General features: G+C 37.1%; 8 protein-coding genes and 1 pseudogene across 11 annotated transcripts; 4 read left to right on the forward strand and 5 right to left on the reverse strand.

Moving 5' to 3' along the window:
• Positions 1-909: 909 nt before the first annotated feature.
• mrpl18 (mitochondrial ribosomal protein L18) lies at positions 910-4,026 on the forward strand. Of its 2 annotated transcripts, none has more exons than XM_051658009.1 (4): positions 910-1,157; positions 2,622-2,787; positions 3,153-3,387; positions 3,487-4,026. In XM_051658009.1, exons 1-4 carry the CDS (start codon positions 1,061-1,063, stop codon positions 3,556-3,558), a joined length of 570 nt encoding a protein of 189 aa, XP_051513969.1. In that variant the 5' UTR covers positions 910-1,060; the 3' UTR covers positions 3,559-4,026. The 2 variants fall into 2 exon arrangements, with proteins under 2 accessions (XP_051513969.1, XP_051513970.1); XM_051658010.1 differs by having other exon boundaries at positions 2,625-2,787.
• Positions 4,027-4,163: 137 nt separating this feature from the next.
• LOC127417784 (protein phosphatase Slingshot homolog 3-like) lies at positions 4,164-31,540 on the reverse strand. The gene is made up of 16 exons (XM_051658008.1): positions 31,374-31,540; positions 30,090-30,190; positions 25,166-25,203; positions 24,905-25,064; positions 23,027-23,142; positions 17,863-17,931; positions 15,052-15,117; positions 14,432-14,708; positions 11,668-11,796; positions 11,533-11,579; positions 11,274-11,420; positions 10,033-10,233; positions 9,046-9,217; positions 7,474-7,569; positions 7,190-7,285; positions 4,164-7,019 (listed from the first exon to the last, which is right to left on the reverse strand). Exons 1-16 carry the CDS (start codon positions 31,495-31,497, stop codon positions 6,870-6,872), a joined length of 1,989 nt encoding a protein of 662 aa, XP_051513968.1. The 5' UTR covers positions 31,498-31,540; the 3' UTR covers positions 4,164-6,869.
• A 4,090-nt stretch (positions 31,541-35,630) lies between these two features.
• srpx2 (sushi-repeat containing protein X-linked 2) lies at positions 35,631-46,083 on the forward strand. Its single transcript, XM_051658718.1, has 10 exons — positions 35,631-35,920; positions 41,088-41,168; positions 41,255-41,446; positions 41,581-41,757; positions 41,870-41,993; positions 42,086-42,207; positions 42,807-42,986; positions 43,283-43,416; positions 43,519-43,640; positions 45,386-46,083. The coding sequence occupies exons 1-10, from the start codon at positions 35,848-35,850 to the stop codon at positions 45,564-45,566; spliced, it is 1,386 nt and encodes a 461-aa protein (XP_051514678.1). The 5' UTR covers positions 35,631-35,847; the 3' UTR covers positions 45,567-46,083.
• LOC127418245 (synaptotagmin-like protein 4) lies at positions 45,889-56,692 on the reverse strand. 2 transcript variants are annotated; one of them, XM_051658717.1, is made up of 17 exons: positions 56,548-56,692; positions 54,550-54,687; positions 53,865-54,077; positions 53,601-53,710; positions 52,677-52,791; positions 52,301-52,429; positions 51,366-51,471; positions 51,162-51,258; positions 50,932-51,032; positions 50,369-50,464; positions 50,070-50,248; positions 49,761-49,854; positions 48,525-48,686; positions 48,268-48,373; positions 48,072-48,180; positions 47,770-47,981; positions 45,889-46,527 (listed from the first exon to the last, which is right to left on the reverse strand). In XM_051658717.1, exons 2-17 carry the CDS (start codon positions 54,663-54,665, stop codon positions 46,385-46,387), a joined length of 2,088 nt encoding a protein of 695 aa, XP_051514677.1. In that variant the 5' UTR covers positions 54,666-54,687; positions 56,548-56,692; the 3' UTR covers positions 45,889-46,384. The 2 variants fall into 2 exon arrangements, with proteins under 2 accessions (XP_051514677.1, XP_051514676.1); XM_051658716.1 differs by having other exon boundaries at positions 54,550-54,684; positions 56,548-56,686.
• A 1,474-nt stretch (positions 56,693-58,166) lies between these two features.
• trmt12 (tRNA methyltransferase 12 homolog) lies at positions 58,167-60,824 on the reverse strand. Its single transcript, XM_051658141.1, has 7 exons — positions 60,622-60,824; positions 60,356-60,518; positions 60,037-60,235; positions 59,686-59,836; positions 59,183-59,292; positions 58,927-59,084; positions 58,167-58,678 (listed from the first exon to the last, which is right to left on the reverse strand). Exons 1-7 carry the CDS (start codon positions 60,672-60,674, stop codon positions 58,280-58,282), a joined length of 1,233 nt encoding a protein of 410 aa, XP_051514101.1. The 5' UTR covers positions 60,675-60,824; the 3' UTR covers positions 58,167-58,279.
• A 2,315-nt stretch (positions 60,825-63,139) lies between these two features.
• On the forward strand, positions 63,140-65,677 carry LOC127418219 (ribonuclease H2 subunit C-like). Its single transcript, XM_051658676.1, has 5 exons — positions 63,140-63,235; positions 63,377-63,530; positions 63,614-63,726; positions 64,573-64,692; positions 64,841-65,677. The coding sequence occupies exons 2-5, from the start codon at positions 63,377-63,379 to the stop codon at positions 64,862-64,864; spliced, it is 411 nt and encodes a 136-aa protein (XP_051514636.1). The 5' UTR covers positions 63,140-63,235; the 3' UTR covers positions 64,865-65,677.
• A 224-nt stretch (positions 65,678-65,901) lies between these two features.
• Positions 65,902-69,463, reverse strand: LOC127418218 (zinc finger and BTB domain-containing protein 3-like). 2 transcript variants are annotated; one of them, XM_051658675.1, is made up of 2 exons: positions 68,678-69,463; positions 65,902-68,289 (listed from the first exon to the last, which is right to left on the reverse strand). In XM_051658675.1, the coding sequence occupies exon 2, from the start codon at positions 68,273-68,275 to the stop codon at positions 66,542-66,544; it is 1,734 nt and encodes a 577-aa protein (XP_051514635.1). In that variant the 5' UTR covers positions 68,276-68,289; positions 68,678-69,463; the 3' UTR covers positions 65,902-66,541. The 2 variants fall into 2 exon arrangements, with proteins under 2 accessions (XP_051514635.1, XP_051514634.1); XM_051658674.1 differs by having other exon boundaries at positions 68,465-69,462.
• Positions 69,464-70,215: 752 nt separating this feature from the next.
• On the forward strand, positions 70,216-73,598 carry LOC127417932 (U7 snRNA-associated Sm-like protein LSm11; annotated as a pseudogene).
• Positions 73,599-80,304: 6,706 nt separating this feature from the next.
• On the reverse strand, positions 80,305-98,550 carry LOC127417919 (clathrin interactor 1-like). Its single transcript, XM_051658183.1, is given in 13 exon segments — positions 80,305-82,319; positions 84,304-84,487; positions 86,929-87,206; positions 89,143-89,220; positions 92,269-92,353; positions 92,572-92,794; positions 93,087-93,247; positions 93,249-93,271; positions 94,275-94,439; positions 94,541-94,649; positions 94,805-94,901; positions 95,053-95,157; positions 98,368-98,550. Coding segments are annotated over 13 exon segments (1,899 nt in total). The 5' UTR covers positions 98,409-98,550; the 3' UTR covers positions 80,305-81,969.
• Positions 98,551-144,179: the final 45,629 nt, after the last annotated feature.

Consider the following 144,179-nt stretch of genomic DNA (forward strand, 5'->3'; position numbering starts at 1 on the left):
TGTTTTAAACCTCAAATGCAATGTGGTTTTTGACTACCTCTGTATGTTTTTGTGATCCAATCATAAAACACTTTGCAACCCGTTTACAACTATATTTAGCACTGACCATTTGCAATCGGATCGTCTGAAACTCCTCTTATTACCAGCTTTAAACAGGGTCTAAAATGACTGCAGCCAGATTTAGGGAATGCTATAGAAGGACTTCCGGCAGAAGTCCCACCCGATCGTTTCCCCAGAAAGACCCCCAGGAAAAAGGTGGATAACTCACAAGATATCAGACGAATCGGATATGAACGCACACAACCCGACTGTCGCCAGTGGTGACTGGAGTTTAAATTATTGTCGCAATCAATTATTTTTGGTCGCATTTGTGACCATTTAAGTTGCAGTCTGAAGCCCTGCATGGGTGAATACAAAGTCCCTTTATTTCTTGAATAGAAATCAGGATCGTCAAATTAAGATTGCGGTTAATTGGAAAATCGATATTTTTCCCCGGCATTTATCGATATTTTTATTTTGTGTCTCATTGTTTTATTATTGTATTATGTTACACGTTACTTTATGTGGGGAAATTTTTTTTTTTTTTTTTTGTAAGATTGGTTGACCACTATTCAAAACGATGCATTTCTACTGACCTACAGTATTTACAGTGGGGATGTGTACAAGTTCCTCACCGCGTCCGAAGGTGAAAGTTTCATTTCCATGAAGTGTACTAGTGGTGCCCTCGTGTGGACAGTATATCTGATTACCATTAATATAAATGGTGATTTAACAATCTTAATGAATGTTGAAGTATCTTAACTTAAAGTAATGTTAAATCAAGTGAACGTCATTAGTATTGTCTATCCGTTCTTATTTAGGAATTCTAAGCGGAACTCATGCGACGTTCGAACGCTTCCCCACGGAACACTTTTCATGTAACAAAACCATCAACATGGCTGCGCGCTGGAGAGCGATCAAACGTTTCGAATAATTGACCAAACGGGATGAAATTTCCATATTCCAAGAAATAACAACTAAAATTTGTCACCAGACTCTGAGGCATTTTTACAGCTGTCGAATGGCTTTGTTCAGTGATGTTTGCCGTAGTGTTCGCGCGCTGTTAAGTCAATGTCAGAGATCAACAGCAGCAGCAGCGTGGATTCATTGCCAGTCATGTAAGTTCATACTATAACCTTCAACTATATTAATGAACTTATTCAGCAACTAAGTGTTCGATTCATTGCCGGTGACAGAAATATTTAGTGACATTAATAATTTTCTTTGGTTTGGATATACGAGGATTCGGCAACGTGTTTATTGACTAATATACATTAAAGGGATAGTTCACCCAAAAATGAAAATTCTCCCATTTACTCACCCTCTTCCCATCCCAGATGAGTATGACTGACTGACTTCTGCAGAACACAAATGAAGATTTTTAAAAGAATATCTCAGCTCTGTAGGTCCATACAATGCAAGTGAATGGTGGCCAGAACTTTGAAGCTCCAAAAAGCACTTAAAGGGAGCATAAAAGTAATCATACGACTACAGTGGTTTAATCCATGTCCTCTGAAGTGATCCAAATCGATTTTAAGTGGAAACAGACCAAAATGTAACTCCTTTTTCACTGTACATCTTGCTCTTACAGTCTCTAGGCACACAATAATATCAAGCTCAATTACACTTCCTAGTGATTGATGCATGCACAGAAGGCTAGATGGTGCTAGGAAGAGTAATCAAGCTTTAAAGCATGATCGCAATGGAGACTGCTGATGTCAACATCTGTAGTGAAAAAGGAGTGATATTTTGGTCTGTTCTGACCCAAAACTGATTGGATCACTTCAGAAGACATGGGTTTAACCACTGGAGCTGTATGGATTACTTTTATGCTGCCTTTGTGTTTTTGGAGCTTCAAAGTTCTGTCCACCATTCACTTGTATTGTATGGGCCTACAGATCTTTTGAATTCTTTTAAAAATCTTTTTTATGTTCTGCAGAAGAAAGTAAGTCATACACAGCTGGGATGGCATGAGGGTGAGAAAATGAGAGAATTTTCATTTTTGAGTGAACTGTCCCTTTAACATCAAGGTTACGTATGCATCCATAAGGTAAAGTGTATCAATTTGGCCCTGTAATTTGTCACAATTTCTTTGTTTCACGTTTCAAACAAGTTTTGCTTTCACTAGCTTAAATGGTCCTGATTTGTGATGTGAGGGTTGTGGGTGATCCATCCCTTTAATTAAGACCATATTTAAAATATTCAGTGAATTCACTGTCCTCGTGTTATCTTAATACACATTACACACACTGAAGACAAGACTACAGATTTAACATCCCTGAAACAAGGGGACTGAAAATAGCAGCAACACATGGGGCAGAAAATAAGTAGGAAACTATCAGATCAGTCTGTTGGATAATGTTTAAATCCAAGACTACAGGTAGTCATCACCTATAAAAAATGTTTTATTTATTAATTATCAATTATTACCATTTCTAAAGTTAGCTATCAGACCAAAAAGTATCCAGATTAAAAGTAGACAGTCTTTACTTAAAAGTAGAGACTGTTCCACTTTCTCGTCTCGAGGGAACTGAAGGTTTAATTATAACATGGTTAAGTTTATTTTGATTGTTTCTTCCCAGCAGCTCGGAAATACAGTCAGACAGCGCCAGAGCCCGTGGTTAGTGATAATGAAGCCATCAATAAAACATTTGTCAACCGAAACCCAAGGAACTTGGAACAGATGGCCCTCGCAGTAAAGGATCGAGGCTGGGGCACGGTGTGGCCTTCTAGACAGTATTATCACAGGTTTGTGTGCATTTCTAGTGTAGCAAAACATTGAACAGGTCTGAAATCAAAATGATGAAAATGTAAAAATAAAACATTTAAGGAGTCTTAACTTTGAAAGATATGCAGTTCACATTGCTACTGTGACTGTTCAGTGCCTGATAAAATGCAGAGAAAATAGGGCCAAATGATACCTGTATGAAATCCACAATAAATTGTATTCTTTGGATTCTTCAGAACCTTGGATTTTCTGAACATTTCAGATTTATCAAATGATAATTACAGCATCTTAATAATCTTAAAGATACAAAGAGGATTGCACGTTTCAGTGAAGCAAAAAAGCTTTACACCGATATTACCTGGTTCTATAACCTTCCTTTCCTCAGGTTGGTGTTCAGGCGCTCGCAGCACCATGTCACAGCTGAGGTGTTCTCAAATGACTCGATTGTACCCATACTCTCTTGCTCCACGAAGGAGTGGGCTCTGAAGCAGGAACTGGGCTCCACACGATCCGTAGCAGCCTGCCGTGCCGTAGGTGAGGTGCTTGCTCAGCGGTGTCGAGAAGCAGGCATTACACGAGTTGTTTATCGAGAGGTACCGTGGAAGTTTCGCTCCGAGGCGGTGAGTTGTTGAATAAAATTTATCTTTTTACATTTGAATACATTGAGACAATTAATGATGTAAATGCTTGAGCTAATAATTTTTTCCCCCCCACTGTAGAATCAGACATTCTGGACAGCCGTGAAAGAGGGTGGTGTTGCACTTAGTGAACCGAGGCGAAAATTCATTTAAGTTTCATGTTGTTTTATTTCTGTCTTAAAATGTGACATTTGTCTGTCTGTAAATATAACTATGTTCTCACCTTCAAACCGTGTGGTCATTACAGATTGGTTCCCAGCGCAGAAGATATTACATTTCTACACATTTTAACTTTGTATTGTTTATATATAGAGAGAGAGAGAGAGAGAGAGCTCTACTGCTCTCAGCTGGAAAAAATAATTATATATATAGAGAGAGAGAGATAGACAGAGAGCTCTACTGCTTTCAGCTGGAAAAAATAATTATAGATATAGATAGATATATAGATAGATATATAGAGAGAGATAGATATATAGATATATACATAGATAGATAGAGAGAGAGAGGATTTAATTCGATTATTGCTTTCTGATGATGCAATATTTGCCCTGTTCATTTGGCAAAACAACTAATAATATACCTGTAAAACACCAGTTCTTTTACAGTGGCATTATTAGTTATAAAGACTCTGTGCATGAATGAGACTGTTCATTAGACATTTCTCAAATCACCCATTATAAATTCATTTTTTTAATTTTTAAAGCACAGACAACCTTGTATGTCAAATTAAAAAGATACATGTTCAGATCAGTCATAAATAGAAAAACAGCAACCATGATATTTAATGGCATCTGATACCAACAATGGAAATGGGAGTAACATCAGAATCAAATATTTCACGGATCCTTAAGTTGATAAGGCATGAAACATTGTGCATTTGATACATAAAGAAAATCAGCACTTTGCAGGCTGTGGGCTCCATCGGTCATTATCACTATTACACATTATGTAGGTTTCATTTGTTCTCATGGGAAATACCTGCAAACCAGTGGTGCATTGATATTAAGAACATTCCACAACATAACTTTGGTTTCACGAAAATGGCACTTTGTGCGAGGACAGTATAAACATTTTAACAAATGGGTTTTACAGCAGATATTGTATATTCATTATACATATACTCAGGACACATGCTTTACAAAGACACTTACATACAGTACATAGAGCATGCATACAGTCCAATATTTAAATAGGACATCATGCACAAGTGCTTACAAGAAAACAAATCAACCACCCATATAACCAAGGACACATGTTGGAGTTAGCTGTGTTAGAACTGCATGTATATTAAAAGCAACAAATGATGTAGTTATTTTGGTCCACCTCTCTAAATCAAAGGCACTGAAGCAACAGAAGTGTGGCATGCAGAATGATTACCTAAGCCAGCAGAGACTGCTTACAGTAAGTCATATAACAATTGTGGCACATTTATAAAAAAATCTCCGGTTTTGTCTCCTGCATTTTGTACAGGTTAAATATATAACATTTTAGACAACATGTCTAATTTTAAAAAGATGTGTAAGTAGCTCAAAGTTTTAGAGCTCAACGTTTAATCCTTGATTGCTTTATTGAAAACACTTGCCAAACCTTACATAGCCAGCATAAAGCTTCACATTCATGTAGAGGAAACAGCTATAAAGATGAGTAGATTATTGCATAGGACTCCTAAAATGAGTAGTATCACCAGGAATGGGGAGATCACACTCATTAGTCACGTATTTATTGAGAATAACACAAAACTATAATGCTATAAGAGAAAGGAATATCTCAAGTTTAATGTGGAATGACATGAGAGAAAACAGCTAAAGGAATGTTCTACCTCCCTTATAATACCATATTAAAATGTGGGAAATAAACTGAATTTTATGGCTCAGCATGAAGGTGCAAATGAGATTCCAAAAGGCACAAGGTAACAACAAATTGTTGCTCCAAATAAAACAGTTCTTGTATTAATACTCACTTGACAAGGGGTGGCTGAAAGAAATCAGCCTTCGTAGTTATTTTTTAATAATAATCCACCTGAAATTGACCAGTTTATGAGTTTTGGGGTAGATGGACAGGTGAGGGAAAAATTTATGAGATATATCCATTGCTTGTTGAACTGATATGTATTTTCACTGTGTAGATTTTCCTCATTTTTATCATGTTATGACTCTTGGAGTGATATAGAGGAATGAGGTTTGTGTGCAAGAGTGTCCTATATTTTAGTATCCCTATTTGTGTTTCTTTTCCTCACCTTTTCACCCTCTTCCGCTCCCTCCATATTACTTAAAGGGATAGTTCACCCAAAAATGAAAATTCTCTCATTATTTTCTCATCCTCATGATATCCTAGGTGTGTATGACTTTCTTCACCAGAACACATTTGAAGAAATGTAATAATAGAAAACAAAAATGAAACCTTAAAAATATCTTGGCTCAGTAGGTCCTTAAAATGCAAGTGAATGGTGATCCGGTTTTTTAAGCTCCAAAAATCACAGACAGTCAGCATAAACGTCATCAATACGACTCCAGCAATTAAATTAATGTCTTCTAAAGCGATAAGATTGCTATTGGTGAGAAAAAAATATCAATATTGAAGTACTTTTTAACTCTAAATCTTTGGCTCCGGTAAGCTTCACGAGAGGGTGGAGATCACACGGTCTCTCGTGTGACGCATTCACGTTGGCATGATACAGGCGCAATCTCACGTTCCCCACTCGGTTGAGACATCCAGGATAAGCACACAAACGCACCATTGTGAGTAAAGAAACAGATAAATACAGATCTAAACCAAAACCAATGAAGCTTCTGTATAGCGTTCCTCCTCCTCACTTGTAAACAGCGCTGCTCTTCCGGCTGTGACTCACGTGCGTCAGTTCTCATGTGTTTCAAATGCCAATGCGATTACATCACACGCTCGTACTGTTTCTGACCAGAAAGTTAAAAAAAGTACTTATATTTATTTGTTTTACACCAAAAGCTTTGGAAAGATGCCAAAAGCTTTAGAGGACATTAATTTAACAGCTGGTGCATTTTAAGGACCTACTGAGTTTAGATATTTTTCTATTTTTTCTTCAAATGTGTTCTGGTGAAGAAAAAAAGTCATACACACCTGGGATATCATAAGGGTGAGTAAATAATGAGAGAATATTTTATTTTTGGGTGAACTATCCCTTTAACATGACCCTTTCTTAAAGAGATAGTTCACCCAAAAAATAATATTATGTCATCATTTCCTCACCCTCATGTTGTTCCAAACCTGTATGACTTTCCTCTTTCTGTGGAGCATGAAAGGGCAGAATGGCAGTCTCAGTCACCATTCACTTTCATTGTATGGAAAATAGATGCAGTCGAAGTGAACAGGAACATAGTGCCTAATACTGTATCTCCTTTTGAATTCCACGGAAGAAAGAAAGTCATATGAGTTCGGAACAACATGAGGGTGAGTAAATGAGTTTTGGATGAACTATCCCTATAAGAGCTTCAGAGACCCGGTTCATCCTGGTTTCTGTTCTGTGTCTGTCTGCTGCTTGGTTCAGGTGAAACATCTACATGTGTTTTTTGATACGTCAGCCACCTCCGTCCGTGACTCCGCCTTCGTTGTGCAGGAGAATGCCTCTGCCCGAAAGTGATCTAAACAAACAGGAATACTTCAGTTATACATTTGGGTAGTTTGCATGTCTTTTGACTTAGTTTTTCCAGTGAACCAAAACAAAAAAGCATCAGCATGCAAACATGTTCAACTTTTCAGAGATCTCTATCAAGCAATCTTACATTATAAAGCAAACTCTCCTTTCTCTCACCTCTTTATCGATCCCTCTGTCCTCATCGTCAAGCTGTATAGACTGCATAAGAGAAAACAGATCCATCCTACCACTTCTGCTGGGGCTTGAAGACACCTAGGAGAGAAAGTGTTTCAGAAGTCATTATTTCTTTCTTTCTTTGTTTATTTCACACAAATCATTATTTACAAAGTAATGCAAGCTGCATGAAACCTATGGATGGCCTTTAAAATGCACTGTGCAGCAGTACATCTGCGAACAAGAGTGCTTGCTGAATTCAAATGGTCAGCTTCTGACTGGTCTACCTTATCACTTTCTTGTACAGAAATAAATGGGTTGGATGTGGCTGTTTCTCCCGCAGGCGTGTCAAGAATATTCTCATCCAGCTGCTCATCAAAGACCTGTGTGAATGAGAGAGGCAGAGGAATAAATAATGGTAATATTCTTTCAAGGTTCGACAGTATGAGAGACTTTCAGGCCAGTGCTGCATTAGCACTTTATCTAACAATCTTTAATTACATAAATGTGGTTTTATGCCTTGCAAGCTAAAACATGTTTTTTTTGTTTTTTTTGTGATGTATTGAAAAGTTTTGTTCCAATTCTGCTGATTTAAACATGACACCAAGGTAATGTTATCTAGCTGGCCAACACAGATGAGGTTTTGTTGAATTTGTGAGACTGACTTATGATAGTCGTAGAATCATCATTAGAATGGGTTAAAAATGATAAACCAATAGACCTTATTAACAGCAGCGCCATATTTGATTTTTGACGGGGATGACAAGTGAGGCTGTGAGGGATAGACTACAGTCTCTTCAATGGGCTGTACTGCAGTTTAAAGTGCTTTTGGATCATTCCACAGACAAAACATTGAAAAAATATCTTTCCAAGAGCATTCAGTACACAAAAAACTCCAGACAACATGAGTTGTGGAAAATCAGATGTGATCTACGAGCTTTATACAGCTTTATACCGTTCGTGCCATTGAAGAAATGGTAAGTCTATCCCTCACAGCCTCGTTTTCATTCCTGTTAAAAATCAAAGATGATGGGGGCCTGGGTAGCTCAGCGAGTATTGATGCTGACTACCACCCCTGGAGTCGCGAGTTCGAATCCAGGGTGTGCTGAGTGACTCCAGCCAGGTCTACTAAGCAACCAAATTGGCCCGAATGCTAGGGAGGGTAGAGTCACATGGGGTAACCTCCTCGTGGTCATGATTAGTGGTTCTCGCTCTCAATGGGGCGTGTGGTAAGTTGTGCATGGATCGCGGAGAGTAGCATGAGCCTCCACATGCTGAGAGTCTCCGCGGTGTCATGCACAACAAGCCATGTGATAAGATGCACGGACTGACGGTCTTAGAATCGGAGGCAACTGAGACTTGTCCTTCACCACCCGGATTGAGGTGAGTAACTGTGCTACCACGCAGACCTACTACGTAGTGGGACTTGGGCATTCCAAATTGGGAGAAAAAGGGATAAAAATAAAGATGATGCTACCATGAATAAGGTCTATAAGTAAAGTTTTGCATCGAATGTGAATTTCTAGCACTAGATTTCCATAATTTCTGTATAATTTCCAGATTTTAAAAATTATCATTTTTTATATGTGCCAGAAAAAATATTAGTGTTTTTCATTAATTTTTTTTTTTTTTTTTTTTTTTACGGTATACTGTGTATACTGTACATAATATGTAAGAACAAATCTGATTTACTTGACCAACTTGGGGGCAGCAAAAATAAAATCAATAATAATTATAAAAGTTATAATGATAATATTTGAGTAAACCAGCATGTCTGGTCAAGCTTCTATAGAAACTAAAGAGATCCTGAAATGCATCAAAAGTGAGGAGAGTTAAATGAACATGAAATGAACTCTTACATCTGTTTCCTCCTCCTCCTCACTGCTTTCTTCTTCTTCTGGGCTCTCTGAATCTTCCTCTTCTTCGTCTTTCTGCTCATGCCCACTCTCTGTGGCTGGTGCGTTGTGGACAGATGGCTGACGGACATCTGGTTTAGACTTCCTCCTCCAGAGGGCACTGTGGCGCTGTTTACTGAAAGGCACGTGGAACACCATTTGTTAAGACTCCGACTCTTGCAATGATTGGAATGTAATACTCCTAGCATACTGCTTATTGCACAGTGTACACCGTATACGGTTTACTATTTTTAAAATATAGTATATGGAACAAATATGCAGCAATACATATTTCAAACATTCGTATGCTACATTGCTGGCATTGCTAGTGCCATGCTCTAGGTCTACCAGATGAGGTATTGGAACTCTGTATGTATGCTAAGATCATGGGTTTTATTCCCAGGGAATACACATATGGGCAAAATATATACCTTAAATGCACTGTAATTTGCTTTGGATAAATGTGTTGGTCAAAACCTCAGCATGTTGCATTTTACAGTAATTCAGTGAGTGGTGTCCATTTATCATAATAGAAATAAAAACCAGTTTTGTGTTAAGATGTCTTAAGTCTTTGCAGTCTGATCTAATAGTGAGTCAAACATGAGACTGGAAATGGAAGGTGAAGTCCAGTTTTCTGTTCCAATTTGTGTGTCATTCTGTGATATATATATAATGTATATTATATAACTATTATAAGGAGGCTATTATAGATAGATATACTGTATGGCTGTGGCTGTGAGTTTTAGTTTCTGTGCCATTCTGTCACCCTGTGTACGTATGTATGTACAATGATAATACATTTGACTTGACTTGACTGTATCTGAACTACCAGTGAGACAGTACACAAGTGGGAAAGTGTTCGTGTATCTGTGTGAATCCTTGTGTGTGTGTGCTTTCGTATATATTCATATGAATCCATATAAACAACTTAATTTTGACAATGTAAGTTACCTGGCACTGAGGATGCCACTATATGTTTGCAGCTGTTTGAGGAACCCTTCGTTGGGCTGCACTATAGGCCGTCGTTCTCTGACGTGGTTGAGGGCTTGTTCTAAAGTCCAACCCTGCTGCTTCATCACAAAAGCGATTACTGTGGAGGCAGAGCGAGAGACGCCCATCTTACAATGCACCAGTACGGCCTGTCCACTCTTCCTGTATTATCGTCCATTTGAAACAATGACACATAAACCTCAACATTAGACAGAGTTATGTTGAAAAGGGTAAAAACTAAATTACGTGTGAACTTCGCAGCAGACATACTCAGAATAACTACTTCATGCAAATAGTCTCATAGAATGAATGTTACTATAACTGCATTTTTGCAAACTGACTTTTACATGCCTCATTCTATGTTTAATCGCAGTTACCTAGTGAAATGAACACTAGAGACACTACAACAACTGTACGTTTTATTCACTTTCACACAAATCACGACTGTGACTTTAACACTTTTTTTGCACTATTACTCACTGCTATGTTATGATATCGAAACACTTTTACTTTAATGCATCATTTGAAAAACTATAAATTTTAACGCTTGTATTACAGACTCACCAACATTTACACACTTATTCCAGTGTGATTAGCTTGCGCAAAAGCTCACCTGAGAGAGTGTTGGACTTTAAACTTGGAAGTCTGCAGTTCGAGCCAAGCCAAGCACACGAGCTGACATGTGAGACGAAAGTGTCATAAAAGCGTCACAAAATGAAGTGGTTGCTTTTTGTTTTTGGACATTATCGGTTAGATTTAGGTGTTGGTTTATGGTAAGAATGTCTGTTTTGTTTAACACTCATTTGATTTTTTAGATCGCTATTGGTTAGGTTTAGGTTAAAGTTATACGTTTTACTCATTAAAACCTCCATCTACTGCAATAGTCACCTTAAAAACCTCATCTGATTACAACACTATTTCACTCGCTTTAAGCGCCCCCCTCTGGACATTTCACTAGAAAACTGCAGCAAAACATGTAATAAGGCACGTAATTTTGTTTAGAAAACATGTTGCCATGGTCAAGTAATGTTCATGAGATCTGGCTGACTTTATTGGAGAATAAGAATACCATACTATCTGTTTGTCTGTGTAAACTGATGCCTTTGAAGACAATTGTTAGGTATTAGGGAGTCTGCAAACAGAAAAACTGGATGTGAGCCATTCATGAATCCAGGTAAAGAAAATGAGCGTGTGTTGCGCACCTTGCTTCATTGATGAACATGTATGTGTTGTTCCAGTGTGAGAGTAAATCCGTTGACTCCACATCATAAACTCTTATATTCATATAGGTGAAGGATTGTGGGAAAAAGTTGTCAATCTCCATGGTAACATTCAGGATGTAGCCCACACTATAAAAATAAATAAATAAATAAATCATATAAAATTATTTTATAATCTTCTGTTGCATTTTATATACTTTTTTTATTTATTTATTTATTAGGATAAAATGATTTTGTGTACTTGTTCTTTTGTAGTTCTTCAAAGTTGGCAGCATTCCATTCTGAACCCTTTGGAAAAAAAAAAGGGGGACATAAATTACTGTATACTGTTCCAAAAGTACAGTGGATGAGATAGAATACAAATGCCCCCACTTACCAAATAAAGGTAGTCCAAGATTCTGGAGGGTTTGTCCATCTGTGCCATTGTGACCATCATTTCATTGTCAATGTATTCTTTATAGTCCTTCATGTCTATGCCTATTCTGGACTCCATGGCTGTTCGCACCTACAAACACATTAACGCTTTCGATGTATTCCTCTCGCATTTATAATACTCTAAAATCTGAAACATGAATCATATCATTTGAAACACGAAACATCTTATGAATATTTTTAACATTTATGTTCTTAGCACACGTTTTTTTTTTTTTTTTTTTTGTGTAAAAGACATTTTAAAAAAAATAAAAAATACAATGAAAATGAATATCACTAAAATATCTCCTGAATATCATGTGCATACCATGAAGATTCTCTGAATAAGATAACAAGCCCAGGCATATTGAGTTCTAGAATAGGTAAGTGTCTTTAAAAGGTGTGTCTTCTGAGGCTTCAGTTGAATAACGTTAAAAGTGCCATAATAGGAAGAAGGTTATTTCCCTTGCTTTTATTTTTAAAACAAGACTTCAGTGTACTATGTAGATATACAGCCATTTTCACTATGCAAATCTCCTTCTCTAGTCCAGCCAGACCAATTTTTGAAACTAAGCTGCAAAAAAGCATGTAATTCGAAAATTGCTATGGTTGTGACACAAGGTCATTGTGTTCATTTCCGCCTAGCTTTAACAGTTTGTGTGGCATATTTCAGCACAATACAGTATAATACTGGCTTTGCAAAGAGGCTGTTATTATTTCAGGGACGGTGCATTGCCAGCTATACTGGGCCCAACAAAAAAAAAAAATCACTCATTTCACAGGCAAAGACAGCAATCGTAACAAATTTAATTTGCATATTGGGATCTTAAAGAGATAAGTGAATGGTGACTGAGGCTAACATTCTGACTAACATCTCCTTTTGTGCTACATGGAAGACATATGCTGCGTCCATATATCCATACTTCCCTACTATATAGTATGCCAAAAACAATATGCCAATGGAGTAGTATGTCTGAATTCACAGTATTCATGAAGCAGTAAGCGAGAAATGCCGGATGACCTACAATTTCCGGGATTCTGAAGTGCCGGTCGACTGGACACTTTATGCTCCCACGATCCCTCGGGAGCTGAGGCAACGTCACGTTTAATTTAAAAGAACAGCGGTGAATCACGAGTCAGATGGCTCTTCTCAACTGTAAGTGCTATATTCTGGATGCCAAGATAATTGTTCTTTGTGCTTAAATGATGCTTGTTTAACAAAACCAGAGTGGATAGTTTTTGCGGTTGTTGTTCTTACGTCATATATTCTAGTCAGGTGACAATGTCCACGTACCCGGATGAAGTATGTCCGAAATCTATTCATACTTCTTGCATGCATACCTAAAAGATCATATTGTTTTGCCAGCAGATAAGTGTGTCCTTTATCAAATACAGCACATACTGTGACAGTATGAGGTTTCGGATGCAGCAATAAAATCAGATGCGTTTGGAAAAACATGAGTGAGTAAATGATGACAAAATTGAAATGAAAATCCTTTAAAGGAAGAGAGGCAAAAACAGATGGTTTAATTTCAAGTGTCAGAGAGAAGGTCAAAAAATGAAAGTCATGTAAAATTAAATTACGGTTGTTTTTGTCTTTAAAATTTTTGTTTAAAAGAGACAGTATATGTGTTACTAGTAAACAGAGGGCACTATTGTCGTGAGTGCGCTAATTCTAAGCGTAATTTTCATGCCAGCACAAAGCACAAGTGGGCGTGGGTGGGAGTGTTTGTGCTGTCTGTGGGTGTTTGTGCGCAAACTCTGGGTGTATTGTATTTTAATGAAGTGGTGCAAAGTGCAGTTTGCTATTTTCCTGAGAAATATGTTATTGCGCTAAGACATTTAAGAAGCACGTCTAAACTCGGCACATAGTCAAAAATCAGTAACTGCATTTTTAGGGATTCCACCAGCGGATGATATTAAAGAGCTATCAGTCACTTTTAAAACCATGATTTGTGTGTCAGTAGATAAATAATAATAATAATAATAATAATAATAATATTAATAATAATCGTATTATTATTTTGTGTAGCGCCTTTCCAAAGCTCAAGGATGCTGTACAGAAATTAAACAAAAAACAATAAACAGAAACATAAAACAAATACACATTACAAAACAATGAACAATGGGAGAGCATCAAAGCATGTTTTTAAGCATCTGTTAACACCATCAAAATGGCAAGTGAGACTGGGCAATAGAGAACATACATTGCAGTCCGGAGGCATGAAGAAACATAAATATCCTCTAGTATTTAACCGCTAAACACCATAGCGCTGGAACTATGAGAGATAAAACGGGAGACAGTTCTCAGTAAGGACGTAGTTATTGCACAAAAGAAAGTAAGACACAAATGGTCCATATTTCTATTCTTCTAATGCATTACATACAGCCCATTTACACAACCAAATTCTTATGAATGGTCTGTCTTCATTTTTATCAACATTGCTTGACAGGGAATGGATTACATAATAGGATGCAGAGGGTGCAATACCCGGAGAAAAACCTCCATATTAAAGTGCACTTTACCCAGCCCATTAGCGCTTTGCGAGTGAAATTTCTTAAACCCACCTGCGCCTAGACTTAGCGCATGCTTGCATGAAATCTCAAAACTTCATGGCCATGCCCACTGACTTTGCACGTATGACGGATCGCATAGTGCTACGCTTAAGGAATAGCGCTCTTAAAATAGGGCCCAGAATGTTTCTTCTTGTCTCTTTCTATCATTTTACCTGCTTTGAGGTAATGTTTTCCAGGTCCTCAGTCCTCATGATATCCCGCAGCTGAGCTTTGATCTCCCTCTCAACCGACTGCCGATCAGATGATGAACTTCCTCCAGTGTGCTTTCTGACTGACTCCAGGCCAGTCATGGCCCCCCATTCATTAAGGCAGTGCTGGTCGGATTCCACATGCTCTCTGTAATGTTGTGCCCACTCCAGCCCACAGCCAGGAATGACAGCGCCACGCACAGCACGCTCACAGCAACCATGCAGTGCCTGCAACACTGACCTTGTGCAGAGTGAGATAATGAAGTGACATACGACAGTAAGTTGTGAACAAGCAGTCTGCAAACCACAAGTAATGTGTTACAAGTCACAGAGCTAATTCAGTACCTTTTCATAGATGTATAATAGGGACTACGTGATGATTGACCAAGTCCACAACAAAGACAGGTAAAAGGCAATCAAATGATTTTTTAAAAATAATTAAAAGAAAATCTCGAAACAACAGAAGAAAATTAATGTGGTTTGAAGTATGTATACTGCAATGCCAAAGCTACATTGCATTTTGTTGTTGGTTAAGGAAATAAGGGTAAGTTTGTTTCCTCAGCATTTCTTGCTTTAAAGCTCACCACATCGTTTGAATGGACACAGGCTTGAAGATTCGTGTCACTTCTGCTGATGTCACACTGAAACCTCTGTAAGACAAAGAGTAAAACAAACTGTTAGAAAAGCAGAACATTGGGGCTAAGGCTTCAACAGTGGATAAAGTTCTGGTGAGTTGTGCAGATATGTACATTCATGCAGAACACATTTTCCTGTTACTTTTAATTTATTGGATATATTATCAGACATAACAGCACTTATATTAGAAGCAGACAAACTGGTTAATCCGAACGTCTGCTAGCTGCCTTGAGACATCACACAGGTCACATAAACTACAACACATAAAGACTGTATCACCTAGATATCATATAGAGACTGTTTTCGTTCCCTGAACTACCAAACACAAAACTCTCACTAAATCATTTAGAAAAAATCTGATTAAGTTCAAACTTGAACAAAACAAACAAATTGAAGATAAACACCAAATAAAGATAGGGCTACTAAACATTAGATCTCTTTCTACCAAAGCACTAATTGTAAATGAAATTATTACAGATCATAGTTTGGTTGTGCTCTGTTTGACTGAAACCTGGCTTAAGCCGGATGAATAAACATGATATAACATGTTATAAACATGAGCCTCATCTGAAGGGTCAAGGAGGAGGTGTTGCTACAATTTACAGTGAAGTTTTTGGTGTTACTCAGAGGACAGGATATAAGTTTAAGTCTTTTGAACTAATAATGCTTAATGTGACACCGTCAGATAAGAATAAAAAATCTGTCGTCTTTTGCCCTTGCCGTACTCTGGTTTCCTTGGTGAATTTGCAAATTTTCTATCTGATCTAGTAGTTAATGTAGCTAGAGCTTTAATTGTTGGTGACTTCAACATTCACATAGACAATAAAAATTACACATTGGGATTACCATTTATCGATATTCTCAACTCTCTTGGAGTCAGAGAAAATGTGACATGGAGTTGATATTGAAATGTCATATGGAGTTGATGTTGATACTATAGAATTTCTACCGCAGAGCGATGACATCTCAGATCATTACCTAGTCTCTTGTTTGCTACGATCAGTTAATGTCGCTCAATCTACACCACGCTATCGCTCAGGTAGAACTTTTCTTTCGACCACTAAAATAGCTTCACTAATAATCTTCCAGAATTGTTCACATACTCAGTAAGCCAAAAAGTCTAGAAGAACTTGGATGTAATAACAGAAAATATAAATACAGTCTTCTAGCACTCCTGATAGTGTCGCCCCCCTTCGATTAAATAATATTAAAGAAAAAAGCCCTGCACCATGGTACAATGATTACACTCATGCTCTCAAGAGAGCAGCTCGGAAAATGGAGCGCAAGTGGAAGAATACAATATTAGAGGTATTTCGCAGTGCATGGAAGGATAGTGTCTGTAGCTTTAGATAGGCACTAAAAGCTGCCAGGTCAGCATATTTTAGCAAATTCATAGAAAATAACCACAACAATCCTAGGTGTTTATTCATTACTGTAGCTAAATTGGTTAGGAATAAAGCATCGACTGAACCAGATATTCTGTCGCAGCACAATAGTAATGACTTCATGAATTTCTTTACTGATAAAATTGAAATGATCAGAAATAAAATTGGAACTATGCAATCAGCTGTCACAGCACCTCAGAAAACAATGTCTCATAATTTTCCTCACGAGCAACTTCAATCCTTCGCTGTCATAGGTCATGAAGAGCTAACAAAACTTATCAAAAAAATCAAAAGCCACAACATGTATGTTAGATCCAATACCAACTAAGCTCTTAAAAGAGGTATTTCCTGTAATCTCAGAACCTCTTCTTAATATTATTAACTCCTCGCTCTCCTTAGGACATGTCCCAAGAAACTTTAAAATGGCAGTTATCAAACCACTTATTAAGAAGCCACAGTTTGATCCTGGAGAATTGGTTAATTACAGACCGATTTCAAATCTACCATTTATGTTGAAAATACTAGAAAAGGTAGTGTCCTCCCAACTATGTCCATTTCTACAGAGAAATGACATATATGAACAATTTCAGTCAGTATTTAGGCCCCATCACAGTACAATGGACTTCAAAGACATTAGTCATTAATCTTAAGGTTAATAAAATATCGTCTTTTTTTTTAACACTGGACCTTACCGCTTACTTTTAATTTACAAATTTTAAACCATGACTTGCACTGCAAACAAATAACTAATATTGGCATTATATTCATGTTGTTTAGCCAGAGGGGAACTGGCCCCCACAGTGAGCCTGGTTTCTCCCAAGGTTATTTTTCTCTATTAACCAACATCTTATGGAGTTTAGTGTTCCATGCCACAGTCACCTTCAGCTTCCTCACAGGGGTTCTAAATAAAATTATTATTTTACTATTTAATAATTTAATTATAATATTTAATCAAACTAAACAATGATCACTCTAAGACTTTATAGATTGTACTTTTTTTTTTTTTTATGCATGATTTCCTGTAAAGCTGCTTTGAAACGATGTGTGTTCTGAAAAGCGCTATACAAATAAAAATGACGACTTATTGCAGAAGACATTCAGCATGTTTCAAATACTGTTGACTTAAAAGAAAGCCTTTGTACTTGAGCTTCCTTCACTTTACATGACAAACCTCTCAACCACATTAAATACTAAGATGACTTTGACGATAAGACTAAGATTACTATGTTATATTACTTGCATTCAAAACATACTATCTATTATTAACACTTAAACGCCATGTATCTGCATTCCCTGCTGTTTGTCTTTTATTATTATTATTATTATTATTATTATTTGATTTCTGGTCAGAGTGGTTCAGTTTTATGCTCTTACCCATCTCCATCTAGGTAAACCTGTGTGTCACTCCATATCGGCAAGACAAGGCCAATGGTGCATTCATCACTGAGGAAGATAAAAGAAATAGAGTGAAAGAGTGAGTTGGAGAAGACAGGCTTTCAGAAATATAAAGTAATTTATAAACTACAAGTTCTGCTTATATTTTATACTGCAACTATACGGAAAACAAATAAATAGTAAAATAAATGCAAATTCAATATGAAAAAAAAAGTAGTATTTTAAAAATAAAAACAGCCTACTTGATCTGTTCGTGTTTGTGAAAACTTGATTGATAATTGAGGTTATCGAAAATGCTACAATATTTATCCTATAACTGATTTATAAATATTTGATACATGTATTATTTCTTTTTTTATTATTATTATTATTATTATATTTTGCTTTTCTTTTTTTTCATCAATTTTTATTTATTTTACCAGCATAAAAAAATATGCAATCAAATTAAATGCAATCCTATTTACCCCCTAGCTGACTCATGTTTGGAGTAAATCCTTGATTTTTACTGCACTCTTTTCCCACAGTTCTATTGTTGAAGCCTTATCTTTATGAATTCTGGCCGTTGAAAGCTCCATCATAATAACATTCCTAAGGTACAATAACCATTTCATAATATTTAACTTGTGTGGAGGTAGCCAATGCTGTACAATTAACTTCTTTGTTGCTGTTAAACCATCCAGCAAGATCTTATGTTTTTTTCTGTTAGTTAAAAATGTGAAATCGTCATTAAGCAACAAAAGAATTGGTTCTGTCAGAATGTACTTTCCCAGTAATCCTGACAATATAAAAGTTACTTTCTTCCAAAATGAGTAGCCCACTGGGCATTGTGGGCAATCCCACACCATATGTTTAACAGTACCAGAAGTCCCGTGTGTACATAGACCACAAGTTGAACTGGACGTTTGCTTAGCCTGATATCTAGACAAGGGTGTCCAATAAGCTCTGTGACAAAATTTAAAATGTATTAATTGATGGTTTGGATTTTTTTATGCCTTAAAAATAATTTCTCAAACTACCTCCAAAGCTACAGACTCTGGTGCGACCCCTAAATCCCCTTCCCAATGTTTATGTACACCCAGATTGGAAGATTATATTTCCAAAAGCCAAGAATAAAAAATGAAAACAAAACCTCTAGAAGGCGATTCTAATATCCTCTCATTAACTGGAAGCCTCTCTAGTCCACATCCCCATGGGACCCCATAAGCTCAGAGTGCCGATTGCAGTTTGAGATACAGAAAAAATTATGATCCCGGAATATCATAGAAAAGACTGAGTTATTGAATATTTTAATAATAATAATAAACTATATTTATATAGCACCTTTCATAACATAAAATGCAGCTCAAAGTACTTAACAAGAAAAGGGTATCAAAACCAAAAAGACAGATAAAAACAGAGAGATTAAAAGAGAATTACAGGTAAAAAAACAAAAAAAACAAAAAACATCTGGTAATACCAAGTGTGAAATTTAAAAACCAACAAAAACAATAACAACAAAAAAATATCAGAGGGTGAATTAATTAAAAGCAAGGCCATAAAAATACGTTTTAAGCTGCTTCTTGAAATTATCAACCTAATATGTGGTGGGAGTATGTTCCAAATCCTCTGTGCAATTTATTTGTGGCACATTTAGCAAGCCAGCATTAAGCGACCTAAGCGGGCAGTTTGGAACATACACCAACAAGCAGTCTGAAAGATATGAATGTGCTAGACCATTTAGGGCTTTAAAAACAAATAAAATAATTTTTAAGTCTATCCTCCACGTTACAGGTAGCAAGCGCAAAGACGCTAAAACTGGTGTAATATTTTCTCTTTTCCTGGTTTTGGTTAAAATTCTTGCTGCTGAATTTTGAACAAGTTGCAGCTGATTTTTTTTTTTTTTTGGCAAACCAGAATAAAATGCATTACAGTAATCTAAGCATGAAAATACAAAAGCACAATTCAGTTTCTTAGCATCTTCCAGAGAAAGGTAGGGTCTGACTCTTGCCATGTTTCTTAAATGATGAAAAGCTATCTTTGTAATGTTGCTGATGTAACTTTTAAAATTCAGTTCAGAGTCAAGGATAACACCCAGGTTTTTTACCTCAGGCTTAATCTGTAGAGCCAGATTTCCAAGCCTGCTTAAGATTTCTTCTCTCTGTGCATCTATACCAATTATAAGAACTTCTGTTTTTTCTTCATTTAATTTAAGAAAATTGCCTCTCATCCGCTCTACAATGTTAGAGAGGCAATTTATCAATGGATTTAGGGCCTCCTTGTCATCTGGCACTACAGATTTGTATAACTGGGTGTCATCCGCATAACAATGAACGTTTACAACATAGTCACGAACAATTTCTCCAATCGGAAGCATATACAGGGAGAATAATAGCGGACCAAGAATTGAACCCTGAGGAACACCATGGAGAAAAACACGCTTGTCAGAGGCATGTTCACCAAGGCTAACAAAATAACTTCTGCCAGTGAGGTAGTTATTAAACCATTTCAGTGTGGTTCCAGAGAATCCAATCAAACATTAAAGTCGGTTAAGAAGTATCTCATGGTCGATCGTATCAAATGCAACACTTAGATCAAGAAGGAAAAGAATAGAAATGTTTCTATTATCTGCGCTCACTCTGAGATCATTTATTACTTTTACAAGTGCTGTCTCAGCACTGTGACCTCTTCTAAAACCAGACTGAAATTTCTCGTGTAACTCATTGTCATGCAGGAATGCATCTAACTGTTTTTGCACTGCCTTTTATAGAATCTTACCTAGGAAAGGCAGGTTGGATATGGGCCTAAAATTAATCAAAACAGAAGAGTCAAGAGTAAGCTTTTTCAGTATAGGCCTGACTAGAGCTGTTTTGAGTGGGTCTGGAAAAATGCCCGTCTCAGGAGAGTGATTTAGGATGTCAAGTACGTCAAGGATAATACTATCTAAAACCTCCTTTAAAAATAAAGTGGAAATGGCATCAAGGGAGCAAGTGGTGGATTTCAGCTGCTTAATGATTATCCGTAGTTCCCTTTCACAAATTTTATATAAAGTTAATTTAATAAAAGTGCCCAAGAGGCACCAGCAGGATTTTGATAGGTAGTAGAATTTATGATACTAGCACGGATATTAACAATCTTGTTTTCAAAGAACGATGCAAACGCCTCACATTTTGACTGTGATGCATGGTGTATTTGATAACATGATTGAGAAGGATTTAAAAGGCAGTCAATAGTAAAAAAAAAAAAAAGAGCACTGGGGGGCTTGGGTAGCTCAGTATGTAAAGACGCTGACTACCACAACTGGAGTCTTAAGTTCAAATCCAGGGCGTGCTGAGTGACTCCAGTCAGGCTTCCTAAGCAACCAATTGGCCCGGTTGCTAGGGTGGGTTAACCTCCTCGTGGTCGCTATAATATGGTTATATGAGCCTCCACACGCACTATGTCTCCATGGTAACGTGCTCAACAAGCCACGTGATAAGATGTGCGGACTGTCTCAGAGGCGGAGGCAACTGAGATTTACCCAGATTGAGGCGAGTCACTACGCCACCACGAGGACCTAGAGTGCATTGGGAATTGGGCATGCCAAATCAAGTTCTGTGGTTGTTTCCGCTGTCACTAATAATATTGGAGAAATATGCCTTCCTCTCACACCGTAAGGCTTTGTTATAAACACAAATTGAAGATATAAGGATCTCTCGATGGATTATTAATTTGCTTTTCCTCCAGATTCGCTCAGCCCTACGACATTCCCTCTTTAACGAGCGAGTTCGCTCATTTTTCCAGGGTGTTTCCTTAATCTGTGATTTCTTTTTCAGGAGCAACTATGTCAAGAGTTCATCTGAAATTACAGTTAAAGCGGTTTACTTTTACATGAATCGATGTAGTCAATGTAATTTCATCAGACAGGGGCAGACTACGCATGTGGTTTGAGAAATTTGCAGCTAAAAACGGACTGACAAAGCGCCTTTTGATGAAACGTTCAGTATCATCCTTTACTAATTCAGCAATAGTAGTGTTAAAAAATATCCAGTAGTGATTTGAAATATTTAAATCAACAATCTTATCGACCACAGTATTTAGCCCTCTAGAAATTACTAAGTCTAGAGTGTGGCCACAGTTGTGAGTTGGCCCAGCAATATGTTGCATAAAGTCAAAAGAGTGCAAGATTTGCAAAAACTCCATAGCATTACAATCCAATGCGCTGTCAATATGTAAATTAAAATCACCAGTTAGAAGTATCCTATCATAGTTAATGAAACAGACTGAAAGTAGTTCAGACATTTCAGGTAAAAAAAAATAAGGTGTATACTTTGGTGGTCGATAGATTGTAATCAACAGCAGCGAGGTTTGACATTCCAATATAATAGCTTGGTATTCGAAAGATGAAAAGCTGCCAAAAGTCAGATGCTTGCATTTAAAAATGTCTGAGAAAATGGCAGCCAGTCCTCCTCCTCACTTACCCTCACGAATAGAGCGGATAAAACTGTAATTTGGGGGGGGGTGCTTCAATTAAGTGAGAGCCCCGTCTGACTTCAGCCATGTTTCAGTGAAGAAAATAAAATCTAATTTGTGTTCACAAATTAGATCATTTGAAACAAAGGTCTTATTAGTAAGTGCCCAGACGTTTAACAGAGCCATGTTAAGCTTCTTTTCAAATGCAAACTTATTAGCTGGGCTACGATTTTCTAGGGGTATAGAAATCAGGTTAGATCTTCTCAACTGTGTCTGTGCTTTGATCTTTAAATCAGAAACGACGGTTTCAAAATTATAGAAATTTCTATCGTAAGCAACAGTTTTGAAATTATGCTGGATGCTGGAGATGCTTTCTGTATTGTCATAGTTTGGGCTGTAGGGGGAACTGGTGATGCAAACAGGAGGTGAAAAGTTTGCAAGGAGCTGGGAAGGGCAATCGGTGACCGGTGTGTGGTCCGGAGCTGATGTGGAGCAGGAGACGTTCAGTCAGTGGCGTGGGGCTGTGGTAACTGCATGAAAAATGTTTGCTGAAAGTGCACGCGTGCCATGGAACCTGGGGTGGATGCCATCTCTGCTAAAAAAGGAACTTCGTTTTTTGCATTTCTAAAGAAGATCCTACGTATCATTAAACTGTAAGTCTCAAAGCTAATGTACTTATGATTACTTAATAATATGGTTTATAAAGACTTACTACCTGTTAGAGTCACGGAAGTCCATGCCAAGTAGTACACTCTCCTGTTTATCGTTAAGGGTGCCAACTATGAGCAAATATCTCAGTCTAACTGGGCTCACCGACTCCAAACGCACAGCCTGAGGGAGAGAGAAATTTTTAACTTAGATGTAGAAAGTTTAACTCAGGTTTAACATGAATAAATGAGACACAGCAGTAAATGTTTGAGCTGGACTGATCTTAATAATTTCAAATTAGTGAGAGATTGAATTTGATTTTCTTCCCATTATTATAATTCAAGCATAGCACATGGTAACAGCCCAACTCTTTTGAGCAAGCACATTGCCATTTAGTATATAGACTAGTATAACTTTGTAAATTGTTTTGTGCATAGCTTTATTCATGAATAAAGTCAATGCAAAGTTGGGTTAAAGGGATAGTTTACCCAAAAATGAAAATTCTCTCATTATTTACTCACCCTCATGATATCCCAAGTGTGTATGGCTTTCTTCTTCACCAGAACAAATTTGAAGAAAAGATATTTTTCTGTTTATCTCAGTAGGTCCTTAAAATGCAAGTGAATGGAGATTTTTCTTTTGAAGTTCAAAAAAAAAAAAAAAAAAAATCACAGACAGTCAGCATAAACGTCATCAATACTCCAGCAGTTAAATTAATGTTTTCTAAAGTGATACGGTCACTTTTGGTGTGAAAAAAGATCAATATTTAAGTACTTTTTAAGTATAAACCATCACTTCCGTTAGGCTTTACGAGAGGGTTTCTCGTGTGATGTATTCGCGTTGCCATGATACAGAGATAATCTCACGTTTTTCATGCGGTTGAGACATCCAGGATAAGCACACATATGCACCACTGTTAGTAAAGAAGCATAAATACAGATCTAAACCAAAACCAAAGAAGCTTCTGTACAGCATTCCTCCTACACAGTTGTAAACAGCGCTGCTCTTCCGGCTGTGACTCACGTGCGTCAGTTCTCGCGCATTTCAAATGCCAATGCGATTATGTCACACTCGCATACCACAGCAGAACGGAAGCATTAGAGTAAAAAAAAGTACTTAAATATGTATCTTTTTCGCACCAAACACGATCGTGTCACTTTAGAAGGCATTAATTTATCAGCTGGTGACGTATGGATGACGTTTATGCTGACTGTCTGAAATTTTTGGAGCTTCAAAAATAGAAATCTCCAACCACTTGAATTTTAAGGACCTATTGAGATAAGATATTTTTCCATTTTTCCTCAAATGTGTTCTGGTGAAGAAAGAAAGTAAATAATGAGAGAATTTTCATTTCTGGGTGAACTATCCCTTTAATTGTCATTTTTCTCCTGCGTAGCAGAAGACGGAACAAACTGAAGTGTCTTACAGAAACCACACTGAAGAACATGTGACACAGTTGTGACATATGCTTACAGTAATGCTGTATCTAAAAGACACATGCAGTAAGCACTAACACTTCCATAAATCGGAGTAAATTAGACAATAAATACAGTGTACAGTCTGTACAAATACTTAAGGTACTTATTGCACGATGACTGACAGTGTAAAATTATTAGGCCTATACAGGGTAAACACATATTTGTCTTTTCCACTCATTCATGATTACTGTAAAAATGACTGTTTAAATGATTAAAAATCATTTTAAACATTTGTATTTACAAAAGCAATTTGGCTGGCTGATGAAATAGTTTAGAGCTGACCATTTATTCACTATAGAAATCGCCATTACTTTTAATGCCTTTATAAGATTTCCATAACTTTTGCAGGCCTGGAATTTACAACTGTGAAATTTCATGATAATTGCGGGTTTTCCATGAGAGTGGAAACTCTGAGTATAAAAATGGCAGTGTTGTAAAACATGAAGTGAAGTTTGGGGGATCCTAACCAGTTTGACTGTGTCCTCTGGTCGTAGTAACGAAATCATTGCATTCAAATGTCTGCGTTGAGTGTCAGAGGCTCGAGGGCGTATGGTTTCTTCTTGTAATCCCACCCTCTCTCTCTCTTCCAGAAGGAGCACTGCCCCCTTAACCAGGGCGAAACTTTCTCTGGTGTGTGGAAATTAAAGATTAATCAGTTAAGCATTTCAAGTAACACTATATACACTAAAATATGCATGTTTGATTACAATCGTATCAGGAACAATCACCTTTTCTGAAATCTTCCTCGTCTTGGGATGGGTTCATCCTTGAAAACAAAATTCAGTTGATTAAATTAAGTAGATGAAATTGAAATTAATGGGAGAAAAGCAATGTTAAAGATTGGAGATGGGTATGATTTTTGATGAATTGATTAGGGCTATGTGATGCATTATGCAGTCTTCACTGAACTGAAAGCCAGACACCAACAGAGACCAGCAGATGCTGCTTAACTCCTTTGAATCATCTGACTGTGTAGGCACTACATTTCAATGTAACCGAAAGGACTGAGTTTGCCAAAATAATTGAATACACACTTGCACCAGGGAAGGGCTCTTTAACCTTTTTTCTCACCCAACTCTCTTTCAGATGAGTTTTTGGGTGGGGAAGGAAACCCAGAAATAGTATGACAAGGCATTCTGACAAAAAAAACAAAAAAAAAAAAAAACATTTGCAATGCTGTGACAGTGTGATAAGACACTGAGGAAGTTCATACTGAAGATGACAGAGGCTAACAGACAGTGAAAGAGGAAGACTGGCAGAGACGAAGACACCAAAGAGGCTGTTATCAGTGCTTGTATGGAATGAAACAGAAGACAGTAACATTACCTGTTATGTGACTGACGTGTCCAGACAGACACAGGTAGAAAGAGAAGAGAGGGGGTGGAGAAGAGGGGCAATGAGGTTTTAGGTTAAAACTCAAGTGAGATTTTACTCAAAGCAGTTTGAAAAAGTCTGTCCAAGAAGACACTAGTACACTACATAGTATGCAGGGTTTATGGGTTAAAAGGAATCTTGAGTTATGTAATAAATACATAACCTACCATCCTGCCAACAGAGACACAGAATGATCAATGGACATTGTCAAAAACCTCTCAAGAGCAACTATGAAAGTTATCGCAGAATCATAAGCTTCTGGGGCTATTGGAACAGAATTGGATGAGCATTTACATTTAGGCCTACAATAAATATGTTAAATAAATATTCCTTTAAAGTTTGGGAAGCTTTTGGTATACTACCAAGAAGGCACTCCTCATAGTATGGGATCAAAATCAAGTCAAAAGTACTGCGGTCACAGACTCAAAAATAATACGTGTGAATCAAAAAAAATAAAAAAATAAGTACAGATAAAAAAATAATACCCGCAAAAATAAATAAAAAGCGCCGAAAAAAGAAAAATAAGCGCAGATAAAAAAATAACAAGCATGAATCAAAAACATATAAACATTTAAAATATGCTGCAAAAAAACAACAGAAAAATTAAAGCAAAGTCATCAGAATTGCAAACAAAATCATGTTTTCCTTGGTTATATTACTGTTTTTTGTGCTCTCTGACAATTTTGCTCATATTTTCATTTTTTTACACTTAATGCTGTTTTTTTTTTTTTTTTGCTTTTGTTTCCAAGTTCTGCGCTTGGTTTTCCAGAACTTGTGAGTAGAGTTTCATGTAAATCAGGGGGCGTTTTGCGTCCCTATTGGTCCATTAGTTCTTGATCGACAGCTCCTCCTCTAGCCAATCATTCGAAGAGGGGAGGTGATGTCACTCCAATGCAACTCCGACGACTGCTGCTCAATATTATATTATTTGTGGTTGATAGATACACTGCTTGTGTCTGTTTTTAGTATATTCTGCCAGCTCTAGGAAACAATGTGTTGTAACACATGTATCGAGTTAGCTGAGTCTTTAGTTTAGGCATTATATAAGACTTCCTTGTTTGTAGGTCATTGACTGCATATCTAAAAAAAAAAACAAGGCTGAGTTGGTGTGGATGTTTGATGCACGTTTTTACTAGCCGTACCAACGTAGTCGCGAGTTCAGAACCCAACTTGATCCGCTTTTCCATTAAATAAAATCCAGTTCCAGACACCAAGGCCTATTACAACACTGATGAATATAGAAATGCTTACATATAATTGGACATTTTTATTATTATTATATAATAAAAAGGTGTGCATTATTGCTTACACCTATATGCGCTCTTTGGAGTTGGTTGTATGCCTGTAAGTCATTTGCTTCAAATGTTATCGAAGTTGTATACTCTATGTTATGAAAATGTTTGTAAATGTTTTGGATATGTATGCTCCAATCTTGCCTGTATCTTTAGAGACGGTCCCTAAATTTGCGACTGTTTGTGAATAAAGAACGTCCAATGTCAAGCCCACTTTATTGCATTATTTACTGACGTGGGGACACTTGGTCACTTGTTTCTGATTTTGCTGCAGTATCGTGGAAAAAGAAACTACATGTAGCTGTGCAAACAATGCCAATGTAGGATCAGTACATAATGGCACATTCAGCAACATGGAAAAGCAGATCAAGTTCGGTTCTGAACTCGCGGTTACATTGGTACAGCTAGTAAAAACATGCATCAAACATCCACACCAACTCAGCCTTGTTTTTTTTTTTTTTTTTTAGATATGCAGCCAATAACCTACAAACAAGGAAGTCTTAAATCATGCCTAAACTAAAGACTCTGCTAACAAAATTCAGCTGACTCGATACATGTGTTAACGTACTATGACAATGGCCTACTCGGACAACACATTGTTTCCTAGAGCTGGCAGAATATACTCAAAACAGACACAAGCAGTGTATCTATCAACCACAAATAATAATATAGCTGCAAGCAGCGATGACGGCCCAAGCACTACGGCGCCATCACCACCTGGTGGCTCTAGGAAAACAAACATAGTGGCCGCGTGCATTTGAGAGGGTAAATATAAGAGGACTTTTTCAAAGTCACACAAAGTGTCACACTTCCTGTTGTCAGTTGGTGGTGCTATGGCCGTTACCCATAATAGCCGTATAAATGTGATCAGCCCACATTACCAAACATACAGCTACATTTTCATCAAAATCATACAATTCACACAGAAGATATAAGGAAATTCCTGTTTCACATTTTTACCCTTAATTTATTGCATCACCATGGCAAAACTGTTCGACATATCAAAACTCTGTTCGCAATTTAGCATCTTCAATGTCTTGGCATAATATTGCTTAAATTTGAAATTTGAATTCAAAAGTTCAGGGCCTGCAATTTTCCAAAAATGCACATTCAATCCAAAATGGCTGACTTTCTGTTGGGCGGAGCTAATGACTGTAATTTTGAAAGTTGTCCGGCTTGATGAGAACAATATATGTAGCAAGTTTGGTGATCGTAGAGGAAACTGACCCACACAACTTTTGTCAAAAGGTGGTGCTACAGAGCTCCCCAGCCACACCCATGTGTTAACTTTTTCCCAGGCCTAATGGCGACAACTGTGATGTGTGTGCAAAATATCATAAAAATTCAAGCATGCCAAGTTCCTCAAAAACATGTGAATGTACATAAAAAGGAATAATGACCTTTAATATGTTGCCATGGCAACACTATTTAAGATCACAAATCCCTTCAGAATTTTAAATCTGCACTGTCTTGACATTATTCAATTTTTTTTTAAGCAATTCAGGTTAACATAATAGGGATATTTCAAAGTCTGTTAAAAGTGACACACTTCCTCCACCAGTTGGTGGCACTATGGCCATGACCCACAATAGCCACATCAATGTGATCAGCCTGTAAGGACAATTTTTATGTAAAATCACACCATGCATGCAGGAGATATGAGACATTTCCATATTCCATTTTTTTGACATTATTTTATCGCTTCGCCATGGCAACACCATTCGATATATCAAAAATCCCTACGCAATTTAGCATCGTCAATGTCTTGGCATCATGTCGCCCACATTTGGTACCTGTAACATGAAATCCCTGGGAGGAGTATATCAAATTCCTTAGCATGCATTTTTCAAACAATCCAAAATGGCCAACTTCCTTTTGGGCAGAGCTTATGACTGTCAGCACGAAAGTTGTCCGACTTGATGAGATCTATATATGTACAAAGTTTCGTGACTGTAGCTCAAAAGGGATGTGCTACATAGCCTCCCAAACATGCCCATGTTCTAGGTGGCGCTCCAGAGCCCCTCCCGCACCCCCCCACCTGTAACTCTGTCACGCCCTAATGGCCAGCGTCTCTGATGTGTGTGCAAACTTTCAAGAGTTTTCACGCATTTTATGTACCCCAAAAGTACTGAAAACCTTGAAAAGAATAATAATAATAATAAAAAGAATAATCCTTAGAAGAACAATAGGGCCTCTGCACTTTCAGTGCTTGGGCCCTAATAATAATAATAATAATAATAATAAAAAATAATCCTTAGAAGAACAATAGGGCCTCCGCACTTTCAGTGCTTGGGCCCTAATAATATTGAGCAGCAGCCGTCGGAGTCGCATTGGAGTGACGTCACCTCCCCTTTTTGAATGATTGGCTAGAGGAGGAGCTGTCGATCAAGAACTAATGGACCAATGGGGATGCAAAACACCCCCTGATTTACATGAAATTCTACTCACAAGTTTTGGAAAACCAAGCGCAGAACTTGGAAACAAAAGCAAAGAAAAACAGCATAAGTGGACAAAAAATGAAAATGAGCAAAATTGTCAGAAAGCACAAAAAACAGTAATATAACCAAGGAAAACATGATTTTGTTTGCAATTCTGATGACTTTGCTTTAAAAAAAAATTCTTTTATTTTTTTTGCAGCATATTTTAAATGTGTTTATATATTTTTGATTCATGCTTGTTATTTTTTGATCTGCACTTATTATTTTGATCTGCGCTTATTATTTTTTTATTCATGCTTATTATTTTGATTCACGCTTATTATTTTTGGATCCGTGACCGCAATACATTTGACGGGATTTTGATCCCATATCATACATAAATTTGTGGACAGAAAACACAAGACAGTGGCTCAGAGTAACGAGACACACGGAGGGAGTATGTGAAAGAATGTGTGTAGAACTGCAACAGACACATAAAACTTTCATATTATTTTTCTGTTGCATGTTTTAAATGTACATTTTTACTTCTTAGGCCCAACAAAACTCACCGGTGTGCAAACAGACGGTTTTCTGTGCAAGGTCAGCAAAGCCATTCCACAGCCGGTTTTCCTGCCTTTACACCGACAGAGAGTCTCTGCAAGTGTACTGGCTTAAGTAAAGAAACAATGACACGAATTAATTCAGATAATAAAGTATTTTTAATCAATAATATATTAATATTAATTTATTTAATTAAAATAAATGTACACATTGTTACATTATAAAATGTTATGTATTTATTGTTTACATTTATTTTAATCAAATAACAATGATTAATACAAATAATAAAGTATTTTTAATAAATAATAAATTAATATTAATTTAATTAAAATAAATGTACACATTATGTTACATTATAAAATGTTATGTATTTATTGTTTACATTTATTTTAATCAAATAACAATGATTAATACAAATAATAAAGTATTTTTAATAAATAATTAATGTTCATTTTTTAATTAAAATAAATGTAAATGTGTGTACAGTATATATATATAATTATTATTTATACTTAAAGTATTATTTTATTTTAATTTTAATTAAATAAATGTAATTTAATTACATTACATTTACATAAATATAAATTAAAAATTATTGTGTAATTAAAATAATATATATATATATATATATATATATATATATATATATATATATATATATATATAGATAGATAGATAGATAGATAGATAGATACTGTACACACACAGTTCAGCCACTTATAATTATTTCTACATTCCCAAACCATCAACTGGCATTTCTCTCATTTTAAACATTATTCCAGTTTAAACAATCAAACGGTTCCCAGGTTTGAGATGGAGACTTGCCATGCATTTCTTTGCGATATATGACACAACATATTAAAGAGCTCATCTGATCCCACACGCCCTGAAACCTCAAAATGAGACGTCGCAAATTATGCACGATGTTTTATGTGGATGAAGCTGTAATTATATCGTAGTAAAGCCGTTGTGCACGTCATGCTGATACTGTCTACAAAATCTCAGAGCTCAAGCGTTTGCTGCTTTACGAGACTGTACGGAGTCAGAGTAACAAACGTATTTGCCTGTTAGACCTTTCGGTTTCATCACTTGCTTGAAAAAACTCTGATGATAAAGTATGCCAAATACCTAATATATCCTGCTGATATGACTGTAGGTTGATGATTTATACTTATGTTGCTCGTAAGCCACAGCTGTGTTTCAACCAAAAACACGACTCGAGGCTTGACATGGCCAGTTCCTTATGAAAAGCAAAAGAGGGCGGACTAAAAACGGACAGTTCGCTCGCTTACCTGATCCGTGGAAACCCTGAGGAACTATGAAGTTCCACTCGTTATTTAATCTTCCAGGAGAAATCTTAGTTATTTTAATCCTCTCCTGGCCACAACTTTCACATTGGATTGGTCCACAACACATTTAAAGGGGAAGGCAGTTTGCTATGCCATGAAACCAGGAAGACTTATTCTCGGCCGAAAATATTAAGTGTGCCCTTAAATGGAAGGAGGCGGATCGGGAGTAATTCGTTTATTAAAGCGACAGAGACATAATTAATTATTCAGTTAATCGGGTCGGAGGTTCAGTGTTTCGGATGAAATTATGATAGAAATCCTGAGCATCTATTGAAGGAATAGCTCACTTAAAAATGAAAATTCTCTCATCAGTAACTCACCCTGATGTCATCCCAGATATTACTTTCTTTCTTCAGCAGAACACAAATGAATATTTTTTGAAAAATATTCAGTCAATGCAAGTGAATGTGACCAGAACTTTAAAGCTACTAAAAGCACATAAAGGCACCATAAAAGTAATCCAGACGGCTCCAGTGGTTAAATCCATGTCTTCAGAAATGGCATGATAGGTGTGGGTGAGAAACAGATCAATATATTAGTCCTTTTTTACTATCAAAACTTTCAAAAAGCCCTCTTAAGTGCTCTCTTCTCTCCTCAGGGAGGAGAATTTATAGTAAAAAAGGTCTTGATATTTATACAAAATATGTTTCTGTTTATCACCCACACGTATCATATCTCTTCTGAAAACATGGATTTAACCACTGAAGTTGTATGGATTACTTATGCTGCCTTTATGTGCTTTTCGGAGCTTCAAATTTTGGCCACCATTCACTTGCATTGTATGGACGAACAGAGGTGAGATACTCTTCTAAAAATCTTCATTTGTGCTCTGCAGAAGAAAGAAATTCATACACATCTATGAGGGTGAGTAAACGATGAGAGAATTTTCATAACTTTGGGTGAACTTTTCCTTTTTTCTATTTGATGTGTGTGATTACATCTGGAAGACATATTTTTTTTTAGGCTGTTTGCTCATCTGCAATACATCTATAAGACGTTTTCTCTTGGATGCCAAAAAGACATTCAGATGTCTTGGAGATGTATGTTTTTAGAATGTATGTATGCATGCATGTTTTTACGATTTAGAATGTAAATCTGCTCATTTTAAAGATGTTTATCAGAAGTTCATTAGAATGTCAACTTACATTTAGTGAACTAAAAGATAAAATAAGAAAGCAAAAACTCAAGCAGAGCACAGTTAAGAGTGGCTCATGTTAATTCAGGAAGGTTTTGCCTAAGGATTTAAATAATAATAATGCTGTTTTTACTTTGGAGTATAATACACATCTACATTAAAGCAATATTCTGGGTTCAATACAAGTTAAGCTCAATCGACAGCATTTGTGGCATAATATTGATAACCACAAAAATTAATTTTGACTTACCCCTCCTTTTCTTTAAAAAAACACAAATCTGGGCTACAGTGAGGCACTTACAATGGAAGTGAATAGGGGCCCATTTTTGAACGTTAATATACTAACTTCTTCAAAAGTATAGCCACAAAACATAAACAGTATGCGTGTAAACATGATTTTAGTGATAAAATCGCTTATTAACATTTTCTGTGTAACATTATAGCCAATTTTACAACTTCGTTGCCATTGTGTATGATGTCAACAAACCTTTAAACCCTAAAATGACTGTAGAAATGGCAATTTAGACAACTTTACAGCTTAAATAATATGCTATATAATGCTTTTATGAAATTAAAGTGCCTCACTGTAACCCAAATTTTTTAAAGAAAAATAATTTTTGTTGTAATCAACACCACAAATGCTGTAGATTAATCTTAATTTACATTGAACCCGGAATATTCCTTTGACCCTTATCACCGTGCATTTAAGTCTGGTGAATTTTGCTGTCAAATTTGCCAAATTTCAATGTCATTAATTCAAGTTGGACTCTGAATCATTTTACTTTCTGCAGGGCAGCTGAATAAGCTAAATAAATTTTGTCTTTTCAAATGTTGTTCTTACTACACATACTCATCAGTTGACATCCTTTTTGTTGGAGAGCACCCTGCTGAAAAGTAATTAACAAAGTTACACAATAGCTACTGAAAAGCACCACAATTCATTATTGTTAGATTGAGGTGGCCACGTTTAAGGCGCTGCTTGCCAGCCTGTTCTGCTCTGCACGCCTGGGTTTAAATCCTATCCTTGTCAGTTGAGAGCTTTGTCGGAGAAGACCGTGTTGTAAAGTTACCTAAGAAACTCTACCGAAGGACTAGCACAAAATGCTGCTGAGCTCCTGGTACCTCATTAATGGGTCTACTCTAATATCTGCAGAAACAGGCGAAAATTTGTCGCACACACACACACACACATTGTGGTTAACCTCTGGACTATTAATAGTGGCTTATGGAAAGCACCACAATTCACCTATAATTGACTTGTCATATGACAAGGTGGCTGAGAGGTTGAGGTGATGGACTGCTACACAGTTGTACTATGCACATGTGGGTTCCAATCCCATCCTCATTAGTCAACAGCTTTGTTGTTGGGTTGCAGTTTTTAAAGTAAAAAGCCACTTCTGATACAAGTGTAACCCCTTCTTTTCTGGTCCCTTGTCAATGATGACACTAGTCAAGCACAGATTGAGTTCATCCTCTTTATTGAGCTGGTATTAGGAATGAGCGGATCCATCCCAAAGTATTCCCCCCTGGAAAGTACACCCTTGGTGGTCACTATGGTTTAACTAATCCCATGGTTAAATTATAGTTACTGTAATAAAACCATGGTTAATTTTTGTAAGGGTAAACAAAACAGAAGTCTAATAATTTTCTGTTTAGACTCACAAATAATAATAATAATAATGACTTAATGACTAAATATAATATTTTAAATTACCAAATTTTCCCCAAGAAATCGCAAAAAAAATAAAAGTTCAATAGAAGTATCGGTATTGGTATCGATATCAACGATATTGGACTTGAAATTATTGGTATCGGATCAAAAAGAAAATAAGTGGTATCGCCCATCCCTAGCTGGTATATCTGTTTTTATCTGCTCACGATTTGTGAGATCAATAATGGGGGAATAAACAGTCAAAAACACCTTCTCCGCTCCAAAAATCAAGCATTTATTTTATCAGGCACACTCCAACCACATGTTGCACAGCGCTAGCAAAGCTAGCCTATATCATTCTCAAATCAGCTGATAAAGAAAACACTGAAATCTTGAAATGCTATGCGTCATTTAGCACCTAATCCCTTTTCAGTTGCTCATTAAGCACTTGTTTAACAGGTTAGACATGTACATGTAAAATTATTAAAATAAAGAATTAATTCTTTAGTACTGGTGGAGCGGAGAACATTTCAGCCCGCCGTCTCTCTTACAGCCAAACTCAGACTGAGACAAACGTGATGTATGGTAGTTCCTAGAAAACTCTACCGGATGTTCCCCCTTCTCCCACTAGAGGACGCATTTTGTCCATTAACGGGACAGAATATACTGTCTTTTTTACAGAACAAATACAAAATGAACATTAAAGATACTTTAGATTATTATATTGAAAAAGTAACATTTCCCAACAGAAAATAAACATTTCCTCTTTTGTTGTTTGTTTTTTTGACGAACTTCAAATTACCCAACATTTCAAGTTTTACTCTGTTACACTAGCAAATAAGAAGAAAATGGTACAATGGGCAACATTTTCAATATAAGATGGTAAATGATTACAAAAAGTGTTTAATAGATGCATGAATCTTAGTTTTGAGGTGTTGAGCTGTTTGTGACGTCCATTTACAGGAAGTGCTGCAGAAAGCATGAAATTAAACTTCACCTAAATATCTGAATAAACTAACTGCTAGAATGCCTATAGGTTTGTACAGCTGTGATTTATTTATTTATTATTATTATTATTATTATTTATTTTGTAAATTAAGGGTTATATTTTATGAACAAAGTTTGAAGAATACAGCCTTTATTTAATTAAAAGTCATTTGTAAAATTATAAGTCTTTATTGTCATTCTTGATCAATTTAGTTCATCAACAATAAAATTATAAATTTATTTAAAAAATATAACACATTGAAAGTGATTCAAAACTTGAAATTTCACTTTGAAATGATCAAATTATTAAATTATTAAAATGATTAAGAACTAAGTTCTCTACTTTGCTCATAATTTCAATAACGATAGGAGAAACGGCTCGTGCATCGACAGCGCCACCATTCGTCCAAGTACTTAATACCCAGCAGAGATGAATAGTGGAAGAAATTTGCGCTGAGATTAGGCAGATGCGCCAGTAGTTTGCGGACTGCGTGGGATTCACTTCTTAATGCGACTACACTGTCAACACTGAGATAGTTATCCGAACGATAGTAACTGCAAGATACTCAGGTATTGCAGGATATTAGCTGTAAAAGTTGCTGTCAACATTCATAGCCACATCCGCCTGCCTGGCAGCCAATGCAATGGTAAAAATTCTTATTAATCTGCTTGTTCAGTTGTCCATCATATATCAGACTCTGGGACATATCACTGAGGGTAAGACATCTTTATGTTCTTTTGTTTATGTGACAATAAAATGACCTGGATTGAAAAACCCAAAAAAGTTTTATTTTTGTATAAATCTGTTAAGATTCGTGAAACCTCCAGAAGCGTTCGCGTATTTCATTAAGCCAGGAAATACCTCCGCAGCTATATGGTTTATATAGAAAACAGCTGTGCTTTTGTTTGAGTTCGCATTGTCGTTACAGACTAAAAGAAGCCAGTGGAGAAGTATAGCATTTGCGGATTAATTAAATAGCCTATATTTAGTCCTCCACATATAGTCCTCCACATATAGTAGCACTGTTAGCAGGCTAAAATATACAGCCTTTAAAAGATATCTATGAATAATTATGCGTTTCGAAATGGTTCTCCTTTTTCTTCAACCTAATGATTGAAAACCCCCCTCATTGTAACTCAGTCGCGTTCCAGTTGTAGTTTGTCATGGAACAGAAGTGATTCAGACTCCAGAGGAATTTAGGGGCCGTTCAGACTGAAAGCGTTTTTGCGCTTCAAATAGGCCTACTAGTCACAGCGCAACGAATGAAGCAGAACGCATGTACTATGTTTCTCGACACGCGTTTTTAATAGTTGAAGTTATTTTTAACGTGCTGCTACGCGAGACGCTGTAAACACAGCGAGAGGCAGCGCAACGTTCAAAGACGGGCGCAAAACGCTTTTGGTGTGAACGGCCCCTTAGTCAGGTACCGTTTGGTGACTTGAGCCCAGTGCCTAAATTTAACCCAACGCATAGACATAAACGTACTTTTAAGTTTAATCTATAAAGCGTTAAGAGTTTAATGCTGCTGGAAACATATTATTAACATGTTCACTTCTTATTAAGCTGTGTTCACCATACAACCGTTTTAGTAATTACAAGCGGCAGTGACCCAGGAAATGCCTGCTGTGACAGGGCCCTAATTTGACCTTTTAAAGCAAGACAGTTAAAGCGTCTTTACACAGCCAAGTTAATCCTGCTGTATGCCTGCATAAAATTATTTGTAAATATGCAGTGCATCATAAAAGCCAGTCTAAATTAAGCCTGATTTAACCCACCTCAGAGCAGCCTTAAATGTGGTTTTTGTCATGATAGAGCTTATATTTCATAATTTAGTTTCGCATATAAGGTATAGTTTCACATTTTCATTCATTTCACATTTCTATATTTAAATGTTATATTTAAAACATTAATCTTAAACAATTTATTAAATTGTTTATGAACATTTTCCTTATACAAATCGGAAAGTCCTCCCTTAAGAACAGCTAATGTTTTCCAGTTAGTGTAAAACAGTGCGGTTGGCTCAGTCTCTGATGATTGAACCATAGTCTTGGTATTTTACAACCTTTTAGAGCATACACACAGCTGCTGTCAGCCTATTCTTTGTAGATTTGTGTTTCACCCTTGTGTTCTGTTCATATTGGAGTAATACTTGTACTTTACCTGGACAAAAATGTCTGGAGCAGTCTTTTGTGTAACCTGTTTTGTTTTTTTTTTATTTATTTTTTTTTATTTTTTTTTCAAAATAAGCGATAACACATTTATTGACATATTTTATTGTCACACCTCTAAACTAACTACTTTCATAGTTATTAACACAATTTTTGCATTTTGGTTGGGGGACTTTATGGATTTAAAACAACATTAGCTAAAATGTCACCATTAACATTTTTATATAAAATAAGCAATTTTTTTGTTACCTTCAATTCAGTAAAAAGCAAAGTTGAATATTTATGAAATGGCTGCTATATATATCATGCATTGAGAGTGACTCCTGCCATCTGCTGGGCAAAAAAAGCAAGACAAAAATTTCATAGCAATGTCAAGTATAGCCTATAGGTGGCCTTAGAGTTCCCCTTATTGTTGAATGGTGTCTGTAACCCAATGTTGTACCTTAATTTAGCATTCACAAAGCCCCAGAACCCTCTGATGGAGAATTTTTGTTTTATATATATATATATATATATATAAGGGATCAAATCGGACAAAAATGTCCGAACAGAACATAAGGGTTAAATGAATCTGTTTTAAGTAAGATTCCTAGGACTTATATGATACAAGACTGCTGGTATCCACTTTCCATATAAGTGATTTGGATTCAGTTTTTCTTTTGCTCAAATATGTCTCCATCTTTTGTTTATGTTTATAAATGTTTATGTTTATAATGTTTATACCGTTCCTTAAGAAGCATGTAAGCCATTAAATGACTGAATATTGCAATTACACTTACAGTTGTGGCCAAAATATCGGCACCCTTGGTAAATATGAGATAAGAAGGCTGTGAAAAATATATCCTTATTGTTTATCCTTTTGGTCTTTCATTCAAAATATTCACAAAAATCTATCCTCAAATAGTTATCAAACAATTCCAAACACAACACAAGTTTTATCAAAAAGCAAATATTTTTGTCAAATATATGTGTGACACAATTATTGGCACCCTTGTATTCAATACTTTGTGCATCCTCCCTTTGCCAAGATAACAGCTCTGAGTACTCTCCTATAATGAGGTTGGAGAACACATGGCAAGAGATCTGAGACCATTCCTCCATACAGAATCTCTCCAGATCCTTCAAATTCAGAGGTCTACACTGGTGGTCTCTCCTCTTCAGTTCACCCCACAGGTTTTCTATGGGGTTCAGGCCAGGGGACTGGAATGGCCATGGCAGAACCTTGATTTTGTGGTCAGTGAACCATTTTTGTGTTGATGTTTATGTGTGTTTTGGATCATTTTCCTTCTGGATGATCCAACCACAACCCATTTTAAGCTTTCTGGCTGAGTTTTGTTGGTATTTGTTTTACCAACAAATAGTTGGTATTTGATAGAGTCCATGATGCCATGTATCCAAACAAGATGTCTAGGACCTCTGGCATAAAAACAGCCCCACAACATTAAAGATCCACCACCATATTTAACCGTGGGCATGAGGTACTTTTCCATATGGCTACCTCTCTGTGGGCACCAAACCCATCTCTGGTGTTTACTGCCAAAAAGCTCTGTTTTTGTTTTATCTGACCATAGAACCCAGTCCCATTTGAAGTTCCAGTAGTGTCTGGCAAACTGAAGATGCTTGAGTTTGTTGTTGGATCAGAGCAGAGGCATTTCTCTTGAAACCCTCCCAAACAAGTTGTGATGTAGGTGATGTCTGATTGTAGTTTTGGAGACTTTTGACCCCGAGACTGAACTAATTCCTGCAATTCTCCAGCTGTGATCCTTGGAGAATTTTTGGCCACTCAAACCATCCTCCTCACCGTGCATAGAGACAATAGACACACATCCTCTTTCAGGCTGATTTGTAATATCTCCAGTTGACTGTCACTTCTTAATTATTGCCATGATGGTGGAAATGGGTATTTTCAATACTTTAGCTATTTTCTTATAGCCAATTCCCATTTTGTGAAGCTCAACAACCTTTTGCTGCACATCATAACTTTATTCTTTGGTCTTACCCATTGTGATGGATGACTAAGTGAATTTGGCCTGTGTGTTACCTCATATATATACCCCTGTGAAACAGGAAATCATGGCTGAACAATTTAATGTTCCTTGTCACCCAGGTGTACTAAAACATGTCAAATATGAATGGGAATATACTTCAGATATATTTTACTCACAAGAATTTCAAGGGGTGCCAATAATTGTGGCAAACGTGTTTTGAAGAAAAATATTTATTTATGAGATTTTTCCCAACTTTCAATTAAAGGTTCGATTTTTGTGAATATTTTGAATGAAAGATCCAAAGGATAAAGAACAAAGACATATTTTTCCCAGCCTTCTTTGCTCATATTTACCAAGGGTGCCAATATTTTTGGCCAATACTGTAAATGCCAGCAATTGCCTTCTGAAACATGGCTGTAATTTGTTCAGTTTCTGTGTGCAGAGAGCAGAAGCTTTTGGCAAATTTAGCTTGCCATTAGTTGAAACAGTTTTGTCCTAGATTTCACTTGAAGCAGATGCATATTTAACTTTGTTTGCTTTTCATGTTCACTTTAACATTCTTTTCAGTATATTTTCTCTCGAAAAATATACTGAAAAACTCTCATGGTTATAGACAGAAAGCTTTCCCAAAGAGCTTTAAAGAGGTTTATGTATGTGAAACCGGAAAAGCGTGTGTGAGAGGAAAGAATGATGATGGTGGTTGTGCTGCATTGAAAAAAAAACAAAAAAAAAACAGGGGTGCTTGGGGATCTTTTTCTCTACCACTGAGGCCACAAGATACTGATGATGAAGCAAGTTTGCTGCTGTGATATGCTTGCCAATGTTTTGACTCAGAATTATTTTGAACACTTGGAGGCTTATAAGGTCACTTTTAGAAGGTTTTTGGAAATAATGATCAAGGTTTGACAATAAGGGTGGCCCATACTCCAAAAATTAAAAGATACTCGAGGCACCATTTGGCAGAACCCTCTGGAGATCCACCAGAAACCTTTAAAGGAGCTTCAAATCCTATTTATATACTCAAGGGTTTATATTATGTCTCAAGATATACAGAAGTTCTAGTGCCTAAAACCTTATGGCACCCTTATGATAGGGTTATTAAAGAAACCATTAACAGTGTCTAGTGTTCTTGTAGATGCTAAAGTTTCTCTGAGAACTGAAACCCCAAATTGTGCCTTGAGTATCTTTTAATCTTTACAGTGATACTGGCCCAATAATGGATTAAAAATTACAAACCAATTAGTAATGTTTTGCATTTTATGCCATTGTTGTCCAGTACAAAAGAGGTGTATCAATTTTGCTGTCATAGATTTACATTATAGCTGTATAAATTCTAGCAATTATTGTAAATTAAAAACCTTGTGCAGATTTACACATTTCAATTTCAAACACAATTCCATCAAACTGAATTGAGTAATCTTTAATAAAATAATTTTAAAAAACTAAATATTTAACATTTTATTGAGTTCATTTTTGTTAAACATTACACGGTTCAATATGATTGAATTTGTTATGAATTTGAAATGCATAAATATTAAAAATAGGCTAAACACTTTTTTATTTATTTATTTATTTATTTTTTAAATAATTTTTGTGATGGGGCAGTAAAAATGTTTTTAAAAAGTACAAATCTGAACTACTTGCCCTACCGGGTCTACCAAAACAATTCCTTCTGTTGCACCCTGCATGAAGGTACATAAATTCATACATTTTATGTTTGCACTCAGGCTCTGGGTCGACTTACCATGACAATAATGAAGTTGTGCATGGGGAAGAGACTTACAACACCCCTCATTTGGACTACAAACGTAAGTAGTGATGATAGCTCACAAATTTTGCACATTACGATTAACAGTAAAATGCAACAGTTATTTTCAAACCATTTTCCCATCAGATCCACAGTGGTGCCACACATTTAAGCTAGCCAATGGGGAGGCAGCTTGTTCTTCTCCTCGAGGCAGGCATCACCAAAGCACACTTGGAACCCGCTGTTTGCTCTCATGCGATCGAGGACATAAACTGCTGGGCCGGTCATCAGTGCAATGCATGCCCAACCGCCGATGGTCTGGAACTGCTCTTTGTCGAAGTAAGTATACTTAAATTAGATAAAAGGTGTCATAAAACACCTTGTAATTAGCCAGGTGCTTCAGAGTACTGGGCAAAATCTATCCTTGCATGAACCATGTGTTTTACTGTTTATATTATGTCTGAATCTCTCAGAGGTGCGCTGCCATGTTCTGCCTCTGATTGACCACAGCACATATAGTTGTACCCATGGCTTTGTGGCAGACTCCAGGTGTGACTACACCTGCTATGTAGGCTACCAGATCGAGGGAGATCGCTATCGTATGTGCCAAGAAGATGGAAAATGGAGTGGCACAGAACCAACTTGTGCAGGTAAAGTAAAATCTTAGATTCCTATATTAAAATCTGATGTTGTGCAGGAGTTTAGAAGATTCATTGTTTAGGTCAATTTTCATTCTCCAGGTCAACTTTTGCATTGTTTCAGATCATGACCCCCCCATACTGAAATGTCCTTTGTCCAGAGTGAAAGTAGCAGAACCAGGAAAACTAACAGCCAGGGTGTCCTGGGACCGCCCTGTTGCCAAGGATACAGCTGACAGAGCACTACAGTATGTGTGTCACATTGTATGAAAGCCACCCAACTCTCTCTATGTCTTAAAGGCAGCCTATAGACTAACAATTTCCTTTCATCCCTCATCAGGGTCTTACGAAGTGGACTGGAGTCTGGATCTGACTTTCCTGAAGGAATTCATGTAATTCGATATAAAGCCTACGACCAGGCTCGCAACTCAGCAATTTGCAAATTTACTGTGCGTATTGAAGGTAAGTTAGAGGAATAGTTCAGCCAAAAATGAAAATTCAGTCATAATTTATTCACCCTCATGTCACCCCAAACTCATATGACTTCTTTCTAATGCAGATTTAATAAATATCTCAGTCCGTCTGCTCAATAAAATGGCAGTTTAGAGCTTAAAATCATAGCAACTCCAATGTCATATTCCAAGACTATTGAAGGGCATACGATAGGTTTTGGTGAGAAACAACCCAAAATGTATGTAATTTTTTCATTGAAAATCTTGAGGTCCGTTTGCCGTTCATAAGTGCAACCAAAGAACTTGCATTGTTTCAAGCAATAAACCTTTATGAAGATGAGTAAATTATGACAACATTTTCATTTTTGGAAGAAAGTTTGTGAAAGGGAATGTAGAGAAAGCATAGAATTCTAATTGGGTTCTATTTCAGAGCATAATCTAGAAATAATATTACTCCATTGCAACTAGTAAAAAAAAAAAAAAACAAGGTTCTATATTACTACAAGTTTTAATATCCTTCTGTAAATCCTACTCTAGATCTGGTAAGGTACACTTTCTTTACACTAACCAAGGTATATATTTCTTCAATTGATATTTCCATTCCCTCAGTGAGACGGTGTCCAAAGCTGAAGCCGCCTATGCATGGATATCTGAGCTGTTCATCTGATGGCAATAATTATGGGGCTATATGTGAATACCATTGTGAGCCTGGCTATGAGAGGGCAGGATTTTCCACACGTGTTTGTCAACTTAACCGTAGCTGGTCTGATAAAGCAGCAGAGTGTGTACGTGAGTATCGGTTATGTGTACATGAATTCACTTATTAAAATATGTCAATTTTTGATCAATCTTTTTGTTTTAAAGATTTCTGAGATTTTGTATTCTTCAAAAACTCAGCTTTTGTGTTAAAAAAATAACAAAAAGTAATACTAGTTCTGAATGACATGAGGGTTAATTAATAATGAAAATGTCCCTTTTTTTAACATTTGATTATTTCTATGACGCCTTTTTTACATGACTTGTTTTAATTGTAGATTCAATTGTTTTCACTAATTGCTGCAAGAAACGTGTGCTTTTTCTTATAGTAATGAACATAAAAACAGACGTCAGGTCTGCAGGTGCTCTACTTGACCAGTTTTATGAAAAGAGAAGGCTTCTCGTTGTGTCTACACCAGATAACGCTAACCAGTACTACAAGCTTCAGAACATGATGCTGCAGGTTGGTCAGATATAAACTCTAAAGCAAAAATATGGCAAGACAGAAGAGTTTTAATTATTGCAATACACAACTGTAAGATTGTGTGTGATTTTTATGACCCAGAGGGCTGGATGTGGTCTGGATCTGCGACATGTGACAGTGATCGAGCTATTAGGAACGGCACCTCGTGCAGTGGGGCGCATCAAAAAACAACACCTAGAGCCCGAGGCTATAGAGGGTCTTAGGTAACTTTCTAAAAATCTACAGCAGTATTTACCATGTACTTAACTGTTGTATTTACAGACTTGTGCCATACAAGAGTCAATGACATGACACTTATTTTTTGTCCAGATCCAGCTTATTCAAAAATACATTAAAAATACAGTTCACATGAAACAATTACCATCTAGAGCAGGGGTCGGCAACCTTTTTGACATGGAGTGCCATTTTTTATTTTCATGGTCAATGGCTGTGCCAACCCCTGATCTAGAGACAGTAATAAGAAACAAACAAACAGATGTTGACACGAGCAGTGCAGAATAATCTTTTATTTTTTCTTAAAAATGTGTTTTGTTTTTAAATCAATGAAAAACTTTTGTCCACCAAATCAAAGTCATGTGTGACCTACATGTAGGTTGTCATTTTTTTGTCATGTGAAACAAACAAACAAACATAACCAGATGACTCCTTTAGACCCTCAAGACTGTGTGAAAAAAAAAATCTGATATATTGATTATTAGCCTATATTTTCATTTTTATGAAAAGGCAAATTTTTTTTCAGGTCATATGGTGTACCCCTTTTTGAAATTAATTATTAAGTTGTGTTCAAGGATAAATATTGGAGATGCCTTTGGAAGATGGAGACAGCTTAAAGCCCAGAAATCCTTTAAAACGGATGCTGAGTTGGCCAATTCTGGCAACCTGCATGAGCTTTGAGTCTGGGGCGGGGCAGACAATTCTCCAATATTTTGAATTTGGACTGCAGTACCCATTTCAAATGCTTGTTGTCAATCTTACATATAGCACCTTTAAGGTGCAAGGAAAGTATTATAATACTTGATGGTTACACCACATGACATTTTAAATATACAGTATGCAGTATATCATCATGTTTTTCAAGGTATTTTATTTTTTTTTACAAATATTATTACATATACATACATACATACATATATATATATATATATATATATATATATATATATATATATATATATATTTTTTTTTTTTTTTTTTTTTTTTACATAAACAGTCAAAAAAAAATCATTTTTCTCAGGGTTACAACATATGACTTGAAAATAACTTATTTAAACATCTTGATAGTCTAAAGAAGTCCTCTTTTTTTCACATGGCAAAAAATGGCAACCTACATGTTGGGTAAAACACATGACTTTGATTTGGTGGACAATGGTTTTTCAAAGGTTTTTTTTTTATTTTTATTTATTTATTTTTTTTTAGAAATAATAGTAATAACTACTCGTGCCAGCATCATCTATGTTTGTTTGTTTGTTTCTTTGTTTGTTTGTAAAAAAACATTTATAGCATTTTATACAATAAATAAATATATATATATATATATATATATATATATATATATATATATATATATATATATTTTTTTTTTTTTAAGTCTTTTCCAAACAACTTGGAAAAGAACATTACATTTCTACAAATTTGATGTGTTCTAAGCTAGATTTTAAAAATATTTCTCATTTTTTATCACCTCAGACAACCTTATTTGTCAATGACCCACAAGCAGATAACAACTGCAATATGGCAAACATATGTTCTTTAAGTTCTGAAGGAGACATATTGACCCAGTCTTACTTTGATAAAAGCCATATGACAATCTTGGGGAAAATAAATTTTCAAAACAATAACTCTATATTGAAGGAAATGGTTTTCCAGAAGCTCTTCACTATATATGCTTGTTTCCAATTTTAAAGTGATAAATTAATCATTGTATGTGATTTTTTTCTCTTTGTAACAGACAGGCGCTGCATATCTCTACAGCATATTTCACCATGGTGCTGCTAGATGAATACGGTGTGGATCGGGAGCGTTTTGTTAACCCCACCACCTCTGATGAGCTCTACACATACATAGAGGAGTACCTCCTTACAGAGGAGGAGCGCGAGAGACTGGAAATGAACAAGGACTTCTGTGACTGACCTATGTCTGAAATTCATGAATCAATGCAGCAGGGATTTACTGCAAAAGAGATTAACTACTTCTGCTTTAGATGCAAAATTGAATTTGTTTTTACTATATGAATGTCAGAGGTGAAATTATAGCAATAGGTTATCTGGATGCATGCACTCCAAGAGCCTGTTTCCAAGACAAGCACTAATTTAAAAATAACATATTGTGGGATTATTAGCAGAGAATCAAAACTGGATGTAGTGATTTAGTCATGAACAGATTTTTCTGAATGTGGACAATTGCAAAATGGGGTGACAATTCTTAATAATCTAGTGCACAGCACACAACATGGATTGTTGAAAATATTTAATATTTATTAAATGCTGATCATGTAGCTCCTAAAATAAGTTGCTCACATAGGTGGACTAAACTACAGCATGATGATGATGATGTATGTAAATCAATATGTAAAGCTTTGCTGAGTGGTGTTAAGAACAAAATACAAAAACAACAATGGGCAATACATCAAGTGTACATTTAAAAACAGTGTTATGAGTTCAAACTAAATATTTACTGTGTATAAACTTGCATTTTTAAGAACAGAATTTCAAACAATGTTGTATTTGAAGACAGCCATTCAGCTGCATCATTTATAGGATGTAAATATAGTCCATACTGCAAATTTCCACATCACATCTTAAAACTTTAAAAAATCCTTTCTTTAATGAATCACACCAATCTTTTAATGTTCTCACATTGCACAACTGTAACAACACAAAACATTCTTTGTTTGAAATGTGTACCCCCTGTCTTGATAAGGCCCGAGTGTGGGAATATGGCCATGTCCTTACTTGCCCCTTCCCATGGATGAGCGCAATGGAAGAGTGGCCTCTGCCCAACAGTCTGGATACTGTATCATCTTCTGCCACAGTGAGATCTCCTCCCCCGTCGAGTCTGCCACCCGCTCTTCCTTTCCCTCCTTCACAGTCACTGTGCAACAAGTTTCAGTTTACTTTCTGTGCAAAACACTCCAAAAAGTGATCAAAAAAGGCCTTCTTCACAGAACATTGCAATATTAATGATATACGCTACCAGTCAAAAGTGTGGACACACTTGACTTACATGTTATGCTCTTACTTGAAATGAGTTTTAGACAAAAATAAATTGTGCCTGTATATTAATTTCTTTACAAAAGTAAAAATATTTTGAATTTAAATTATTTTGAACAAGTAAACAGCATACATTGGAACTTCTGTAGTAGTGTTTAAACAGCATCCCAAATGGACATCTTATGTAGTTGTTTAGAGAATGCCCAAGGGCGTACAGAGGTGTAATCTACACAAAAGTATTAGTTCTTACAAAGTTTTACAAACATAATTCCCATACTTCCATGTGTGTTCTTTCATAAATTCCACTATTTTAAAATGTGGAATATATTAATATAGAACGAGAAGGTGTCCAAACTTTTGACTGGTAGTGTGTTATCAAGTCAAGATTTATGAATATTAATAAAGCTTGAATTTAAAAGCAGACTCTGGATGCAAACTTTGAGATAAGTTTCACAATTACACCTTTCTGAATTTAGTGTCTTCAATGGGAGAATCCCAAGGATTGAATCAATGTTACAGGAATATTCCAAGTTCAGCTCAATTAACAGCATTTGTGGCATTATATTGACTGTCACAAAAAATAATTTCAACTCGCCCATTGTTTATTAAAAACATGGTTCCAGTAAGGCACTTAAAATAGAAGAGTATGTGACTAGTTCATAAACGCTAAAATAAACATTGTTATCTGTTTAAAGTTACAGTATATCTAATGGCTAATAGATTACAGGATTTTGTTGCCATGACAACAAAGTTTGGTTTTAATTTGGTTATACAGTAACTTGAAACAGATAATAAAATCACAATAAAATCATGTTAGGTTTACATCCTGTGGCCATACTTTTGAAACAATGTGTATTTTTGCATTTATGGACTGGCCCTATTCACTTCTATAGTAAGTGTCTTACTACTGTATGACCAAGATTTTTACTTATAAAAATAAGGAGGGACAAGTCGTACTTAGGCTTATTTTTAGTGAAAAACAACATTATGCCAAAAAAGCAGTTAATTGAGCTTAACTTGTAATAAACCTGGAACATTTCAGGTCATTTCCACTTAATCATAGCAAATCAAAAGACTTGCAAGCAACTGATTACAAACCATACAAAAGAACCTCTACCCTTACCTGCTCCCAAGCTGAGGCGGACTCCTCCCAGGAAGTCGTTGCTGGACAGTGCCTCTCTGTCCCAGACAGTGAGCTCCAGACACATGTCCTTCAGTTGCTCCAGACTCAACACTTTGTAAATAAATGTGTGGTCATAGTGTGGGTTCAGTGTCTTCTTCACCACCTGAGTCTTCCTCTTCAAGGAAGACTTGTTCTTCGATGGCAGCAGATACCTGATGGGTAGAATTATTGGCAGAAATGAAAAGAAAATGCTTCTCTAAAAATTCATTTAGGTAGAGGTAATGAAACAGCTGTTTGCAAACCCTTTCACAAAGGAATCAGATGTGCCTCCAGCTGTCATGGCAGTCAGATTTTTGGCCTCTTTGATCAACACATGCAGCTCACCACCATCCTCAGGTCTGGTCTTTTTCCCTTCAGTGAAGAGGAGAGACAATGTTTCCATTAACTCCTGTATATAACGCTGTAGATACAATTTCTGTCAATCTTCTTTTCCCCTACCTTTTCCCTTAGCACTCTTTGCATTATTTGATGTGACATATTTAAGTGAAATCACCAGCTCTCCTTTGTATTGATCAAACAGAGATGGTGCTGATGGGGTAGCTGCCTATGAAGCAGATAAAAAGGAAAAATATTTTTTTAAAGAAAAACATTCCTATGAAGAGAGATAACCACGGATATAACCACAGATAATCCACCAAAGATAAACACTGTCCATTGATTAAGTCGGAAGCAGCAGTTCCACAGAAGCCTATTACCTTTTCTCTAAGAACCATACACTCCTCATGGGCAGAGTCAATGTCATGGTCATCCATTGGCATCTCCACCTCACCCAGAAAAGCATTGCGGCCAAAACGGTCATAGTGCCAAACTGAGAGTTGTAGTGTGCGAGTCAGAAGCTGGGTGTGATTAATAGAATACTAAAAGAAAGGAGAAGCAGAAGGCCTGAGACTTTAACAGGATGGTTCACTTAAAAATATCAATTCTGTCATATTTACTCACCTTCTTGTTGATCTAAACCTGTTTGACTTTCTTCCTTCAGTGGAACACTGAAAGGAGAATTTAGTCAGAATGACAGCCTCAGTCTCATAAACTTTCATAGCATGGATGATACAATGAAAAGTTAATGGTGACTGAGGCTAACTTCCTGCCTAACATCTCCTTTTGTGTTACACTGAAGAAAGAAAGCCAAACGCATTTAAAACAACAAGAGGGTGACTACATGACAGAATTTAAAATTTTAGGGGAACTATCTCTTTAATGTACACAGAAATTGAAAATGATGTAACAGCTTGTCAAAAGGAAAAATGTTTTTCGATGTAAGAGTTTGCCAATTCTTTGGCAGGTTTGTTTAGTCTTTCCGTGGTGTGAGCACATGTTGTTTACTCTAGATTAAAATGGGGCAAGCACAAAAATCAATATTTGTCTAACTGTCATTCTCACTGTTAACAGTGTACATATCTTCAGTGTCAATATCATGCTAATTTGAGCAATGCATCGAGAATTAAGGGTTTTATTATTATGCTATATTTTTATATCATGCTATACAGTATGTGTCTGAACTTTTTCGCATTCCAGGCCATGAAAGATTAGTTATTATGGAGAGAGTAATTTTATTATTACTATCAGGGTGTCTGTGATCATTTAAAACCTGGAAATGTGATGGAATTTTAAAATTTTAATTTCTAAGTCTAGAAAAGGTAGGACATTTCTATAGAGAATATAGATGTTTCTAGTTCTGATCGGCTCTAAATTATTTAATCTGTGAGAACTTGCTCTGGGAAATGACTGTTAAAATCAAGAAATCATGAATAACTGGAAACCCTGTTTTACTCAATGGACATTATCTCTCTTGTGCCAAGCCATGAAAATGAGTTATTATGGATAGTGTAGTTTTGCTTGGATGATTAAACAATCAGTGCATTCATAATACTACTTTTTCAGATCATCTTCCCAAGCCATCTCTGATTATTTCAGTTCAAATTAAACAATACCTTCAGGTTTTCCTTAAAACTGGGGTTGATGGTGTTATGTTTGATAGATGTTTTCTTCTTGCTTCTGTCTGGAAGGAGGTAGGCCTTGACATATCTGGAGAATGTGACCAAGAGAAAGGAATCAACAAGTCAGGGGAGTTCAGTTGGCCTCTCAACTGAGTGATTTTCCCTCTGTAACAGGGGACCCCAATGCTGTCATTCATAAATGGAAAAATACTATTCTTGGAAGGCTAAAAGGAACTGAAGCTATCTCAGGAAATCACTTGGAAATGACTTTATGGCAAACAAACTGTGTTGAGGCCCACTTACGGGTTGCATTTCTTTTTTGCTGCATCAGCATAAGCCAGCCCTCGACACTCACGGACCAAGATAGTCAGGCTCTGACTGGGATCATCGTAGCAGAGAGAGAAGACAATGTCTCCACTCACTTCAACCCTGTCATAGTCTCCTGCTTCACTGTACACACTCATTGTACTGCCCATAGTGGTCTGTGGAGCCAAGCATATTCAAGTGTCAAATATTCTGTTTTATTTACTTTATCACTTAGAAGTTACTTTTGTGTGATTAATTAGTTTAATTATTATATTAGAAGTATAAAGGGGGTTTACCCTTGAGCCTTGCAGAGTTCCCCAGCTATCACAACATTTTTGTCTGTGTATATTCACCAAGTTATCAATATCATCCTCCTCCTCCTCCTCATCATCCTAATAAAACATGTAAGTCACATACCAAATAGGAGATAGTTTACATCAAAGTTGACAATTCCTGCAGTGTGTGACATTTACTATACCAAAAGCTAGACTCCATCTAAAACTATTTTTAACAGAATTTTGCCAATTCTTCAATAATTATTATGCAAGCAGCTTTCATGAGCTCATATTCATTGAAAGACTGGAATACTTTCAAAATTTAATTTGTTACAACACGGCACCACATAGAATGAACTAGTAAAGGCAAAAAGGTGTTTAAAATGGCAAAAAATGTAAAAGAACTGGTAACCAGTCACAGCACCTAAAATGTTACTTTACTATATATTCATATAGATTTTATCTTAAAATCTTGATAAAAAAAAAAAGCTCATGGACATTTTATGTGTCAACTACACATTTTAAATTACACCTACAAATAATATACTCCGACTTATGGATAAATTACTGATGAATTAACTTACAGCATTAAGGCCAGGGACGGACTTGCTTCTGTCTCTTATAGAGGATACAGTACACTCTGTTCCATCTTCACGCAAATCAAGTGTGGAGGCTGGTTTAATATCTATGAGAAAACAGTGTCTGTACATTTAAAACTAATTACATAAAAACAATAAAAAAAAATGTATGTGGATGCAATGAATGCCCATAAATATAAAAAACACATTACACTGTATTCATAATATGACTTCACCTGAAAGTTTGTGCACTCTTCTGACGCTTTTCTTGAAAATCCCATCAACTTCAGGCAATGATTCAGAGCAGAAATTCATGTGATGAATTAAAGAGGCCTTATTTTGGAGGATGGATAGTGGAAAATTAAAGAGAACTGAACTGAGCAGAACTAGAAAAGGGGGGGAAAATGGATAAACAGGGTGAAGGAAGAATAAACACTTACTGTTTCAATGGCTGAGGTGGAGCTTGAAATGCTGTTAGAGCTAGTGGGTTCTGTCAGGCTGGATACAGTGGGGGCTGCTGGGCTGATCTTAGCTGTCATCTCTTTTCTAGGAGAAAATCAGACATATATAACACAACAACATCAGTTTAGATTCTATTGTTTAGTTTTATTTCAAAGTACTTTATAGAGTACTCTTTTTATTTTTATTTTTTTCAAAATACATTTGCATGTTACATACAACACTGTAAAAGCATCAATGAAATAAAACCAGTGACAGAAATAAGAAAAAAAAAAAGTGCCAGTAATGGTAATAAAAATAATAATGACAATGTACGGTATATAGTAAAATAAGCAATCAACAAGACATTAATGAACAAATAAGGGGCTGCTCACACTGAAAACTTTGTGCATCCATATGTGATGTTTTTCTTTAATTTTTTTTCTGTGTAAACTTGCACGTGAATGAACAGATATTGTTTTTAAATTTGTATGATTGAAGGGTTTAATTTAACCCTTTGTTAAGGGTTGCAAAATTATTTTGGACAGCACAACGGATATGATGTCATGCATGAGGGCTTTTGGTTTTAATAAATAACAAAGCACAAATTACAAATTATATTAATTGCAAAATGTTAAACTATACCATCTACTCACTTTCCAGTTTTGAAATATGTATTTTTTGTTTTGAGCAAAGAGGTCAGTGTGTGACATTTCAATCTTCAATTGGTCAAGTCTTCTCATCATCCAGATTCTGAGGTCAGAGTTCACCAAACTTAAACTTTTGTCTGCAGCGGATTGCCAAATTTCTTTGCATGAGCTTGCGTTGCCAGGTCTCCCATCTCCAGATGCGTTTGAATGGAAGTGAATGGTGCAAAGTGTATTGTGACCGGACCTTTATAAGTCATGGATCCCTTCATCTCTGGATAAGGCCTTACCTCTGCATTAGTGGGGTACTGTGGGATGATTCTGTGCAGTTGCTGCCCAGACTGGATTTCTCAGTTGATTCTGTGTCACTACGCTGCTGCTCTCGTACATCAAGTCTCTCATTTACCTCATGAGGAGAGCTGAGAGAAAGAATCAGGATCAAGTATACTTGTTCTGTAAAAAGCAAGCCTTACAGCACTGTATTCCTTACACTCACTCTAAAACACTGAAACCACTGTGAAATTGGCATAACAATAATGCAGAATTTACCTGTATGATTTTTAATAAGCAAAAATTATTTAGCATAAATGGCTTTAAGAATATTAAAACACTTTAAAGAAAACCATTATATTGTTTGATCAATGCAATGTGAAGTGCTGATGACACCTCTCGTTTGTTAGTGCAACGTCCTTCAGTCTAGGTTTGGGCACAGGCACTGCCTGGTGGGAATTCAACTCCATTCTGCTTAACATAAATTCCCCAGCTGTCTCACGCCTTTTAACTAGAACAGAAAGATGTAAATTTCAAAATGGGGAAGTGGCTACGCAGCACTTTTTAATGATTAAACCCAAAACACTACCAGCTTTTTGCTAGATTATAGAAAACCAATTTAGTCCATTGGAAATTAAATTAAAGTCCTCTCTCTTCTGTACACATAAAAAGAAAACATCCATCTACATCCGCTCTTTATCTATCTATCTATATATACATTACCGGTCAAAAGTTTTGAAACACTTTTTTTTTCACATTTTAGAATAATAGTAAAGTCATCAAAACTATGGAATAACATAAATGGAACTATGGGAATTATGTTGTGACTAAACAAAATCTAAAATAAATCAAAACTGTATTATATTTTAGCATCTTAGTCAAGTAGTCACCCTTTGCCTAGAATTTGCAGACATGTACTCTTGACATTTTCTCAACCAACTTCTTGAGGTATCACCCTGAGATGCTTTTTAAACAGTATTGGAGGAGTTCCCATTTATGTTGGGCACTTACTGGCTGCTTTTCTTTATTATTTGGTCCAAGTCATCAATTTCAAAAACTTGTTTTTTTTTAATTAAATTTGAGTTTTATAATGAAATAAATTAATATGGTGGCACAATTATATTTTTGCCTACAAAACTAATTTCAAACATTTAAGCATACGCCTTCAGATCAAAAGATTTTTAAGATCATGAAAAACATTTCAGTCAAGTGTTTCAAAACTTTTGACCGGTAGTGTGTGTATATATATATTTATATAAACAATGAGTGCATGTTCACACTGCTCTATCAGACTGTCTGGCATCTGCTTCCTGCACTTACTCTGAGACCTCTTCCTGAGGGAAACTCGGACTAAGTTGTGTCCAGGAGCTGTAGAGAAGCGGTTAACCTTCTCGTCGTAGAACCAATCTCCAGTGCTCATCTTAAGATCTCTGGGGGGAAAAAAAACATCAACACTGAAGTTGAGTTTCTGATGAACATTAACCTTTTCCATTAAGCAAAGGCTTCATTTTCCAGTCCAATGTGCCTCTTAATAGTAAGGTTTCTAAATGGACGGAGGCCAAACAGAGGGATGGCCGAACTTACATCTCTTTGGTACACACTGTGCACATGCAAGACCCATTGGATCGAATGGATTGACATTTTCTGCAAATGTGATGTTTGCAAGCTCTACACTGGCTACCACGGGCCAGAAGACCCATGGGTTCCTGGCAGCGGCCGCAGCTGCGTTCACTATATTTCCCACTGCCACGTTTGGCACCCTTTCTTCGGATTACCAGCAACTCAGCTTTTAGCCTCCTGAGAGTACACAAAAAAGCCTTTATCTAATCTCCAGAATTCTATGTTTATCTGACAGACAATTTTAGATCAATATGTCTAGACTTTAGATCAACATATAACTTTAAATGCATGAATGTACACAGATGATTCAAAGCACAAGTCAAAGTTTGGACACACCTGACTGAATCTGTTTCTCATCATCTAAAGCTTTTGATCAAGAGGCTTTTGCTTCAAGGGATAGTTCTCCCAAAATTAATTACCTGTCATCACTTTCTCACCCTTATTTTGGGTGAGTAAATTATTACAGAATTTTCATTTGTTTGGTGAACTATCCCTTAAAATGCTTGAAACCAATTACTATTATGAAGACAAGAAAAGAGAGTATGTGTCTAAACTTATGACTGGAACAGTTTTGAAATTAGAGTAAATACTTCAAATATTTTCCTAATTTGATGAATTCTTATCGGGGCTACAGGGACCCTGCGCTTACTTCACGCGCTCCTCCTCCAAGCGCCTCAGTTCCTCATCCCGCCGTAAGACTTCTAGAATGAAATCTTGCTCCGAGTCCGTCAGCAAGGATACGGTGATCTCCAAGTTCTGCACCATCCTCAAGTGTCTAACCTGGCTTCTTAGAAACACAGAAACAACCAAATGGGTCTGGATGTATAAAGTCAACAGAATAGTTCATAAGTCAACAAACATGCAGATTACAGAAACTTGTAAGACCACATACAGTAGAACAGTTTACAGAGTAGAGTACCAGTATCACTAAATAAGAAGCTACTGTATTAGAGACCTACGATAATAAAGAACTCGCCTAAAACCAAATATGGGTCATCAGAGAAGAGACAAATATATATAGTGCAACAATTACAAAAAAAATAACAACAACAACAACAACAACAAAAAAAAAACAGGTAGAGTCCTGGATTAAAGGCTGAAATGACAAATAGAGGCAATAACCTTTCTCAATACTTCCATGCAAGTGTGGCTGTTAGTGCCAGCCTGTCAGAAGCTCCTCACACAGCTCTGCAGGACACGAGTAATTAAGCAAGGCACAAGAACATCCTGAGATGTGTAGATCAACATGCAACTTAGTCAGCTATGCAATGTCAATACCACAGCAGGCAAGCAGAGATTTCCCCATCTCAGTATCTATCACACAGAGCTCAGATTGGACACATTAATGTCACTTTAAAGCCGTAAATCATACGCATTTTTGGATTATTAAATCTTTTCAAAGGCAAATAAGCATATGCATTTGGCAAAAACTGAGGTGATTTTTTATACTATACATGTGGATTTTTCTCATAATGTTCTTACTGAATGGACCAAATTAAAGAAATAATGTTGTGATGCATGGGAAGACGTGGGCCAGAGAGCATGAGAACCCTGTTTTGATTTGTTGCTTGTGAAATTGTTGACAGTAAGATAATACAATGTATGATGTTTGAGATTAAATAGCTAAAGGGCAGCATTGCCAGGGAAAATGCCCCAAGCAGTGGAACGTCATCAGGAAAGTAGGAAAACAACGAAAGAGTTGCCGCCCTTTAACGACACACAGCCATGGGTGGAGATCTTTAGCAAACCTACTTTTTAAAATGATGTATGGTCTACTTATGATGGTTATTATAGGCTACTCAATAGCACCCAAGAGTCTCTTAAGTATCATTTGACCTCAATAAAGGTGTGAGGAAAAAGGGACAAAAACAAATTATCCAAGCAACCTTCAATTAAAACTGGTTTGGTGTGTATATCCTACAGAACAAATCGACCCTTGGTGTCCAACTTTTCCTCATTCTTTAAATGTTTAACGGGAATACTGAGAGGTTTAAAAGGAACAACGCAAAGAATGGACCTTCCTACAACTCCTGATAAAGATTTCAAGGATTTGAAAGGTGTTGCAAATGTAAGACACTGACTAACATACAATTGACTTATTATCTTAATAATTTTTCCAACATTACAATTCGAAAGAGCCTTATAAATGTACTGAAACGCATGTGAATGCAAACCACTAAAAACAGTTTTACACGAGGAAAAAAAATATACAAAGATTAAATTCATATAGGCAAATACAGAGTGAATAAAGCAAGTGTTGAGGCAAAACACTTTAGTACATAATACTAAGAAACTCTCAATGTTGCTCAAAGAGAAGTAATGTCCTGAGAATCTAAAGTCAAACACAACCAAACAGTGCAGAGAAGCGCAGAGCGAACTAAGGGGCCGTTCACACCGAACGTGTTTTCAGTCCGTCTGCGCTATTTTGAAAAACTGTTCAATTATATGGATATATAGTGAATTTTAACTTTTTTAAAAAGGCGTCTCGACACATTCTCGTTCTGTTCTATTCGTCGCACTGCGTCTAGCTTTATTTTACACAGCGCGTTCGGTCTGAACGGCCCCTATAGGTGTCTGATTTGCTGTGCAGAACAAATCAAACATACCAAATCTTCTCAAGTGTCCAACTAAACACTTCTCCACTTACCAATGGCGCAAGAATTTCCTCTGTCGTTGCCTTCTTCGTGCGAACTCACTGACTTCCAGCCTTGCCTAATTAAAAACCTCGTCCCGGAACAAACTGAATGTTTTCAGTAACTGTAGCTCTGCGCGTCAGAGAGGCTGGAACATCGACAAACAGGTGCGCGTCCGCGATGCGCGTAGACGTAAGTTTCCTTCGGGAAGTCAATGAAATTAACTTAATTTAATAATTAAATGTTATTAAATTTAAATTTAATTAAATGAAATGAAATAAGCCTAACTATTCTAAGTTTTATTTAATGTCATTTTGTTAAACATCACATTTGGATGGAATTTTGTTACAAAATTGAAATGCACAAATCTTAAAAAAGGCTAAAATGTAGCTATTTAATAGTATTGTGAATTAACAGCAATTCAATACTAGATTTAAATGTTTTTTTTTTTTTTTTTTTTTGACACTTGGTTTTGTGTAGATTTGAGCCAATAGCCAACATAACCACTCCTTGTGTTCCCTTAAACCTTCTTTTAATAAATATTATTTTATCATGTTGAATTCTTTTGTCCGATTAACACATTTATTGATTCACATAAATGAAACAGAAAAGCAAAACATATATACACAGAATCAACTGTCAACCCCCATTATTCCCTTTCCCGCTCCCAATCCCCAACACCACCTTGACCCTCAACAGATATCCCTGTGGTCAAAGCAATAGTATACACAAAAATCAAAACAAAACATATATATATATATATTAAAAAATTACAATAATCACACACATTTAATATTACACATCTCTCTCCACTGCCCCTCCCCGAGAGCCTTCCAAAAAGGCCAAATAGCTGCCCTGCCCATCTCTGTGTACCACTCTTGAAATGAGGGCACTCCAGCTGACTTCCAGCCCCTAAGAATGACTTGTCTGCCGATCATGACAATAGCTAGTACCCAATGTTTTATGTATTTATCCCCTATATTAATAACCACCCCATCGCCTAAATTACAGAGTCTGGGCCAAAATGAAATTTGAGTGCCCAATACGTCACACATAAAACTCTGAACCCTCAACCGAAATTGTTGGATCTTAACACACCACCAAAAAACATGGGTTGTGTCCCCATCTTCTGACTGGCATCGCCTATACAATCTAGAGGGGGTCTAAAAGAATCGATGCAAAATCTTGAATTGCATAAGGTGCACCCTTGCATCTCTAGATGTAGACTTGATATTTTTTAGAATCTTAGCCCACACTCCCTCCTCCAAAACCAAGTTTAGATCTTTCTCCCATAATCTCTTGAGAGAAGTTAAAGCCCCGTCCCCCAGACTCTGAATAAGCAGGGAGTAATACACTGATGTCTCATGACCTTTTCCAAAAGCAATAATCACCACTCCCAGAGTATCTGCCGCTCTAGGGGCGTGTATGCTACTCCCAGAAATAGTACAGAGCAGGTGGCGCAGCTGTAAATACCTTAAGAATTGAGACATGGGAATCCCAAAATGTTGAACCATATTTTCAAAGGATCTCAACACTCCACTCTCATATAGGTAGATGTTTAAATGTTAAACAATATGTAAGCAATACAAGCAGTTTTTACAACTGTTTATAATTCAAATTATCACAAAACACATAGAATTATATGTTTATTAAAATTGATATGCATAGAATGCAATATTTACAACAATCAGAGGGTACAATCTCTCTTAAATAGGCCTACTAATTATCAGAACAATTGTGTTTGTGTCAGAGAGGTCTACACTCCAAGTCCAGTACTACATGACTGATATGTGGAGCATATGTTTTAACATGCTCTATGTGCATAATGTTTGTCCTCCATGTGGCCCCAGTGATGTCTAACAACAGTAAACAAATACGGCTTGCTGTGTCTCTTGCCCAGGCAGTCCACACTTCCATATCTTTCTGTATCCTTAGAGGAGATTCTTTCACAGCAGAGCTCTTTTTGACATCTATAGCAGATGAATGTTCAGGTGTTTGATGGTGCAAAGGTGTAGTGACATTTTGGTGGATATGCAAGATTCCTCCAGTGCTCTTCTTTAGCAGACGACATGCCACAGGCCAACCCTCCTCTGAACTTGGTATGAGACCCAAATTCACTCGGTCAGCAAGATCACTTAAAGGAAGCTAAAAAGAATGCGCAAAGAGTAACTTTATTCATCTCACCAGGTATACAGACCTACATTTGTTTTAATTGCACTTTTGGACTGCTAACAGCCTGATGCTTCTAGTGTGTATTTAAGAAGTGATATCCTCTGACTTCCATAAATCTTTAATGTATCAAGTACCCAATGGAAGAGTTCAGTACTAATTAAATAAAAGACAATGACCCCCCCGCCCTTTAATTATCTAAATCTACAAACTGTGTTCTTCACCTGTCTGTTGTCTCCTTGATGGACAGTGCAGTAGTCTAACACACCATTGATCAGAAGGTTTCTTCGTAGAGCTTTTACTGCATCTGGGTTCCATTCACAGGCATGCACGTGTGCAGCCTTTGCATGTACCAGATATGGAAGAGTGAAGTAGCCAATCCCTGTACAGTGAAGCAAAATAAAATTGGTGCATCACCTCCTACATCCTGGGTGATTAAAATCCATTCCAACTCTGAAAAATACATATAATTGCTTTTACCTGCATATAAGTCAATCACAGTCTCTCCACTGCAGTCAAAAGAAGCTATTCTGAGCTTCTCTGTGATATTCCCAGATGAGAACATGCACTTCGTGACATCAAACTCATACCTGAAATTTCAGTCAGATGGAGTGCTCAGTTTGTTCTAACATTTTGAAGAAGCACTTTCTTTCTAAATAACATGGCAACATTGGTAGCACTTTAAAATAATGTTCCATTCATACACATTAGTAAATGCATTAGGTTTCATAACAATGAAAACTGTATTTTTCAAGTATTTATTTATCTTTGTTAATGTTAGTTAATAAAAAAAAATTCTTCATTGTAATTTCATGTTAGTTCATAGTGCATTAACTAATGTTAACATATAAAAGTTTTGATTTTAAAAATGAGTTTGTATATACTGAAATTAACATTAACCAAGATAATAAATGCTGTTCATTGTTAGTTCATGTTAACAAATGTAACCTCATTTTAAAATGTTACCACAACTTTTGTGCTACCTGATGTGGTTGTCGATGTGTGTTACATAGCTGCTGTCTCCTAAAAGCATTGTCACTATAGGTGTGCGATACCCATCCTGGGAAATCTTTTTAATTTGTGCTATACGTTTTACTCCCAGGGTCTGGGCAACTGCAGTCCAGAATTCAGATCCTAACATAAATGACAAAAAGTGAGCACAAGCTTGAAAAACATTTAGCTTATGACTATGTGTGATACTGTTCTGAGCTAAAAAACACCATGAGTTGTAGAATTATTTATATAAAACTCTCAATATAGAATATACTGTACATTCTACTTATTTTAAAGTAGAGACTGGACCTACAGAGGGGCTGAGATTTATTATTACTCACCAATGTCCTTCCATATTGCATTAGAGAAGCAGCCTTCACCAAACAGGACAAGATCCCCATGGCATTGCCAGCGACAAGGCATATCTCTCTTTAGTTCTTCACTCCAAATCTCACCTTTGGAAACCACCAGCGACTGAGTGGTCTCTACAAGTCTCTCATGCACTGATTTATTTCTATCCTTTTTTGATAACTGGGGTACCTATAGTGAAAAATTTAAAGAGTGAGTAATGCTCAGACTGGACTAAAGTGAAAAGTTATTTGGGTTCAATTATCCCATGGATGTAGTGCATTTCTGGCCCCAGTTATCAACGCTGCTTACCTGGACATCAACAATTTCACAAAAGCTGTCCTGTGCTATATACTCCTTTAGTGCCACGATATCAAGCAGATCAGATGCTCGGAGTGGAAGCGTTACTGTCCCATCTGGGTGCTTTTGTGTACAGTACTTGCGGTCCAAAACACCTTGTGACAGTAGATATTTTCTGCGGAACAACTGAACATCTTAATACACTATCCCGATAGTAAATGAAAAATTTGTGTAACCACTAAAGTTGACTAGTTTTAACGTGACAGACAGTAACCTACCTGTACAGTTGTGCATGGCGCTGCGGCACCTTTAAACACGGAATAACAACCATATTTAACCGGAGGCGTAACCATTCCAGATATTTTCACTCCTTAACCAAATGAAGATCATACGTCAAATCGCGCTGGATTAATGTTGCTTTTTGACACTACAAAAGTAGGGGAGATCAATGGAACACATTCGCCTAAAACTGAGATCGTTTCTAGCCGGAATGTCCTCAGTGTTGCACATCACATAGATGGCACTTCAAAATAATCCTTTATTTCAACGCATGAAGGCGCTGTGATAAATAAGGGCACAAAAGCGAAGCACACATACAACACAAATAAAAACATAATAATAATAATAATAATAATAATAATAATAATGTAGCAAGGTCTTCTTGCAAATATTTCAATTAACAACTTTTCTCTTGTTTTTATTTTTCATATATATTAAGGATTTTCAAGAATTATTTTTGAAATATAGAAGAAAAGGGGTTTGTCTTTAGGGGCTTACAGTAATGAATATGACATTTCCCCAAAATAAAAATATTTGATAAGTGATAATCTTCTATTATTATACTAAAATGTATGTAATTTTGAGTCAATGGATTTATTGATATTCTAAGCAATGCATGTCAGACCAAATCATTAAATATAGTTTATTCCGAAATTAATTATGTATCCATTACTACAAGACTATTTAATTATTTTAGACCGTACATTTATTACATACATAAACTGTATGATTATTTTAATGAAAATTAAATGATATTATTACTTTTTATTGCTGTAACAATCTACAGTAGTGCCCAAAAATATTGGCACCCTTGGTAAATATGCGCAAAGAAGGCTGTGAAAAAAAAAATCTGCATTGTTTATCCTTTCGATCTTTTGTTCAAAAAATTCACAAAAATCTAACCTTTAATTGAAGTAAAACAATTGAAATAGGGGAAATATTTCATTATTAAATAAATATTTTCCTCCAAAACACGTTGGCCACAATTTTTGGCACCCCTAGAAATTCTTATGAGTAAAATATATCTGAAGTATATTCCCATTCATATTTGACATTTTTTTAGTGCACCTGGGTGACTAGGAACATGAAATTGTTCAGCCATGACTTCCTGTTTCACAGGGGTATAAATATGAGGTAACACACAGTCCAAATTCTCTTAATCATCAATCACAGAGGGTTAAACTAAAGAATATAGTTCTGATGTGCTGCAAAAGGTTGTTGAGCTTCACAAAATGGGAAGTGGCTATAAGAAAATAGCCAAAGCATTGAAAATGCCCATTTCCACCATCAGGGCAATAATTAACAAGTTCCAATCAACTGGAGATGTTAAGAATCGACCTGGAAGAGGATGTGTGTCTATATTGTCTCCACTCACAGTGAGGAGGACGGTTCAAGTGGCCAAAAAATCTCCAGGGATCACGGCTGGGGAATTGCAGAAATTAATTGGGTCTTGGGGTCAGAAAGTCTAAAAAAAATAAAAATAAATCAGACATCACCTATATCACCACAAGTTGTTTGGGAGGGTTTCAAGAAAAAAGCCTCTGCTTCCAACAACAAACTCAAGCATCTTCAGTTTGCCAGACACTACTGGAACTTCAAATGGGACTGGATTCTATAGTCAGATAAAACAAAAACAGAGCTTTTTGGCAGCAAATACCAGAGATGAAGTACCCAATGCCCACGGTTAAATGTGGTGCTGCATCTTGTATGTTGTGGGGCTGTTTTTCTGCCAGAGGTCCTGGAGATCTTGTTCGGATACATGGCATTATGGACTCTATCAAATACAAACAGATAAAAAATCAAAACCTGACTGCCTCTGCCAGAAAGCTTACAATGGACCCTGGTTGGATCTTCCAGCAGGACAATGATCCAAAACAAACATCAAAATCAACACAAAAATGGTTCACTGACCACAAAATCAAGGTTCTGCCATGGCCATCCCAGTCCCCTGACCTGAACCCCATAGAAAACCTGTGGGGTGAACTGAAGAGGAGAGTCCAACAACATGGACCTCTGAATTTGAAAGATCTGGAAAGATTCTGTATGGAGGAATGGTCTCAGATCCCTTGCCATGTGTTCTCCAACCTCATTAGACATTATAGGAGAAGACTCCAAACTGTTATCTTGACAAAGGGAGGCTACAAAAAGTTGTTACTCAATGTTACTCAAAAAATGACAGGTTCTAGTAGTCTTTTTGCCTTTACAATTGTATAAAATATTACAATATTTTAATGAAATCATCTATAAAGTAAAAAAAAAGCCAGACCATTTCATTTTATGAATGCGAAACTTCCCCATCAGTCTGAACAAACAATTGTATAAGCTTTCTCTTTATCTACCCCATTGCCATTGACGTATATCTTGTATATTCCAACTGTAAAACAATCTATAATTTCTTTGCTTTCCATGTTGATATTATAACACTCATTACTAGGTAAAATGTCTGTTGCAAAATATCAACTGACTTCATTCCGGGAACGATAGATGGCAGCATACTTTGCATTTTACCGCGAAAAACATTTTTGTGTCTGCTAAGAAATACAGCGCGTCCAATCACAGCGCACGCTGCCGTCCCATGAGACACGTTGTAAACAGTGTTGCGAACAAGTGGAGGTAAGGATGAGAAACATTGTTTTCGTTTTAAAAACTAGTAAACTTTTTTAACTGTCTTTTATATTTGCGCATTACTTTGACAATGTATATATAGAAGAAAATGTAGAGCACCAGATTTCTGATGCACTCTTGTTTTATTAGATGTCAACGAACAGTTGTGTGACATCTATCCGGCTTGACTCCGTCAAACAAGAGGACAAAGGGCAGATCCACTTGTTACCTTGTGAAATAGAGCATAACGGGCCTGCCGAAGTCTCAAAGTTCTTTACTTCCACTGTGAAGGAGCGCGAACACGGTTAGCCGAACACCAATGCACTGCTCAAGTATGAAACACGCTGCAGCACTCTGTCAGATGAAGATAACATGTTTGTTTTGTAGAAATAACCGTGTCATTCAGAGGCCGAGGACTGAAGGGTCAAAAATTGAACTGCCCAAAAGGACACACAGGACTGGTGCTGAAAGAGGTTCAGAGGCCTGCATCTGATCAAGAGGTGACCTTGACTGCACTTTGTTTTTACATTTACTGATATAAATTGATAAGCAACGAGTAAGCATCAGGATGTTACTTTATATAGAACTTTCCCCCAAAATGAAACATATCTCATTTACTCATCCTCTTGCCATTCCAGATGTGTATGACTTTCTTCCGAAGAACACAGATTAAGAGTTTAGAAGAATATTTCAGCTCTGTAGGTGCTTACAATACAAGTGAATGGTAGCCAGAACTTTGAAGCTTCAACAAGCATATAAAGACAGCATAAAAGTAATCCACATAACTCCAGTGGTTAAACCCATGTCTTCAGAAGTTATATGATAGGTGTGGGTGAGAAACAGATTCATATTTAAGTCCTTTTTTTTTTTTTTTTTTGGTGATTCACATTTTTCGTGCATATCACAAACTTCTGGACAGGGAGGAGAATTTATAGTGAAAAAGGACTTAAATATTGATCTGTTGCTTACCCACACCTATCATATTGCTTCTAAAGACATGGATTAAACCACTGGAGTCACATGGGTTACTTTTATGCTGCCTGTATGTGCTTTTTGGAGCTTCACATTTCTGGCCAACATTCACTTGTATTGTATGAACCTACAAAGCTGAAATGTTATTCTAAAAATCTTTGTGTTCAGCAGAAGAAAGTAATACACTTCTGGGATGACATGAGGGTGAGTAAATGATGAGAGAATTGTCATCTTTGGGTGAACTATCCATTTAAGGAATTGATGTATAGTGCAATTAAATTAGCTGGTTTACTGCTGTAGGCCTAGACCAAAACATTGAGTGCTGTTTGTAGGACACAAATCTTTACACATTTTGTCTCATAATTGTTTATTAGGACAGAATAGTAAAAGTCTCTTCAGTGTTCCATAATTTCACATACTGGAATTTGGAGACACCCCCAACATCTGATGATGGAGTTGTGATGGCAATGGCATGGCCTCAGCTAGCAGAGACGGTAAGTAACTTTTGGTGACGACTTAAAACACAGGCAATTTAATAAATCATTAGAATCTGCTGTACTGAAAAGCATTTTTCTTAATGGGAATTTAAATCTGACAAATAATTTATCTTCTTAAACTTAAAATCAATCCCTCTTTCTGCAGATACATGGACCAGTGGACGACTGATCATTGTTTTATTATGGACATGATTACCTGCCTCTTCTCAAGTACACTGTTACAGTTACACAAATGTGAAAACAAAACAACTTACTAAGTTGTGGTATTGACCACCATTTTTATTGAACAGAAAATGGATAACTATTAAAGACTTATTTTGTTTTCACTTATGAAGAAGTGGAAAATTCCGGGGTCTCTTGATACCAAGCCAAGGTCAGGTAGACCAAGAAAGATTTCAGCCACAACTGCCAGAAGAACTGTTCGGGATACAAAGAAAAATCCACAGGTAACCTCAGGAGAAATACAGGCTGCTCTGGAAAAAGATGGTGTGGTTGGTTCAAGGAGCACAATACTTGTTAACCCCTCTCCAAACATAGTGCTTATGGTTGTGACCATAAAGCTCTATTTTGGTCTTGTCACTCCAAATTACAGTGTGCCAGAAGCTGTGAGTCATGTCAAGGTGTTGTCGGGCATATTGTAACTGGGCTTTTTTGTGGCATTGGCTTCTTTCTGGCAACTCAACCATACAGCTCATTTTTGTTCAAGTATCATCGTATTGTGCTCCTTGAAACAACCACACTCTTTTTCCAGAGCAGCCTGTATTTCTCCTGAGGTTACGTGTGGGTTTTTCTTTGTATCCTTTACAATACTTCTGGCAGTTGTGGCTTAAATCTTTCTTGGTCTACCTGACCTTGGCTAGGTATCGAGATCCCCGAATTTTCCACTTCTTCATAAGTGATTGAACAGTACTGACTGGCATTTTCAAGGCTTTGGATATCTTTATATCCTTTTCCATCTTCATAAATTTCCATTACCTTGTTACGCTGGTCTTTTAACAGTTCTTTTCTGCTCCCCATGGCTCAGTATCTAGCCTGCTCAGTGCATCCACGTGAGGGCTAACAAACTCATTGACTATTTATACACAGACTCTAACTGCAATTTTAAAAAGCCACAGGTGTGGGAAATTAACCTTTAATTGCCATTTAAACCTGTGTGTGTCACCTTGTGTGTCTGTAACAAGGCCAAACATTCAAGGGTATGTAAACTTTTGATCAGGGCCATCTGGGTGATTTCTGTTATCATTATGATTTAAAAAGGAGCCAAACAACTATGTGATAATAAATGGCTTCATATGATCACTATCCTTAAATAAAAGACAGTTTTTTTTTTTTGCATGATCAGTCCTATTTTCCAAATCAATGCCAACATTTCACAATTTCAAACTTTTGAGCACAACTGTACTTCTTACCTTTCCATTCTCTCAAGGGCACTTTATAGAGAAGGATATACTTTAGGAATAAATATTCAAACCAAATTGTCCACATACACTATGATAAAAAAAACTTAAAAACATGTTTAACTCTTACCAGATTGTCCACATACACTAAGATAAAAAACTTAAAAACATGTTTAACTCTTACCAGATTGTCCACATACACTACGATAAAAAACTTAAAAACGTGTAACTCTTAAAGTCCAATAATACCAAAGAGATTTTTATGTTAAAAAAAAGTTTGTGGACGGCATAGGGACAGTCAAGTGGATTCCCTTCCAAAGCATCTGCCCTGTTTTAAAACATTACACCAATGTAGAAGTGTGGAGGTGGTAATTTATGAAAAACCCTTTATATGCATTTTGTGTAATTTTCTGAAAGAGCTGATAAAAAGATTGGGCCACAAATAATGGCTATGTTTGGGGTGGATGAGGAGGGGGCGGCGATGGGGGAGGGTCCGACTCTACCCTGCTGCGTTTGACCGCCAGGCCATGATCATGTGCCTTTCTGATGTGCCTGTACAAGTCTCCCGACTGTGTGTAGCTACGATAACAGTAGCTGCACTCATAAGGTCGTTCCCTGGTGTGTACAATGGCATGTCTTCTCAGGGTGTATGCACAGGAGAAAGTCTTTCCACAGGTGTTACAGGTGGGTACATCATCTACATAGTTCCCAATAGAGTCCTGAAAATCCTCTAGGTACATGGCCTGTTGCTCTGGCTGGGAACTGGCTGGAAAAAGAGATGATGGAAAGCCAGTATTGTCTGTCGCAGAAGTACCTGGACCTTGCGGTGAAGAAGGATATGAGAGGGGCTCTTGATGGGGAAGGTGAATTATTGGGTGAGCAGGTATGAACTGAGTGTTGGTGAGCTCCTCAATATCATGGTTACTGTCTTCGTAATCATCACTGTGAACTAAATCTGTATTTCTCCTTTGACCATGATCCAAGACCTCATCCATGTCATCCGACTCCTCATCAGAAATCACAATGGCCTCCACTTTCACCTTGATGCCATCCTCATTTTCCTCCCCTACTGCTGAGGAATTTGTTGAAGTTCGAGTGAGAGGCATTTTGTGCCCTTTTCTCCTTTCATTCGGGATGTGTTGAGACAACCTAGGATTTCCAGTGAACTGTCCATTTTTCTGGTCTTGAATGGGTTTTACGGTTTGACTCAGCAGACTGTTGGTATGCACTAACATGCCAGGTTCACTGGAGACTGAGTGGGCAGTGCTGGTGTTATCTACATTGTTCAGTGTCATTGCAGAGGCTACAACAGGTTGGATCTCTGTGCTTGTCTGAATTTGTTCCGTCGAACTACATGGACCTGAAAGTGCAGACTCAAGGCTAGCTGATCTTGCAGATATTCTTGTTTTGTCATGCCTAGGTGAAGCACTACATGCGGGCAAACCTGGACAAGAATTACTAACCGGTAACTGAGATTCCATTCCTGGCTGGGTAGTGTCAGCCATCTCTGAACTTTCTACACCACTGTGTGTGAGGAGATTGCCCATGCCTGCTTGTGTCTCAGTCTTGGTATCAATATAAAGTGACATTTGTTGGATTGACTGAGGACAATGTGCTAAAGAGGATGATAAGGATGGGTTTCCAACTGTCGCTGGTCCATCTCGTCCTAATACCCTTTCTGTCTCAGCACCAGGCATGTCCTCTTGAGGTGACCCGTCAAGCCCTTCTCCAGTTTTAGCTAACTCGTTTGCTCCAACTTCTACTCTTGTGCTGTCCGCCTCGGCCAATCCACGACCCTGCAGTCTTCTCTTACAAACTCGCACCACATCATTCATGTGCAAGAAGCTGGCTGCAGCAAGCACGTCCTCTGGAGGGGGGTGGGCTTCCAATCGAAGCACTCCGTCGTACATAAAATCAAGAAGCAGTCCAAAGGCTTGAGGGGTCACTATATCACCGTTAATGGTGACTGTGTCTCTCAGGGGCCCTCCATTGACTGAGCTTGTATTTCCCATTGACTGATCGGAGTAGAACATATGGAAAAAGGGAGAGAAAGATGCCAGCACAGCACGATGAGCTACGAAGCGAGTCGGGCCGACCTGCACGGCGCAGTCACAAAGGAAACCTTGCAGACGCTGAGAGCGCAGACAAGCCAAGAGCTGCTGACTATGACCTGAAAACTCCATTTCCACTGACAAACCTGTGGAGAAGAGAGTTAATGAAAACTAGTGTTCATTCATGTTGTTCTCCTGAAGATATTGTGTAGTTGCAAAATAACCTATTTTATACAGATAATAAATAGAAATGCATAACATTAGCATATACTTCCTTGTTGAGTTGACATGTTTTTTTTTTGTTTGTTTTTTTTTACTTACAGAAGAGTCCTGACAATGTCCCAACGTCCACTTTAAAGTCAGCTCATTTAATCCACCATCATATTCGTGCAATCAAATGCACTGCAAACACCAGCTTAAAGCTTGAGCTTCTCTTTTGAAAGAGCACATATGTAGGGAGTTGTAATTGTAGGACTGAATCTCAGCACTCCTTCACTATTCTACACTAATACACTAGTAATAATGACATGGTACCTTAGAGCCTAAAGGAATTAAAGCCGCTTTTTTATCTTCATAAACAACATCCTTATATGGTTTGATGACTAGACCATACTTTCACTTGATCACCGTAATATAGACCCCAAATGAGCAAGACGTCTTTTAAAAAAATCCACTAATCAAGAGGTTGACAAGTGATATATTGCTGTTTATAAATGCCGACTGATGCATTTGTAGTAAAAACGAATAAGCGCTACTGGCATGTTTTCCTTTAAGACAATGCATCAAGAATATACACTTACACGTGTAATGCGTTCAATGTATGTGTGCACAGCCTGCTCTGCCATCTACTGGCGTGGAGATCACCCCTCCAGAGGACGTGCAGATCAAAACGCATCCTATTAGTTTTTTGTTTTTGTTTTTTTATTCTTTGATGTCTGTAATACAATTGTATATAAAATAAATGTATATGATGTACATTTAAATAAATCAAGATTTAATTTAATAATATAACATAATACAAATATTGATATCTATATTATTATATAATTGAGAATATAACATTTATTTATTTATTTATTTAACAACATTATACAATACAATAATAAACTGAAGACAAACAAGAAAAAAACAACAACAACAAAAAACAAACAAACAAACAAACATTGAAAACAAGAAGAAAATGCCAAAGAATATACAAAACACAAAAAATATTTTGATGAATGCACTCTTCTCTTACAGGGCTAATGTACTCTTCACTTTATAGCACCACAAAAGTTTTATTAGCAAATTAACATTTATTTATTTATTGAACACCACCATTCTAAAATACAATAGTTAACAAAGAATAACAGCAAGAAAAGCACTTATGAAACATAAATACTTTTTAGAAGATTTGTTTTTTTATTCAGTCTCTTCTCTTATAGCACTAATATACTACTGTTCACTGTTTTATTAGTATTTGAGCATTTATTTATTTATTTAATTGGTTATTTATTAATTACCACTTTTGTTTTAAAAGCAAATGAGCATTTATTTATTTATTTAATTGGTTATTTATTAATGACCACTTTTGTTTTATAAGCAAATTAACATTTATTTATTTATCGAACACCACCATTATAAAATACAATAATTCACTGAGAACGATTACAAGAACACACAGATACTGAGAGTCTTTAATATGTTTTTTTATTATTATTATTATTATTCAGAGAGTCTCTTATCTTATAGCACTAAAATACTGTTTACCTAAATAGAACTACAACTGTTTTATTAGTAAATTAGTATTTATTTATTTATTTATTTATTAACGGAGAAAAACAACAAGGACAAAGAATGAATGACACAAAAAAAATATCTTCTAGAACACGTATACTGAGTCTTTATTTATTTAGAGATTTTCTTTTCTTATAGCACTTATATATTGTTCACCTAATAGCACCAATAATGTGTATTTATTATATATATATATATATATATATATATATATATATATATATATATATATATATATATATATTATACATTTGTGTTTAGTGTTCGATCAAATGTGCCAATTAACTTTTCTGCCATGTATGCGATTCATCTCTGGCTTCACAATGTTAAATTACCCATGATTCTACGCTGAGACCGCGGCTCATTCAAACATGGAGGAAGATGAGAGAAGAAAGTCAGAAAATGATCCCTCTTCAGACACACATCAGCCGACGCTTTTATTGACCTCTGATCAGCAAACCACAACCGAGATCTGCGGTCAAAACCCAGAGATTGATGAAGATTGTGTCGAAACTAAAATGGACATCAGTTCGGATAAGTTTGACCCACTGCTTGCCCTGTATTCCCCACAAGTGCCTTTACCTTACCCGAATATCAAGTGCTTTAATAACATCGCCGAATACGAGAGCTTTATGAAGGTCGGTCGAGAATGTGGAGAAAAGACTTCGAAAAGCACAGAGAGGTAAACCAGACCTGGAGCGGATAGAGAGACTGAAGAAACTCGTGGTGAACAACCCGGTTGAGGAGGGAGAGGGCAACGGGATGAAACGACCTCCTCGACAGCGAAAAGTTCCCATAAATGTGCTTACAAGAATGCCACGTATGTTTAACCCTTTATTCAGTACAACATTTGTTTGTGTATATTCTTTTAAAGGAATTGTTAACACAAATATTTAAATGGTCATCATTTTACTCACCCTCATATTGTTCCAAACCCAGACTTTCTTCTGTAGAGCACAAAAGGAAACACTTCGAAGAATGTTTATGCTGTTTTTTTCCATACAACGAAAGTGAATGGTGACTGCGAGGCTAACAGCTTTCTTTTGTGTTCCATGTAAGAAAGTAAGTCATATAGGTTTGAAACGACATGAGAGTGCGTAAATTACATCATTTTCATTTTTGGGTAAACAATCCCTTTGAATGAGAGGTCACCAAAGAATGCTTTTTAGGTGGGCAGCTCAATTATGTTTTTAAGCATGGCATTTGTCTTCTTTTCCAGTGCTTGCTGGCAGTCCATTAGGGGAGCTCAACAGGTGTGTCCAGGAGAAAATCAGAGTCAGAGTTCACATTCTAAACTTTAAAGGGCTTCGTGGAGTGTGTTCTGGCTTTGTGGTGGCATTTGATAAGTTCTGGAACCTGGTAAATAAAGTAACTTTAATTATGATGATTACTTATAACCATTTCTTATAATCACTAATAAATCTAAATGTTTGTCTCTTCTTTTATTCTACTCCTCTTTTTGGTATCAGGCAATGGTGGATGTGGATGAAACATACAGGGAGCCCCTGTTGGGAGAGGCTCTCTACCATGAGAAGGCACTTACAAGGGTAACCATAAACTTTATTCCAATATTTTAACTATCATTCCAATATTCACCAACATAATAAGTCACCCTCATGCCATCCCAGACTGACATTTTTAGAAGAATATTTAAGCTGTGTTGGTCCATACAATGCAAGTGAATGGTGACCAAAACTTTGAATTTCCAATAGCACACAAAGGCAGAATTACAGCTGTGTTAATATTCACACAGTTTTTTGTTTTAGTCTTTTGATGAACATATCCTTTAAAATTAGCCGATATTTCCTCATGTCATATTTATTAAAGTCAGTTTTACACTGATTAATATGGCATCCAATTTTAGACAACTAAAAAAATATCTTTTAGTTGATGATAATGTGCAAAATGACAAAAATGTGCCAAACTTTAATAAAATATTTATAAATGTAGAAAAGAAAATGTTTTCTTAATTTATAGCTCAAACCAAACATATATAAGAGGTTACTGTACATACAAAAGAATTCATTCTTTTTGAATTCTGAATTCTTCATGCTTTAGTTTAGGATATGTAGCGCGTTTTTATGGAAACAGCTTATTCACAACGTGAAGTTACGCAACGCAAGTTACGCATTCTGACTAGCGCGTAAATTAGTTCAAGATCACCTGTGCATTTAACTCGCTTTAAAGTGGTTCATTTTGCTGCTGTTCAGCGTGTTCAACTCATGCAGCCCAAATGGAAATACCCAAAATAGTGGATTATTGGATTTGATGAATTCATATTTAATATCTTCTTCTATAAACAGATGTTTCTCTAGATGTTTCTTCTGTTTATATATTGCACTGTTATTATCTAGCAGAATTATTTTTCTCATCATATTTTCATCAACAGTATTCTTTAATAAAATAGTTAAATTATTTTCATGATGTGTCTTTCATCTCATATTTGTTATCGTTAATGAAATCAAAAAACCCTTCATCAACACTTTGACTTCAGTGGTTTAATCCATTTCTTCTGAAGCATTCCAATTGTTTTTGTGTGAGAACAGACCAAAATATAATTCTTTTTTCACTGTATATCTTGCCCTTGCAGTATCTAGGCACGATCATGATTTCAAGCTCAATTGCACTTCCTAGTGCTGGATGCATGTGCAAAGTGCCAGATAGCGCTATAGGAAGAGTAAACGAGCTTGAAATCATGATTGCCAAGGAGTTATATTTTGGTCTGTTCTCACCTAAAACTAATGGGATCGCTTCAGAAGACATGGATTAAACCACTGGAGTCGTATGGATTACTTTTATGCTGACTGTTAAGTGCTTTTCTTTTTTTACTTCAAAGTTTTGATCACCATTCACCTGCATTGTTTGGACCTACAGTGCTGAGATGTTATTCTATAAATCTTTGTATGTTCTGCAGAAGAAAGTCGTACACATCTGGGATGGCATGAGGGTGGGTAAATGATGAGATATTTTTCTTTTTTGGGTGAATTAACCCTTTATGAAATGTTATAAATATTTAGGTTGTTCTAAAAAGTAATTTTTTTTTGTTTGCTCACTTTTTGAGTTTTATTGTATTTTTGCTTTTAAAACTTGTTTCTATGCTCCAAAATATTATTATTATATTGATTTTTAAATTGATTTCATTGCTGTTTTTCCTCACAGCTGTTAGAAAAGCTAAAAGTGCAAGAGACTGTGGCTGTCAGTGCGGTTGAAAGAAAGGCAGAGGAGAACCCTTCTGAGCCAGACACCCAGAGTAGTTAGTCTCAATATCGCACCAGAGACAGAACCATGAGGAGCACTAACACCAAACATACCCAGGAAAGATCCACAATCAAGAGTACATCAAAAGTGACACAAAAATCTGATATCAAGCCTAAGGTGGAGTACGGAAGAGCGCACACGTCATGTCAATCAGCTTTTTATACGAGGGGAAAATGTTCTTCTCGTATATATACAAAAGGACTAAAGACTTCTTAAATAAAATGTTAGTCGACTTTCTGATGGGCACCCAGAATGGATTTAAAGTGCGGTCTCTTACTGTATCATATTGATATGTATATCATCTGGTGGAAAAATGTATCTGAGTAAAATAAACTCTTTAATTGTGCTTATGGATTCAGTTTCACATGCCATTTGTTTTCTTCAAATGATCACTAGGGGGAGTAAGACACCAATACTCAGTCAGCAATAACAAGGAACATGGTTTTTTATTTTGTACATTTTACTATTCTGTCAAGAGGAAAATGGCAATGTACTTACTAAAATTATTGCTGGTATTCACTTCACTTATTGTAAAATAATAGTACATCTATTAGTCCAACGGAAACTTTATGGCACCCGTCACTACACATGGTGAAGTCAGACCATTTAAAATAAATAATATATATACTGAACAAAAATATAAACGCAACATGCAACAATTTCAAAGATTTTACTGAGTTACAGTTCATTTAAGGAAATCAGTCAATTGAAATAAATTCATTAGGCCCTAATCTAATCAGGGCGTATGGAAAATTTCTGGGATCTTTTATATCAGCTCATGAAACATGGGACCAACAATTTACATGGTGCATTTATATTTTTGTTCAGTGTATATAGATAGATAGATATATAAAACTGTTAGTAATTCACTTAATTCTGTGTTAAAAATGACAGTTAGCTCTCAATGGATAAAACTGTATAAATCAGCTAATCAAACTTTTTAAAGCTGGAAATTGCATGTGGCATTTATCCTTTTTAAAACCCGTTTTCTATTCTCTTTAAAATGTAGAGGTCTCATTGGGAAATGAGCAGTCACATGCATATACTGTATAATGCTTTATATCTTTTATTTCTACACTTTCTCTGTATCAGAACATTCCACAATTCTCAATTAAACTAATAATGAGTATTATTGATATTTGTAATGAGTACTGTAGATATTATTTTAACAGTAACTGCAATTCAAATGGCCGTAGTTGTGTTTGTCTTCAAATATTGAGAAGGCAAACATGAAATCCTACATACTGTAGTAAAGAATTTGCTTGCTTTTTCAATAGAAGATTTCCTTAGACACTGTGTCTCCTGTCAATGGCCACAGCAATCCAAGATAATATATATAGTATGTTATAGAATATCTTGAATGATTCTGTACTGGAAAAAAAAGAAAAATACAACACAGACACTAGAAATATTGCAAGTGTCCTTTTTTGTCATTAAGTACAAGTCCCTTATTGGCCAAAAGAGACGTCTTAATTTTAAGGCATTTAAAAAGTACAATGGTAAAGGGTCCAGTGCAAAGAGGACATGTGGCTGTACTGCTTTCATCTTATTAATGCATGCAAAGTTAATGTAAACTCAGGTCCTAGGAGGACTATGAGAACTGACTATATGAGATTGATTAGAATAGATAAAAGCAAGCATAACAAGAATCACGTGACGCCATGTGAGGATCGGCCGCGTGAACGGCGAGCTCTGCGCACTTTGCTAGTTTTAATACCTTTTATGACATAAACCGGTGAGATTCGATACACTTTGTTCCACAACTGTTCTAGGAGTACAATATGTCAAAGAATTCAAAATCCTCGGGCTCCGGAGACATTAAAAGACACTTACGTGCTCGAGCTGACACCCCTGAGCAGGCCGCGGGCCTGGAAGTCGATTTGGTTGGAGAGATGTGGCGAGAGATACTGAACATGCCGGCACTGCTGACGAAGGTCGTTGTTGACTTGGAGGATCTTGCTGTGATACGTCGATCGATCACTGCCATGGAAGCAAAGTTTATTGATGTGGTCACAAGAGTGGGGGATGTCGAGAAACGGATCGATTATCTGGAGTCATCGGAGAGGGATTTATCTGCTAATCCGCTAGCGACCAAGGTGGATTTGGAGCATGTCTGGGAGAAGTTGGAGGACATGGAAAACCGTAGCTGGTGGAATAACGTCTGTATCGTGGGAGTCCCGGAGGGAGTAGAGGGACAGGATATGGTGAAATTCCTGGATGGGCTCTTTCCGAGTCTGCTCGACTTAGCGAGCGAGCTCACAGGCTTCCGGCTCGATGATCCATGGAAGGAGACAGGCCCCTATCAATTCTGGCCAAATTTCTGAGATCATCCGATAAAGATCTTGTTTTACGCGAGGAGTAAAGGAAGGCTTTCTTGGAAGAATCACAGTATTTTCTTGTTCCCTGTCTTTGCAAACTCGACAAGAGGGAAGCGTGATCGATTCAAGGAATGCAAGAAACTTTTACATCAATGGAAGGTCGCTTTTGCACTGATATTCCCGGCCAAATTGAGAATTGATGCTAAGGATGGCCGTAAAACATTAACATGCCCACAGCAAGCGATGTTCTTCATAAAGTCAATGGAGGGAATAAGTCATCTTGTGGTACTCACATTGCAGCCGAATGGACCGGCACACATTCGCTTGACTGTTTGAAGATTCTGCGCGCTCTTTTTGTGCTTATTCCGCCTATCAGCTGGAGTTTATTTTGTGGAGTAATTCTTACAAAGTCATTGGATTGAGTAAGTAATTTGCTTGCACTCATGTTGCAGCCAAGTGGTCTGGCTCACCGAACTTCTGCTTGACAGTTTGAGGAACCTGCATGTTTTTTTTGTGCTGGTGCCACATATCGGCTGGAGTTTGTTTTGTGGAGTGTTTCTTGCAGGGTCATTTGAGTGAGTAGGTCATTTGCTTGTACTCTTGTTGCAGCCGAGTGGACCGGCTTACTGAACATTCGTTTGACTGAAGAATCTGTGCGTTCTTTTTGTGCTGGTTCCACCTAGTGGCTGGAGTTTATTTTGTAGAATAACACACATTCAGGTTAGTTTTATGGATGAAGCTACACGCTTTTTGTGTGTATTCTGCCTATTGGCTGGAGTTTGTTTTATAGATTATCTTTTGCTGTATAATTCTATCTCACACAGTGTGTACAGAAATACCGGACTTGAGCAATCCGATGGCAAGTTTGTCGCGAGGGCTCTCGTAGGCGTGCATGGACTGTTTGAGTTTGGAGGGATAGACGACAGTTGGCGCTGTCGTGCGTGGGGTTAATGTGCATGTTTTTCTTTTTTCTGTTTGTTTTGTTCCGGGGGATGTTCGGGGTTTGATTGTTGCACTAATATTGGAATGTGGTCTTTATAATCTTGTCTTTGACACACAGTCTATTTTTTCTTATGTCAAATGTTAATATGAGTGTATTGTCTCTCTCCACGTGGAATGTGAATGGGTTGGGGCACCCCATAAAAAGAAGGAAGGTTATTTCTCTTCTTAAGCTTAAGAAATATGATATAGTGTTTCTTCAAAAAAACGCTCCTTTCTCCACAGGAACCTGACACATTTGGAAAGATATGGGGTGGACATTTTTTTTAATAGTGTTGGCTTGAGTAAGAGCAGGGGAGTCATTACACTGATAAGTAAACATCTACAATTCAAGTGTCTCAAACAGAGTAAAGATAATTATTTAAATTATTAAATAATTTTTATAGATAATTTATCATTATTGTTTTAGCTGAAATTCAGGGATAAAGTCTTATTTTGGCTTATATTTATGCACCTAATGTTGATGATCAGGGCTTTTATTTAGATCTTGAAGGGATGCTGCAAGCCGCTGGCACCCCTCATGATATAATATTAGGAGGAGACTTTAATCTTTTGATGGACTCAGTCCTTGATCATAGTGAAGTGAAAGTGTGCAAGCCCCATAGAGCAACACTGACGCTTCACAGGATGTGTAAAAACCTTGGTCTTACAGATATTTGGAGACTTTTGAACCCATCCGGTAGGGACTATACATTTTTTTCATCAGTCCATAAGATTTACTCTAGAATAGAAGTCACTCATTTCATCTGTCGTTGATTGCTCAGTTGGAAACATTTTAGTCTCAGGTCATGCCCTGGTGTGTTTAGAGGTGTTGCCACATATGAAGAAAAGGAAATCATATAGTTGGCACTTTAATGTATCCCTCTTGCAAAATACTGAATTCCAACAAATGCTAAAGGCTGAAATCAGTGTCTATATGGAGACCAACTGGTCCTCAGTATCCTCTGTGGGCGTGGCTTGGAAGGCACTTAAGGCAGTTCTTAGGGGCCAGATTATAGAGTATACCGCTTTCACCAAAAAATACAAAGCACAAGAACTCATGGAATTGCAAGGGAATATTAAAAGTGCCGAAGCAGAGCAGAAGTGCCAAATGTCGTCTAATGGCCTCAGAGAATTGACCCGACTAAAATACAGATATAATATTATTTGGCATGGAAGGTGAAGTTTTGGCTGTTCAGGCCAAGACAGTCATACTTGAGTCGGGGGACAAAGCAGGGAAGCTTCTGGCTAGATATATAAAACAGAGAGAGTCTTTTTCTACCATTCCCTCAGTGAAATCTACTAGTGGTGAAATATTTACCTCGACCACTGATATTAATAATGCCTTTAAAGAATACTTTATTGATCTTTATAGTTCCACATCTTCATATACTGAAGAGGATATTAGAAACTTTATGGAACCATTAGAATTTCCTAAACTGTCGGCTGAGCAAAAACATTCTCTTCATTTTGAGATAAACTTGGAGGAGTTTGGTGAGGTAATCAAGGCCTTGCCAACAGGCAAGGCTCTTGGGTCAGATGGCTTTGCTGCTGAATTTTTTAGATCTTATGCTACAGAACTGGCTCCACTTTTGCTAAAAGTTTATACGGAATCATTAAAGAATGGAAAGTTTTCGCCAAACATGACACAAGCCCGGAACAGTCTGATTCTTAAAAAGGACAAAGATCCAAGCGAGTGTAAGAGTTACCATCCAATTTCCCTGATCCAGCTAGATGTTAAAATATTGTCAAACATTTTGGCTAACCGATTAAGTTATGACATCTCTTATACATATAGATCAGGTGGGGTTTATTTGGGGCCGTAGCTCTTCTGATAACATTGGGCGTTTCATCTATATCCTGTGGTCAGTGGCGAATGATCAGACTCCGGTCGCTGCCATCTCACTTGACGCCGAAAAGGCGTTTGATATGGCAGAATGGGATTATCTTTTTAAGATTTTGGAAATGTATGGGTTCGGGAATACTTTTAATGGATGGATTAAGTTACTTTATAGACACCCAGTAGCGGTGGTACAAACAAATTGATTAATTTCAGATTATTTTTCTCTGGATAGAGGCACCTGGCAGGGTTGCCTTCTTTCCACATTATTGTTCTGTCTTGCCCTGTAACCATTAGCAGCCGCGATAAGAAAGGAGGATGATTTTCCAGGGGTGATGGCGGGAAGTGTGGCGCATTAGCTTTTGCTTTACGCAGTGATATTTTATTATTCATCTCTGACCCTACTAGCTCTATGCCTTGCCTCCACAGAATTATTAATTCCTTTTCTAAATTCTCAGGATACAGAGTTAATTGGTCTAAATCCGAAGCTTTGTCTCTGACAGCGTACTACCCGGTAACGGCTTTTCAGCCAGGTGCCTTTCAGTGGCCCAAACAGGGCATTAAGTATTTGTGTATTTTATTCCCAGCAAATTTGTGTGATTTAGTTAGTTAATTTTGACCCTTTAATAAAAAGGTTTTCGAGCAATGTGGGCAGGTGGGCTGACTGAGAAGGTTAATGTTATTAAAATGAATTGTATACCAAAATTCAACTACCTGCTACAATCTCTCCCTATAGATGTCCCCCTCTCTTATTTCAAGCAATTTGATAGTATAGCAATGTCCTTCATTTGGAATGGTAAGCTCCCCAGATTACACTTCTGTAAATTACACAGGCCAATTGACAAAGGTGGGCTAGGCCTACCCAAGATTTTGTTTTATTATTATGCATTCGGTCTCAGACATTTGGCTCATTGGTCACTTCCACATGAGAGAGCCCCTCCCTGGTTTTGTATCGAACAGGAAGTTCTTGCCCCTATCTCGCCATTGCAAAGCCTTTCTATCAAACTAACCGAAGTTAAGTTACACCCTGTTATCTAGCATTTGCATGCAGTATGGACAAAAGTGTCCAGAATGTTTAATTCAGACATTTATTTAAATGTTGTTTTGAGCATAAGGCTGAACCCAAAATTATGTATTAATAAGTCCCCTTTCTGCTGGACAGAGTGGATTGTGAGGGAGATTAATACGCTCAGTGACCTATATGAGAGTGGAGTGTTGAGATCCTTTGAAAATATGGTTCAACATTATGGGATTCCCAGGTCTCAAGTCTTTAGATATTTACAACTGTGCCACCTGCTCTGTACTATTTTTTGGGAGTAGCATACACCCCCCTAAAGCAGCAGACACTCTGGGAGTGCTGATTACTGCTTTTGGAATAGGTCAAGAGGCATCAGTGTATTACTCCCTGCTAATTCAGAGTCTGGGGGATGGAGCTTCAACTTCTCTCAAGATATTATGGGAGAAAGATTTAAACTTGGCATTGGAGGAGGGAGTGTGGGCTAAGATTCTAAAAAAATGTCAAGTCTACATCTAGAGATGCAAGGGTGCGCCTTATGCAATTTAAGATTTTACATCGATTATATTGGACCCCTTCTAGATTGTATAGGCTTGGTGGGTTAGATGGGGACACAACCCATGTTTTTTGGTGGTGTGTTAAGATCCAAGAATTTTGGTTGAGTGTTCAGAGTTTTATGTGTGACGTGTTGGGCACTCAAATTTAGCCCCAGACTCTGTATTTCAGGCGATGGGGCGGTCATTAATATAGGGGATAAATACATAAAAAATTGTGTCCTAGCCAGTGCTTGGGATGTTCAGGGGGAGGGACATATAATTTTATATAATTTGATTCTGTGTATGTATGTTCTGTTTCTTCAATCTTGTCTTTTGAATCAATAAAATGTTAATATATATATACATATACATATATATATAAATATGTATATATGTATATATATATATATTTACATAAAAAGCAAGCATAACAGTGACAATGGAAATCAACTCTTTACTGTCATTCATAAAAGATCATAAGTACAATCAAGTCATTGTATGAAATTGAAAACAAACATTCTCAGTGGAAGAATTTTTTGTTGCTTGCTGTATATTTGCATAAACATATTGTGTTTCCAATAACAATCCCACACCCTTAACCACTCAAAGTTCCTAACAGACCTGACTTAAAATAAAAAAAAAAAACCTTCAGCAAAAAAGAAAGAAGAATTTGGTCATATTGCTATAAAAAGTCTCAGAATGCAAGGGGGAGGGGCTTAGTTAGTGTCAGTGCGCACTGTGGATAGAAAGAGATGATCTTGACAATACAGCGACGGTCCTCTGGATACAGAATCAAACTCTGAACAGTGCTACCTGGGCATGTCAGATTCACTGGTTTCAGCACATAGCCTCACCCTATACTCTCACGCAGGAGCAGACCTGCATAAAAATAAAAACCCATATTAGGTTAATATATATATATATATAAAAATTCTTGTAGTCACCCAAACTCTTCCTTATAAATTAACCATGCAAAAAAAAAAGAAAAAAGAGAGAGAACGTGTGCATATATGTACGTCACTGGATATTGATCTTTAACGGTACATTTAATAAATACTGTACTTTTCATATTGTCTTGGAAGAAATATTCAGAAAAAAAGAAAGGCAACAGACTGACAGGCACCACATGTTACGGCTTTGAAAAATCACATCCCCGGTCTATAACAGACTTTTTAATTTTCATAAAAATGCAAAGCGAATCAGGTTTCCATTCAAAATGTACAGGCTAACCATTTTAAAGGCCACAATGGTTTTAATTTAGAATTGTCATTCTTTCATCTAATGTGTATGTCTGTGTGTGTTGCCCTGTGATAGACTGGCCACCTGTCCAGGGTGTTTCCCTGCCTTCAGCCCGAGACAGCAGGTATAGGCTCCAGAACTACCCGTGACCCTGCATAGGACAAGCGGCTATAGAAGATGAATGGATGGATGGATGGATGGATTTTATCATCTTGATGTTAAAGTACTTCATTTCACTAGAGAGAATGATTATTTAAATAAAAACTATAATCAAATACAAAACGACAAATGATTACAGGGTGTACTCCATTCAAAAAAATCTTATGTTAATAATTTTGTAACTCAATAACTTACTGCCTGCGTGTAAAAATATTTACTTAATATGTACAGGTTATTTTAAGGCATGAGGCAAGGTCATTCTATCAATTCATAATTGTGATCTGTCGGCAGCATTAGGAACCCAAATACTTATTGGGTTAATTTAAGAACTTTAAGTTGTGTGAGTGGGTAAAGTCTACAGTCAACCGGAGCAATTCATTGCCATCACATTCCTTAACGTACCTCTACAGTTAGAATTGTTGTTAGACTTAAAGCAAAATCACAATGCCACAGAAATGCGAGCTGTGCACGTGCAATGACTGACATGATTCTCAGAACAAACCAGCCACCCTAAATAGGGCTCCTTGGTACAGCTGATCAGAACATATAAAATAATATAATCATCCAGTTGTACATCATAATCATTTGAACAAGTTTTTCCTGTGTGTCTTTATTTGACATCTTTCAAGTAGTCTTTGTCTTGTAGTTCTTCATAGCTTCTTCATGGTCATACCTCCAGAAGGACTGTTCACAACTCTCTCTGCAATTCATTTCCCAAAGTTGGCAAAATCTGCAAAGGCATCTTGCTTAGGTTGCCCCACGGCAGGGCTCATCCCCATGACTGGCATTCCTGGACCCATGCCCATGTTTCCTGGCATTCCCATGGCAGCTGAAGACATGCCCATGTTCATATTCATTCCCATCATGCCCTGGTTAAGTGGCATTCCTCCTATGGGTGGCATGCCCATAACACTACCTGCCATGGCTGGCTGCATTCCCATGTTCATTCCTCCCATCATGGCATTTGCCGGTGGTCTGATCATTGCCGGTGTGGCCTGCATGCCCAGGTTCATTCCAGCAAAGCCCTGAGTTATCATATTGACTGGGGTCTGAACTCCTATTGCAAGATAAATAGAGAAACAGACATAACAGCAATAAATGTGAAAATTAGAGCTGTCAATTGATTACAATACATCTTACACACACACACACACACACACACACACTGTATAAACCAAACAATATATTAACTTCTAAAGCCACATTTTCTATTGTCAAATAAACAATGCTTTAATTGTCTGCAAAACAAAAGGAAGTGTCTTTGAATTACACTACCGGTCAAAAGTTTTGAAACACTTGACTGAAATGTTTCTCATGATCTTAAAAATCTTTTGATCTGAAGGCGTATGCTTAAATGTTTGAAATTAGTTTTGTAGACAAAAATATAATTGTGCCACCATATTAATTTATTTCATTATAAAACTAAAATTTAATAAAAATAAAAAAAAAAGTTTTTGAAATTGATGACTTGGACCAAATAATAAAGAAAAGCAGCCAATAAGTGCCCAACATAGATGGGAACTCCTTCAGTACGGTTTAAAAAGCATCCCAGGGTGATACCTCAAGAAGTTGGTTGAGAAAATGTCAAGAGTACATGTCTGCAAATTCTAGGCAAAGGGTGACTACTTTGAAGATGCTAAAATATAACACAGTTTTGATTTATTTTGGATTTTGTTTAGTCACAACATAATTCCCATAGTTCCATTTATGTAATTCCATAGTTTTGATGACTTTACTATTATTCTAAAATGTGAAGAAAAAATAAAATAGAATAAAGAATGAGTAAGTGTTTCAAAACTTTTGACCGGTAGTGTATGTGAATTAATATTTTTATTATACATGTGTGTGTATATATATATATATATATATATATATATATATATATATATATATATATATATATATATATATAGATACACACACACACACAGTACTGTACAAAAGTTTTAGGCACTTGTGAAAAATGTTGCATAGTGAGGATGTCTTCAAAAAATAATGACATAAATAGTTTTCATTTATCACTTAATGTCATACAAAGTCCAGTAAACATAAAAATGCTGAATCAATAATCAGTGTGACCACCTTTGCCTTTAAAACATCCTAGGTACACTTGGACACAGTTTTTCTTGGTTGTTGGCAGATAGGATGTACCAGGCTTCTTGGAGAATTTACCATAGTTCTTCTATCTATTTAGGCTGTCTCAATTGCTTCTGTCTATTTATGTTATCTTAGACTGACTCGATGTTCAGTGGGGGGCTTTGTGGGGGCCATGACATCTGTTGCAGAGCACTCTGTTCTTCTATTCTAATCTTTTCTATTTGCAAAATAATGTTTGGGAGTCTAACATTTATATTTCCTATTGACACATTAAAGCTATAGATATAAAATATATAAATATCCATCTTAAGACAAATTATTTTGTGAAACATCTTATGTGCCTAAGACTTTTGCACAGTACTGTGTGTGTGTGTGTATATATATATATATATATATATATATATATATACACACACACAGTAGTTAAATGTACTGTAGTTTGTAACTTAAAAAACAAAAACGTGCATTCTGCTCCGACCAGCCCTCTTTGAACAGCTGTCAGCTTGTTGTGTCTACAGCTGCATGTTGCCTGTACTGTGTGTTACTTTAGGAGTTGTTCTGACTGCCCCCTGCTGACTGGGAGGTGGTACTTGCTGAATTGCTCCGTTGCTGGGAAAATGCCTTTATATGGAAATTACGTACAGTCAGGGAGCATGATTAATTGCGTTGTTTTTTTTTTGTGTTTTTTTTTTAAACAAGTTTTTTATTTTATTTAATTGTACTGAATTCACGTGTTAAATCAACAGCCTTAGTGTAAACATATTTCATTATTCACATGCATTTAAATGTTAATTGCCCTAGTGAAAATATTAATTCAATGAGAAACATGGGAGGGGGTGAGTTTAAGTTCTTATACTAATGGTCTTAATTTCAGATAAATGTATTTGATTTCTTCCTTAACAGCATCCAGATTTAAAGGACTCCAAATCTGTTTCCATGCTTACCATGTTGCTGCATCATGTTGAGTGTGGGCTGAGAGGGTTTGGGTGGCTGCATGCCTGGGCCAAGATAGTCCAGGCTTATGTCTACATTAGAATTGGACCAAGTGGAAGGCACAGAGGCTGTGGGATTGGGTTTCTGTGCCACTAGCTGCTGGGGCACCAGTGTGCCCCCCATAGGCTGAAGTGGCTGCAAAGACCAAAGGAAAATTGAGTCAGTTTGTACATCTACAACCAACCATATGAGATGACAACTTTGTTACAATGATACTGTTCTGCTACAGTTCAAGCATGATACAATTCTACAATGGTATTTAAATTTGTCAATGGCAGAATGACACAAGTAAAAGTTAAAAGGCAGTACTATTACACCAGAACATTCCACTGTGGTCATCAAGATTTAGGGTTATCAAGATATTTAAAAAAGACAAAAATGTTGGATGAAAGGCACCGTCTTTCCCTAAAATTATTTCAGCATGTTCAAATGCATCTCAAGCACAACTAATTGTACCATGCTTTTTTCTTAAGCCAAACAAAAGTTGCCATTTTAAAGTAGGTCAGGCTTTTAGCATGCAAATATTATCTTTGTGCAAGGCTTTTGTTTCAATTTAATGGTTTTTCTGACTTAAACTTGTTCCTCCTCATTCTGCCATTCTCTGTGATGGGCGTCCCTAGGGGACGTGGCTTGTTGGGTAATGTGGAGGGGGTGGGTGGAAAATTGTGCAGATGCTGCTTGTTAACCCTCGCTTGTTTCACTTTCATGTTGCCTGCACACCGCTGGCTCTGAACCTCGGCAAGAATTGTCTTTTCTTGCGTAAATAGTGTTTAGTGTACAGTTCCACTGAAATGAGCAGTATTAAGTACTCCACAAATGGATGATCCGAATGAAAACCACATAATCCATGTAAAACATAGGCCCTTTATTGCTGTTTCATCTCTATTCTTTATTTTCTTTTAAATGTAATGTTGAGGCACAGCAATATGTAAAAGTTAAAGTACACTATATTGCCAAAAGTATTCGCTCATCTGCCTTTAGACGCATATGATCTTAAGTGACATCCCATTCTTAATCCATAGGGTTTAATATGACGTCGGCCCACCCTTTGCAGCTATAACAGCTTCAACTCTTCTGGGAAGGCTTTCCACAAGGTTTAGGAGTGTGTTTATGGGAATTTTTGACCATTCTTCCAGAAGCGCATTTGTGAGGTCAGACACTGATGTTGGACGAGAAGGCCTGGCTCACAGTCTTCGCTCTAATTCATCCCAAAGGTGCTCTATCGGGTTGAGGTCAGGACTCTGTGCAGGCCAGTCAAGTTCTTCCACACCAAACTCACTCATCCATGTCTTTATGGACCTTGCTTTGTGCACTGGTGCGCAGTCATGTTGGAACAGGAAGGGGCCATCCCCAAACTGTTCCCACAAAGTTGGGAGCATGGAATTGTCCAAAATCTCTTGGTATGCTGAAGCATTCAGAGTTCCTTTCACTGGAACTAAGGGGCCAAGTCCAGCTCCTGAAAAACAACCCCACACCATAATCCCCCCTCCACCAAACTTCACAGTTGGTACAATGCAGTCAGACAAGTACCGTTCTCCTGGCAACCGCCAAACCCAGACTCGTCCATCAGATTGCCAGATGGAGAAGCGTGATTCGTCACTCCAGAGAACGTGTCTCCACCGCTCTAGAGTCCAGTGGCGGTGTGCTTTACACCACTGCGTCCGATGCTTTGCATTGCACTTGGTGATGTATGGCTTGGATGCAGCTGCTCGGCCATGGAAACCCATTCCATGAAGCTCTCTACGCACTGTTCTTGAGCTAATCTGAAGGCCACATGAACTTTGGAGGTCTGTAGCGATTGACTCTGCAGAAAGTTGGCGACCTCTGCGCACAATGCGCCTCAGCATCCGCTGACCCCGCTCTGTCATTTTACGTGGCCTACCACTTCGTGGCTGAGTTGCTGTCATTCCCAATCGCTTCCACTTTGTTATAATACCACTGACAGTTGACTGTGGAATATTTAGTAGCGAGGAAATTTCACGACTGGACTTGTTGCACAGGTGGCATCCTATCACAGTACCACGCTGGAATTCACTGAGCTCCTGAGAGCGGCCCATTCTTTCACAAATGTTTGTAGAAGCAGTCTGCATGCCTAGGTGCTTCATTTTATACACCTGTGGCCATGGAAGTGATTGGAACACCTGAATTCAATTATTTGGATGGGTGAGCGAATATTTTTGGCAATATAGTGTATATAAGACGATGACACCTAAGGCAATGCAACAACTCTAATTTGTAAGTTAAGCTGAAACGATTTACGGTTAAATGGCTCTGCAAAACTGTCACACTTAAGTTTGACTCATTGGTCATGATTTTGTCGGGCTGTAATGGACTATTGGCTATAAAAAAGGACAACCCTTCCATATGCCCCGCCTCAAATTCCTCAATATCTTAAATAGGATATATAGAAATAGGAATGAAAACTGCTTTCATCAAAACACTTCATGGGGTCTTGAAGTAGATAAATATGACTGCATCAGGTATCAAGTACTCATTTTCAAGTAGATGTATTAAGAACATGCAGTCATGCTCATACACATACTAATGAAGGGAAAACTAATGAAAGCAGTAGACACCTGTGATTTAGATGTTGACAGGCCAATGTTCTGTGTGGTGGTCATGGAGAAGTTCATGCTTTGGGAGGAGCTGATGCTAGTGGTCTGGGAGGAGCCCATGAGGTCAAAGAGGTCAGCGGATGGTGCTGTGGAAACAGAGGCAGGAGCAGGTGTGGCCTGTAGACCTGAGAAAAGGTCTATTCCCGGAGCGTTGACAGGCTGGGCTGCAGGCACGGCTGGCTGGGCAGTAGAAAAAGCATTCCAATCGCCAAAGTCTCCATTCCCACTAGATGCTGGGGCTGAGGAAAGACAAAAATCTACAATTAAAGGGAAAAGAGCAGCCCAAACTGTTGCTGTGTTAATAAGAGTGATGGAGAGTACAGGCAACACAGCAGGACACTAAAATAGTGTTGAGGCCTTTTGATCAAAAGGCAACTTTGTGTTTAACTGCAGAAAAGGAAAAAACTGGCTTCAATTCAGGCTCTATCATCGACCAGACAAAGTAAAGAATGTTCATTTGCATTCAAATGAGCTATAAAAAGTTACAGAGACATAAGAGAAATGGTAATGAAACCACCATGACTCTGAAGACATGCTGCATAAATATCAAAAGAATCTCAGACTCTGTCACTCCAACTCAGTCCCAGAAAAGTACAGAGTGACATGTCACACCCAACAAGAGCTGAAATGTGTCTGTGCTCATTAGCTTTTAAGCACAGCACACCACCATATGGCCGCCCTCCCTGTCACTATTTAAGAGCTTTCTGCATGGAGTATTTCATAAACAGGCAGCTAAGGATGGCAACATCTGGTCCAGCAGAAAATACAAACAGCCTTCTGTTATACTCACTGAACTACGTTTAAATATCAATAATAAAAAAAAACAAGAGCTATTTCCAAGATTTCAATTTTTGTGAGACCGCTGATTCAATTGCGATTTTCATGCCAGCGCAAAAAGCAAATGGGAGCATTAGCGCTATCTGTGGGTGTATTGTATGGTAATGAAGTGGCGCAAAGCGCAATTTGCTATTTTCCTGAGAAGTAGGTCATCACGCTAAGATGCTTCAAAAGCAGGTCTCGTTTCAGCACAAAGTCCATACTCCGTTCCTGCATTTGCACTTTGGAGATTCCACCAGCAGGTGGTAATAAAGTTTATGTCCAAACTCTGAAAATATTGTGAAAAATCCAAGTATTTCCCTGACAATCACCATTTTATGAAACAAAAATGTATGAGATTTGTATTAAACTATCTAGAGGTCATGGTTTATTTTTCAATTATTATTATTATTATTTTGCTTATATTTACAGTTGTATTTATGATCTGATTGGTATTTTTCCACATGATTTTTAAGTCACTGCAAAAGAGGCCGGTGGAAGAAGTTGGAGGCTAAAATGTTTGGATTCTGTATGATTTTTTTTGAGTACTTCATTTTAATTATATTTTCGTTGTAAAATATACAAGAAATGTAATTTGAATTTAGAAATATTTTTGGTTTAATTGTTTCGTGTTTCAATAAATGAATTAAATTCAAAAATCGACCGGTAGAAGTGAAGTATGTGCCGATACAATCACTGTTAATACAAGCCAAGATTTGTGTGTTAGTAGATGAAAATGATTAATACACATATTCTTTATAATTTAATTGGGCATACATCCAAACTCCAAAAAGAACCACATTTTCCATGCATATAAGAGGATTGTGTCCATTTTTCTATTCTTTTAATTCATTGCATACAGTCCATTTACACTACCAAATTCTTATGAATGTGCTGTCTTTGTTTATATCAGTGGTGCTTGACAGGAAATTAAATATATAATAGGACGCAGATGGTGCAATAACCGGAGAAGAACCTCAGAATTAAATTGCACTTGATTTGCTTAAATTGCACGCCTGTTAGCGCTTTGCGCACGTGATTTCACCAAACCCACTTGTGCCTAGACTTAGCGTATGCTTGCTCTAAAACACCAAAACTTCAATGCCATGCCCACTGACATTGCCTGTATGACTTATGGCATAGCGCTCTTAAAATAGGGCCCTTAGTGTCTTTCAAGTTGCACTTCTTCAGGCTTAAATTTCAACATGTGATTTTTTTTTTTTTTAATACAGACCCTTATTTATTTAGAAACCAAGATTTTACTTTTGGTTTTGCAATGTTTCAGAGAGTATAAGTTACTACATATGAGCAGAGCTAAAAGTTGACCTGATGGTATTTTGAGAGGTTACATAAACATACCAGCTGTTGATGGAAGACCGGCTGCAGCTTCAGGAGAAGTGAAATCAGCAAAACCGCAAATCAGATCAGAGCTTAAACCTAAAAACAGGGAAAGAAAGAGATTCACAAATTTGACAATTTAGATTGGCCAAACATCTTGTTCACTTATGTCTAGAGAAAAAGATAAAAGTTCAGAACATACAGAAGGTGCTCTACTCCAAAACCTAGTGAGCTGCCTAAGTAGGCAGCATTTTAAGGCAACTGACGTGAAAGCTGTTCTAACAGGTAGGCAACTGTTTTACGTTGCATACTAAACTGCCTTGTTTTGTCCAAATTCTAAGGCTACGTCCACAATAAAGCCAGCACCACACTAGCCGATTTTTCCAGTGATTTTCATGTGCGAGCTTTATTTACATAATCACCAGCCAGACGGAGGGAGACAAAGTGAGCATTAGCATCTGCCAGTAAGAGGTTGTTAATCACTTGACCATCGGGACTCACTGCTGAGTTAATGTTTCCAGCAAAGGAAAAAAAAGGATCCAACATGACAGAAAAAAAATAATTCTGTCGTCGATGCGGGCTCGTGTTCTCTTGAAGTGACCAATGAGTTTCTTCTTTTATTGAAGAACTGACAAGATGTCAAACTGATCCGAACGTTTTCATTGCACTCAGCTGCATATCATCACAAATGCTGATTGCTATCCATAGGGATTCTGTTACCAAAGGTTTTTCCTGCATTTTTCTCCTATACTCCTAAACGACCAATGAAATCAGAACGCGGAGGTAAAACAGTCTGTTTTTATTGAATGTAATTTCTTTACTCACTTAAAGCTGCATATGGGCATGCATTCTGCGGCAAGCCTCGAGGGGATAAATACACAATAACATAATTTCACAAAGTAAAGTTACTCATTGAATCACATCCTAAATCACTCCATTTCAATTGTTTATGCTCACGTGGTACTCCTGTTATTTCGGAGAGCTCCACGTGACAGGGAAGTACCTCCGACTGAAGAGAGTGAGATCTCTCAACAAAACAGTTTGCATGTGTGACACCCTTGTCCAAAATCCAGTTGTTTGGAGTCTGCTAGTGTGACGCTGGCTTAATATGTATTAGGTTGAAAACGCATCGATTTTGTTACGTTTACGCCTCTCATTCACACTGGAACATCGTTTTGTTCCGTGTCAGTCCATCTCAAGTGGTCCAATACAGGTTGCTTGACCATTTTTTATTTTCCTAATTTTATTTCAGTGATTACCTCTATGTATTGTTATTACAAAACCACCAGTTTTTTACTCTTATTTTACTTGGTTTAACCACGACTGCCATCTTTGTGTCATGGCACACGACAAATTTTGATTATACAGCTGTTTACGGAAACCACAGTATCTCGGCTCAGGATGGTCCTAGCTCCTTGGAACAAAAACTGATCTTTAGAGTACATTACAAGGCACTTAGAACTTAAGTCCTAATGTAATGCTCAAGATTGCTCAAAGTTCCACTTTTAGGGTCAATTTATAATGAGAAGGGTTCGAGTCTCAGAACGCATGAATAAAGTAGGCTTTTCCCCAGATTTCTACTAGCCCCAGCTCTGTAACCAGTGGAATCTTAATCAGTGGAATTAGGACTTAAGTTCTAAATCTAAGGAACAAGAATGTGCAGAATGTTTATACATGTAACTTGCAATGTACTCTAGAGATCAGTATTTGTTCCAAGGATATAGGACCATCCTGAGCCGAGATATTGAGGTTTCTGTAAACAGCTGTATAACCAAAATGTGTTGTGCGCCATGACACAAAGATGGCAGTCGTGGTTAATCCAAGTAAAATAAGAATAAAAAACTGGTGGTTTTGCAATACCAATACATAGAGGTAATCACTAAAAAAAAAAAATTAGGAAAATTAAAAATGGTCAAGCAACCAACTTTACAATTATTGAACCACTTGAGATGGACTGACCCTTCAACTAAAAATGGACACCTTGGAAAATACTCTCTAGTACTGCAGACTTTGCAAAACTATAATGTTAAAAAACAGAAAATGGAAATTTCAAATGAAAACGAATTAGTGTGGATGAAGGCAGCATTGTACTGTATGTATCTTTCACGGAGAAGGCAATGACATATTGCATTCCACTTATCTCAGAGGACAAAAATAAAAGATGAAGTAAAACAACTATTTATTGTATACAGACTATATTTCATTCAATACTGAAAAGTATTGGTAAAAACTGTTTAATTAAAAAAATATATTTTACCCAACATTTGTGTGTGTTATATATTTTATGCTTATTGGAGTCTCATGACATAGCTTAGCAACAATGTGCAGCATTAGTCGAGTCTCCCATGCAGAGAGCTATTTGTGTGGCTCACAGAGCTGCTGCCACTTATGAGGTTCCATCTCAGTCAGGATGTCTTAGAAGGCAGCTTCCCATGTAAGCAGTTGACAGCAAGGCTTTGGAAGGTTTTAGAGGACAGTCAGAAATAAGAAACATCTGTTAGTGTCTGTAAGGGACACACACTGGTCATGTTAAATTCCAGCAGCCTGTGGCTGGAGTTATTTGGAGGAGAAGGACAGATGCAGTTGTTTGGCTGGTAGAGGAAAAGAGAGCTGGACTGTTAGGAGAAGGAGGTACGCATCTGCTCAGCATTACACACCCACCAGGGACCACTTTAACATCTGGCCCCAGTGACTTAATGGCTACAGCAGTCAAGAGCAGCGCAGAAGAGCACATATGCTAAACTTCACTGTGGCCACAGGGCCCCGAAAACCACAAACTAATGGCAGGAGGATCCAATAGCTTTCTACTACTTTCAATAATCTTCTCATCCCTTCCTCTTTTCTCCCTACATCAATTAATTAGTTGAAGTTGAAGCCTTCAATATCACTTCTTCCTAAACAGGTTCCAAACAGAGCTCTTCTCAACATCGCATGTATTCTTTCAATAAATATGGGGTCATAAAATCTGCATGCATAACAATTATTAAAAAAAATAAAATAATTGCAAATGCAGTTTAAAATAGCTGTAGATGGAGTACAGTATGTCACACCATAGTACATGCAACATAGCTAAATTTAAGTATTCCTTCAACTAAGATTTTGTCAACTTTGTTGAGAAATCCAACAGAATTGTGTCACTATTGTCACCTTTGGAGGCTGGTTGAGCAGGTGCAGGATCTGCTGAGAACAAGTCCACCAGACCACCACTGGGCTGGCTCACTGCTGGTGTGGTCTACAGCAACAAAGAGAGGACAAACTGAAACCATTGTCAACAGCTGCCACAAGATGGCAGTAAAGAGTTCACATTTAATTTAGCACTGTCTCTTGTTGACTTTGAATAAAAGGCAGTATCTATCTGTCCAAATACCAGGGAAGTTTATCTATACAGAAAAAAAAAAAAGAAGTAAAGGCATGGGCATTGTTTCTAGTGTTTCTCTTTATCTTTGCTACCTGGTTAGTGTTTGTGTTGGTGGAGGGTTTATCGCCAGTATAATTCGCAGCTGCTCCCAGATCTATCGTTTTGGAGGCGCCTCCTCTCTTCCGAGTGGCAGTGGTCTCTGTTGCTTGGACGATCTGTACACTTTTGGTTGTCACCGTCTCTTCGTCATCTTTAAATTCTGATTTCCCTGACTGCCCGTTTCGTGCTGCCCGATTTCGGTCCTCATCTGCATCACTATAGAAAAAAGAGAAAGTTAAGCTTGTGCAAGCCCTAGTGTACACACCAGATAAATAACAAAATGTTTCCTTGCTTTGGGAATCAGTAAACTAGGACAAAATGATGTGACAAAACACTATCAGTTCATGAGCACACAAATAAACAGTCATCAATGATTTTTGTTCTTATAATTAGTTATACTATTTATGCTCTTTGTGCTTCAGAAAACAAAAGAAGAACTGGCAGAGTGTTTGGAGATTTGTGGGAGGTGATCTGAGAGAGGAAGGTGAAACGGCCTGGGGGTCCTGACCTGAATCTGTCAGGTGAATCGTCCCTATCTTTTTTGCGGAACATGTTGATGGTGTCATCGATGGTGCTCCCAATCTTGTCGCTGATTTCTCCCAGTTTCTCACTGAATGGGAAAGCCCCCTTGTTCTTGTCCCAGTCTTCATCCCATTTTGAGCGTGAGTCTCTTGAAATCAAACCTATCCTCCGCTGGAGAACACACAAACAGGAAAGGAAGTTTGCTATGGAGATATTACAAGCGCAAGCATTGCTTCATTTAACTCTTAAAAGACAAAGTCAACATGCAATGCTGTTTGCAACCCATTTTCCTTCCAAAATGTGACACAAATAGTAGGAAGAAAAATGTTCTATAATTTTTTCATCGTCTCTATGACAACTAAAAAAATTCAAAGGGGGAATAAAAGTCATAACATTCTGAAGGAAGATTACAAATAACATGCATGAATCATTCACAAAAAGAGTTTTAAGAAAGTTTGAAGTTTAAGTTTGAAGTTTTCAAGAAAGTAAAATTGTGAATTGTAATTTTATGTTGACATGAATATAAACGAGGAAAAAAAAAAATACTGTACTTGTTAATTGATGAAAAACACTGGTGATGTGAATTGTAAATGTTGTCAATGTACAGATGCTTCTGAACCTACAGAACGGTTTCCAAATCTCTCCGGTATAAACTGCCCCATTCTTCAAAGTATCATTTAAGAACTGGGGATACATTACCGAATATATTGCCATCTCAAAAATATATACAGTATTAAGATGCATATCAAGTTCCAAGCTTTATTGCTACATGCCAGAAAATTAGACACAATACACCAATTAAATCTGAAAAAATCCATATTTAGTTATTTTTCCCAATTAAGAACCTCACATACATAATTTATGCTGTCATCTGGCAAGGAAAAAACAGCCATGTGGTGTATCAAAAAAAAAAAAACATACAGTGGAGATGAAACAGAGCATCACCATCCTATCACACGTAACATTAAAACTCAGAGCTTGTTTACTGAGAGGCCCGCTTAGATAAATTCCTTTCCTGAATATGGATCACTTTTTGTGTGGTGTAAAACATCTCTTATTCCTCCACATATGAAAGAAAATTATCTGAATAATGCAGCACATGCAAACATGAAGTGGGCAGTGTGGACAGTGTGTATATAGAGAGTGGCGGAAAGAGAGCAAGTTTAGTACATACAGTATCTAAAGCCCCCCATAGTATCAGAAGACACTCCAATGTATTTGTCCCTGTTTTTCTTGGCCTTCTTCCTCTCTTCTCTCAATCTGTCATCATCCTGGACAAACTCTATCAGCTCCTTCACTTTCTGGCGCACATTGATACCCTGGTCTTTCCCGTTTTCATCTGGAACACAAACCCCATACATGACCAGCATCTGATAGACCTCAAACTCCAGCAGAGTGGAAAGGAACAATTTTACTCCTGCCTCTGTGCTGTTGACTCACCTACACAATGATAGCTCTCAATAGACCGCAGATCATACTGGTGTTCTCTTGTGCTAGTGACAACCCGTTCGGATCCATTTCTGATCAGGTAAGCCAGCAGCAGTAAAGACTGATGTGGAGAGGACAGTGCAGGACACATTACAGCACAACTAAACAATCTGGATTGTGTACAGCTGATATTAGGACACAGTATTTATGTAACCTGTTTAGCATGTTCCCAGCGTAAATATCCCTTTGGTATCAATATACTTTCTTAGAGCATACCTTGTATACTCGTCTCCAGTTTTTCTTGTTGTCTTTAAGCATTCTGGTCCACAGCATGTTCATTACCTCTGGAAACTGCTCGTACATGAAGGTGGACCTGAAATGAATTAGAACACAGTCAAACTGTATCTTAACAGGCTTGTTACATTGCAAGTATGTGTAACTATTGACAGTTAAAGAGACAATATAAAGTTCACAGAAAGAGTGCTAAGAAATTACAAATCAACCATCAAAGTCCCTCCGCTTACCTGGCAATCTCCCCCATTAACTGCCCAGAGGGTCCCCATGGGTCGTCGTTTGTGGCTTCTCGAACTTTAGACTCAGTTTCTGTATAGTTCATCACAACATTGGTTCTAAAAAAAAACAGATTAAAATACAAAGATTAAAACAAAAACAGATCTTAAACTAGTCCACGCCTTTCATTATTTGCAAGAGCCTATCATAGCTAGAAGTTTAAATGTAACCCACAAAATAAAAGTAGCATAAAGTTTAATAAGCAAATCATGTCAGATAATTCAGTTTTAAAATTAATGCAATAAGTGGAGATCAGTAATTGGTTATTAAATGGTTGTCTAGTTTGTGTGAGAGTGTAAGAATAAATTCTATATTACTTAAGTTTTAAGCAAAGTTGAGCAAGATGGAAATGACAATAATCTCTCAGCTAGGCCTATAGGCAACTGTTCTACAAGAAAATACAGAAGTTTTGTGCAATATGAGAGAAACATTCAAAGTTTGGAATGGACTGTATAAATGTATGTTTAATGCCCACACACTGAGAAACTGACAGAAATACCATTTGTATTAAGAAAGCACATTGTTACAAAACGCCTATATAAGACTATGTGGTGTCCAAATTCTGTTCTGCTATGAGGGTCATTACCAGCCCTGTCAACCAAATGATGTTAGGGCACTCAACTAATTTCTTACTCAACATAACATCCCCTAAACATTAAAAAAGGAAACTCTTTTTCCTTTACTAACAAACTAGAAAAAGAGACACTTCAGAACAGTTATTCAAATAACTGCTCAACACCATCAAAAATCTCTGACGCCACTGTCAAATACCGTAGGCCACCAAAAGCCATTATTATGTGAAACCAGTTCAGCACTAGAGAGACATATAGTAACTAGAGTGATATAAAGAGTGGTTATACAAGACACACGAGAGCTCAGTAAATGGGTGGGGTGTGGGACAAACTCGCAGAGAATAGAAGGTGGATCAAATATAAGCGCACTAGGCAGTCCTGAGTCTTTCCTTCACTGAGATTTTTGTGGTTTTAATAGAGACCACAGCCCTTTTTCTAACAGCTTAGTTTACAGCCTATAAGAACTAAACCCTCGTCTTAAAAAAAAAAAAAAAGGGAGATGAAGGTACCATCTTGCTTTGTGGAAGCTCAAACATGTTAAAGTTGAAAGTAAGCAGGTACAGTATAAAGATTAAAAATATATTGCCATGCTTATGTCATCGTTTAATAACAAATTAGTTTAAAAAAAGACAATAATATGCACAATGACAGAATCACTATGGTCAAACAGATAGCTTGTACCATAAACAAACCACCAGATGTATATAGAGGAGACAAAAGAGGTCAGGCATTTGTTTGCCTATGCTTGAAGGCTGCATTCATTTCTTTTTTCTAAAAGACCTGGAATGAACAGGAATGTGTGTCTTGCTTATCAACAACACGCCAGACCAGTCAGCTGCATTAACTGGGTGGACAGCTTGGTGATGATGCAGGCTGCTTTTATTTATTTATTTATTTTTTCTTCCTAAGAAGTACTGGTGAGATTCTTCGTACAGTGCTATTTGATACCTGGTACTGATGGATGAATACTATCTTAAGTCTCCCTGTGACATTTGGGGACTATTTCACACCATTCTGGAACAGGCTGCTCATTGCTTTATCAGCATGAAGCTGAATTCCCTCACTTCGTAAGCCCACCCATGGTTACACTGAGGCCCAATAATGGGCAAAGCGGCTGTTAAAAGGTCAGACTGCTAGAGATGTGAGCAAAACTGAGTTTAAAGACAACAAACAAAATGACTTCAGCTTGCAAAATTTCTTTCAAACATGTTTTGCAAATACAGGAAATGACAGTGGGTTTTTTGTTTTGTTTTATTTTTTACAGGTCACAATGTAAGCTTATGGTCTTTTTTCTTTCTTATCCATCACCTCATCTTGCATATAAAGCAGTTCGCTTCTCCAGGAATTAAATGTAGCCGCTATTAACCGGCTCAACCCCTAAACTTCAAACAGCATATACAACAGTGTTAACAAAGTTTTGTTTCATAGCTGAAGAAAGTAGGTAGGCTACACAGTTTCAGTTGTGATTGGGCAATATATCCACCCAAATGTTTGTTTAGCAATGTCATATTTATGAATTGTAGACTTTACAGTACTGTTGTGAAAGGACAAGGTGGCAATATATTCTCATAGCAATAAAAAACTAAGGTTGAAAACTTAGTTTCTAACTAATTTCTTGCTTTAATGTGAAGTGAATTGCAATAGGAAACTAGTAAAGTGTAAAAAAATAAAATAAAATAAAATAAATAAATAACATGATTAAACATGTAGCTTGTAGTGTCAAGCAAAACGGTGGTTCTCCCATCGGATGGTTAAGGGCTATCTCTGAAGTGAAATATTCAAGTCTGAGAAATAAGTCTGTAACTATGACCGTGAGTTTATGTAAAGAGATGGGATTTAACTCGGCCTTGACTTTGGCACTTCTCAAGATAAACACAATTCTGAATTGCCATACTTTCCCACCAAGCAACCTTAGATGACAGTCTACATGCTAGAGATCACAGCCGGAAGAGGCTTAGAGAGATCCATGTTTCTATCAGCCGGAAGTGGTTTTAATAAGTTTCTAACAGCTGCATCGATACCAGCAGTTTCCATGAAACTAAACGGGTTCCATTATGCCAGCTACGCAACCGTCTTTATCCGTACAGTCTTTGTAACAATGTTACATCCAGAAAGTGTCATCAGTATGCCAATTAGTCAGCCAGGAACGGCACACAAATATGAACAATGCGTCATTTTTCATAACTGGCTGACAGGTTAGCTTGAATACTGTGTCTGACTGTAAAAGTTACTGCAACACTGACACCTCGTTAATATTACATTTCACTTCCTTTATAGTGATTTTCTCACTCAGAAAGGGAAACAACAGATAAGTTAATTTGATAGGAGAATATTTTCAAAACACATTTAAACACAGATGCGTCTGTTTTGACAGCCGACACAAGTTTAGCAACTGTCAGGATTAGCCACCAGTAGTAAGGACATAGTTTAACGACAGAGTTGTCTTGAAAACAAAATTAAGCCGCAGTGCACACGTGGAAAATGTCTTCTGAAGCAATACAGACGACTGAGACGGCTGTTTCTGTAGAAACTGGCGAAATAAGTGACTTTTCGTGTGTCAACAAAGCTGCAGTTAGCCAATGTGCTAACTCCTGCCTCGAGAGTACGATGTGACGTCAGCGAGTGCGTACGTGTCTCTTTTTCAACAGGTATGAGACGGGACACCGAAACACCTTCAAAAACATTCATAATACTCACGCTTTATCAACCAGCTCCCTCACTTTCCACATGTTCAACATCTTGGCTCTGTCGTTGAGGCTTTCGGTCGCGAAAACAGATATTCCAGCCCTTGAAGTCCGCTGGTCGTGCCAGTCGAGCTGTCACGAAACCCAAAGCATGAACTCTGAGAAGTTTACGCTGCTTCAGGCCACACAGGTTACTACGGAAATGCGCGGTCACTTACGGAAATTTCGTAGGCTGCTTTAGCAGAAACACATCCTTGATGAGGATACGAGAATGACAAAAGGCACATTAAAGGAACCCACAAAGTACAAATGTAATATGAATCCATTTTATAAATCTGAAAGATACCGATGGACTTGTTTCAAATTATAGCTAAATAAATAAATAAAAGCAACACTGGAAACCAACAAAGCAAAAATATATGAAAAAAAAAAAATGTGCCTTTAAATTTAAATAGTTACACTTTACAATTCACGTACATTAGTTACAAAATTAGTCAACATGAACTAAACAATACTTTTACATGTATTCATTAATTAATCTTGTTAATTTCAACTTGTACTAATACATTTTTTAAAACTAAAAGTTGTAGGCCTATATTTTAACATTAGTTAATACATTATGATCTAACATGAAATATCAAAGAACAGCTGTATTTTCATAAATTAACATTAATCAAGATGACTAAATAATGTTAGTTCATGATACCTAATATATTTACTAAAGTTAAATTAATATTCCGGGTTCAATACAAGATCAACTGACAACATTGGTGACAATGTTAATTACCACAAAAAAATTCAGCTCATCCCTTCTTTTCATTTGTGTCATTATGTTGATTATTCCACAAAAATGTAATAAAACTTGGCCCTCCTTTTCTTGATAAATAAAATTAAAAAATAAATAAAGCAAAAATCGAGGTAACACTTACAATGGAAGTGAATGGGGCCAATTTTTTAGGCTTTAAAGACAGAAATGTGAAGCTTATTATTTCTAAAAGCATATTTTAATGTTTATGGATTGGCCTAATTCACCTCTATTGTTCTGTAAGTGCCTCACTGTAACCTCGATTTGTGCTTTTTTTTAATTATTATTATTTCTTTTTATTTTTTTAAGAAAAGGAGGGCCAAGTTGAATTATTTTTTTTTATTTTTTTTGTGGTATAATCAACATAATGCCACAAATGCTGTCGACTGAGCTTAACTTTTATTGAACCCGTAATATTCCTTTAACAGAAAGAACCTTATTATAAAGTGTTACCATTTAAATCAGATAGGCAGAGTGCCACTGCCCAGTTCTATCAGTCACATCTGTCTATTTGAGACAGTAACATGGGAGAACACAGTAAGTTTCTGGGTGTCAGCTCCAATAGCCATTCCATTTCTCAGGAGTTGAAACGTCAAGACTTTGTGTGTTCTGGTAGATGGGCTATCTTAGTGACGGGTGAAAATGGAGGCCCTTCCACAAATGACAGCCCCCTGGGATAGGGGAGAGTCTCTCCTGGAAAACAAGCATTAGGGGCTTCTTGCACACTTTTACAAAATAAATAAATAAATGAAAACAACAACAACAACAATGAATGAACAACACAGCAAACTGACAAAAAGAGCCTATTTTACAAAAAACATAGCATGACAAGAGACAGCACTTAACGTCCCCAAATGCACTACACCCATGGGAACTGCTTCAATTACTGCTACAAGTTCAATGAAGAAATCCATAGACAGTCTGACTGCAAGGATCAAGCCTTTGAAGGAAACACATTCAGTAAAGAATCCTTCAGAATATTCTTTGCTTCTGGATCAAAATGTGTCTTTGATAGAAAGGTTTTTTTTTAAGCAATTTAATTAAAATATTAAAAGCATTAAGTGTACCCCCCATGGGTAACTGCCCATGTCGCTCATGCCTAAATCCGCCACTGATTAGTTGTATAAGAAAAAACAAACAACAAACTTACTATGAGCAGTGATATATCCAAGGACATATTATGTACAGCTTTGACAAACATAGCTGGAAAATATTGCTTTATAGTCTAGTATGATATTCATTGGTGAATATGTTACTTATGAATTTATGCATTTCTGTTTACAAAGGTCAACACTTTGTAATAATGATGCAAATCAAATAGTACATTTACTTTTAACACAAATAGATGGATGAAACAGAGAATATATTGTGGAAAATAAAATGTAAATGCTGGGGGGGGGGGGGGGTGTTAAACATAAGGAAAGTGATACTGTAAAAAAAAAAAATGAACATCTCAATGGAAATGGAAATTGTATGGACTTCTGCAAGAGAGACCGTTTAGCTAAAGTAAAGAACACATTGTCCAAATGGTCCTTGAAATAAAGAGGAATATTTTATATAGCCTTCTTTGCAGAGCTATTTGATCTTATGTCCCAAAATCAACATTCAGATTTTAGAAAGAGCGTTTTGTTTTGATACAATTGTCTCTCTCTCAGTTTTTTGTTTTGTTTTTTTCTTTTTTTAAATGATAAATGATGGGAAATTAAATTCTTGTTATCAGTATCCAAAGCAACAACTGAATATATAAATGAAGCAACCTGAATAAAGTGAGCATGGCATTCAAAATTCACAATAAAACTGCAATGAAACAAAAGTTCTACTTTCACTAGCTGGTTAATTATATCAGATTTTTGGGCAATTATTGGTGTACAACTTGAAATTAAAAAAAATTTCAGTAGGGGGCACTGTTACACTACATAAGTCATTTCTTCTCATTTCCTTCTTATCATCATATTTAAAACCTTCAACTTTCAGCCTGTATGCTAATGAACTGTTCTATGCAAACATCCTTAACTGGTACAATAACAGTCTACCTATTTGTAACTATAAAACAGTATATAATTAACACAGCTTTTGCAAAGTTTGGCAAGAAACTGTACAAAACTATGAAGAAGAGGTTTTAAAGTACACTATGTAAACCACATTCTTGACAACATTGCACATCTGTATGATCTGTATCTCAACTTCATCTTATACTTACTGTCCCCCAAAATGCCTCTAAGCATTTACACTCATACACAAACACAGTGCATCCTGGTGGAAAAGCAGAAGTGAACTGTCATGCAGACAGGGGTCAGATGATGAATGACATGTGGGTGGTTCTGTCGCTTGGGAAAAAGACCCAGGGGCTGACTGTGGCCTGTGCTAGGGCCAACAATAACATCCTTAAATAAAACAGCATGAAAAGAGTTCCCCATATCCCATAGCCAGTCCACGGATTGGGAAGCTGAGGACAAAGCAATGAGTACAAACTGGAGCAAGAGCTGTTAAAATTAGAGCAAATGCCACAAAGAAAGAACATTGTTTTGTAATGGTATTGCAACTATGCTGTTATTCTGCAAATTGGAAACATGTGTGGTGAATAAAATAAATACAAATGTCAGATTTCCCACACCCACTTGAAATGGTTTTCTGACCACATTTTTCATGGGAAAGGCTACAGCATAAACAACATTTTCTTTAATAGTTGTGGAAATTAACAAGAGATTGTTGTCCCATGGTCTTCCTTTATTAAAGAGTTTATTGTCCTCCTGTGGCTGCAACCTACACTGATTACCCCCAACTACATTTTGTGTATCAAAGTAATTCACCAGTGGGAGAGATATCAAATGTTTCATTTCAACAATATCATAACAGTGTAATAATTCAATAGAATAACCACATTTGCAAATATGCTTAATAAATTGGACATGCTGGTTTACTTGAGGATGTGCATGTTGAGCATCCTATTTTATTTTGTAAAAATGTAAATCTTTTACTGTCAACAAACACATAGCCTATACTGTTTGTTGTAAATTGTTTACAAGCACTTACAGACACAGAAAAACATCAGACCCTGGCAGGCAAAGAGTTAAAAACCACTCAGTGCTTTAGTCCAATTCCCAACATGTTCCTGCCATTTTTTTGTGCCCTGACATATTGTGTTCTGAAGCTGAAAGCATCTGCTCGTTTATGGGCAAATTCAATTAGTAATTAAGCTGAATAAAAAGAAGAGGAGTCAACATCTGGAGTAGTTACATGTTAATGTGATAAACTGAAAAAAAGTTAGGTTAGGAGAATATGGCGGTGTAAAATGTTCAAGGACATTGAGCACACAGAGACTTCTTTACTTGCTAAGTTTATTCAACTTCTAGGTAATCTATGAGAGAAAGAGTTAAAAGAATGTTCTTTTCCATAATGGTGTATCGAAGGCAGAGCACTTTACAGAACATTTTTTTTCCATGTCCTAAATGATGGCCTAACAAAATATATGAAATATTCTTTTCAAGACAACTGGCAAAAGTCTATGGGATACAGAAATGCAATCACTTTCCTTCTCACACCCTCATTGACTAGAACAAAAACAACACACTGTGGTATTGTTGGCTTGAAGAGAAGGAATGATTCCATAGTTGAAAACTGAAGGGAATTGAGATAAGACGAGTAAACAAGAGCCAGATGTGGAAAGGTATTGCTGGCAAGCCTCCAGGTGTTTGGGAGGGTTACTTCTACACCCACAACCATTACTTAATTGGTCCATAAGGTGGTTAAAGACATATACAACAATGAATGCATAATGTATTTGATCCTGAAACAATAAGGGCTCTATCAGCAATCCGAAACACAAGAAGAAATATTTCTTGTGTTTCGGATTGCTGATAGAGCCCTTATTTTCCCTTTGTTATATTCAGTAGTTTTTGTTATATGCTTGAGAATAAAATTGATTTTTAACAAATAAAAAAAATAAATAAAAAAAAAATTAATTAATAATAGTAAATAAGTAAATAATAAATTTTATATATATATATATATATATATATATATATATATATATATATATATATATATAATAAAAATTTTAGATGGTAAAAATGGTTTTTAAGGTTTTGTGCAATGCTCTATAATGAACAGAAAGGAAATACAGAGTGTGGAATTACACACACAGGAAAAGTGCAAATAATGTCAATTGAAATGTGCTGGTTTCACATAAACAGTAGAATTTTACTGAGCCAGAGAAATAAAGATATTGAACTGCAGTTATAGGAAACAAGGCTTCACTGAGTAAGTTTACTAGAGATTTTGTGCCAGGCTACAATTAGAAATGTTCTCTACATGGAAAATATTTTTAAAAGCGAGTGTGAAGTACATGGGGGGGGGGGGGGGGGGCTTTATATATGAATAGATTATGTTTATTTAGTATGAATTCACATATAAAATGTGTTGTTGGAAGGCGTCATTAAATCTGAATACCGTTGCCACTTTCCTCATTGTTGGAACCATAAATGAAGCTTTCAATTTGTAATACAGCTGCTAAAAAGAACATTTTAATAAACAGTTATTCTTTGCATTGAGCCACTGGGTCTCTGCAGTAGCAACTGAAAAGCAAAAATAAATATGATATGCATGGACAAACATTGGTAAATCTTTACATTAATGTTCCCTTTGTTAAGGGATTATAGAGGGGTTCATTAACGACTAATAATTCATTTATAAATGCATTATAAATCATTGATATGCAGTTGTAACAACATGTGTAAAAATGGTGTCTTTTTTGCAATATCTGCCAAATAGTGAGACATTTTACATCACATGTTATAAATGCTTAATAACACTTATTCAACATTAGTAACCTATAAAATGTACCTTACTGTAAAGTGGATACATGTGAAGCATTTCTTAAGGAGTTGCCAACATTAGAAACCTTTACAGATACTTAAAAGTTCAGTTTGGTTTAATGGTCATCAGACATAATTATATGACTTATGCTGTGAAGACCTGCTTTTCATGAAGACCTGAAATGTGTTTTGGGAGAGGACTTTAGAAAACTACTTGGACTATGTAAAACCATTCTTTTGACATCAATGTGACAAGGAAAGCGACAACACAAGTGAGTCAAGACAGTACAGTTAACATAAATATGGACTGTCGCAAATTGGCTTAACCCCTACTTTTAATCTAGCCTATTTTGCTACATTGCAACATAAATCATGAATTAGGGTGGTATTTTATCCTCCTGATTAATATAAATAAGTGAATGAGTGTATTAATTAAGCATTTATAACATGTAAGTACAAATGCTCATTTGGCAATTGGATGAAAGTTGCATTTAAATGCATCGTGCTATAACTGCATATAAATGATTTATAATGCATTGGTATATAACTTATTAGTCACTACTGAACCCCCTTATAAACACTTAACAGAGGGATCATTCATGTAAAGTGTTATTTAAACATTACACATCCATATAATGTTTGTCCCACATCTGTGTGCTGTATGCAAGACCACAAAGATGTGGATTGCTGTACGCTTACAAGAGGTACTGTAAAAGTGTGGCATTTAGCCATAGCCAGACAGAATAAGATTTTAGACTGGTGTAAAGACCACACGGTGGACGCACCAACTCAACAATTCCTGAAAATTCAAAAACAGAATTGTCCTCACTATAAAATTCTTAGTCTATGAATATTTGAATTCACATTATCAGAGGCAGTTAGGTGATGTTTACTGTGATTCTAATCAAACCATATCACTGGCCTCTGTTACAGGACATCAAAAAATAGTGATAATGTACAAAGTGTTCAGATAAGGTAGCTCACATTGAATGTGGTCAGGTACTGTGTATTTTCCCCTATTCTCCAACTTTTTTTCAACCCTTTTAGCACATCTTTTCATTGGTCTTCATTTCCCCTGTAAACTTATGAAAACACTCCAAGATGATTAACACAGACTTAATGACCTGCAAAAACAACAGCAGCAGCTCGTGAGTTTCTTCAATTTGCTGTTGCCCACCGTCCTCCCCAGTAAAAGGGAACAATATACCCCTGCCTTACTCTCATAAGGATTCATTACCCTGCTCTGAGATTTCCAGGCCAGGCGATGGAAGCGTTATTTCCCCTGTGTTGGCTCTCACATTGGCAGGGCCATTACTCTTAATACTCCTGCAAAGGGGCTAATGGGGCAGCTTTACTGACAGAAAAGAGGAAGTGGAGGAGGAAAGGGAGGGGGTGGCAGAGAATGGGCAGAGATAATATCAGAGAGGGAAGGGATTTGGGAATTCCAAGAGCATGGAAGAGAGAATGAGAAATTTAAAAAAATATGTTCACAAACTTGGGCCCAAATTACAGACCTTTATGAAAAATGAGCTAATGAGGCAAACTATCCCTTCATATATGCTTGTGATTATTAAAAAAATGTATTCTGTGTAATGTAGTTCTTTAATGTGGATGCTCACTTATGCTGTCTATACCATCAAATCTCTAGCTTAATTTTGAATGGAGGATGGTGCCAAAGGTGAATGGGAAAGTAACAGTTCCCAGTGTAAGCAGGCCCTCTGTGTTCCAGTATATGAATACTGTACAAACCACGCTACAGTGAGCAGCTCCTGCTGCCAATATCCAAGACCAACTACAGGGCTAACCAGAAAGCAAGGCAATTACAAGGACAGTTAATCTCCAGCACTGAGATACAAGATTGGTGAGGACCCCAAACCACTTCAAGCATACTGAGGAATGAAAAGAGAAATTAATTCTAGAGGGCAGCAGTCTGACTAGGTTAAATAACAAAAGTGTATGTGAATGTGAGTTTCACAGCAAGACCAGGAAGAAGTTTGATGGATGTGTAGACTCAGTTCTACTTCTGTTATGTTCAGGCCATTTTTTAAACCTGTTTAGGAGTTGAAAACTGTGAAAAACAAAGCTTAATCTTATATTTGGTGAAAATGTCTTTGTATTATTGGAGCGATGTGCAGACAGGACAGGCAAGACGATGATGTGAGGAACCCAAGTGCAGTACAAGTGAATAAATCAAAAGATGTGAATACCAAACGTGAAATAACTCCGAAGACTTGACTTGACTTGACTTGACTTGACTTGACTTGACTTGACTTGACTTGACTTGACTTGACTTGACTTGACTTGACTACAATGTTAACACAAACATTACACCAACAATACCTGTCAAACGACGAAGGCAAACATGAGGGTTTAAATATACAGACATGGGGGAACAGATTACAAGACACCCAATAACAAAACTGAACTAATAACATAAGAACCAATGACAGAACAGAACTGATAACAAGATAACAAGACAAATGAAACATGAACCAATAACAAGACAAGATTAATACACAAAGGAACCAATAAGAACAAAACACATCAAACATGGTAGGAACAGGAAATCACATGATAAGACACATGACAAGAAACAGGAACAGGAAGCATGAACTAAACTACAAAATAAAAGACAAGAAAATCAAAACATTGACAAAAAAAAAAAAAAAAAAAAAACACAATTTTAAATGTGACAATTATCCACAACAATAAATAAATACAGAAAAATGTTGTACTACATTTTCATGATTCTTGTTTGTATTTATGCAATGTCAGGGTGTTTTAGATAGTTACTAGAACGTTGCTAGGGAGTTGCTAGGGCATTACTAAATGGTTACGAGTCAAAAAGGAACCATCCCCAAGTCTCTATGACATTGTGATCCCTAGATATGCATGGGGACTGTTTCAGTGGATGTCTATGGGATTTTCTGACTGCTAGGCAGACATTTATATTCTGAAATAAACATGTTTTGTAATAAAAACCACGATTCTTCAAACAGTATTTTTTTTCTTTTTTACAAAAAAATAAAGGGTTTATTTTACTACTGTAAAATAATTGTACCACCACTGATACAGTATACCAGTATTGCTATTTCCAGATGAAGTTCTATTTTAAAAAGTCCACTGTGTTCAGTGTAAAAAATAAGCACATATCAGTGTTCATGTTTATAATGAAAAATGAGGTGCTGTTTATCAGCTGTGCTCTACTTGGACTTTTTTTTGACCCAAACAAGACAGTTGTTTGGAATTTTCTTCCAAAACTGCAGAATCTGTCATATGAACCTTTATAGAATCACTAAATAACTAATCAAACCAAAATAAATAGTATGCACATGCTTAAAAGCACAGATACAGTACATTCCCTGAGGGTTTCTTAAAACTGAATAGGGATAATTGTATGTAAAATAATTTACTATTGTAGTAATTGTAATAAATAATGTAATAATATAATTATCAACCATGGAAAAACCCATATCAGTAGACCACTATTACAATATTGGGGGGGCACATTTCCCCCTCAGTGTCTATGGTGGTTACATCCCTGAGAAAAACACATCTACACCATCTTTACACACCAAACCATTGGAGCAACACATGGGGATGCATTTTCTGTTTCCACCAGAGTATTAGCCTTTTTCACAAGAATTGGAAACTATGTCACCGCAAGGTAAATCTACTTCCGCTACGGGTTTGTGGCTACTGCTTTAGCTAACAAAGCCATGTCATCTTGTCCATTTTAAAATGTATTTACCTACTTTCATAAATTACCATCCCAGTAAAAGATCAACAGAGAGCAATAAGAAACTGTACATTAAACTATTTATTTAATACTAATTATAACAACAATGTGTACATAACGTGGCATAAGCACATTAGCACAACATTGAATATTACAGTGCGGTGTGCAGACTTTAAGATGATGATGAGCAGCCATAAGAGCCATTACAGTTTAACAGAGTAAGAATATTAGCTACATTTATCAGAAATTATATATATATTTAAAAAAAGAAAAAAACTTTTCACGAAGAAACAGTCACAAAATTTATGTTTTTCCTGAACATTTCAGTAAGGGTTCCATTCTTTTATTTATACAGATGATAAAATGTCAATAATAATAAAAATAAATCTTATTTTGACATTTGAGCCGTGTTCTATAAAAAGGCAGATGTACCTATATATCTGAGTTGGTTTGGCTTCATGATGTGAAAAGCACAGAGTTGAATTAATATTGTCCCGAATGTTGACTTGATCATTAACTTTATTGAAACCCAGTTTAATGATGGTCTCAGAAGCATGTGAATGATATGAAATATTGGAGAAAGATGACAGAAGTGTCCTTGTTTATGAAGGTGTCTATGGTGCGAGCAATCAGACATGTTGCTTCTGGAGCTGTACAGGGAGTGGAGCAGACTGCCAAAGTGCCGATGATTTTCTCCGCGCACAACATGCTGTTTTCACTTGCGATAATGCAGAGCCGACCCAAAATGAAGTGATAGTGAATTAACAAGTTATTTATCACCGGTGTAGTCTAGGAAAAGAAGCAGCTACAATTTCTCACTGAATATGCTGGATTCAGTCACGTTATGCCTTCCTCAGATTTGTCAGAATATTCTTTTACCATAATCAAGATCCTAATTAAAGCTCTGAAGAGTGGACAACAAAGCAAAAAGTCAGATCAAACATTTACACGCTATTTCATTTGTGTGAAGACTTTGATTTCAGCAGATCTTGCTCACGTTTCAATGGCCGTTGTTGATACCGGAAGTAAGTTTACCTCGCAAGGGTCAGCCCCGGAAGTGAGAAACACGGAAGTGTGAAAAAGGCCTATTTAAGTACAAATAGCCATGCTGTGTGGCAGGTGCTATTTACACCTAATGCAAATAGTTACACCAATAAAGACACTTTGTGGTCTTAACTTGAATGTGTTCAAGATTAAAGGTTGCAACTCTATTTGTACATGTCTGGAGCCATGTAAATCAGGGATAAAGCAAAAATGCTTGTTGTATTTGCCATGCAAAGCACCCCTGGTACTGTATAGATATGCTGAAACTGTTGAAAATGAAATGAAATGAAATTTCTCTCATGATTTACTCACCCTAATGGCATCCCAGATGTGTATGACTTTCTTTCTTCTGCAGAACACAAATGAAGATTCTTAGAAGAATATCTCAGCTCTGTAGGTCCATACTGTACAATGCAAGTGAATGGGTGCCAAAATTCTCCAGTGGTTAAATCCATGTCTTCAGAAGTGGTATGATAGTTGTGGGTGAGAAACAGTTCAATACTTAAGTCATTGTTTGCCATAAATTCACCTCCCTGCCCAGTAGGGGGTGATATGCATGAAGAATAAGAATCACCAAAAACAGAAGAAGCAGAAAATGAAAGTCAAGGAAAAAGGACTTAAACATTGATCTATTGATCATATCACTTCAGAAGATATGGATTTAACCACCAGAGTCATCTGGAGTACTTTTATATTGCCCTTATGTGGATTTTGGAGCTTCAAAATTTTGCCACCCATTCACTTGCATTGTATGGACCTACAGAGCTGAGATGTTCTTCTAAATATCTTTGTTTGTGTTCAGCAGATGAAAGAAAGTCACACACATCTGGAATGGCATGAGGGTGAGTAAATGATGAGGGAATTTTCATTTTTGAGTGAACTAACCTTTTAAGTGATGAATGCCTTTTTATGATCTCACAAAAAACTGCAGAAAATGTAATTCCAAAATGTAAAAACTGTTTCTGGGAAATAAGGCAAGTGACTAATATTGTTGAAGTCCTCTGGTCCCTATAGGTGCATAATGTCATATTCTCCCACAATGCATTGCTTTGCACGGTGCCCTTGACTTCCCCCAGTTCATAGTCTCAACCAATCAGCCACCTCCTCCAGGGACCAAACCTCATTAACTGCTTACAGGAAGATATTCTCTATTTAATTGCTTCTCTTAATAGACCCGAGGAGCATGAGTGACAGCTAGATACATACATTCACACACACTCTCTTACATAAAAACACAGCAAATGCAGACACATTTATGAATGCTTTAAGAAAAGAACACTACTTATACAGTAACACCTGAGATTATGTTGTATAAAACAGGAAAGTGAAAGGACAGCGCGAGAGAATGAGATTAGGGACATCTTGACATCAAAGTCATCATAGTCTCGACATGTCTCGAACCTTCATCCCTATGAACACATGTATTATGAGCATGTGCACTACACACACAGCAGCATGGCTTCAACATGCATTGCATTGTTTAAATAATCAAAATAGATCTTTGGCCCTGCAAAGTGCAAACATAAAGATATTTTCTGTGTAATTTTGCTGTCAGAGATTATCACAACTCAGTCCTTCTCATGGAAAAAGAATGTCTGTGTCCAGCGCATGTTGTTTTTCCTCTGACCTGATAAACAGTGACGAGCCTGGTTTTTGTACTCTTCTCTGTGGGAGGTGTTTAGGTTATTATTCATGTACTGGAGGTGCTAAGGTGCAATACAGTACATTCGCATATAAATGCTGATGCACAATAGTTCAGCCCATACCATGACCTTCACACTCACATGGGTGTCCTGGAACATCCCATTACATCTAAAGCATGCTAAAAGACATGCTAACATGCAATTATAAAGGAACACTAAATTTTATATTAAACTAACACCTGGGTATGGATGTTGCATGATGAAGACCATAAAGTAAAGGAGACACTGTACATGCTTGCATAATATCACTTAAAATGTAAAGCTGTCTTCAGAGTGTTTCAGTTTGTGAAATAAATAAACAATAAATAAACTTAGCAAAATTGCAGCTTGACAGCATAAGATCACTATGCATTTTTGCTGAATGGAAAAGAACAGCACTGACATTTTGACAATAACTCCTTTTTTTGTGTTCCACTGGAAAAGTTTCGAGTGACAGGAGATGATGGCAGAGTTTGCAGTTTAACTTTATTTAGCTTTTTTTTTTTTTTAAAGGTTGCATTCAAAATCTACAAAATCTGAGGGGGCATGATATGGCATACCGCTTTTGACTGCAGCCCTCTTCAAACCATAATCCTAAATTCTACACAGGCACTAATATTTGGCAGTCACTTAGTTAATCCCATCCCTCCTGATTTGCAGGAGATACAGGGAAGATGGGAAATAAGTTACAGCACTCATCCCTCCTGCCTTTGGGACAACAGCTTACAAAAGTCTGCCATTTGGGAAACTGGGCTGTAATTGCTTTTTGTGTATAAAAAGAAGTATCTGGGCTAAAGGCTGAGAGGGCTTGCTTAAGTTCCACAGGAGACCCCATCCCATGAATGAATTCATCTATTGCTGTGCCTTTCATAAGAAGATTCTTCCCTTTTTCCCATTTTCAAAACAAAAGCGGAATTAAGAGCCCTTGGCGAGGTAGTAAATGGGGAAGTCATTGTGGTGGGACACAGGGGAGAAAAGAGCTGTATTGTCTCCTTGCACTGATTGTTTTCCTGTAGTCACAATGAAGCTCTGAGTCAGCCTGGCAGTCAAAGCCAAGGTCAGACCTGAAGAGAAGCAGGGGCACTAGAGGCACATGATTTGTTAAATGCCCTCATTTTAACCACAGCGTACTGCCTCTCTAAAGCACAGATGGGAAGTGACGTGCAAAGAGAGCGTGCAAGGGCTGGAGGAAGTGGAGCTGTCTGGGGTTGGGGTTAAGGGTATGTAATTATGTATGTATGTCGCATGACAACTTATCATGATGCCATGGAGTGTAAAAGGTATACACAGAGGTCCAGGCCTTTTTGTCTGCAAATACATTTTTCACCCACATTAGCTGGCACACATTTGCTAGCAGTTTCACCTTTGTGATCTTGGATACTGGACTGCAGTTGTTATTAGTAGAAATTTTTAAAAGTAATTTTTAGTAAATTGCTATATTTGTAATTTGTTTAATCATGCTTATTTATGCTTAATAAAATATAACAAAAATGCAATATGCATTATTTTAAGACCACGACTTGCTGAAATATAAGACATGAAAAAAATCTAAACCTAAAAGCATAAAAATATGCTTTCTGTGGTAACGTTTTAATTAACTGGTTTGATTCAAGTCAAAAACATTATTTAAAGGGATAGTTCACTCAGAAATGAATGAACAATTCTATAATTTACTCACCCTCATGCAATCCCAGATGTGTATGACTTTCTTCTTCTGCAGAACACAAATTAAGATATTTAGAAGAATATTTCAGCTCTGTAGGTCCATACAATGCAAGTGAATGGGTGCCAAAAATTTGAAACTCCAAAATTCACATTTAGGGAGCATAAAATTAATCCATATGACTCCAGTGGTTAAATCCATGTGTTCAGACATGATATGATACGTGTGGGTGAGAAACAAATCAATATTTAAGTCATATTTTGTCATAAATTCTCCTTCCTGCTCATTAGGGGGGATATGCAAGAAGGATGTGAATCACCAAATAAAGAAGAAGAAGAATGAGAAAGTGAAAGTAAAGTGGAATTTGACTGAGCAAGTAGGAGAATTTATAGTAAAAAAAGGACTTAAATATTGATCTCTTTCTCACCCACACCTATCATCTGGAGTACTTTTATTTTGCCCTTTTGTGGATTTTGGAGCTTAAACATTTTGGCACCCATTCACTTACATTGTATGGTCCTAAAAAGCTGAGAAATACTTCTAAAAATCTTTGATTGTGTTCAGCAGAAGAAAGAAAGTCATACACAGCTGGGATGTCATGAGGGTCAGTAAATGATGAGAGAATTTTAATTTTTGGGTGAACTAACCCTTTTACATGTCCTAATCAATCTGAAAGCACTATGTTAAACTAACAAAAAACAATAAGTTTAAGGGTGAGATCAGGTAGAAATAGCTGCTTAAGGTAACAATTGCAGGTTACAGTGCATAGCAGTAGCATCAGAGATATACGTTTAAATAGATGTTAAACAATATGCTGTTTTCAGTACAGACATGTTCAATAGCCTTTTATTTGCTTTATCAGACCATGTAAGAGTTACATTTCCTCAACTCTTAGCTTGAACATATCACAGTTTATATTCTGCATATTACCATATCACACAATTCTCTGTCTTATAAAACTCCCAATTCCATTTTATATGTGTCAAGAACCTCTGAGATGTGACAAAAACTTGGCTTCCATTCCCTTCCCATTACAGATTATTTTATCATTACAGATATTTTGTCAGGTTTTCTGCTGTATCTATAGATAGCAAGAGAGAGAGAAAACAAACACTCACAAAGAAATCAAATCAGAACTGAAGTTTTGTGGCTTGAAGTCCATGTTTGTTGGCATTGAAACCACTCCTAAAAGGTGACAAAATTATCTGTTAACATATTTACAAATTCAAAATGTAATTTAGTCATCAACACAGAAAAAGAAAATGCACTCATCAAGCAATGGCACGGGGTCTTTCAGAAATAGAGCCATTCAAGAGTACTGAACAGATTACAGAATCCTATTATGAATACAGAAACTTTGGCTTTGGCTTTTGCTTTGATTTTTTAATTTTCAATGATCTGAGCCAAATGATCTATGTTTTGTTTCCCAATCAGATATAGACCACCCACTCATTGCAACCTATAACATAACCTACAATAAATAAAAATAGCACCTGCACCTGTGGCACCTGCACTTACACTAAGCAGCTGGTAAATTAACCAAAACTGATTTCAATCAGCTCACTAAAAAAGGTGACCAAATGTTGTATAATTTGGAGGGGACACAATCAAATGTGAGGGACAGAAGAAATTAACCTCATATTCAATCATTGTCCCAACAGACAGAAAAACAACAGAAAGTGACAAAACTCTCTCCCATGATACTGCACAGTGACTCGCAAGATGTTTGTGACAGGTTGCTGTCATCTGGGGAGATTACCTGGTGATACTTAGTACAAAACCCATTAAGAAAAAATATGTGAATGAACTCTGCATCAAAAAAGCCGGTAATGCTGTGATCCATGGGAAATTCAATCAAGTCATTTTTCTTCTGGGCATTTATTGACACTCAGCATTTGGAAAGACTTTTGAGAGACGTCCATGCTTGAATGACCACTGAATTTGCACATATTATGACAGGACTGGATCATTCTCATCTTTTTGTGTGTGTGTTTTTGAAACCCAAAAGTCTGTCTACACAAACAAACAATTTTTTTGAAGGTTGTGATAAACAAAGGCAGTGAAAAACTAGAGCCCAGGAGATTGTAGATGCTGACAAAATTCACAGAAGCACAGAGAAATTAAATTCAGAAACACATTCACGTTTACAGTACTATCCTTGTTGGGACATTTGGTCACAACAATGACCTCCACACACAAAAACAAAGTTATCTTTTCTATTACTTCACAAATATAAGATTCTTTTCTCCCCAATTTGGAATACCCAATTCCCAATGTGCTCTAAGTCCTCGTGGTGGCGTAGTGACTCGCCTCAATCTGCTTGGCGGAGGACGAATCTCAGTTGCCTCCGCGTCTGAGACCGTTAATCCGCGCATCTTATCACGTGGCTTGTTGAGTGAGCGTGTGTGGAGGCTCACGCTATTCTCCGCGGCATCCATGCACAACTCACCACGTGCCCCACTGAGAGCGAGAACCACATTATAGCGACCACGAGGAGGTTAACCCAACATGACTCTACCCACCCTAGCAACTGGGCCAATTGGTTGTTTATGAAGCCTGAATGGAGTCACTCAGCACAACCTGGATTTGAACTTGCAACTCCAGGTGTGGTAGTCAGCGTCTTTACATGCTGAGCAACCCAAGCCCCCACAAATAAAAGATTCTTGAGGATTTTATTAAATTACAGTTTTTCTCAATAACTTTGGCTCATTTTTTGAAACAGTCTTAAAATTCTCTGAACTGTAAGTGCAGCTGTTTCATGGGACATCACAACTCTATTGCATGTCTGCAAAATGTAGCAACTCACCCAAAACATTTAATTCATGCTTCAAAACCTAGTTAATGTGTCAGTAAATTGGCCAGTGCCACTAAAATTAAAGGTTTTTTTTGTCATCGTGTGAGCCGTAATGATCAAAATGTTTAGATGTTTTTTCACCATGGCAGTCAACCCTGGAAATTTTTGTTATATACAAATTTCATTTTTGTTCTACTTTTTTGCTGACAGTGACTGCTTACATTATACAAGAATGTCAGTTTTGTCTAGCTGAATGGTATTGTGTATCACACTGAGCTTTTTAGATACCGATTTCAACAGTGGGTAAAAGTTAACTGGGAAAAGTCAATACTGCACAATACTGTAGTAGACAGAAAAATGATATGCACATTTGTATGTATACAGTAAATGTATATTTGTAGCAATGTGTTACATGTAAACAGAAATTCACATTTGCATGTCCATTTTTACACATTTCTTACATGTAAAGTCATATATAGTGAACAGAAAATTGCCACAAAATGACATCCATGCAAAAAAAACAAAAAAAAAAAACAAACAAACAAAAAAAAAAAAACCCCTGCAACAATGATAAAACCTGCGGTAGTTCTATAAAAAACAATAAACTTTACCTCCTCACAGTACGTAACACTACAAGTTCCCATCTTCTTGGTGGACATCCTGTCGCCCTTGCTGGTCTGGCCAGAGATTTAGCAGACATCAAACATTCCATGTCATAGATATTTATGGAATATACATGTATGTCTAACAGATTTTGATAACTGAATGGATCATTTTGCATGTCATGGCTCACACGAGGAAAGAATGTTTAGAAGTTGTGAAGAGTATGACAATTTCACTGAGAATCAACTCATCAGTTTTGATCAGCAAGCCATGTGCATTTAGTTATTGTGCAAATTGTACTTACTCTTTTGCACTCATGAGCCAAAACATATGAAATTTGCTTAAATGGATAAGAAATTCAAATCTGGTTTGAACAAGAAACTAATTGTTCAGAGATTTGAACTTATTGTTTTGAAAATAATAATAATAATAATAATAATTCTCATTGAGAATTGAGCCAAAGCGACTGAGAAAAACTGTAATAATGAATCCACATAACCACTCAATATGGATATCAAAGATCAGTAAACATCCATTGTTGAATGTGTCAAGCCTTTGCCATGGCACTAATGGAGAGATTTAGAACATGAGTAATAGGTGGTGACCTGCCACACATGCAGGTTGAATACAGCCCCACAAGCTGCTCCATATCCATTTACATAATTTACCCATTGCACCCATATGCTTGCAGGACAAACACCATTGTTCCTGTGAGGGCTGTGTCTGAACACTCCTTCTGTGTTCCAGTGTTTGAGAACACACAGGGAGAGCCTGCCCAGTCATGATTAGCTATTCAACTACTCCTCCCAAACAGCAGCCCAGCTAATGCTGTTTTTGTCTATCTGTATTACCAAGGAGGAACTGGCCCCTAAATGCCACTGATAAGTATACAAGTGCAAAATCGGATCAGCAGCTCTCTCTCACACACTCTAACTCTCTTCTTTCTATCCTTTCATCCCTGAGCTGGGACTCAGGGCCTCCAAACAAGTGTCGTCCCTGGTGGCAGTTGGTGGCAAAGAGCTCAGTGGTTGTCACTGCTCAAAGAAGGGTGACTGGGACAGGCTCCAGCCACTGAGAGTGAATGAATTCCCACTGTTTCACAAAGCAGCACAGATTAGCCCTGTTGAAGAGGGAACACCACTATAGAAAGACCAAAGTATACAGCCAAGATAGCTTAGATTTGAGGGTAATGTTTATGATTGAATCAGAATTTGAAAAGGCCCACACAGGCTCTAATGTCTAAATCTGGTCAATATGCAAAGCAGAAAATAACTATGCACCTATTTTTTTTTTTTTTTTTTTTTTACTTAAATCATATAAAAATTATACTTTAATCACACAAAAAAAGTATTACTTCTTTCTTGTAAATAAAAAACACAAAAATCTAACAAACAATGGTCTTTTCAACATCTTTTATCTTTCTACTTCTCTTTCTGTGTGACCCTTGGGTGACAGGCTATAATATCATAAAGCCAAAAGAGGGCAGCATAGAACTACGAATCCTGCCTTCCATTGTCTCTCGCCAATTGAGCGCTCGAATTAAATTGAGGTAGTTTATCAATGGTTTTAGCTGGATAAGTTGTTTTGAATTTTACTGTAAGTGTATGTGATACTGCACAACATAGTGCAACACAAATGTTCATGGGACTTTTTGGTGCAAATAATAATAATAATAATAATAATAATAATAAACAATTATGACAATAATATATATAAATATATTATATGCGTTGTTGATTATAGATAGTAAGACAGACAGACAGACAGACAGACAGACAGACAGATAGATAGATAGATAGATAGATAGATAGATTTAAGTTGATTTATCCTATCAACACAAAACCCAAAATGCATTATGCACATTTTTGGGTTTAGCATTATTGTCCCACAACAGCCAATAAAACTATTTCACATATTTCTTGGCTATAAACAAATCATAGTATTCTTTACATTCTTTACCCCTAAATGGCTTAAGCAGTTTATTGCAAATTAATTATTGCAATTAAGGCACTGAAATAAACCTAAACCTGTTATTGTTTATTTATCATTTGAGAATAATATTTCTTTGTTTGTTTCAGTAATAATATGAGTTACAGATTTAAAAAAAATGTTCTTATTTAAATGGAGAAAAAATTCTACTCCTGGTGTTTTGACACTTTCATAAAAACAAGAATATATTTGTTACTATGAAAAAAAGAAAAATTCCCTCTCGGCATCTTAGTTATGCCACATCCTGATGAGGGCAACTGAGACCCATTAAGGGGGCAGGGGCAGTAAAATCTGTGGCTCCAGCAGATGACAGATCAGTTCAGATGTAAACATTATTCTGGAGACATTTATGGACCGCGCTGTGTGGCAGCCTACATTGTTTATGTTCCCTCTGTATAGTGAATAGAGAAGTCATACTTGACTTGCGTGCAGCATAACATCATACAATTTTAATGACTCTTAAGTATCACATTTTCCTCCTCATTCTTCTCAAAACAAAATGGCTTAATATGCATCAGCAGCACTTGTTGGTTTGTGACGACATTTTTATAATTCCATTTATGGAATTTATTAACATGCAACGGACCTTTTTTTAGTTGAAATATGGCAAAATCATGCCAGGGCATAATCGATGGCATTTCACAATGCTGACAGATTTTTAAAACCCATGCACCGCCAGTGACGAATATATTCAACTATGTGTTTAAGCAACAAAGCCCAAAGGTCATTTTAAATCACCACAATTGGAATATCTCTAATAATTAAGGCCCAGTTCAAAGTGTGTGTTAGGATGAATATTCCAAGACAATATACTGTAGGTCAAGTGATTCTTCAAAACAGAAGATAAGAATACAATAGAAATCAATAAAAGTTAATCTAGAGCTACAACTCTTTTCCATCTAACCAAAATAGACAGAGGCACAAACATATTTGCAGACATTTAACTCATTGTCAGTTTGACTCCCACTGCCCAAAAGTAAATCTCTTGTGAGGCATAGAATAGCAACTGGGTTTTGTCCTCTGAGACTTCAAGAAACCAAAACCTGTAGCACCAGACCTTGTGTTCTTTTACAATTTATGTGAAAAACTGTCTATACCAAAGAGCAGTGTTAACAGGTTGTCTCATGTAGGCTACCTCAAAGGCACAGGTAGAGACTGCACTTGGCACAGTTATAGGACTGTTTTTCAGTTGAGCCAGCCAATGGAATAGCGATGGGACAAATGCCACTTCAAAAATAGCAGGGGGCAGCTGGCGTGTGCGGTCTTTCAGCAGACCCTTCCTTGGCCAGGACATGGAGGCTAGTACATTAACTCTGGTCCTGTATGGCCTCCCCTCAGCTTTGGGCCAATGCTTTAAAAGTTAATGTGGACCCCAAGGTTTCACCAAGCAATCTTCCATTACTGCTCTGCAACAGTATTTTACAAAATCGCTCCCAACTGACAAGGAGGATTGCTCATGTACCCTCATGGAAATCATTTATGCCCATTAGCTCCCCTGCCCCAACATGCTCCAGTGAGCCAGGGCAGCACTCATAATGTATTAATGCTTACTAATTCATTTGATATGCCCTTACAACTCTGTCCCTGAATCCCACCTGCATTTAGTTGGGTGGTAACAATGTTTATAGCCATATTGTGTGGTTAGGAATTAAAATGTTTTTGAAGAGCCTATAATGTGCATGTCACAGAAATGAAAACTGACTTTTATACGCATTAGCTTATTTTCCAACAGCTCAAGCAAACATTCACATTTTCTAAAATGTTTACTGTTTTGAAGTACCTTGCATATACACTAACTCACAAACTTCATATGTAGGCAGAAATGAGGCCAGCCCTAACTCTTCTATTAGGCTAACTGAGACATACAGTATATTTTCTCAAAAGTTGTGTGTTCTCAAGCAACCAGCAGATGTCCCCTGTACATGGTTTCAGTGTGTTTTACAGGTCAGCTATTGACCTGTCAGTCAGAGTAGAATTTAGCTCTTCATACCTCCTCCCCCCTTCATTTGTGTCTTCACCGTGGGCCTGCTATCAAGAACTGCTCTTTTTTAAAACTTTGTTTGGAATAGTGAGGCCACATGTGTCTCTCTGCTACTGACAAACTATGTGCAAGTGGTGACTGAGGCATCATGACAAAGACATTACCCAAAAGCCCCCAAACTTCAGATCCGGCAGCCAATGTCATCGTGATGTGTTTCAAACCAGCTGTCTCTCTTATCTAACATCAGAAGGCCTACACACTGGGATTGGATTTATCCCATTATCACAAGTTTGCAAATAAATCTTGCCAAAATTGTACTTTCTCTTCATGTGCGGGGTAGTGTCTGATAAACTAGGACAGAGAATCTTACCTCATACAGCTCATGTTACTGGATTGATTCTAGTGACAGAGAAGGTTAACCAGAAAAACAAAATAAAAAAAACACAACAGTTCATAGTTACCACCAGGTACTAAAAACAAAATGTTTTCAATTCGGTTTGTTCTGAGAAGAAACGATATCCTTTCATTCCGGTTCCGGCGTTCCACTGGTAACTGGTTAGAAAAAAAAAAAAAAAAAAAAGAGAATGGTAATTCCTTTTACCAAGCTCAAAATAAGGGGCTTGCTTCACCAAAAATAAGCATTTATTTTGTCCCTGCATAGAAATCATAACAAGCAAAGTATACAATATAAATAAGGTCTTTACAATAAATGTATTCTTAATATTAAATATATCCCCAAAAATATTTAAAATATACTGTACATCTGGCTATCTAAAATCAATTAATAGCCTAAATCTCTCTTTCCTGCATACACACTGCATGGACACGTTTGGACTAAATGTAATTTTATGTGTAGCAAAAAAATAAATAAAATAAAATAAAAATTATGATTTAAAAAATCTTTAATTATTTAATTATTATTTTTTTAATTGTTATTATTTTTTTAATTATTATTTTTTTATATTATTTTTTTTTACTTCTGCTTCTCAGTCAAAACCAGGCAGCATCAAATCTGTATTACTGTAATGCATCATATCTAACAATATTTTCAGTGAAGACTTGGAAACAACTAAGAAATGTAATTTATTTCCTTGCATCTGGATGAATCGTGCATTTATATGTAGTTATTATATATAGTTGGTTTTTAGCGTGTCACAGTATGTCTGGGAATACTACATCCACAATGTGCAAATAGGCTAAGAAATGTGTGATGCAGCAGTTTCCATCAGGATCAAAGCACATGCTTATCATGTTCTACTAAAAAGAGTGAAGCCCCGTTTTTGGGGCAACAGGAAGTAGTTTAATTCCAAAAATGTACTGTGATAAACCATTAGTCATTGGATTCATGAAAGAATTATTGGAACAATATTAACCAGATTTTCAAATAACATTTGAATGGGACCTTGTTCCTGTTTTCAGTTACGTTCTAAAAAAAAAAAAAAAAAAGAAAAAAACAATTATTTTTGTTTCTCGTTCTTTGAACCATTTTTAGTCCCTGGTTACCACATCTGTAAAGTTCCAAACAAAACAAAAAGCAAAGCAAAGCAAAGCAAAACAAATAATCTTCTTTCATAGTAACTCCTCGTTTACTACATAACCAGAGTTCCCTGAATGGAGGGAACAAGACTGCGTCAGAAGCTGACGCTGAGGGAGCTCCTCCCAGGGGTGGTGACACCCTATTCAATCACACCAAATTGACTGGCTAGTGAAGATTAGGGCTCCGCCTATGCTGACGTATCGTGAGCATAGAAGCGGAAGCAGAGGCAGGTGTCACATCATCAGGATTTTCCAACTGAAGGAAGAAGAGAAGACATCTCTCAGTCCCTTAGATTGAAAAATCAGAAGCTGCAGCACAGCTATGCAGCATCTCGTTCCCTCCTTTCAGGGAACCTTGGCTACACAGTAACCTAGACATTCCCTTTCAAGGAGGTAAATCTGATGCTGCATCAGAAGTTGAAGATAAAGGCTCCTGCATTCTTATGTGCTGGGGTCTTAAGGGAGCAGTATTCAGTAACACCATAGTGCTGATGTGCAATGCCTTCTAGCCATGTACAGGGTGGCCAAAAGCATTGCTGCAGCCACTCCTTCGTATTGGAAAATGGAAAGGGATTGGGAACAATAAACTAATGGTTCGATGTCAAGATAGAGGCAATAGCCATTCTGGGTAGTGGGTCAATGTCTCAACACCTATTCCTGGTCAGCGGAAATGAGGGGAGCAGAGCGAACGCCTGGCCAAGGGCTGTGTTGCCGTGACACTAGCCAACAGGGGTAGTGAACCAATGGCTTCAGGCACAATAGCACCAGCAAACAGGGAAGTGAAACATTGGCAACTATGCTCTCATTCACACCACTGGGAATAGAGAGACCAAGTTTCTAACATAAATACTAACCAATTATTCAGTGATCAACCTTCTTTCTCTGTAAAGATCTGGATAGAGAGGAAAGATACATGCAGTTGATAAAACCTAGCAACAGTGTAAGGGGTAGCCCAACCTGCAGCCAGACATATGTCTTATAGAGACACCCCCTTTGCTCATGCCCAGCAGGAGGCCATACCCATATGCCAGTGCAATGGCATCCACAACCAAGTGGGATATTCTTTGCTTGGAGATGGCCGAAACTTTTGTGCAGCCTCCAAAGCATACAAACAGTTGTTCTAATACCCTGAATTTATTTATTTGGTCAACGTACATGCGAAATGCCCTCACCGGGTGAAGCATGTGTAAATTCTTAGCCTCATCTGACTTAAAGGGAGGAGGAGAGAATGTTTGTAGGGCAACAATCTTAGCCCTAAAGCGGGTTGCCAGCACTTGGGCGCATAACATTTCCTGGGCTTAAACATGGCCTACAAGAGACCCGGTCCACACTCTACAGAGGAGTTGTTGACCGAAAGGGCCTGAAGCTCCCCAGTACATTTGAATGATACCAAAACGAGTAGCAGCACAGTCTCCAAAGAGAGTATGCATAAGCTTACCGCCTCAAATTGCTCAAATGGGGAACCCATAAGCTTGTTAACCCGCTCTGAATCCCAGACCGGGGTGGTACCAGGAAGAAAAAGGTTCATTGCCGTCTTGTACTTCGCAGAATTCTGCTGACCAGACGGTGTTGCTTATAGAGTCACTCAGAGGTCATGAGTGGCCGCTATGACAGAGACATGTACTTGAACGTGGATGGAGAGAGTACTGCATCCAAATGCTCTTGTATAAAAGATAGTATCGTCTGCACAAGGCAATGGTCCTCACTCCGGGAGGAACGTACTCAGCAAAAAGTCACCACTTGAAGCCATACAGCCGCCTCGTTGAGCGGGCCTTGGCCAGTAGTATGGTGTTTAACACCGGCTGCAACAACCCTGTTGTGTCAGACTAGTCCCGTTCAGATCCCAGACATGCAGTCTCCACAAGCTCTGACCGAGGATGCCAGATTGTGCCTCAGCCTGTGAGCGCAATTCTGACCTCAAAGGAATTTCCCATGGGGAGAATCTAACAGCTCTGCCACATCGGGGACCAGTAGGTGATTGGGCCATTTGGCGGAAGTAGCATCACTGTTTTCTTTTTCTTTCCATATCTTGCAAAATACTTGATGTAGCAAGCTGACGGGGCAATGCATATTCAGGTTTCAATGGCGATCTGTGAACTAAGTCATCCAATCCTGGTGGAGCTTGTTGTCAACCATCTGATTGAGGGTTGAGTCTCCCTTCCCCCTTTCCCACCTGCTCTCCTCTCCAGGTGATCAAGGATGTGCTTTGCATGTAGGAGACATCACTCATTCTAGAGGAGAATTTGGCTTCCCAGGTTCAGTTTTGGGAGCTTTGACCATACTCCTTTTTGGTGATTTATGTGCCACACAGTTTGTGCCCCTTTATAGGTGCCAAATGTCAGACGTCCTTTGCACAGGGCTCCCCTACCTGCATTGGTTACATCCATAGTGACATTTATGTGTCTGCCTGTCTTGGTGAGTGTCTAACCTTTCCGATAAAACTTGGTTCTCCTCTGTAGCTAGCATGTCTTGATAGCAACACGTCTCTATGATGTGAAGGTGAGCGTGTTGCACTGGAGAGGTCTTATCCTTAGCAAGCCTAGCAGGGTGACAGTGGCTGCAGCAGCCATCAAGCCCAGCACAGACACAACAGAAGGGTTCTCCCCGGGCTTGAACCATGTCTAGTGTAGGAGAGTGGATTGAACACATTTGTCAGACCGCTGCAAACATTGTTACAGAGCACTCACACGCTCTTTGTCCACCACAATGCACTAGGAACAGGTCTTCTGTGCTTGCACGCGTGTACATTGGATTGAAATATCTTTACCTTAACCAATCGTTAAGGTAACGCGGATGCCGCGTGGCTTCACATAGTCATGTTTGACTGTGCTCAGTGTGTGCCGCCGGTAGCTGAACGCCACTACCCATCGAGGGGGGCGGTCATTTTGTGCAACCCAGTGATCATAGTGCAATCATAGTGACCACGTCTGTCAATGTCCAAAGCAAAGCAAAGCAAGGCAAAGCAAAACAAAAGTAGTCCATATGGCTGTACAAATTATTTCCATATGGCTCTACAAACTACTTTTTAGAGCTTAAAGGGATAGTTCACCCAAAAATGAAAATTATATTATCATTTACTCACCCTCATGCCATCCCAGATGTGTATGACTTTCTTTCTTCAGCAGAACACAAACTAAGATTTTTAGAAGAATATTTCAGCTCTGTAGGTGCATACAATGAAAGTGAATGGTAGCCAGACCTTTGAAGCTCCAAAAAGGAGATAAAGTCAGCATAAAGGTAATCTATAAAACTCCAGTGGTTAAATCCATGTCTTCTGAAGTGATCCAGTTGGTTTTGGGTGAGAACAGACCAAAATTTAACTCCTTTTTCACTGTACATCTTGCCATTACAGTCTCTATTCACAATCATGATTTCAAGCTCGATTACTCTTTCTAGTGCTTGGCGCATGCTAAAGAGCTAGATGGTGCTACAGGAAGTGTAATCGTGCTTAAAATCATGATCGCCAAGGAGACTGTTGTCAAGCTGTACAGTGAAAAGTAAAATTTTTACAAGTTGGTTTTGTTCTCACCCAAAACCAACTAGATCACTTCAGAAGACATTGATTTAACCACTTGTCTGTCACCTCAATGCATGTCCTCTAAGGTGGTTTGTTAGAGCGCATGTTCATAAGCTGACACAGCAACCCAAACAGAAGTACGAACATAGAAACGTAATACATTTTAAAATGCATTCTACTTAAAATTACTGTCTTAGCAATAAATGTGTAATCCAAGTAACATAATTTTATTCATGTCAGTAACTGTAATCAAATTACTTACATTTAAAATGTAACGCACTACAATACTGCGTTACCACAAAATGTACTTAGACTACAAAGTACCACGTTATACCACTGTGCATGAAGATGATGCACTGAAAAAAAAAAAATACGGGACTCTATTCAGAAGTTTGGAATAACATGGTGGTGCGTAAATAATGGAGGAATTTTAATTTGGGGTGAACTGTTATCACATTTTCCATTCAGTAAGTGTTACTAGGTAAACCTACTACTTCCATGCACCTTGTTTGATGGTGAGATTGTATTGCAATTACTACTTCAAGCTACAGTCCTCTCAATGTATAAGTTTGTCTCTGTTGGCAGAGAGATGGGGTCATGTGGGCATTTATGTAACTCTACCTGACAGTGCCGATAAAGTGCCTATACTATACTGTGGTGACAGGACCAGTAGTGAATTTTATGACATCTCAGGCAAGTGCTTCCTGTAAAAACAAAGCTCTTAAGCACCAAATTTATGGTCCCTTCGCAATCTAGAGTAATGCCTATTTCTCTTGTTACTGTGCTAGTCAGCCTCTGGCACACACTGCATTGTGTTTGAATGGAAGAAATACACATGAATTCATTGCACAGTGATACAGTGGGCTGCCCTTGGCATTACAGCAATAGAACAAAAGGAAAGGAAGATCTCTATTCTGTCCTATGGCATGAATAATGCTGCTCAACGGAAGAGCCAGATGTTTATTTAATGGAGGGCCTCACAAAACTCACCAGAGTGCCTCTATTATTTTAAAGTCCTTCACTCTGGGCCCTTCAATATGGTTTAAACAGTTTAAACATTTATCAGGGTGCAATCAGCATGCTGAAGAGGCACTGAAGGACAAAAATTAATCAGATGCTGGTTTTTAGTCTTTCAGTAAAACACTGTGGATGTATTCTGTAAAACAAAGTGGATGTATGATGAACTGAAGCATACGATGTGAGAAAATCCTCCAGTTGAATTCTTTCCAATGAAGTAAAATCTTTATTTTTCTCCTCTTCTCCCCCGCCCCCCTTTGTTTCCACTGTATATCTCTCATTTGCTGAGTTTGATTTGCAGCTACAGATGTGATTGTTGTAAATGGGGACTTCTTGGGAAATCATGTTGTTTAAATGATCTGACAAAGTTCATTGTGGTGCCCCCACGTCATTCACTCCTCTTCGATTCCATCAGCCTGATTCTTAATTGTATGGATCTTTCATACTGTGTTTTCATTGGCTGGGGATTCGGCCAGTGCCAGCGGAGTTATGGACAGGTGTCACAAACAACTTATCTTTCTCCTGCCTTTCCTGTGTCTCCCAAGGGGCAGCTGGATTCTGCAGACTAGACATTGAACAGAGGTTAACTGCAGTGACCTTAGAGAGCACAACAACCTGCATCTCACAGAGTAGGACCTGTGGGAGTTTTCTCTGTCTGGTATTGAAGTTGTTGGGCTGTGGAACTGGAGTGAGGCAGACTATTAGATGGTACTGATCACAATATGCGTAAGGCACAATTGCAGTCACATTAAACTCATTTTGAGGTGTTGTCAGCAATCTGTGGAGATTTGTGTGTGTGTGTGTGTTTGTGTGTGTGATAGTTGGTAAAGAAAATTGAGAACATGTCTCAGTACTAATTTATTTCATACCTGTGATCATCATTTGTTTATCTACTCACATCATTGACTTCTATTGTTTGTATACTGAGCCAATGAGATTTTCTATTCCCTAACCCTAAATCTAACTCTTACAGATAACTTTGAATTAAAAGTTGTACATTTTAATTACAGTAAGACATTATTTGATAACACTTAACATGTTTTTCAGTGTTTGTGAAGGGGCTCATTAATGACTAATAATCCAATTAAAAATTAAGTTCCAAATGTTCAGAAGGAGCTTGTTAATTTAGGCCTGCCAATCATATTCCAAGCATGTATAAGCGTCTGCTTCCCTCACACCGGTGATGATTCTTCCAGCATCCCATAACCTCCCCATGGTTACCTTTATTTTTCATAATGCCTATACCAATTATTTCAAAATTGTCTTTCTATTTCTTGCTTGGCTGGATCTCAGAGCTCAAGCCCAGTCCTGTGCTCGAGCCCCTCTGCTATGGACAGGATGCCAAATACGTTTACCTTAATGTGCTATATGGAGGACTATATGAACAAGCAAATTCGTGAAATGCATTATAAATAATTGATAAGCGATTACGACAACATGCATTAAAAATGTGACTTTCATGTAAGACCTGCAAAATTGTGAGCTATTTGACATCACATGTTATAACTGCTAAATAAAATGTATCTTTAGTAACATACTTTATGAATGTTGCATATATGTTGAATATATTTTATTATATAAAATATATTCTATGAATGAGCATGAAGACCTGAAAAGGTTTTTTGCAGAGGACTTTATGTAACCAGGACTAGGTGAGTTGGGACGCCAATCGGAGTTGCACCGTTCTTTTTACATCAATGTGACAAGAAAAGTGACAGCAAAAGTGAGTCAAGACATTACAGTAATAAATATAAACATGAAGCTTTCTGTATAAATATGACATAATCTGTCATTTTAACCTAACTATAATAATTTATCTTTGCTGCATTCTGACATAAATCATGAGTTAGGGCATTTTATGATTTTGACAAATGAAAGTATAAACAAGCTTATTTAATATTTTTTATAACTGCTTACTATTTGGCAAGTACTGTATTGCACGAAAATCACCCTTTTTATTCATAATGTTGTAACTACATATCAGTGATTTATAATGCATTTGTAAATTACTTATTAAGTCATTAATGAACCCCTTTATAACCCCTTAACAAAGAGAACATTCATATAAAGTGTTACTCATTATTTAGTATGTTTATTAAGCCATATTCCAATGTAGGTGATTTCAGGTTTTAGTATAAAGTGGGAACATTAAGTCCCACACAAAACACATTTTCTTCAATGAAGTTATAAGACAGAGGGAGGAAACCAGAAAACAGATATGAGAGAACAAATAAAGGAATGAACATGTTAATTATACAAATTAACTGGCATGCAAAACTCATCCTGATAAGGCATTTGTATGATTGTGTGTTGCATAAGTTCAAATCAACAAGGCTCTTACACATGCTCCATGGGTGGAGGTGATCTGTGCTGCTGTAGCGAGTATGTGATTGGCAATAAAAAAACGTAGTTGTGGCAGAGCATTTCTTGTTCTCCTGACAGGCAGAGCACTGTTTGCACGGCCGGGGGTGAGGCGATGATTCTCAGATGCGTGGCCTGACTCAGACGATGCTGCAGACGCAAAGAGAGTGAGTGAGAGAGAGAATCCCACCATTTTCTGATAATGATGTGCCGTGCTTCCTCAGCTGTCTGAGCCTGCTCTTTAAATGTTTTTATGACAGAGAAGTGCAGAGAACTAAAAGGCTGTTTAAAGCTGTCAGGATCTGACAACCATTACCCTCTCATTTACATGTCTCTAAGCATGCATCGTCAAGGAGACTCGCAACTTCGAAGCACCTAGCTCAGGCTTTAATTAAGTGCACTTTTCCCTTGCTCTCCTTTTCTCTGTTTATTTCTCAGTACTGGGTAACAGGAGATCATGTCTACCCAGAAAGATTGGTTTGTCTTTTTGTGTTCTGCTCTTCTTGTTTGTCAGAGGGCTCTATTCTGTGTTTGAACAAAACATTAATTATGGTTGTTTATAGTTAAAACCTCAGTGAGCAATAGGGAACCTTTAGGCCTATACTGCAAAATGTGGTTTCCTGTAATTGTTACCTTAAAATGTGGTATGCTGGAAATTTATAGTTTTGGTGAATTAAAAAGGTATTTACAGTTTAATTAAATTGAGACAGACAAAAAAGTTATAATAATCACTTTATTTACAGATTAAAATAGAGATACAGTAATTCATGTAAATGAGTTTATGCAGTTTTCTTTGCTATTCAAATTATTAACAGTAAATGCTAAGAGTTATTATATTAATTATTAATTGGTGTGTATGTTTTACGTATTGTTCTGTTATGTGTATTCGTATTGTCTTGTCGTCTGTGTGCCCGCGTTGTCGTGTGCATGATCAGAGAGAACACTCGCAATGCGCTTCATTCAAGTTAAAGGGATAGTTGAAAATTGAAAATTCTCTCAGTATTTAGTCACCCTCATGATATACCAGGTGTGTATGACTTTCTTTCTTCACCAGAACACATATGAAGAAAAACAGAAAAATATCTTAGCTCAGTAGGTCCTTAATATGCAAGTGAATGGAGATTACTCTTTTAAAGCTCCAAAAATCACAGACAGTCAGCATAAACGTCATCGATATGACTCCAGCAGTTAAATTAATGTCTTCTAAAGCTATACGATCACTATTGGTGTGAAAAAGATAAATATTTAAGTACTTTTTAACTATAATCCAACGTGAGGGTAAGGTTCACAAGCGGTTGGAGTCCAAGCGGTCTCTTGTGTGACGTATTTGTGTTGCCATGATACTGAAGTAATCTCACGTTCTCCATTCGGTTGAGACATCCAGAATAAGCACACAAACTCACAATTGCGAGTAAAGAAACAGATAAATACAGATCTAAACCAAAACCAACCAAGCATCACATCCGTGTGTTCCTTCTCTTATTATTCTCCTTTTTCAGGTATTAATGCACGAAACACACCTCACACTACCTCAAACAAGTATAGAGATGATTTAACATAATATTGATGGGTTATGAGTGTTTTAATGTTGATTTTAATTGTTATAAGAGTGTTTCATAAGTTCAGCGCATCTAAACACATGGTTAGCATGCTTGTGCCGTGATTAGCGCACCATGCCGCGATACGCATAAGTGGTGTATATAAATGTATAATTTTGATAAAAGAGAGTTTCAAATGTCTGTTGAGTGTAATATGTGATCCTAAACTTTCAAATTCCGTGTTTAACACTTTTTATGCTGTGAACAGCGAGTTAAGTTTCACAGTGTTATATTGAATGCAGGATGTGCCTTTATTGAACTTGAGTACTAAGAGCCAGTGGATTAAGAGTTTTAAAGTAAATGTTTAACTGGTCAAAATGTTTTTTTTTTTTTTTTTTTTTTGCTAAAGAACATACTTTAAATGTAATTTCACTAGAGAGAAAATGTGTTAATTCAAGTGATGTCTTTTACTTATGTCTTTCAAGTGATATGCTTGTATTTCACATACAATGTCAATGTTTAAACGTAGAATTTATGTAATATTTTTATTGTACATTTTTGTCATGTTACTGACATATGCTATTGTAAAATGTTTATATGTAATTTTGATATTCATTCGAGGTAAAGCACACTGATGAAGCACCGCATCCGTGTGTTCCTTCTCTTTTTATTCTCCTTTTTCAGGAGTGCTGCAAAATCACAATTTCTACCTGATGTACTTGAATGCTTAATGTCCATTTTTGATGCAGAGGAGTTTGGACTTCAGATGGATAAATTTGTGGAGTTCTCTGGCCAAGGCAAAGTGACCCCACTTCAGCAGCATGTATGAATTAGATATAAATAACACTTGTCCTGTCTGTGTGACTGATGTTTGGATATAATCGGGAAAATAAAAGAGGGTTCACCAAAACACCTTCAACATTCAGTATGTTCATATATCTGGGCAGGACACAGTGACCACATTTGAATTGTGTCATTTCAGAGTTAGTTGTGTAAACTCCCACACTTTTTGGGTTTAGATCCATCTGTCTCTATCTGGGAATAGAAACAGTGCACAAAAAGAGAAAGCTTTTTTTCTATTGAGTTTTTATGATCCCATCTTCAATTCACCTCCTTTATGACCTTCCCAATCTATCCCTTCCCCCTCTTTATATTCTCTATCCTCTCTCGACCACCTCACCTCAACCAGTGATGCTTGTGTTTCCATCTTGACAGGTCCATGGTGTAACTCGGAGGGTTGTGCCTCCTGCCCGGAGCCCTCTATCTTTTCACAGAAGCAGCTGTTTTCACACAACTGCATCATCCTCTGGGGCTCCAGTGGGACTCCACGCAGCATCGTTAATCACAGCACCTCATGCCTTCTTGGAGCTGAAACTCTTCTGCAGCACCATCCATCATAAAAAAGCAGAGTATGTGCTTTGGCTTTTCAGAAATAAATTGAGACACTACAAGAAAAAAAAAAAAAAAGCAATTAGGGAAGGTCTTCAGCCAATCATTCACAGGCTAATGTATCAAAATCCAGGATCAGGTAGCAGGAAGGGTTTTACGTTTCTGTACTTTGTTTTGATCCAATCAATCAGATTGAAAATGTATACAGAGTTAGCCAGTCTGATAAAAAATATTAAATGTATAATAAGGGTTGACTGTTACTAGTTTGGCAGCTATCTATCAATCTATTATAGTTTTGAACTCTTTTTATTAGATGAGTCCCTCATTTTTTCATTTCAATTTTTATTTTACTTCCCTACCCTATTGCATTACCTTTCTTACCATATACATGTATGTATGTTTAAATATTTACATTTGGGTTCTAACCCCATTATTTTTTTTTAACTTTTTTTTTTCCTGAAAATGTTAAACTTTTCTTTTGAAAAGATATTCTTTTTCTGGTTCTGTCCATCCATCCCTCCCTCCCTCCCTCCCTCCCTAAAGGACAAAACTCTTGTTATATACACATGTACTGTAGTATAGCCTGTGAAACAAATGCTTGGATTGTTGGATTACCTCTCATTAGCCATTCATTAGAATTAGAGTGATATTAACTTTCCTTTGGATAAAGTTGAACTCTGTTCTCTTTGTTTAGCATTCACACAGGCACATAATACTTTGATCTTCACTAAGGGAGGAAGAAAGAGAGAGAGAAAGGGAGAGAGAGAGAGAGAGAGAGAGAGTGGGAAGGATTTTGCTGTTGATAGCACAAGAAGAGATAATGTATGCTGCGTCTATGCCTTAAAGACATGGACAGCAGTGAAATGTGACAGTGGGTAATGCATTTTTCATTAAGTCCTGTTTTAGGTGGAGAAATGAAGGGCTGGAATTGTGTAATTATCAGTCTACATTATACTCATAGTAAAGTGTTCCATTGCATTTATGGCAAATTGACCATGGTAAGAATGGGGGAAAAGGGATATTTTCATGTGTCAATGAGCTCATACAATAAGTAAATAATCTTACCAGTGTACATCAAATGAATATTAGATTAGTATAATTTAGTTTTCACAATACATGTAAGGCATGAGAACTAAAACACAAAGTATTAAATCATGTTTGCTATATTTGGATTATGGTGAGCAAGGGGTACTAAGATCAGACAGCACTGAAGCAAGCACATTTACATTTACAAAGCTACCAACAGTGCAGTCAATGCATACATTTCATCAGTATGTTCTCTAAGATTCAAACACATGACCTTGGTGTTGCTGCTAGGGCCATGCTACCAAATAAGCTACAGGAACTCATGAAAGCTTCAGGCATATGAGAGAAACTTGTGAATGTGTGTGTGTGTGTACATGTATGTATTTGAAGGTTCGTAAAAACCCGAACGGATACAGGGCCTTCAATACGGTACATGCAATCGTACGAATGATTACATATCTTAGCATGCGTGAAACCAATATTAAAACAACATGTAACACACAACACAGACCGCACAGAACCAAAACTTAACGGAACAGAGCGCCACACGGTACTCTACAAATGTGGATCAGATAAATGCATGTGAAGTTTATACTAGCTAGCTCGCTATTTTTCCCAACTGTGATGGAACTAAACAAAATATAAATATGTCAGACTTAAATAAGCCAGAGATTGAAGACCCACTGCTGTCTCAAAAATCTGTTGTTTGGGAGCATTATGGTTTCGCAGTAAACTAATACTGGGCAACGAGTAGTGAACAGGACGAAGGCTGTGAGTCAGCTCTTTTTCACCTAAGTTGGGTATGTCTAGTGCATCTAACATGATAACTCATTTGCGGCGACATCATCCACATGTGTCTCTTGAGCTTACCAGAGCAAAGCATAAACAGCCTGTGCAATTTAGTCTTGCCACAGTGTTCAAGCAGCCTCTCGCTGCAAGCTCAGACAGGGTTAAAGCATTAACAAATGCCATAGGAGTATTTATTGCTGCAGATATGCGACCATAATCAGTCGTCAAGAACACAGGATTTAAGCATCTGTTTAATGTGCTTGAGCCCCATTCTAAAGTTCCTACAAGAATGCATTTCAACAATTCTGTAGTGCCTGCTCTATGTAAAAAAGCATGAGCTGTAATTGTCCACGAATTGCCCTCTCCTCTGATAATGTGGATATTCTGATTTTCCTGATTTTTTTTTTTTTTTTTTTAATTAAGTACAAGTGGTGAGCTGAAAGGCAAATAACACAGAAATCTGCACTCCTAATGTCTTAATTTTGTTACATTATTATAATTGCACTTCTTTTTACTTATATTATTATTTATGTTTTTATACAATGTGCATATAAGAGGCTCTTAAATTTTGTATTGTAATTTCATTGACAAAATATGCATAGTGCAGTCATGGATCAATGAGAACAATAACAATATGAATTGTTGCCTATCAGCCACTGTTTTCAAAATAAATAATTTAAAGAAAAATTCTTTGTTTTCCCTGCTGTATCGAAACCGTACCGATCCGTGACCCCAAAACCGAGGTGCGTACCGTCCTGTGAATTTTGTTTACCGTTGCTGCCCTAAAACATTGTGAGATTTATGCTTTAAAAAAGAAAAATATTTCTTAACGGAATGAGAAAACATAATTAAAAGGAAAACAAGTGTATTTTTCATAATTCATTGTCAATTTTGTTTTTTCTTGTTGTAGAATAAACTTCTCCAAACTTTGATAGATTTCTCAGAAAACGGAGGGATGCCTGAAGAATTGTTGCATCAGTGAGGTAAGCAGCGGTTTATATACATTATGCTTACTCTGGCATTGTGATTGGTCAGATTAAATTAACATGTTCCTCCCGAACTTTGTTTGTAAAACTCCATATAGATATTTTTTACTGGACAATTACTGGAGTATTTTTTGACTGGATCTTTCTTCTTTAAGACTCTATTACAGCTATGAATATCCACATGATGCACAGCACATCAATGTCTCTAATGTTGCCTGAGCCAGCAGTGATGCTATTCTGCCTCAGGTTGCAAACTGCTGTAAACACTGTAAACTACATCTCTGTTTATAGAGGTGATGACACACTGTCCATGTAAGTGTATAACATAATGAGCACTTGGCTTGGCTGGCCAAGATGTCTTTATTTCACAAGCTCTGATTTGTTTTACATTTCACCATAACCTTGAGCTTAGAGAAAGTGCTCTGTCAGGAAGAGTCGGCAAAAACAGAATTGTTTTGAACAATAATACCACTGCAGGTTCACTGAAAGTACATGGATAGTATTGTTTGTAATACATGTTAACGGGAACAAGAATCTCTTAGCCAGTTCCTACAAAACACTTGATGGTCTGTTCATACAAATGGCCACATCATTTGGTTGGACCCCAAATGTAATATAATTATTCATTCAGTCGAGATGTTAGTAAAAATTAACTCCAGCCTGTTCTTATATCAGTCTTACAATTACTGGAGATTACAAGATAATTATTTCCACATGTTCCCAATAAAAACGCCATAATCTCTCCCAGCACATTAAACTGCTTTTGTTTGGCATTCTATTAAAAGAGAAAGGTAAAAGAGGAGAGGGGTATTGAGAACATAGTGAGTGATAGACTAATATAGTGTATTAGTATCGTAATTATACCTCACCGATTTATTAAGCATGGAAAAATATGTAAATATCAAATAGTGTAGTATTGAAATGTGTTTAAGATGGGAATTTGGCTGAGCTTCCCCTGTATTAAAGCATATTTGTGTTTATTTACATCAGACAAAGCATTCACACACGCATAGAGGCACATAGCTTCATGCACACCAGAAATGTTACTCACCAGCTGAATGAAAGTTTAACTTTTGTCGTCAGTGAAGTGCTAAATCAATTTGTGTACATCTAATTCACTTTACTAATTAATTTACATTTTTATATTTATAGTATACTTTTTTGTAATTTTTGTATTACAATTAACATTAATACATTTACATCTTCAAAAGCGGCTTACTTTGCATTATACAGTATATTCATTTGTTCCTCCAGAATCAAACCCATGACCAGGTGTGGTAAGCACCACGCTCTACCATTTGGATTTCATGAAATAATCACTCAACTCAGCCAAACTCTTATGAAGTCTTAACTGAAGAGGTTATAGTTATGCCTCTCCATAAATCTTGCAATGTCACCTCAGGTTCACTCTAATGCTTCATGTATTTTAGGGCTGGAACGACGCGTAAATACGTGGATTTGCGTGGAATGCATCGGTGCGTCATTCTGTTTACATTCATCCCCAATGATGCCGGCTCCCGGGCATGCTGAAATGAGACTTCATCCCAAAAAGCTCGAACCCGATCATCAAAAGTGTGGGAATTCTTTAAACAGAGACCTAATAAAATGGTGCTCTGCATGCTTTGTAAAAGTGAAATGGCCTACCACAGCAGCACAAGTGCTATGCACGAGCATCTCAAAAGAAAACATCCTGGGGCTCTCCGACCTCAAAATGACGAGACAGCAGCGTAAGTATTTGGACTATTACAGTGAGTTTTGTTGGATTGTTGGTTGGTAGCCAGTGCCTGGGAGTCCTTATCGGTCATGTTTCACACAAAAACTCAACAAAGACTCCCTAGAGCAGATGCTAATGGCTAATATGGCAACGCCGCTTTTCAGCGCATTTGCAAGTTGTAAGCTGTTTGTTTATGTGCATATAGACCTATAAAACTAAATGATGTAAATTTACATTAACATTACGCTCTAAGTCGGTGTAAGCAACATTTTGCAAATAAATAATACAAGTGCATTTCCGATTACAATTGGCACTAGCCATTGAAGTAAATCATACTCAACACTATTCACATTAACTAATGGCACAATATAGTAAACAACACCTTTCCTAATTAGGCCTACACTGCATAAATCTTAACTTTTGTGATGAAGAGTATTATTAGGTAAAAGTTCATTCATAGATTTCATGTTAAAATATGTCACTGATTTTATTTTGTGTGTCTCTTTGTGTCTCAGGAAGAGGCAAAGCTGTGTGCAAGATTTTTTTCCATTAAAAGGATGCCACTGTATGCTGAGTGAATGATGCCCATAAATTATTATTATTTTTTTTTTTTCACTATTTATGTTGGGCTGAATTTATGTTGGACTCATGGACATTTGTATTACTGATAGATGCCTTTTAATTCTTGGTACTTTTTTATGTTGGGAATTCTTTATTTGTAAAGTAAGCATTTTTATGAGAAAATGTTTGAATAAAACATTGAAAGATTAATGGCAGAAGTTACGGTTATTATTTATTAGTAAGTTAACCAAAGGATTAATCGACTAATCAGAAAATAATCAATAGATTTATAAAAAATAAAAAAAATAATCGTTAGATTAATCGACTAATCGAAAAAAAAAACAAAAAAACAACAACAAAAAAAAATCGATAGATTAATCGATTGAAAATAATAATCGTAGATGCAGCCTTAATGTATTTGCTGTTATCTCATTACACTAATGAGATAAAATTCTCCACAGTCTAAATCAAAAACAAAGGCTATGGTCTGGAGACATCAACATCAGGATGAGCAGCAAACTCAGCATCGTCTGAAAATTATCTTGAGAAAAAAAAATGCTATAAACACTTCCATATCCATATCAAATAGAACTTAATTTAGGGATTCAATTTAAAGGGGTATGGAGAGAGTTATTGATTGATATCAGGCTAAATATGGAAATGCACTAGAAGTTGATCCCATTGGCCATTGTGTGTGCGCCAGCTATGGGCAACTCTGTCCATCTGGCTAAAATACAAGAGAAACTTCAGAAAAGGTCCAGGAAAAACAGGTCCATCCTGATGAGAAAACAGCACTGACAAAGACCTTTCTCTTTGCTCTTCCCCGCTTTATAGATGTTGATCCTCAATAAAGACTGGGATACTTTGTTTCACTTGATTCCTACAATGATTAGACCAACAGCGAATTTAGTCTGGGAATGGGCGTGTCAGTGAAATTACACAGCTTCCAGAAAGAAAATAACTGCATATACGTTAGTTCACCTAAAGTGCAAACCAACTTAAGCCTGATCCCCTGGTGCACCCCACTGTCAGTAAGTACTGTAACAATTACCTTTATTGCAGAGGGAATAAATACATATGTCTCTAACACTGGTCATATGACAAAGAATTACCACAAATTATTCACATGATCTTAATGGTGCTGTGCGTTTTAATTCCAAAAGCATGTGTTTCAAATATAGATAGTTGTTTTAAGTTTTTCAATTCAGCTGTCAAACAATATGGATGTGTTTTAAAATGTAATTGTGGAGCTGAAATGTCAAAACCAAAACATTGCCATGGTTTGGGTTTCTAATGTTTCTAATTTGTTAAAATATGCTGAGTGAATGACAAAAGTTTACCTCGAGCTAGCCAAGAAAAACATATCAGACACTGGTCCATGGTGGGACAGACTTTCTTTCAGAGGCATAATCAATGCATCCTTTGTTACTGGTGAAAGGAAAGAGAACTATTGTCAAATACATACAGGGTATATTTTTTACGAGAAGCATGACTTTTAAAATATTCCCATGAGCACTTTAGAAGATGGAGGTTCAAAAATAGACAGAGTACTTCTCCACAAGCAGGGACCACCAGAGCATCTGGCAATTTCATGCATTTGAAACACAAACCTTCATATTGCACAAGAATAGTAAAACAAAAGTGGGCAATCGAGGGGTTGAACTTTTATGTGAAATGTAACCCATTCCTGTGTCAAGCCAGGATACTTGAGTTCCACACAACTTCCAAAGCCCATCTATCTGAAAAGCAGATGAGTCACTGATGAATCTGAAAACAGTGGGAAAAGATACAAAGGTGGAATGATGGATGAATCTACCTGATTCATATGGCGCAGTGACCTGGCCAGGGCAAGTAAGCAGAGGAATGCTGGATGCTGCTGGGGGCATTTACCGTGGCCGTTGATGCGTGTGTGGCTGCTGCTTACAGACTCTTTGAGGAAGCCGGAGGTCTGAGAGAGGCCAGAGTGTTTCATACCTGCCTCCCACCCGCTGCCCCCTACTCCAGTGCGGAACAATGGCCTCTTACATTGCTGGACTTTCTCACCTCCCCAAGCCCAACACAAACAGAGCGTAATGTGGAAAAAAGATCCCCTTTTTCCCAAGAGTTCGAGAGAGAGCTTCACCAGATGTTTATAAACCATAACTTTGAAATATGGCACAAAAATGCTTACAGGCTGTCATGTTGCATTAATGCTGAGAGGCAGTCAAAAAAATGCCTAATTATTTCCAGATGAGTACTTTTTTTTCTCTCTCTTTCTCATGTTGGAATGCAAGGAGTGTCCAGACTTCATAAATCTGAAATATGTGCTGTGTTCTCCATTTTTGCTTCCTCTGGATGCCCCCCCACCCGGCCGAAAAGAAAAAAATTAAGAAGAAAAACATCGAATGGAATCGGACTACAGAGAGCTTGGCTTCAGGGTGGGGGTAGGTGGAAGAGTTACTGCCCTCTAGTTCATTATAAAAATCAGCTCCGAGTGTTTGCCTTTTGGAGCGGTTTCCTCATGCTGTGATTCGCAGGTGGAAAGAATCTAACATTTATCATCATTTTGATGAAAATAAATCCATAAAGCATGTAAAATTGGCTCATTTTGGCACCATCCCATTTTCACTCACCATTCAATCCAAGACACAAAAAAAGCCAACAATTTGCCCGTATAATGTGCCAAACAGTAGCGTGACGATGAAGATGTAGTTTTACAACCATGAGACTCGAACCTGGCTCCCTGTTCCCTGGCTCTCAGCACATAAGGGGGTATTCAGAAGGTGAGGGCCAGAGTTGAAGATTGTAAAGCCTGCAGGGCATTTGGGCACAGTGATTAGACTGAGTCCAGTAGTACACCTAAGACATCAGAATGATGGAGGAACATGTAATTGAGCTATAGGCCTGGAAGCCATTAGACAAGTTTGAAGCAACACTACACCACACACAGACAGCTATTGTATCTATAATGGCCTTGGGTTTGCTACAATATTTTTGTACCTTTTCCATTGTTGCTATAAGCTTACATTTAGGGTTACCTACATGTCTGTTTAACCCTTCTGTTTAGAAAAAATTCCAAACTGTTGGGGTCAAAATTACCCAGTAGTGTACAGTAGATATTCAGCACACCTCCCTTTTGATTATAAATATGAACATTGACATAAGCTTGTTTTACACTGAACACAAGCTTTTATAGCTTCAACATGATCACATGGGAAGTCGGCATGTTGTTTAAGAATGTTCTAGTACCCTGACATCGGTCTCTTTATGGCGAGTTACTGAGAAGTGGCATCTCCCATTAGACATTTTTGCATCGGTTCAAGTGTGTTTACCTTCCCCTGTGACGCGACTGATAGCGCATCATGTCAGCTGTGGGTGACCTGGGTTCTTGTCCCATAACGAAACCAAGAAGTAATCGTGATTTTCCCTCAAACACTGCATTTTTACTTCACTGACAGTTCGGTTTAGGGTTGGGGTTTGATTTTGGGGTAGGGTTAATTAAATATGTATTCCTCTTCACTGTATGACAACATTTAAAGCTAAATACTAGATTTACAACTCGCTTCTGTTGCCCCTCTGTGGGCATTTCACCCAGAAAATGAGAAGTAGCTGCATGTAGGGCTCCAAAAAGGGGCGGGAGTTCCAAACCACCAGCAAAGATATAGAGAGCCCTTGGAGTAACTTGCCCTCTTTTGGAGACTCCACCCCATTTGGAGATCTCCGGCCTGCAGTTATACCTACTTGGGAAAACTGGAGCTCACATGTGCCTTTTTGTACAAAAACACTTCCAGCTTCGACCACTGGGGGCATTGCTTCAAATTTTGGTAAACACAGACCGACTTTAGCTAAGGAAAATTCAACCTAGTGTTACCGAATTGACTGTGAGATCATCTGGAAATATAGCCACCTAGTGTATTTGTCAGTGGTGGTACTATCCTTTTACATCAGATATATAGTAAACCCTTAATTTTGATTGAAAAAAGCTTAGAACTGAAATACTTACAGATTGTATCTGTTTGAAAGAAATATTCTAAAACATGTTTATTTCAGAAAATAAATGTCTTAACAGCAGATGGAAAATTAGCGAAAAATCACATAGAATTCCACTGAAATGGTCCCCCACACATAGGCATCAGGATGTCATAGAGACTTGGGGATGGTTTCTTTTGACTTGAGGTAGAAAGCAATCATCTAGCAATCATTTAGCAATGCCCTAGCAACCATCTAATAATGCCCTAGTTACCACCTAAAACACCATGACTATGCATAAATATAAACAAGTACAATAAAGATGTAATAATTTTTTTAAATAATTAATTTATGAATTGTTGTGTAGAATCCAAAGACATTTTGATCAAACAAGATTTATACTGTATGTTTTTCCACTATTATTTAACTCTTAAATGGTTCAAAAATGAGCTGAACACAACAGGAGAGGATCAGTCATAGACCTAACAGAAAATAGCTGTAGTTTGTTGTAATAATGGTTCTCTTATTTCTCCCTTCTATCTCACAAACACACATATAAACTGACACACATCTACAAATAAACACACATTCAGGCTCACGCACAGTTGCACACATCACCTACATCATAAACACCTCACAGTTTATTGGGGTTATGAAGTGCCAAATTCATGTCCTCATATAATCATTCCCACAGATCCAAAGTCATGGAGAATCCCTATTATCCTATCTCCCTCCCCACAGGTATACAAGGGTGTTTAAGCTCATTCACAAAAAGGTCCATATCATGCGATGCATGTGGACAGACTGCAAGGCATTACCTCAATACAGTACATAACCAAATATCCCTCGAGGACACAAGGAGAGCTAAATCACGGCTTTCTTCAGCTCTTCATTAAACCCAGACCCACTCACGCACATATACACACACACCGGACCGTAATAGGGATACATACATAAATTAGATGTGCAAAGTTTCCTCCCCCTGGACATTAGTTTCTTGGTCCTCGAGTTAAAGCACTCATCTCCGTATTGACATATTTGTGCGGCTGTAGGTGTTTAAGCCCAATCGATTCCTTTAAGTATCTAATATAAGGGAGGCAGGCCGTAAACACGTCAAATTAGCGGTAATGAATAGCAGCGAACAAGTAGAAGGGGCTGTCGAAGCCTGTACGAGGGACAATACATTAGGAAGAGTTATATGTGCTTGCCCTCGCAAGCACACAGGGTTAAACAGCGCCTTGGCAGCCTCAGCTCCAAAGTGGATAGGGCTGTGCGGTGGTCACACACTGTTTCATTGGCTGGGGTACAACAGCAACAACCAGAAATTAATGGGAAACTGTAGCTGATTTTAGTGGGCAACAGGGCCTGTAAACAGGAGGCTTTCACAAGCCCTCCAGCCCAGAGGAGATGAGCCAGGACCGGGCATAAATGCGCCAAGAGAGAGCACGGGGTGGTGGCAAGGATGGATGTGTGGATGGAAAGATAGATATTTCACAATCAGACACAGGAAGCAGAGATGGATGGATGGACATGTAAACTATGAGGCCTGTATTAAGACACAAGAACGATAGAGAGAAAGAGAGAGGGGAACAGAGGCAGAGAGGAAGGGAAAACAAACTTGCACATTTATTTTCCCTCACTGTATTTATAAAACATGGAAAATCACTCCCCTTTAATAAACCATAATTTCTTTTGCAGGGTTTTGTATATTGTCATAAGAACAGCTGGGCTATGTTTTGTCTCTGTGTCATGGCTTGCAGATAGATAGACAGAGAAGAAGAGGTTGTGCAAAAACATCTCGTCGCAATTGTTATGTATCTGCCGTCACTCTCATTACAATGCCGTGATTTCTATAGCTATTTACATTTTTTTAAATTCAGCATTTAAATACAGAATTGTCTCATTAAATTGCAAATCATCCGTTTTCTTTCACAGATACACAACATTAATCACCAATTAGCTTGTCTTGTGACTCTGCAGTTCTGTCATTACAATATAATGGCACTTAATGATGCTTAGGAATCTAATTTAAAATAAAAGAATACATAACATGTGAAATCACTACAGAACATCAATCAATGTGTCTCTGAGAACTGTGTTCTGTCAAACAAACACGCTTCCATTCTGACCCCATTAAGAACAAATCAAGGGCTGATTTGCTCTATGTCCAAATGTCACTTAGAATAAGTTCTATATAAGATAATGACAATTACTTGTTCCCATGTAATACCCAGTTGGGACACTCACATGAAAGCATAATAATTATTCAGGCCATTGAGATTATTATGGTGATAAGGAAATGTTTTATTCCCTGTTTTTCAATTAAACAAACAACACTGAGAAGGATATGGATGCAGGCAGAGCTCCAAAATGGGGCGGGAGCTCCTAACCACCAGCAAAGATATGGAGAGCCTAACTTAAACATTTTCCCTAACCCTAAACGTGTGTGGAAGTGAAGCCCCCTTTAGGAGTTTGTGCAAATCCCTTTTGGAGTAACCCCACCCCCCCATGAATTTTTGAAGAATGTCATAGCCGCTCTACTCCATATAATCAAAGTGATTGGGGACTGTGGATGCCAATCTCCAAATTAACAAAAAATCAGTACTATAAAAGTATTATAAAGTGGTATATATGATCGCTTAGTGTGAGCACCAGACAAAATTTGAAGTCACTATTCACTGATAATCTTCCAGTGAATAGTTGAGTTTATGAACCACAAAAATAGTGTATCGATAATGCCATTTGTTTTTGCATGTCTTGTGACCAAATGTAATTGACATAGCATGTCTAATAGTGACTTAATGTTTGATTTAAAAGTTAGAGCAGTGGAGAAGAGTTTCTTTGAATATCTAATATTTTGGTCTGTTTATGACACAATGCTATTGTAAGGCTTCAGAAGACTCGGAATAGTGCAGTCTGTTTTTTATTTTGTAGTTTGACAGACCCAGTTCTCTTTCACTTTGATTACTTGCAAAAGATTGACCAGGATATTCTTAAAAAATTCACCTTTTATGTTCCATATGGAAAAAAAAAAAGTCATACAGGTTTAGAATGTCTTGAGGGTCAGTAAATAATTACATAATTTAAAATTTTGGGTGAACTATTCCTTTAACTGTTGCAAAAACATTTGCCTCACATGTACATGTAAATATTGAATACATCTAGTTAATGAAGGCTGTTAGAGGTCACGCAGATCAGCCATTTATCAGAAAAGCCAAAGATCATTGATGTGAAATACACTCCAGTGAATGCACCAGCCATAATTGAGTGACGCACACATGCTCTATTAGCTTTGTGTATTTATTGTGGTGTCTCTGTCCATTTATCTCCTTTATGATGTAGTAATCATAACCACACATTGTGATAAATAATTACTGCTGTGGAACAAACAGCTAAACACACCAATACCTGCACTAATGTCTCTACATTCATAATTCAGCTGTCTCACTTCTCTGCCACTCTGCAGTCAATTTACTGAATCACAGCCAATTGGCAGCCACAACAGGAGGTGAGAATAGCCAGAGCAATCAAAAATATCGGTGATATATGCAGGTTTGTCTAACAGAGTTCATGTCGTCTCATTCTCTGTGGTGATACCTGTGATATCTAAACGGATAAATGCAACCTCCATTATCCATCCATTAGGTCCCTGCGACCCTCTCATTAGTCCTACTCACTGCAAATTACCCACAGCAATTAGAATAAATATCAAACACAACAATCACCACCGTGAGCCCTGGCCACAGCGCTTTTGGGCGCATGCTGGTTTAACACCTACTGTGGGTGTTTTGATTAAGGTGAAATTTATATCACAGCCCGGCAGAGGTGTCCAGGTAAAGCATGTTGTTAAATGGCCAGTGTCAGCTCCGGATTTCTGCCCTGTCAGGATTTCACCTTTTTCTTGAAAATCCACGCACCACCTAAGACACAGCATCCATGAGTACAGTCAAAGTGATGGATATTTTGAGTGCTCCTAACTAGCAGTACAAAACCTGACCAAAAAACATACTACAGCTAACAACAATCAGACCAGCATGAATATGTACACTGCAAAAAAAGTTTTTTGTCTTATTTCCAGTAAACATATCTAGAAGAAAATGTTTAATTGAGAAGCAGAATGATGTAATATATTAAGTATTGCTTTCAAAGAAATCAAGATTTTTCTAAATAAATTTAAAGATTAAAAAAATTATAATAATTCAGTGTTTTTTTTTTTGCTTTAAAAAAAAAAAAATTTTTGCCAGTGGTGTAATAATTATTTTCCCCTTTGATTTTTTGTTTCTTTTTTCTTAGCCTACTGGCAAATCTTTTATTTATTTATTTATTTAT

Source organism: Myxocyprinus asiaticus, chromosome 27 (genome assembly GCF_019703515.2).
Source record: "Myxocyprinus asiaticus isolate MX2 ecotype Aquarium Trade chromosome 27, UBuf_Myxa_2, whole genome shotgun sequence".
Taxonomy (NCBI): domain Eukaryota; kingdom Metazoa; phylum Chordata; class Actinopteri; order Cypriniformes; family Catostomidae; genus Myxocyprinus; species Myxocyprinus asiaticus.

Bases quoted from the DNA above. Each gene is read 5' to 3' on its own strand.
- mrpl18 (XM_051658009.1), top strand. From the start codon at position 1,061: ATGGCTTTGTTCAGTGATGTTTGCCGTAGTGTTCGCGCGCTGTTAAGT. The intron at 1,158-2,621 runs GTAAGTTCATAC...GTTTCTTCCCAG, and splicing joins GTGGATTCATTGCCAGTCAT to CAGCTCGGAAATACAGTCAG. The intron at 3,388-3,486 runs GTGAGTTGTTGA...CCCCCACTGTAG, and splicing joins GGAAGTTTCGCTCCGAGGCG to AATCAGACATTCTGGACAGC.
- LOC127417784 (XM_051658008.1), bottom strand. From the start codon at position 31,497: ATGTGTTGTGGACCAATCCAATGTGAAAGTTGTGGCCAGGAGAGGATT. The intron at 30,191-31,373 runs GTAAGCGAGCGA...TCTTTACTTAAG, and splicing joins TCAGGGTTTCCACGGATCAG to CCAGTACACTTGCAGAGACT. The intron at 10,234-11,273 runs GTGCGCAACACA...ACGATAATACAG, and splicing joins ATGTTCATCAATGAAGCAAG to GAAGAGTGGACAGGCCGTAC.
- srpx2 (XM_051658718.1), top strand. From the start codon at position 35,848: ATGGTAAAAATTCTTATTAATCTGCTTGTTCAGTTGTCCATCATATAT. The intron at 41,447-41,580 runs GTAAGTATACTT...TGAATCTCTCAG, and splicing joins TGGAACTGCTCTTTGTCGAA to AGGTGCGCTGCCATGTTCTG. The intron at 43,641-45,385 runs GTAACTTTCTAA...TCTTTGTAACAG, and splicing joins GAGGCTATAGAGGGTCTTAG to ACAGGCGCTGCATATCTCTA.
- LOC127418245 (XM_051658717.1), bottom strand. From the start codon at position 54,665: ATGGTGCAGAACTTGGAGATCACCGTATCCTTGCTGACGGACTCGGAG. The intron at 53,711-53,864 runs GTAAGTTCGGCC...TTTTCCCCCCAG, and splicing joins ACAGTGTGTACCAAAGAGAT to AGATCTTAAGATGAGCACTG. The intron at 52,430-52,676 runs GTGTCATCAGCA...TCTTTCTCTCAG, and splicing joins GTTGCACTAACAAACGAGAG to CTCTCCTCATGAGGTAAATG.
- trmt12 (XM_051658141.1), bottom strand. From the start codon at position 60,674: ATGGTTGTTATTCCGTGTTTAAAGGTGCCGCAGCGCCATGCACAACTG. The intron at 60,519-60,621 runs GTAGGTTACTGT...GTTGTTCCGCAG, and splicing joins CGCCATGCACAACTGTACAG to AAAATATCTACTGTCACAAG. The intron at 58,679-58,926 runs GTGAAGAACACA...CATTCTTTTTAG, and splicing joins ATCAAGGAGACAACAGACAG to CTTCCTTTAAGTGATCTTGC.
- LOC127418219 (XM_051658676.1), top strand. From the start codon at position 63,377: ATGTCAACGAACAGTTGTGTGACATCTATCCGGCTTGACTCCGTCAAA. The intron at 63,727-64,572 runs GTGACCTTGACT...ATTGTTTATTAG, and splicing joins GGCCTGCATCTGATCAAGAG to GACAGAATAGTAAAAGTCTC. The intron at 64,693-64,840 runs GTAAGTAACTTT...CTCTTTCTGCAG, and splicing joins GGCCTCAGCTAGCAGAGACG to ATACATGGACCAGTGGACGA.
- LOC127418218 (XM_051658675.1), bottom strand. From the start codon at position 68,275: ATGGAGTTTTCAGGTCATAGTCAGCAGCTCTTGGCTTGTCTGCGCTCT.